General features: G+C 42.8%; 6 protein-coding genes across 8 annotated transcripts in view; 3 read left to right on the top strand and 3 right to left on the bottom strand.

Annotated features, from left to right (window-relative positions):
• notch2 (notch receptor 2) overlaps positions 1-45813 on the bottom strand; it is a 47298-nt gene extending 1485 nt beyond the window's left edge. Inside the window, exons 1-35 of the mRNA XM_085774053.1 lie at positions 45464-45813; positions 29707-29788; positions 18317-18591; positions 17553-17760; positions 17271-17404; positions 16697-16819; positions 15754-15987; positions 15091-15246; positions 14807-14992; positions 14231-14344; positions 13970-14083; positions 13506-13739; positions 12144-12254; positions 11840-12032; positions 11282-11427; positions 11060-11173; positions 10817-10936; positions 10546-10698; positions 10110-10338; positions 9627-9828; positions 9155-9308; positions 8762-8946; positions 8474-8606; positions 8060-8311; positions 6795-6907; positions 5519-6048; positions 5072-5413; positions 4570-4712; positions 4235-4439; positions 3989-4076; positions 3721-3871; positions 3311-3630; positions 3050-3197; positions 2573-2670; positions 1-1919 (exon numbers count right to left, since the gene is read on the bottom strand). The exon at positions 1-1919 is cut by the window's left edge and continues 1485 nt beyond it. Coding sequence (XP_085630179.1) covers positions 477-1919; positions 2573-2670; positions 3050-3197; positions 3311-3630; positions 3721-3871; positions 3989-4076; positions 4235-4439; positions 4570-4712; positions 5072-5413; positions 5519-6048; positions 6795-6907; positions 8060-8311; positions 8474-8606; positions 8762-8946; positions 9155-9308; positions 9627-9828; positions 10110-10338; positions 10546-10698; positions 10817-10936; positions 11060-11173; positions 11282-11427; positions 11840-12032; positions 12144-12254; positions 13506-13739; positions 13970-14083; positions 14231-14344; positions 14807-14992; positions 15091-15246; positions 15754-15987; positions 16697-16819; positions 17271-17404; positions 17553-17760; positions 18317-18591; positions 29707-29788; positions 45464-45536 — 7506 coding nt within the window. The 5' untranslated portion in view covers positions 45537-45813 and the 3' untranslated portion in view covers positions 1-476. The remainder of the gene's footprint in view (positions 1920-2572; positions 2671-3049; positions 3198-3310; positions 3631-3720; positions 3872-3988; positions 4077-4234; positions 4440-4569; positions 4713-5071; positions 5414-5518; positions 6049-6794; positions 6908-8059; positions 8312-8473; positions 8607-8761; positions 8947-9154; positions 9309-9626; positions 9829-10109; positions 10339-10545; positions 10699-10816; positions 10937-11059; positions 11174-11281; positions 11428-11839; positions 12033-12143; positions 12255-13505; positions 13740-13969; positions 14084-14230; positions 14345-14806; positions 14993-15090; positions 15247-15753; positions 15988-16696; positions 16820-17270; positions 17405-17552; positions 17761-18316; positions 18592-29706; positions 29789-45463) is intronic.
• A 10205-nt stretch (positions 45814-56018) lies between these two features.
• On the bottom strand, positions 56019-61453 carry sec22bb (SEC22 homolog B, vesicle trafficking protein b). Its single transcript, XM_085774056.1, has 5 exons — positions 61366-61453; positions 59758-59867; positions 59413-59573; positions 57693-57839; positions 56019-57497 (listed from the first exon to the last, which is right to left on the bottom strand). Exons 1-5 carry the CDS (start codon positions 61438-61440, stop codon positions 57343-57345), a joined length of 648 nt encoding a protein of 215 aa, XP_085630182.1. The 5' UTR covers positions 61441-61453; the 3' UTR covers positions 56019-57342.
• Positions 61454-62340: 887 nt separating this feature from the next.
• Positions 62341-68660, bottom strand: npl (N-acetylneuraminate pyruvate lyase (dihydrodipicolinate synthase)). The gene is made up of 12 exons (XM_085774077.1): positions 68510-68660; positions 68252-68334; positions 67969-68042; positions 66597-66684; positions 66421-66478; positions 64571-64646; positions 64178-64270; positions 63917-64065; positions 63765-63811; positions 63576-63660; positions 63440-63479; positions 62341-63328 (listed from the first exon to the last, which is right to left on the bottom strand). The coding sequence occupies exons 2-12, from the start codon at positions 68317-68319 to the stop codon at positions 63183-63185; spliced, it is 924 nt and encodes a 307-aa protein (XP_085630203.1). The 5' UTR covers positions 68320-68334; positions 68510-68660; the 3' UTR covers positions 62341-63182.
• Positions 68661-69362: 702 nt separating this feature from the next.
• edem3 (ER degradation enhancer, mannosidase alpha-like 3) lies at positions 69363-81789 on the top strand. Of its 2 annotated transcripts, XM_085774066.1 has the most exons (21): positions 69363-70577; positions 70675-70720; positions 71015-71115; positions 71241-71280; positions 71621-71733; positions 71866-72019; positions 72684-72818; positions 74130-74235; positions 74583-74680; positions 74986-75111; positions 75203-75286; positions 75525-75608; positions 76026-76150; positions 76877-77048; positions 77147-77292; positions 77391-77535; positions 77663-77854; positions 78143-78308; positions 78780-78965; positions 79376-79423; positions 80495-81789. In XM_085774066.1, exons 1-21 carry the CDS (start codon positions 70450-70452, stop codon positions 80875-80877), a joined length of 2778 nt encoding a protein of 925 aa, XP_085630192.1. In that variant the 5' UTR covers positions 69363-70449; the 3' UTR covers positions 80878-81789. The 2 variants fall into 2 exon arrangements, with proteins under 2 accessions (XP_085630192.1, XP_085630193.1); XM_085774067.1 differs by lacking the exon at positions 79376-79423 and having other exon boundaries at positions 69403-70577.
• A 970-nt stretch (positions 81790-82759) lies between these two features.
• LOC146988578 (uncharacterized protein C1orf21 homolog) lies at positions 82760-111356 on the top strand. Of its 2 annotated transcripts, none has more exons than XM_085774082.1 (6): positions 82760-82874; positions 96534-96663; positions 105059-105144; positions 106522-106589; positions 108346-108406; positions 109688-111356. In XM_085774082.1, exons 2-6 carry the CDS (start codon positions 96573-96575, stop codon positions 109730-109732), a joined length of 351 nt encoding a protein of 116 aa, XP_085630208.1. In that variant the 5' UTR covers positions 82760-82874; positions 96534-96572; the 3' UTR covers positions 109733-111356. The 2 variants fall into 2 exon arrangements, with proteins under 2 accessions (XP_085630208.1, XP_085630209.1); XM_085774083.1 differs by lacking the exon at positions 82760-82874 and adding an exon at positions 84457-84604.
• A 7112-nt stretch (positions 111357-118468) lies between these two features.
• Positions 118469-142288, top strand: colgalt2b (collagen beta(1-O)galactosyltransferase 2b). The gene is made up of 12 exons (XM_085774084.1): positions 118469-118814; positions 132729-132839; positions 132928-133045; positions 134026-134160; positions 134255-134459; positions 135833-135952; positions 136338-136411; positions 136637-136743; positions 137168-137300; positions 137741-137868; positions 137992-138198; positions 140944-142288. The coding sequence occupies exons 1-12, from the start codon at positions 118579-118581 to the stop codon at positions 141215-141217; spliced, it is 1848 nt and encodes a 615-aa protein (XP_085630210.1). The 5' UTR covers positions 118469-118578; the 3' UTR covers positions 141218-142288.
• Positions 142289-143000: the final 712 nt, after the last annotated feature.

The raw sequence follows: 143000 nt of genomic DNA on the forward strand, positions 1-143000 counted from the left end.
AAACAGACAATAGCCACGCAGAATGTCTGGAGTCCCGTCTCAGTGTCCGTCAGTCTGTCTTTTCTGATGCAATACCAGCTGACCACCATCTGGTCGGCAGCTCCTCGATGATCCCTCCATGAACAGTTTGTGTATCGGTGCCAAAGTCCTGACTCAGCCAAAATAGAGCAGAGGATGTTCAGCTGGGATCGAAGGAGATACACGGAAAAGCGAACTCAATGATTTTTGGTACTGAGAACTTTTTCTATCTACCTGATAATACTCAATGATGTTTCAGAAACTATACACACAGTTTTCTTAAGTGCAAAGGGGTGAAGAAAACATCAAAAGGGGAGGGGGTTGATAATAATAATGAAGACCATATAAAGAGAATTAACAAAAAGAGGTGAGAAAAAACATTGAACAGGTTAATATGTGTTGTTATTTAACTACACAGAACCCCAAAGTCAGTCTGTTCATGCTTTCCCCTGGCATGCCTACGCAAACACCTGCATGTTTCCAAGCTGAGGCTGCTGGGACGCCTGCTGCATCTGTTGCGACTGTGGCTGCGGCTGCACCTGCTCTGGAATGTGTGTGTGGTGTGACGACGGCAGTGCGTGGTGGGGGTTCCCCAGCGGGGTGGGGCTGGTGGTGACGTCAGACCAGTCCGAGTTGGAGTGCGGCGAAGAGGACGACCAGGGGTCTGGGGATTCTGGCGAAGGAGTGAGATAGGGGTGCTCACTGGGTGGGTGGGCAGAGTGGCCGGGGGTGGTGCCTTCTGAGCCGGTGGTGGCGTAGCTGTGCTGGGACGGGGGTGTGGGGTATTTATCCATGGGCGCGTAGGAGGGCAGCGGACGAGACTGGCCTTCGATCCCTCCGTGGCCTCCGCTGATGGGGTGGGGGTGCTGCAGGGTGTGGGAGAGCCCGTGGGGCATGCTCAGCTGCTCCGACATCTGGTACATCATGCCCGGGGCGCAGTGGAGGCGGCCCGGGGCCTGCTGCGGGTGGCCCGGCCCCTGGCTCTGGCTCTGGCCCTGGGACTGCGTGACTTGCACTTGCCCCGGCTGAGGCTGCTTCATCATCGCCTGGCCTCCTCCGGCGGTCATCATCTGGAACGTGACGATGGGCGGCAGCTGCTCTCTGGTCATGGTGACGTTCATGGGGGTCAGCATCGGGCCCTGGCCGTGGTGTTGGCCCATGCCGGGGTGGGACCCCCCCATCTGGTGTGGCACGAGGCCGAACATGTGGCCGCTGTAGCCGTGCTTGGTCATGCCCACCCAGCTCTGCTGCTGGCCCAGCATGTGGCTGACGGGGGGCAGCATTTGTCTGGTGGTGGGGCTGCTCAGCAGGGGAGGGGAGTTTGCCGTCGTGGACACGGTGCCGGACACGTCGCCTGTGTACGAGTGCGGTGATTCCAGGGAGTCGACGGGTGACATGGTGACAGAGCTCTCTGGAAGCCCCCCTGCTGCTTTGACGCCATTTGCGTTCCCTCCTCCGGTGCCTCCTCCGCTTCCTCCTCCTCCCACTCCGGCAGCCACGCCGGGCCCCTCCCCTCCAGCGGGCTTCTTTCTTCTCTTTGCCTTCATGTCTTTCAACTCCTTAGCTCCCCCGCCGACGCCTCCAACCTTTGCCCCGCCTCCGCCCCTCCTGCTCTTCTTCCCCTGTGGTCCGGGCCGCATGCCGATGAAGCCCGCTCCGTTGGCCCCGCACATGACAGAGTTCCCTCCTCCGCCCATGTGGTTGGGCCCGTTGTGCGGGCTGTGAACCAAATTGTACTGGTCCAGCAGGCGGACGATGTCGTGGTGCATGCGCTCTTGAGCGGTGTCTCGTGGCAGCCGATCCAGGTGGTCAGTGATGTCACGGTTGGAGTAGTGGTCAAGGAGAACCTGAGCTGCCTCGAAGCTCCCTTCTCTGGCCGCCAGAAAGAGTGGCGTCTCCTCCTGAGGGGAACACACATAATGATAAATTTAACCCATAATGTACAAATTCAATATAAATATATGAGAAAGCATTTAATCGTTGTTACTGCTCTGTACAGTCCCTTCAGTCTAATCTGTGGAGTTACTTAACGCAATAGAAGTTGTTTTACTGCTTATGGAGTGTGTATGTTCATCTTTGTGTTGTGATGTTCATCTTCTATTTTAGCACCCGTACAAGTGGCCAAACATAAATGCATGTGTTCTTAACCTTTTTCAACCCAGTGTCTTTATCTGGGCATACAGATTGACATCTGATAGTGAGATTATATTTAAGTGTATAGGGGTGGTTTGAAAGGTTTATTTTTAGTTAGCTAGTTACCATTAAAACCTGCATGAGGTGAGTACAGAGTAAGTTCTGACACAGATGATGGATTCTGCTTGAGGTATCAGTTTCAACTCTACAACTTCACAAATAAGTCTTTGAAGAGTAAAAGTGAAAGTCCTACTGCAAAACAATAGCAGATTAAATGTCACTTTTTTCCACAGATAACACACCATGACATACACCTTTGTACTAGATGACACTGTGGTATTGGATATACAGAATTCATAATCAGAGCAGAAAATTAAAGAACAAGGTTTGCAATGGAACAAATGAAAAAACGAAGACAAACCTTATTGTCTTGCATGTCACGATTAGCTCCGTTCTTCAAAAGCACAAGAGTGGCCTCGACATTATTAACTGCAGCTGCCCAGTGGAGGGCAGATTTGCCTAAAATGGAGGACAGTGAAAAAAGAAACACATTCATGTTAAACAAGAAGTTATTGCATTTTAGTTGCCATTTGATCTGTTCTGAGATTTGTAAGAGCTATCCAACTAAATGTTAAAGGACTCAAGTAAGCACTATGCATATACAGTACATGACAGATTTTGATGGATTCATCTTCTATTAAATGCTTGGTTATTCATACTAATACAGCAGGTTGAAAAAAATCTTTGTTTTTGTCATAATTCAACAGGTGCATAAAATACTGACTATGATGTAGACCAGCCATAACAGTGTTTCCCCTAAAGCTGCATATAGACAAGCCAGTCTACAACACTGGGTCCAGTTCAAAAGGAGTAAATCAAACATATATGGCTTCCTGACCATGGTCGTCGACTGCGTTGATGTCGGCATGGCAGTGGATTAGCTCTCCCAGCATGCCCTCCTCAGCTAGCCTGGCTGCCAGGATCAGGGGAGTGGTGCCATCGTTCATCCGTGCATCCAGTTCTGTTGCGCGGTTACGGATCAGAATCTGGCAGAAGACAAGGACACAGACACAAGAGATGATGAATGATGAGAAAAGGTCTTACTTATTGGAGCAGATTTTATAGTTCATTATCAGTTCGAGATCAGAAATCATCTCACTTGGAAGACGCCCTGCGCATCAGCCGCCACAGCAGCATGCAGAGGCGTTCTGCCCATGTTGTCGTGGGCGTTGGGATCGGCTCCAGCATCCAGCAGTCTCTTAGCGGCATCGGCTCTGGCGTAGCGTGCAGCCAGGTGGAGCGCTGTTTCTCCTGTGCGGTCAGTCTGGGCCATCAGCGAAGCACCTTGAGCAATCAGGTCTGAAATGACACTCGGCCCCGGTTCGTCTCCTCCACTCTCCTCCTCCTCATCTCCGTGCAGGCTGCAGTCCAGGCCTCCACAATTACGCAGTGAGGCTAACATCAGTGGGGTGAAGCCGTCTGAAAGCGTGGACATGGAGAAATTCCTTATTAAAGAAATTGTTGAAAATGAATTGGATCAAGAGTGATACAGAAGTTACATTTTCTTACCAGGTCCCTTCACATTGACATCAAGACAGTCGGTGTCCAGGTCGGCCTGTGGGGGGGTAAGTGTGATGTCAGCAGCCTTGCGGTGCTGCAGGGTCCACTCTCTTCTGTCAATGCCTCCATCCATGAGGGGCAGCAGTGGTTTATCTTCAGTCTATAAAAAAGCAACAGAACTTGAAGCAAAACCAACACCTTTCATCACATTTCAAACATTTGTTACCAAATTTGATCTGAACTGCTCCAATCCATATTTTTTCCTCAATGCACTTACTTTTGGTTTCTTGGATGGGACCTCATCATCCAGCCATCTCTGACTCTGACCTACATCAATCATGGCTCCATCTTGGGTCTTGAAATTCCTGATTAAAAACAATTTAAGTGGAAGCAACAGTCAATCTACCACCACATTTGATCACTATCTACACACAAGAAGGTAGGCTGGTACTGTCACTCAGTAGTTGTTAGCGTATACTAGTATTTAAATACTTCACAAAACTGCTCGTCTGTATTCACTCACTTCAGGTCAAAGTCATCTTGCCCGACAGGCTCTCTCCTCTTGTCATTTTTAGTGGACAGGAAACCATCAGGAAGCCACAGGACACCATGTTTATGCTTCCTCTTGGCTGCCAGCATCCCCAGCACCAGGATAAGAAGAATGATAACCACTGCCACTCCAATCAGGTACACGAGATAATCCATTTTAGGGGGCACTGATGGATCACCTGGAAGATACAAAGCCAAATCTAAATGACACATATTCAACGCATATTTTGTCTTCATTTAATTTGGGATTTTACCTGTAAAACGTATGTAAAGTTGGAATTTCATAAACTGATCGGCAGGTGTACTTACTGCGAACAGTCACTAGAGGATAAGGCAATTCAGCCTTAATGTGCGCTGCTGCAATGAATGATGCAGCCTCCTCAGTGTTGGAGAAACAGTCGACAGAGCTCTGGGAACATTCACGGTTGTCGATTTGTAGGTGCACCCTTGAGCTGCATGGACGAATGTGGAAATACAACAGTTAACAGGTTGTACGCTTCTGCCACCCAGTCAAGTTGCAGGTGATAGTCTTGAATTATAGTGTTGAATAATGGTTGGAAGTGTTTTTGCAGAACATTATGATGTCACAGTGAAGTCGACCTTGGTCACAGAGAACTTGACCTTTGACCACCAATCTAATTCATCTTTGAGACCAGGTAACCATTTTTGGCAAATTTGAAGGGGTTCACTTCAGGCCTTACTGAGATATTGTACTAACAAGAATGGCGCAATGACATGCAGTTTATTGGGAATGCTAGAGAAAAATGTATGTAGGAAAATATGTGACTATCCCATCATGACCAATCCTTACCCAATAACCTCCTTCTCCAGCTCCCGCTTGCCTCTGCTCCTCTGTGCGCATTGTCCATCCCCCTCATCCTCACCGCAGTAAGGGAACACCATCAGCTTATTGTTTTCATCCCGCATCACGTTCAGATTGGTACGCAGCAGGGCTCCCAGAGAGCGCAGGAAACCGTTTAGGTCCCCAAGCAGCTCTTCAGGTTGCAGCCGAACCACGATGACCAGTGTGCCAACTGCCACCTTGGCTGGAACGTCAGAAGAACAATCCAAGCCGTCCCAACCACACGCCTCGTTGTAGCAGCTTTGGTCACAGATGCCGTTACGATAGTGGTCTCCGCAGTAATTTTCATATCTGTAAATGCAGCGTACAAAGAGAAAGGGTGTTTGGTGATATGGACTCACAATGTTTCATACTTTTGGACTGCTCTTGAAGAAAATTAAGAGGAGGGTCACATACCTGCAGAGGCTCTGTGGGTTGTCCTGGCACTCAAAGCTATCGAAGAGGCACCCAGGGTTGTCACACGCCTTATCACAACGCCCGTTCTTAAAGAGCTCCCAGCAGGGAACATTGGCAGTGCAGTTAACCCAAGGCTGCGGCCAGTTGAGAGAGCAGTCTCCTCCATCCCACTGGCATTCGTGGTTGTTGCACTGATCGTCACACACATTGTCCCCCGCCTGCCGCGCACACTGCAGATAGGGGCAGGCCGGAGTGCGCGGCAGTTTCTTCTCACAGTATCGTCCAGAGAAGTGCATAGGACAACGGCAGCTGTACTGATTTGGGTTGGACGGGTCTTTGATGCAGGTTCCTCCATTTTGGCAGTTCCACGGACACTTCAGTTCATTCTCACAGTGCGGCCCAGTGAAGCCGGTCGGGCACTCGCAGTACAGGTGGCCGCCTGCTGACTCCCGACAACGCCCATCATTCTGGCATCGTAGCTTTGCACAGCGGCCTCCGATTTCTGTTTCACAGTTGTGACCGATGAAGCCCTATAAAACACAACATGTCATTTAAGTGTGATAGTAACACGGTCAGTTTAGAAGTAAGCTATGTAACATTAAAGGGTCTTTGACAAAATACACAACTGTAACTATTTTACATCTAGGTTCTCCTACAAATCTGCTGCTTGTCCACTATACCTGAGCCATGGTGTGGCCCTCTGAAGCAAGGGTTAGAGTAAGAGAGAGAGCAAGAGATTAGTGGAGAGAAAACAAGTATCAAGTGTGAAAAGATTTAGGTTCAGACCTGGGAGCAAAAGAAAGGAAAACACTGAGATAATAATGGCAGCTTACTAACTCTCTACTTATAAGTCACTCACTGTATCCTCCATCTCCATCATTGGAGACACTTAAGATGTTCTAAAGGTTCAAAATAGTTCTTCAATGACCAGTGTTCCTTATTAGCCACAGTTAACATTGACTGTTTCCTTTATGGAGCAATATGTGACAGACATTTGACTGAAATACCATCTGGAATTATAAATGAGATATTAAGGAGTAATGTTCAAAAAAGAAAAATGGAGGAATATCACTTGTACTGCTTGTTTTTGTTTTGCCAGCCATAACACTTGCACACAGTTAACAAACACAGCATTTCACTGTACATGATCCATCACTTGAGTTAATGGAAATGTATTCCGACTGTGAAGCCTGTTCATGAGCATAAATGAGGAGAATTGAGCAGAAATCATGTTATCCTATAATGCTAGAAAAAGTCTGACATTAAAGAAACTTACAGGGGCGCAGGAGCAGATGTAGCCATGTCCTGAGCTTGTGTTCATAGAGCAGACGCCACCGTTGTGGCATGGCTTGGACAGACACAGATCCACCATGGACTCACAATGACGACCTGGGAGACAAGATGATAGAAACAGAAAGTTACTCATAAGTTGAAATATTAAAGGTACAAGAAAGAAGAAAGAAATCTAAAGCAACTGGCTGTAAAATCATCCTAATATGTCAGAGAGACTCAGGAATAATGTTCTTATAACATACTGAACTCACCAACAACAATCTTACAGCCAAAATATTTGCATTAAAATTTTTTTTTGCAGACCGCAAATCATGTTTATGTTTTGAATTTCTATGGTTGGCATGTCGCCACCCAGCGCTTTCTCCCAGTCACAGCATCTGTGGCATTTCAGCCTCCGGGTTGCCAGTTAGCTTCCAATGAGCTGCAAATACTGCTGGGAGATAAAACCAGATCGCGAAAAAAAAGATTGTTTTCTATTATCGGTTATTATGGTCATATTTCCTTGATATCACATGGTAGAAATAAGCGGCATGTCGCTCTGCCGTTTACGTAATACACAGCTTGCTGTTGTGAGCATATAGCCTATAGTTTGAGCTGCTGCTAACGCTAAAGCTAAAGGGAAGAATTACAAAGTGAAAGTTAGAAAATAGGGAGGAAATGTGGTGAAATGAAGCCGATGGTAAATGAAGTGATTGTGAACGTTTATTCTGTGGTAAGACCTCTCATACTGTATGTTGGCTCATCTACGACATGATTAACACGCGCAGGCTCAGATGCGGGGTTACAGTGTGTGTGTGTGTGTGTGTGTCAGCGCTGCACACACAGCGTTGGAGAGGTAATGTAACAATAACTTGCAGATCATCTGAGTGACGTGAACTCCGCTCGTAGTTATTGTGAGTCAGAGCAATAAAACAGTGAGGTTGTTGATGAATATTTAGCTTTCTACTCTGCTTTGAGACATTGAGACCGACTGTGAGTGAGCAGAGCAGGTTAGCGCGGCGCTGTCTGGCAACCTCGAGTTTGGTGGGTAGGGGAGGGGGGACAACGTGCTGCTGTGTTTTGAATTTGACTGCAGCAACAATTTTGGCCACATTCTTACATATTGTACCTTTAAGCAACTGAAATACATTTCAGGATTACCTATTAAGACATCTACAATATTGGAACCTTGTACATTGAAATAATAATAATTTGTTAATCAAATTGATATGATAGGTTAAGTGTTGTGAGCAGCTAATATGTAGGTACCCGTGTATCCAAGGCGACAGCGACACTGGTAATTGTTGATCTCCTGCACACAGTCGAGGCTCCCAGGAGCTTGGCAGGGCTCAGACAGACATTCGTTGAGATCTCCCTGACAGTAACGTCCACTGAATCCCGCAGGGCAGTGGCACGTGTAACGACCCACGCCATCCACACACTGTCCCCCATTCCGACAGCGAGGTTCCCAGGAGCCAGGTGCAGGTGCACAGTCGTCCTCATTCACTTCACACTGGGCCCCTACAGAGCAAAAAAAAAAAGGGTTAGCATAAAAACAACTTTATCTCTATCTCCTCTGATTTTTAACTCAAGTTACTTCATGAATTCTTTTGAGGGCAAATTTTTACTTCTAACCTTTATTACAATTCATGTGTATGTGTTTTCACGTGGATATGTTCTTACCACTTGTTCCAGGTGGGCAGACACAGCTGAAGCGATTTATAAGGTTGACACATGTTCCTCCATAGAGGCAGGGTCTCGAGTGGCATTCATCCACATCATACTCACAGTTGACCCCCTGGAAGCCTGGTTTACACTGCAGCCATGAAACAAGAGGCGGAAGTTAGCGCTGTCAGTGTACTTTGGGAATATTGGTGGTAGTTTGACATAAGCTTTGACTATATATAAGCTGCATTAGCTATATAAAAGCTTTGTAACATACAAAACAAAAACATTTAAGAATTTACTTACCACACATTCATATGTGCCCTGATAGTCATTGCATGTAGCACCGTTTTGACATGGGTTTGATTTACACTCGTCGACCATCTCCTCACAGTAGCTGCCCATGTATCCTGGCTGGCAGTAACACTTGTGGGAATTATCCTCATTTACACACCGCCCAGCATTTTTACACACATTCTCCAAGTCCACACCTACAGGAATTTGAAAGAGTAGAGGCATATGGTGAAGACTGTGAGCCTACTGTATACTACCCATGTGAGTTTTGTTTTAGTTGTTAAAAAGAACACAGGAAACCATTTTTCTATGATCTAATTTACAAGAATTCACAATCGCCCTACTGTACATGTGATTACATGTCTTCTTTCTTGAGAATAATATAATAATAAAGTGGTTCCTCACCCTTTTTGGCAGCATAGTCCTGGCAGGACAAGCCAGGGACGTCACAATAAAGTCCCTTCCATCCATCCTTACAGTGGCAAGTCCAGGAGGTTGTTGTCTGAGAGCAGGAGCCTCCATTTTGACAGTGCACCTGGCTACACAGGTTTGCAAAGGTCTGCATGCAAATGAGGGAAAGGGAAAAAATGTAATTTCAAACACGGCTACAGATGTTACAGAGACAAGAGCAAAAGCACCACATCCATTCACCTTCTGGAGTGAGACATTTTTAGTTAGATACATGTAACGAGGGTGTTTTAAAAAGAAGCATCAATAAAAAAAAGCACTGCCTGCACACCAGTCCCTAAACCACAGGGCTATACAAACTTAGCAGTATACAGTCCCTCTAACACACACACATACAGTATGCACACAGCCCAGCGGATGAATATGCATGCTACCTGCAGACACACTCTGTAACACACATACAAATTACCTGGCAGTTGGGTCCACTGTATCCCATGGTGCAGGTGCAGCGATAAGTGCCCAGCCCGTCAATGCAGGTTCCTCCGTTCTTACAGGGCTGGGAGTCACACTCATTATGTTCGTACTCACAGAATTCCCCATAAAAACCAGGACGGCAACGGCAAGAGGAACTTCTGATGCCATCAATGCAACTCCCATTGTTCAGACAGGAGCTGGAAGGAAAAAGGTATTAATTAACTGGACTACACAGCCAAATGGCAAGAAATATTGATGGTTAGTGTCAAATAATGACCTGAAGGGCTTTTTACAGGACATTATGATGTCACAATGAAGTTGACCTTTCTCCATATCGATATAATGTTATCAATTTATCATTATGTCCTACAGTATATTTGTGCTACACTGTCTCATAATAAGATGTTGAATTGGGGAGTTATCTAAGGACACAGTGACGTTGACCTTTGACCACCACAGTCTAGAAAGTGTGGCTCACCTCTTTGTACACTGTAGGATGTTGCGTTCACACAGGAGTCCATCAAAGCCCTGCTGGCACTCGCATACGAAACTGTTGACATAGTCTGTGCAGATGGCACCGTTCATGCAGGGATGACTGGTGCACTCGTCCACGTCAATCTCACAGTGCACCCCTTCAAAACCGGGGGAACAGTCACAAGAGAAACTCCCAACACCATCCACACAAGTGCCTCCATTACGGCATGGGTCTACAGAGGGGAGGGGAGAGAGACTTTTCATTACCCAAAATTTTAACTAGTCACTGAATAATCAATTTATATTACAGAGAAGTGATTCTTCTTCTCTGAAATATTTATAAATTGTGTACAGACTTGTACCCATGTACAACTCTACCGCGCTCTCACAGTGTGTATAGTCATGAACAAGGTGACAAAATTAGCTGTGAAGAAACTTACTGGGGGAACAGTCATCAATGTCTGTCTGACAGCTGTGTCCAGTGTATCCAGATGGACATTTACATGTGTAACTGCCTTGGTTGTTTATGCATTCACCACCATTTCTGCATGGGTTGTTTTTGCATTCATTCACATCCTCATTGCAGCGCTGACCTACACAATCATGAACAAACAAGCATTAGTACAGGCTTATGACTGCTCTCAAGCACAATGTTTTTTTTCTCCTTTTAGAGACATAAAAAAACTCAGTATCATGCAAATACACATGTACCTTGCCAACCAGTGGGACACCGACAGGTGTAAGATGTATAGTCTGCTGATGGATGGCACACTCCTCCCTTCTCACATGGATGAGAGTCACAGGGATTTTGCTCTGCCTCACAGTGCTTTCCTATTTTGACATTGCACAATTTTTTGATAAAATGAAAATAGGAGAGTGACAGTCTTGGCTTAAATGATACTGATAAGGACACTAAAACACTGCTATTGCTGGTGAGAATGTGAGATCGCTAACCTGTGAATGGCGGAATACATTGGCAGGTGTAACTGTTGACACCATCGATGCAAGTGCCTTGGTTTAGACAGGGCCCAGATGCACATTCGTCGATGTTGTTCTCACAGTTCATACCTAACGGGAGGGGAGAGGTGAAAGATCAGTGTTGATTCTTCAGTTGATTGAGTGAATTGAGTGTTACAGAATACTATGCTTAACACAACAATTATTATTTGTTATTACCTCTGAATCCAGGTTGGCACAGACAGGTGTAACCATTATGTCGGTCCAAACAGGTACCACTGTTTTGGCATGGGTTGGACTGGCACTCATCCCGTTCCTGCTCACAGTGCTGTCCCACCCAACCAGGTTCACACTCACAGCGGTACCTTAACACAAAGGGAAGCCAAGCACAAGTTGAAAAATGTGAAATTACTAGCCTAACAGCATAGTTTAAAAAAAGGCTGATATGATGATATGATACTATATATTTATTACTCTACTATCATACGTAGTATTATCATACACAAATATTTGTGCTGATGCTACAGTTTTGTAGAGAAGGGGTAAAATCTAGAGGGCTATGCAAGCTGGAAGGACCTTCTCACTGCAGGGGTTCTGAACATCTGAATAGGGAAACATTATTAAAATAAAATTACATGGAATACTGTTGGCCCCACAGTTGCTTTACCTTATGGATTGTTTCTAATTTCCCTTTTTAATTGAATGTGTTGTAAGTGCCTCATGGGACGGGTATGAGAAAAAAAAAAACTCTCAAACAGTAGTATGAGGTCAACGTACTCGTGTTGCTGTTCAATACATTTTCCATGCACACAAGGCTGATGGGCACAGTGGTCCGTCCCAGAGAGACACCGAAGGCCATGTGTGCCGGGTGGACATTGGCAGACGAACCCATTGAGTTTGTCCTCGCAGACTCCCCCACTCATACATGGGTTGGGGTCACACTCATTGATATCCACGTCACATTTAACCCCTGTTAAAGAGCAATTTGAAATGAATTAGGTGTACCAAGAGCACACAGTTAAATGATGTATCATTTTTTAATCAATTTTATATTATCACAATGATCTTTTCCATAGCATACCTGTATATCCTGGGTGGCACACACATTTGTACCCGTTGATTTCATCAACGCAATCTCCATATTCACAGGGGTTGCTGGCACAGTCATCTTCATTGATCTCACAGTTTGCTCCTGATGACAAAAACATATCATGTTTTTCATACTGAGTAACCATAGTCAGGTTATATGCGTCATCATGATTCATCTTGATTCAAAAATAGCACAACAACAACAACCCCTGTCACACCAGTTTTGGCTTTAGGTACTAAATGCATTAGAGTTTGAGATTAGAAACCTATCGCCACCAGGGGGAGTAAGACTCCATATAAATGAACACACAAGAAGTGTGAAATATTAACAAAAATGGAGACAGACCCGTAATACGGCATAGGAATAGAAGCATGACATCAGCAACTGACATGAATGCCGCAAATTGTTGAAGAAAACAAGAGAGAGAGGAGGAAGAGCAGAGAGAAGGAAAGAAAACTGGACATGGAGAGAATGAGGCACAGCAAAGTAAAGGAAGTGAGGGCATGAAACCTGAAAGGGAGACCTGACAGGGTGATTTGATGCCAGCTTTGGTAAAGTGACTGCCTCAGGGTGATACAACGTATTGAAACGATTTAACTAATCCACAGAGCAATGTGGCGTAGCACCCATCGACCAAGACTTGTGACTGCTAACACACATGTGAAGTGCTCTAGACTGAAAGCTACACAGGAAGCTCTAGACGTGGGGGATGGGGGGTCTATAGATTCAATTCAAACTGTTTTCTCAACGCAAGAAAACTCCCAAGACCACATTGCTTGTAAATATCTCGTAAACAGATTATTTAAAATGACTCAAAACAAATTATTTATTTATATTTACCAAAATAAAAGGTTAATTTATCATTTCAGTATTTCAATGAGAAAGCTTTAAATGATTGAAGTATGAGAGGAAATAGAGTAGGGTTCAGAGCACAGTTTGTTTGAAACCATGCAAAAGTCTTAGACACACTAATTTAGAGAGGAAAGTGCTGATCCTAGAAAAATACAAGGAGGGCACTTGCATGCAAGGCAGATAAAATTCAAATGAAAAGACCATTAGCCGTTTTAAAGATTCAATTCACCTGTCTGTCCCATCAGCACTCAAACCTGTCTGGTTTCTGGTTCAGAGTATATATATACTGTATATCACTGTTTCTCTATGAATAATGCTTCTTTAGACAGAGAGAGATGGTTCATGTAATCACCTGCTTAAGTTTTTCTTCTTCCACAAGCACCTGCCATTTTCCACACAATTTCCATAGAGCCATGCACAGATGATTAAAACACATCATCTGGCCCAATATGTTTCTGTCTCACCATCTCGGCAATCATTTGTCGCACACCAAGTGCTTACCTGTAGTTCCTGGAGGGCAGTTACATTGGTAAGCATTGACCAGGTCGATGCAGCGTCCTCGGTTCTGGCAGGGGTTGCTGTGGCACTCTTGGACCTGGATGTTACAGATGGAGCCTGTGTATCCAGGATAGCACTCACAGGAGAAGGTGGCAATGCCGTCTTTACACACACCATGGTGGCATGGCTCTGGCACACAGTCATTTATGTTCTCTTCACAAAGTGGACCAGCGAAGCCTGGAGGGGGAAAAAAGTACTTCGTATTAAAATAACCATCATCAGTCACATGACTGCATCATCAACCATGTGACTTTTACAAATAATTTCATACTCAGACAGGGGAATCATAAGGGAATTTACCGCAATGCACTCTACAATTCTTACTGTTCTTATAGCATGGCTCAATAAATTGCAATTGAGACCCAACAACTTTCACTTCAACTTAACATAAAGCTGTTGTACTTTACCTTCAGCACATTCACAATCATATCCATTGGGTCGATCAATACACTTGGCCCCATTTAAACAGGGTGTGCTGGAGCACTCATCAATGTCTATCTGGCACATGTCACCACTGAAGCCTGAAAACAAAACACAGACCAACATGAAGAACATTACAGCAGAAATGAAAGAAGAGTTTGACAACAGTCAGGTCAACAAAAGCAAATTCATTTTCACATTCAGACACCAGAACAAACAACTGCAGAAAAAATGTGCAGGGTACCAACCTGCTGGGCACTCGCAGACAAAGCGACTGACGTGGTCCTGACATTTACCCTGGTTCAAACAGGGGGAGCTGAGACATTCATTTACTTGTATCTCACAGTGAGTCCCTTCAAATCCTGCACAAATAAAGAAAAACAAGTTTTTATCATTTCAAGTTACTTTCATTCAGGAAGGTATCCCTCCTGAGACTTGAGTTAAGGTATGGACTAAGGGACAGAAAATAATTTATTGGGGGATAGAGAAAAGTATATGTTATGTGTATATATTCCTATTTCAAGTACTGCACGTTTTTTATTTAAACATGCCAACTATTCTCTCTTGAACTGCTGCACCTCCTTGGATAGAAGGAACGTGGTATGTCACTGGCATCGTTGCACATCAAGCACTTTTATTGAAAATCTTAAAAATCAAGATTTAGAATCAAATAAATTTTTTTTAAATGATTATTATTACCGGTATGTAGCCTTATTGAGTCATGCCATGCCTAGGTGCTTTCTAGTAATTTCAAATGCTGCATTTTGTAGTTTATCTGGATGGGTTAAAATGTAAGCTAATATATAGTTTATCCAGAAATGTACCTGGCATGCAAATACAGGTGTAGTCCCCAATGCGATCCAGACATGTGCCTTCATTCTGGCAGGGATTAGAAGCACACTCATTGACGTCTTGTTCACAGCGTGGTCCAGCGTATCCTCGAACACAGTTACAAGTGAAGGAGCCATCAGTGTTCACACACTGACCGCCATGTTCACAAGGGTTGGTACCTGAGGATGAAGGGGAGAGGGTTTTAAAACTGAACTGCCCGAATGGATGTTTTATACTGTATGTACAAATGCTTCAGTGGCGTTGCATTCTCTCTCACCAATGCTGCATTCGTCTCGGTCGATGTTGCAGGTGCTGCCCATATATCCAGGTGGACAGTTGCAGTTGAACATGCCACTGATGGGGTTGGTGTCGCAATGCGAGCCCTCTCTACAGGGATTACTGATACAGGCGTCATCTCTATGGCACAGCAAACCTGGACAAAATTATATGTTGGCAACTAGTGAGTAAAAAGATCAATCCGTTCAAATAAAAGATCCTTATCCTAAAAACCCTGGTCTGTGCTAGACAAAAATATCACCAGAAAACCTCTAATACAATGCCCATTTCACTAATTCAATGCACCCACAAATAGGCAGAGGTTTATTCTTATGCCAAGGCTTAATATAAATCTAGGAATGTGTCACCAGTCAGCAGGCTGAAAGTGCAAATCTATTTTGTGATATCGTATGAGTATGTGGATTTTAATGTGTGATCTCATTCAGGTCCCCTTTTATTTGAGGAATAAGCTCTGAGGAATATGGAGTGATTTTGTACTTGGGAAAATATCAGTTGTGAATGCCATCCCCTACAATTCATAACTTTTTCAATAGTAAGCTGTCTAGAACAAAAATTATGTATAAATCCATTTATGTATATGTATTTATTTTAGGGCTTGGTATAAACATAAATATGTGCATGTGGTTCCTCACTACTGGCCCACCTGTCTTTCCATGAGGGCAGACGCAGATAAAAGAGGCAACGCGGTCGATGCAGGTGGAGCCAGGGCTGCATGCAGCTGTCGCACAGTCATCAATGTTTTCTGAGCAGTCGGGGCCACTCCAGCCGTTAACGCACACGCAGACGTAGCTACCAATGAGGTTGCTGCAGGTGCCGCCGTTTTGGCATGTGTTTGGCTGCAGACGACACTCATCCACATCCTCCGTACAGTGCTGACCTGTGAACGTACAGTAAAGAGGACTTTGAGTGGACTGAGAAAAGCATAGTGACCTGCTATTTTTACATGTTAGATGCTTTCTATGTCATTTAGAAAGCTTTGTTTTTTGCAGACAGAGAAAATGAGAATGTTATTTATTCACAGTGTTAAAACACCGCACTCCAGCTTCATGTTGGTTTTGCTTCCCCTGGTTAAATTTGTGATAAATAAAGTCAGACAGGGAGGGAAGCTGATAAATGCATGTTTGTTCTGTAAATGGAAAGTTTGCGCATGACACGTGTTAGCAGAGACACACCTTGTGCAGGATACGAGACGCAGAAATAAGGAGAAAGACATCAGAAGAATTGTAGAAAGTGCCATACGATAATATCGAAACAGATTGTGCTGATCACATCACAACTGTTTAATCCATCTCACTGCTCAACCACAGAGAACTGAAGCAACAGCACAAAAGTCATTTCCTAATGATAAGGCTGTGAAGTAGCACAGAGGAAAGTAATTGGCTACGTGTTTAATTTCATGATAGATGACAGAATATTCTGCAAAGCACATTACAGATAACTTTTTTAAGCAGGCAAAGGAAAACTTTGTTGATACAGTTTCCGGCATAATATATGTGAGATATTTCTAATGAAGATATGTGTGAAATACACAATGTTGCCTCTGTAATGCTTGTACATGCAAACAATCATACACTCAAATCCCTTACCAGTCCACTCTGGAGGGCACTGACAGTTGTAGGTGTTAACTCCATCCATACAGCTTCCTCCATTGGCACACTGATGACCCGGGCAGTCATCAATGTTGTTCTCACAGTTAGTCCCATTAAAGCCTTGCATAAATAAAGGAGACATTAGTGTTCATTCATTTAATTACATGTTGTGTACATTGGAAAGATGTGCATTTAAATACATAGATAGTGTGATATCCTCAGGTCTACATAAGTATTCATGTCCTGCAGCAGCTGCGTGTGTCTGTTGTGTCTACTTGCAAATGTAGCAAAGTGACAGCCCAGTGTGTCTAGTGTGTCTAATACAACACAGCCAGCAGGATCAGACTGTTTGCACCTCAAACAGTTTAGTCTAACAAGTCTTAAACTCAAAGCTGCACCACTTCATAGATACACTCACTCCCTTTCTCTTCCTACATACAATTTTCTTCTCTTAAATGTCTGTTTTCTTTATTGCCTTCCTGCTTCTGCTACTCTTTTTATGGTTCATATATAAAGTTGGAGCTTAAATAAGAAAAACAGTATGGTTTAGTATGAATTTCAAGCCTTGTACCTGGAAGGCAGTGGCATGAGTAGCTTGTTTCAGAGCTCTGATGGCAGGTGCCTCCATTCAGGCATGGTGAAGGAGAGCACGGGATATATGAGCTTTCACAGTGTCGGCCTGTAAATCCTGGGGTACAGGTACACCTGTAGCAAAGACAAAAGGAAATTAATTTCATTTCAGTTTATTCAGTCTTGACGTCTGTTTCAAACTGCTCTGTAACATCATTCTGTTATTTTCCAGTTGTTCAGATAAAAGCCCAGACAATTGGGTTATTATGAGCCAGATTCTCACATGTAGGAGCCAGGGGTGTTGACGCATTCTCCTCCATTCTGGCATATGGAGGGTGTGGCGGCACATTCATTTGTGTCGTTAAGGCACCGAGGACCTGTGTAGCCTGGAGGACAGGAACATGTGTAGGTACCAGCGGACAGACAGCTGCACTTCCCGCCGTTGGCACAGGGACTAGACAGACAGCTGTCCTCGTATTCACATCGTGGTCCTGTGGATGTAGAGGAAGATGAGGACAAAATGCCTTACGTTAGTTGGTTAGCTTTTGACCCTTGAATTACTTGACAATATGATGGCCAGCTAAGATAATACTGGAAAATATGCAATGTTCGATGTCAACAACTCTCCTTTTCACTGTTTGAGTCAAATATGACATCACCAAATTCAAGAGAACACTGTTGGGCAATGTTTTAAACAAGCAATGATTGAAAATCCAGGATTTGCACATCTGGGCCCACTTGGTCCTTTCCACATGGCCTAACTTTTAAATAAATGTAGGCTAATCGTCTTTGTTAAATTTGGAGACATAAAGCTAACAGACAAACAAGCAGGACCAACAAATTGAGTACTAATGTGGTGGAAAGTGTTACTATAAAATAACCTGCTTACAAACTACAATACAACAACCAACAATCAGAAAAACAGTTACAGGTTATCAAAATCACGTATAAACGTATTAACCTTCGAAACGTTTTAAACATGCATCACTGTTGTGATGATAGAAGTCAGACATCTTTGCCCTGGTGACAAACAGAACATTGTCTCACCTGTCCATCCTCTGGCGCACTCACACTTGTACTTGTCGAGGGAGAGCAGGGTGCAGACACCTCGGTTGGCGCAGGGGTTGTTTGGGTAACATGTAGAGTTCTGGGGAGTTTGGCAGTGTTGTCCCGTATATCCAAGCGGACAGGTGCAGGTGGCGCTGCCTGGTACAGGTACACCAGCTGACATGGACACTGAGCAGTTTCCCCCATTCAGGCAGTAGCCAGGTTGACAAGGATCCTTGTGGTGGCAGTACTCACCCAGGTAGCCAGGTGCACACCTGGACAAACATAGAAAACAGCGATGAGGCAAGCAAAGGGACACACCAGGGTTTAAAAGCCAGTCTTCCATCCATCAATGCAGATGACAAAGCTCAACGATGAGTTGAGCAAATAGACAAATACGTATGTGTGTGGTTGAGAGACAGACAAACAAACAAAACAAAAGAGGGAGTTTCAGTCAGGTGGATGTAATAGACCACATCAGACAAGTGCTGCTGACAGCATTGATAGCAGAGAGTAACATCTAAACAAGAGTCCTGTAGTACACACAAACATCAAAGAAACTGATGAAGCTGCACAAGACATCACTACTTTCTAATACACAGTCTTGCCACTGAAGTGTCGTGATCTACACAACATGATGTGGGGAACCGCATCCCTAAGTAGGAGTATTAGCAAAATGTGCGGTTGTGCATGCAGAGAAACTAGTTGTTGTTGACAAATGAGTTGCATCCTTTTAGTGTCTTTATCCCAAGAGACACATGAAGCTTTTTACAGGGTAAACCCTCTTGAGCTTGACAGTTTACATACAAACACACAAACAGCCACACACAAGCCATCAGTCAGAAGCCACGAGAGCTGGCATCATGCTTAAGACGTTTTGACACGCTGTTAAGATGAGACAGGAATTGAACCATTAACCCTCTGATTACTGAACAAACCACACAGGAGCAGGAGCTATTGCCCCATAAGCCATGATAAGGAAGGAAGAGGAAGCTGAGCTTGGCGGAAGGGTTAAACTGGGGTCAGTGATGCCCTAAGAAGAAGTTTAAAAGCAGAAGGATGTGAGGTGGAGTCATCTGGAAGTTGTTGACTGAAGTTTGGTAGAAACTAAAAACAACAAGCAGAAAACATCAGCAATTTTTGGGCAGAAATAGAAAATCAATATCCCACCCTCTCTCTCTCTCTCGCTCTCTCTCTCTCGCTCTATCTATATATCTAACAAATAACTGTTATCGTATTAAACTGAAAGAAAAGCAACACTTCTACTAACTTCTCACCACATTTTGTCTACAAATCATGTGCGTGTCTGTTTCCCCCTTTGCTTATTCATCACACATTTCTTTCAATTTCTATTTCATGTCAGCAGCACAGTCACTCGGCTGCATGCAGAGAGGTGGGTAGGAAATTGCAATATTGCACAATGTGTCCACTAGGGATCTCATCAGAGAACATGTTCCCGTTGTGACTTTCTATTCCTCTGTTTTTTTTCTCAGTCCCTCCCACTTTCACTCACCACTTCTCTATGTATGACAGTACCTTGTTAGGGGTTTTATTTTCTTACTGAGGAAAAATGTGAACGGTTAGGTTATTTTCTGCGTATGTAACGTTCATCAACCTTTTGTCACATTCTGAGTGTGTGTGCGGCACATGGCAGACATGCTGTCTGGGGACTGAGGGGGACAGAGCAACCTGCTGCCTCTTACACAGGCCTCTAAACCTGCCTCCCTAGAGGGATTCAGGTAACATAATAGGAGGCCAGAAATGCAGCCACACAGTACCTGGCACACACGTTCACATGGTCGGGCAAAATAATACCCCACTTGAAGAAAAATATATCTTTTCCTGCTACAAGTCTGTGTCTTTGTTGAATAAATCAGAATTATGAGTCATTGGAAATTGAGAAACTACTGGGCGATAAGAATGATTTGAAACTCTGTCTCATGCTTATTGACTTTTATTCATCCTTGGCTCCTCCCCCCACTCAAACAGCTTGAAGATATTAGCTTGTGTGTGCATGGGAAAGTAGGAGAGCCATGAATCATGCCAGACAGAGGTTTCACAGATCAATCACATCTGTGATACTTCTGCCTGCTCTGATGTGTGAGTCACCCCGTGTCTCTCCAAATATGACAAACAACATCTCACACAAAATTTCACACTTAACATATTTAAAAATACAGTTTATCGAATGCACTGATATGTATGATTGTGCATTGCTCAATTGCTCAATAAAATGTTGAGCAACATGTGTGTAGACTTTTTTCAAAATTTAACACTGCTTAGACAAGGCATGACATGAACTTATTTATTATCTTCACGTAAGGAGAGGTCTGGCGACCGTATACGGTAATTTTCTTACTGTTAACAGATTAATTGATCCTATTTGCTGTCTGTGTAGCCAAAGGCCAAAAAGCCCATTCTCTAACATGTGCGCAGTTTATTCAAACTGAGTATAATTTGCTTTAATCTTATCTAAACTGAGGGTAAGTCATAGAGAGGCAGAGAGTGTTTAGAAGTCTGGCAGACTAACACACTGTTTTGGGTCTTTGCCTGGGATTGGTTTACAACATCAACATGTAGAGTAACGCCAGCCTTATCGTTGGATCTACACACACAACTCCCTAAAAACCTTCTGTTTGCTCACATGCATGGTACTGATGACTGAACAAACAAGATGGTAGATTACTCATGTGACATCTTCAAAGAAAACACAAACCTCATTCATCTTCACCTCAACCATATCAGATTAGACATGGCCACCCTCCCTCTTCCTTTTTTTGCATCAATGTATTCTTGTCTGCACACAACAGACCCCCTACACACCCCAGAACAAACGCCTATACACCAACACACACACACACACACACATAATTACACAAACACAAAGATGTACCTCCCCATTCTAAAACACAAACACCGCTTGGTCATGATATCACAACAAGACGGTCGTCCTGGGAATTAGGACTGCTCTATTTTCTCCTCGCCGACCTCTGGGGCCCCTCTCCCAGAGTAATGACAGCCCTCTGCCCTGTGACATACATCACATTAGCAGGCTGACACACAAAGAACACCGTGTCCAGGTTAATGCCAGGTTTACATTTCACTGGGAACATTTCACACATTTTCACTGTTAAACTATAGGGAATATGAGACGTATTTGCATAGTCAAGTGTAACCACTTCAGAGAAAGAGAGAGGGGCCTTTTGAAATATGTAATTTGTTGTCATGTTGAGCCTAATAGTCAGATGTCTGGACTTTTAATTCTTTGTGGCATAAAACAGAACTTCTTATTAGTCTAACAAGAAAATAAAGTCTCAAAGGCCGTATTTTTTCTACTGCAGAGTTGTCTTGCAACTCAACACCACCCTTCAAAACTTATTTGCTACGCCAAATTTTTTGTAGATATTCAAAAGTGCTGAAAGGAGGGATGCACCGTAAGCTTTATTAAAGTCAATTGCTGCTATCTAACCAGTGTTGACAGAACCAAATGCCATGGCGTCAGAAAACGATACCACCCTGTCCGTCAGGTTTCGCTGCCAGATTGAGAGCTCATTATTAGCCTGTGGCTGGATCACCAAAGCCCGGAGCGCACACAGACATGGCTGTGCATGATTCATATTGTTGTCAGGGAGTGGTGGCTCACCGAGGAAGAGATAACACAAGATACAGACACTAGTCTGTCGCTGAAACACAGGAAGCTGTGTGATTCTTCTGACATTTTTTTTTAATCCACACACTACACAACAACACAAGTTTGAATTTCCACTCAGATTCACATTGACACCTAAACGCACGCAGTCAGCTCGGCTTTCATGAACGCCACACAGCAGAAGAGTTTCTGCAGCCAAACTCATCTATGGGATTCTTTGTTTTGCTCCATGTGGACTTTTTTCCCTCCTCTTTTCTCCATCCCTCTCCAACTCTGTGCAGTTTCCTGCAGCCCTTCTTTCCCTCTGTTTCTCACTCCTCCACCTCTCATTTCTAACCCACTCTACAAGTGTCAGGTTTCTACAGCTGGTTCACATTAGCGCCCCCATCTCACACACCCCCACCCCCACCCCCACCCCCACCCCTCTCTCTCTCTGCACCCCTTCTGTCCTTCATGCTCTCTCTCCTCCTCCTCCTCCTCTACCTCATGCTGACCTCTGCCTGTCCTGGCTGGCCGTAGAGGCTTCAATGAGCAGAGAGGGCTGGACTGATTCTCACTCACTCATGTAATGTCCCCCACCTCCTCCATTCCTAACTCCTGCGTCCCAAGCTCCCCGCTCCACATTCTCCTCCCATCCCAAATCCCTCATTCCCCTGTTCCTTTGTGTCGGTTCTCTCCTCCTACCTCTCCACCTTCCTCTCCCTAACTTCGACCCCACCACCACCTCCTCCTCCTCCTCCTTCCTCCGGCCGCTATTCTAGTCGCAGCGACGCTTTAATAACTCCATCATGCTCTCCCCCTGCAGCCATTACAGACGAACAGTGTGAGAGAGAAAGAGGGAGAGCATAAACCGGCTCACATTTCAATCCCTGGATCATTCCCCATCTTGGCTGGAGTATAGGTGGTCTATTCACTGTAATGTAGTCCTGCGTGTGCATGTATGGGCATTGCAAGTCAAACGCAGAACAGGTAGCTCTTTACTGTTGCTGTTATGCGTGGCTACGCTACTAAATTAGTGGCAGCGGAAGATAGCAGGAACAAAGGATCCTTGGTTTACCAAACTGTAGCACAGTGGATCATTTTAAGAAATGTAGGCTGCTGCAGGAGGCTCGTGTTAAATAAATAACTGTGACTCTACTGAACCCAAAAGTCTGGAGAAAGTTTCCCAAATCCCAAATCTGCAGCTAGCCAACACAGCATAAATCATAATCACAAATTTCCAGTACTGAGATACCATACATTCTTCAGACATTGAACCACATTGATGATGAGGTTTCACAGTCATTTCAGATCCAGAGGTGACTTCAACAGAGAAACACTCTCAAGACCTCAAAGGGGCCCACGTGAGGAGACAGTGAGCTCACATATCTTACAGGTGGGATACGAGACAGTGTGTGACCTTCTACTCAGATCATCAACATTCAATCATTTCTGTGTATTCAGGCAGCTGCTGCTACAAGTATACATGAGGCTCAGCCAAAAAGGTGAAGAAAGATCTACAGTTGTGCATGTGCTGGCAGCTGATTAGGCCTTTCTCCTTTTTTCGCCCTCACTATTATTCGTGGTGAATCTTAAAGAATGGAAACTAAACTAAACAACTAAACTGAAACCTAAAAATGTTCACCTCAAGCCAGCAAGATTATATTGAGGGAGAACTTATAGAGTTCAGACGTCCCACAGAGGCTATTGGCACGATCACAGAATGACATAAAGTTCTGCCAGGTCTTTGCCACACTGTAAAACAGATCTCGCAGTGAGACACTGGCAGCAGTGTACCCAGTTAGACCAACAGATCAGACGGTGCCACAAATTAGAAGAGCTCTGTTCTCCATTGGAAAAATAAAATGAACCTAAACTTAGAGGAAAACGTTCAATTATGGGTTCTTTTTTGGGGGATGGAAACTATGAATCTATTACTTAAACAATCGTTAGAAGCGATGTCGTTTTCTGAGTTGGAGGTGGAGTTTTTTTGCACGCTTCGACACTTCTCAGCATTTTCATAGTGAAGAGCAGAGCAAAAATAACATCACAACAAGAGGAGGCGCAGAGGGAGGTGTGAGAGTGATGTCAAAGTTACCCAGACAAAAGAGCACAAAAGAGGAAGGTGGGTACAGTGACGAGAACACAATGATGTGGAAGTAAAAGCCAGAAGAGTAATGAGAGAGCGAGACATTTTGTGAGTGAAGGAAGCCAAGCAGCCAGACTGAAAAGCATCGGTGTAGACAGCATAAAGGAGTGTGCAGCAGGGTGGAGTCTAAACTCGGGCCATGTGGTAAAATCTTGGGCTGTGTTTAGAAACATGTTCATAAAGAGTCATCTGAGGAAGCACGGGACCCATTTTCTCTCTGAAGGCTTCCTTTAACTGTCTCTCTATGTTGTTCTCTCATTATCCTATTTGTGTGGCTGCTTAAAGTGGGATCTCCAACTGTAGGTCTGTCGGCCTATAAAAGCTTCCACATCGAGGTCCATGCTATGCATAGACAACCGCTGACGGATTTAGACTGCTTTTCTGTTAAAGGAAGTGACGTTTATACCCTCCCTTTAGGCCAACCTGGAAACTAAACTGTTACTCTTTACTAAATTTAAATTAAAAATTGTTTTATATCATTTTTTGTAAGCCTGCTTGAAATTCACAGGCACAGCAGAGAGAGTAACTTTTTAAGAGTCTTCGTAGTATTTCCCTGGTGTCGGTCTCTGAATGGTTACCAAATGATAACCACTAAAAATGAATTCAAATTTCATTGCATTGAATTCACAGTAGTTGCTGGTGCATTGCCGACTGTTTTTTTTAATGACCAACCAACTAAACTCACAGTGGTCAGACTCTTTACTTGAGGGGAGATGGAGTGACCTTATGACAAAACTGAGGTACTTTTGACCCCACGGTGTCATCATCGATGTGTGACGGAGAGCCACTTATCACCTCGCTGTATGTGGGTTTATGGTCTGGTTGCTACATTCCCCACTGTTTTGTAAGGGTTCCTCTTTCAGTGAGTGAGGTTTGAGACTCCACGCCTCCAGGCAGAGTGGTGTTTGTGTGTTTTTACTTGTTTGCTTGTTTTTGTTTGTTTGTTTGAGCGTCTGTTTCTTGTATCACTGCAACCTCTCAGAGAGCAAGCGCGTCTAACCCAGCAAACCATTGACAGCAGGCCTTGTTCTACACTTGCAGTATATAGGGAGTTGGCTCTTGTGCTGAAAGGACTGATCAATTTTTCAATTAGTCAAATTGTATAAATTAGTCTCAAGTTGTGAATCAAGCAGCTATGCAAGACATTTACTGGTTTCAGCTTGTGGATGGTGGTTAGATATAAAATGCAATTTGAGGACTTCAGCTATGGAAAATGATGATGCTTCAAAACAATAAATTATGAAACTATTCAACAATATAATAACTTATTATCTAAATAATTTTAAAATGCAGCCCTGCTTGGCACTGATAAACAATTTGCTTGTCTCATCTCTTTGAGTCACTACACACACACTCACAGTAAGTGACACACTGAGCTACATTTCCACCATCTTAAGACTGAACCTTGCATGTAACTGAACCTCAGACCTCTCTGTGCCAGCATGTGAACTTGCCCCAGGCTCAAGGTGCCCCTGACTATCCAAGGATACACAAGCAGACCAAGTACATACACAAGCATGTACACAAAGAAACTCTTATCATTGTGGTTCCACTCTCGACCACATCTCCACTGCTGTTGGCTGGGCTGTGGCAAGGAGAAAAGTCTTTTTGAGGGTGAGACCAGGAAATTACCGCTGTGGGCTCCAAATCCAAACTCCTACTCCAGGGTTTGTTGACTTTAGTTTGGATCATATGCCTAATTCATTTATCAATATGTGAAAGAATGTGTGAATATTGAAAGGACTGCCCCTATAAGGCTTCTTTTTATTCTTTTTGACCACTTTGGGGTTCAGTATCTTATCTATTTCCTCTTGAGTCACAGCTGTCCCACCACTGTGTGTGTACTTGTGCCTCATAGGGTGGGTGCTGTTTCTGCTGTGGAGGTGTGAAACATCCCTCTCATTCCCCTGTCCTTCCTCTGACAGACTTGGAGAGGAGACGTGGACATACAGAATAATCATAACACAAGTGTCTGTGAGGTGACACAAAGTGTCTGAGACTGACAGACAGCTACAGCAGGAGCAAAACAAACTCTCAAACAAAGCTCTGCAAACTCTCGGATATGATCGGGAAATGGAGCATCTACGACTAAAACAAAGAACCAATAAAGTGCTGAAAAAACAATGGCAGAGGCACATGGATGGTTAAACAAAATAAAGAAATGGTCTCAAAGGAGTCTTGGGTTGTGGGAGAAGGATTAAGAGGCCAGGTGAGTTGTGTCCAGAGGCATCTAAATCCCTGAAGCAGTGGGAGGGACCAAGTAATGGATGGATGAGTGACAGTTTGATGAAGGAGGCGTAGCAAGAGGGAAATTACACTCCTCTCTCCGCTCCGCTTCCCCTCGCCTCCCTTCCCCCCTCGTCGCTGCTCTCTCATCATTAGTAAGGAGTTGCGCTCCGAGGTATTCCTCCTCAAATTACCTGAAAAGAGACATCCTCTTTTCTTTTGGCCCTTTCTCTTCCTCTGTCTGCCCAGCAGGCAAATTCTACCTGTCAGATCAAACATGCAGCAGGTCTACACAACACAGTAACCGTCAGTACTCACTCTCTTTTTTTAAGAAAATACATAAAGTCATGACAGTGCCTATAAGAGAAAAAAAGTGAGAAAAAAAACACGCAATGAGAGGGAAGGAGAGTTAAATCAGTTTACACCATGGTCTGGCAGCGGACAAAAAGATCTTGTTCATAAGGAAAACAGATTTTGATCATCATATTGCGTGCAGTCTCACACTTGTTTAGACCCTTCAGGTATTAACTCACTGAGTCAGACTCTATGTAAGTGTTAGAAATCTTTTTGTGGCCTGCAAACTTTGTTTCTGTTCCCTTGGCCTTTATGCAATGAAATAATACTTGTGTCCCTTCAGCAATGACGTCAGTTACAAATATCTAGTATGCAAACTTGTGACATGCACAAACCAACATAGAGACACAAAGCACACCTCTTTTTCTCATACTCAGAGCCGATGGCTTGCAGTGTCACCGGTTAGACGGCTTCTCTGCAACCTGCCCTGCAAGGCCGCAGGTCGACCTCTCCCATGAAGTTTTAACTTTCTCACACAGGATTCCTCCTCTCATAGATAAGACGCTTGAGCTTTCAACCACGCAAAAAATTCAAGGACATTTTCCAATTTCTTTTCCTTCTACTGTCATATTATTAGTCTGTGCTACTACATAGCTCTAGTTTAACTAGAGCAGCTGTGTTTCCAGAGTTTCCACTGTGTATGGGAAATCTGACAAAAGAGGTATTCAGGGGAAGTTTAAGAATGACAAAATGCAAAGGAGGTCATTTTTTTGTCAATCAAAACAGGACCTCATCTCCACTGTGAAGCTTCTACTGTCGATTATCAAGCAAAAACAATTATGGCCTCACCCATGTTATCTATGATGTTTTTCTTTTCTTTTTTTTGTTATTACATAAACTGAGAAAAGTTAACATGATGGCTCTTGTTCTTCCTTCCCACTGTCTACATTGAAAACAGGTCGGCTAACCAAAACTAGGAAACAGATGTAACTGTCCACCAGTTGGTTGTGACTCTTTTTAATAAAAGCCTGTCATATCAATTGTTGGTTTAATTACAGTTACACCCAGTCTGACCCCAGGCATGATCCATGTGACATAATTACACTTGTCTGAGCCAAAGGGCCACAGTACTGTTTGCTTGCAAATGGGTTCCTTTAATATATTGAGGAGACTAATGCACTCATAATTACATTTTTACACAATGAGCCTTTTGACCGGCAGCATAGCGCTGATGGGACCAGACAGGCAGGGCAGAGGCAAGTGAGTGCATTTGTGTGCACAAACGTGTGTGTGAGTGTGTGGCTTTTGTGTGTGTTTTTTGGCAGAAAAAACTCATCGACTACTTAATCAGTCTAACAGTAGGCCTGCGCTCTGTCAGCTGACTTTTCTAAATGGAGACTCCTCTGTGTGTTTCTCCAGGGCAAGAGGCCACTCTACCAGTTTTCTTTATTGTAAATATCATCATTTAATTCAGAGGGAAAAAAACACAGACTTAATGGTAAGTAATAGAGACAGTCTGGCTGAGAGCGAGCAAGACTAAATACAAGATAGATGTACTGTAACAGTCCCCTTAAAAATGAGTAATCACTAGTTCCCTGGTACAAAAAATACACAAAAAATATTACATGTAATATTTATAATCGCAATTAAATTATAGTAGAAGTAATAAAAACAACATAATAAAACTAAAACCTAATAGGATGTGGTCAAGCCTTAAGCTGCTGCAAATGAGTGGAGTGTTGTTTTAGAGGCAAAAGCCAGTTGGTACTGGCATAATGCACTGTAAGACTGGTGTGTGTCATGTCAGCCCATATTAAAAATGTAGCTCTGAGTTTTTAAAAAACTGAAACTGCTCATCTTTCTTTAGATAACCTCGAACCTTGTCACATCTTTATTACTGCCGTAAACAAAAAAGTCCTCACCTGGCACCTGCATCATGTTAGTTCAAACTGCAGCCTCTAACTGACAGGATACAGTCGGACCAAATCCCATCACACTGATTCAAGCCTTGCTTGACTGGTTATTTGTATGTTTAAGAGTTGACTGTAAGATCCTCTGTCTGTGCTAATACAATAGTAGACTGTCAGGATAGGAAAAGAGTCTAGTAGTACTCTCAAGAATGAAAAAAAACAAAACATACACGCACACGCAGATACAACACACAACACACTTCTTTCCACGTGCACAACAATGTCTATTTAACCTTCACTGACAGTGGGAATGTCAAACACTGATTATCAAGTGTTGTTTCCTCCTCTCTTTTTTACAGAAGCACCAGAATGTTGCAATTCCAAAAACTCTGGGAACAGACGGACAGAGTGATTCACATCACATTTGATGAAATATGATCAGGTTCATGAACCAGCTATGTGTGTGTTTTTTGGGGGGAATTTGGCTTGGGAGTGGCAACACAATTATAAAGATAGCTCAGTCTTAATTACAAACTAGGCTAAGCTGTCAGAAAGTGGAAGACATACATCACCGAGGCAACTGCTCTCCTATACACTAAAGCACTTATCCCTCACGGTCCGATTGGTACCAGCAGCAGTAGAGGAGGCTTGCTTACTTACAGGTTATTTAAAGTTTCCACAACAATATGGCATGTGCCAGGGAACAAAAGGTATTACTGACATGTGCTAACAATTAACCCCTAACCCCCTTTGTGACTGTGATTCAGTCAAGTTTAAGAAAGTTTTTTTTCTCTCATCAGTTACAATGAATGGGGCAATAAAAATGTCTTGTCAGTTTCTTGACATCCCCAGAAACAACAACTCAATTGACAGTAAAATATGTTGGCAACGTCTCTACATGTCAGTTGTATAGCAACAAGAGAGTAACAAAACCCCCCAAATGTCCTAAATAAGATCTTGGAGGTGGAAATGTGTGGATTGGTATTGTTCCCAGTACTGGTGTACTTTGTCAGACAGAGCAGTCCTTTATTTCCCCCTTCATGCCTGAGCAAAACCTCATGGTCTCATGCACAGACTAGGGTTGATCTAAAAACCCTGTTTCTGTACTGGCTCTCATATCCAACAATCCCTTTGAGCCATTTCTATGGTTGCGTTCACAGTTTTGTTGTAGTGTCACTCTTACCTGCAGTATTCAGTGCCATTGGCGAAGGGCAGACACGTGGCGTTGTTAACACAAGGCGCTTTATCATCCATACATTGTAGAGCTGCAAAAAAACAAGAGATGGACAGTCAGAGAGGCACCTGATTTGGTAAAGATGTTTTTTCATTTTTTTAAGGGTTAGCCTACTATAAGTCACCACTGTTGCTAACTAAGGGAATGAAGCTATTCATTAAAGAGAATGGAGAGGGTTTGCCTTCACATACTTCAGACCTTTCCACCTTAAAACAATAAGAGACTGCAGTAGTGTCAGTTTTCTCATTAACCCATTTAGACCGGGACAGCATTACCGCATTTCTACCATTAAAACCGGGGGCGCTGTTGCGTCATTCTACCTTTCAAACCGGGAAAGCGGATACGTCATTTTGTAGTCTTTGTAGTTTTTTCCGCCTATTTCCGGTCTCTTGGCCAATGAAATGCATCAGAATACACGTAGGAGCGTCGCAATGCCACATGGGACTTTAAAAAAAAAAACAAAAAAACTTTGAAATCATGGCGGAAGACGGAGGGAGCTCCGAAGTGAGTGAAAAAAGCGATCTTGATGAAAACTATTCACTCAGTTTTATTGCTGATCCGGACTTTGAACCCTTGGAACCAATTGACCGGTATTTATGGACGAAGAATATGTTTTTAGACGACGAAGATGAGGACGATGATTTTGTAGGTTTTGAAACCGAGTAGGACGAATAATTACCACCCTAACGTAATCCTCGAAGGCGATTCAACCGCACCCCAGGGGCGAAAGTCACCTGCAGATGCAACACCGATCACCGATGGAGGTATTTATTATTGTTTATTATTATTACAGTAGGCTAATGAGAGCTACCGTATGTCTTTCTTCCTATGTTGTATCATGTTTACATCTTGCTAATGGGCATGTATTCGTATTATGCATAGGATTTTTATTCAGTCATCATCACATACAGTACTAGTATAAACAGTAACGTTATCTTACAGTCCAATGTAATTTCAATATAGATGGTAGGCCTATTATGCATAGGATTTTTATTCAACTGTAAACAGTAGCTTACAGTCCAATGTAATTTACAATATAGACAGTAGCCTACATGTCACATAGTCACAACACATGAGAATTATGAATATTATGTTTTATATGAATATATAAATATTATGTTTTATATGAATATTATGTTTTATATTATGCTTTCATCCAAGGTAGCTTACCTGTGTCTATATTTTTTCAGGTATCTACACCTCCAGAACAACCAGGCAGCAGATGTGAACAGAGATGACAAGCTCTGGAAAATGTGCTGGTTCCTGAACTACCTCACTGCCCAATCCCAGGCACTTATTCTTGTACTGACACTTTATTTTTTTACATTTTTGATTGAAAATAGTGCTGCTTGGGGCAGTGTTTAGCCCCATGTGTTGAGGCTATGGTTCTCACTGCCATTTCCTGTCAACTCTCCTGTTCAATAAAGGCGAAAAAGCCTTTTTTTTCTCAATTTGCTGAGTTTGTTGATTTTTTAAAAAACTTTATTGAAGGTTTGGACAAATAAACTCAACTTCTCATGAAAGCCACAGGTATAAGCTCTCAAATACTTTTTGAATTTCATTTCTATCTGCTACAGAGCCTGAGAAATCAATTATTTAGTAGGCGTTGACACTTATGTTGAATTTCCAGAAAAACTTCAGGTTTTAGGGGGTTATTTTAAAATCGTCCTTAGGTTTTACAGGCATTTTTTCCAGGCGTTTTAGGCCTAAATGGGTTAAAATGCACTCATCTATGAAGAAAATGCCTGCTCCCTAATAAGTTGGTTATCCACTCTATAGGACAGCAAAGTATAACAGCATACAGTTTATTTCATTTCTTAGTCTAAACTTGACATATCTACTCAGATACATAGACACCAGTGTTGTCCTAAAAAATACTAATACTGTTCTCATGTTCATTACATAAATGACGTATTTAGGTTACTTATGAGTCCCTCATAAGCAGCGTAGCTTTAGACTTGCTTCCAAATTTCAAAGCTGGCACTGTTCATGTCATTCAGGGTTTCCCTCTCAAAACTGGTTAGGCGGAGATAACCCCCCACATGCGTTTCCCAGCCCTCTGAGGGAAACCCTCTACATCGTCTATAGGCGTCTCCTCTTTCCCTTCATCATCGCAGAGAGATAACGCAGAGAGCTCACCACCTATCCAGCCAGCTATGCAAAGCCACCCTGGAATCAGCCAGTGGTCACAGGGCGGCCGGATGGGCAGGCAGACAGAAATGAGCCTTGACGAAGACAACAAAGCCCAACTATCTCCCCGCCAGTGAGATACTCATAGCTAGACACATCAGCCATTGTACAGCTTTCAAACCGCCAGAGACACATGGCTCAAGTGGTCTTCACGCACACCATACCAGCACAACATGCTGGACAGAAAGTGTGGTGTTCTCAGTCTTTATTTATCGATGAGGGATGGTATTCAAATGAAGGAAGACACTATTTAGTAATACAGCAAAACTACAATTAGCCTAATTCTTAGCTCTGTGCATACAGATGCTGCTATAGTAGCATTTACTTTCATTTAAAGTCTCACAAGTGTAAGTGGTTACGTGATGCATCCCCGCTCACCAGATCAGCGCTCTTTTTACAGAACTGAGGTAGGTCAGCTGATTTCGAAGAAACGCCAACAATGTCTTTACAAAACAGTCATTGCAATACAGGAAGTGTGCTCAGCAGTGGTGCTACTTCCTGCACCTAGATTAATCACAGTATCACTCTAGTTTAAGAGTCCTTAAGTAGACACATTAACCATTATTAACACTCCTTTGTACAATGTTGTGGTGTTCAAAGTTTTACACACATGGTTCAAGTGCTTAGACACACAGGGTCTAGTTTCTGAACTCTGCTCTGAAAGTAAGGGCAGACTAATGCCTTGGAGCCAGACTGAGAGACATAGTCCATTAGATATGGGGATATCATACATAAACCACTGTGAAATTTGTAATCCCAACAAGCATGCACACACGCACCCACACCGCCTCTATGTGCATACTTGCACACATCCACTGTAATAAAGTGTGAGTTGATATCAGACTGCTGCCGCTTAACAAAAGACCACACAATATACTGTACTATTTTGGGAGTAGCCTATTTCTGTTCTTAGCAGATATACAGTATGCTCACTACAAGTCAACTCATGGAAATCATGCAAATACGTATAACAGCACAGCGCACAAAAACATATGCACACAGACCTGTTATATGGGGGGACTTTCACTTTTGGGTATGATAACATTTAACTCAGATGTAAAACAAAATCATGTTTAATCTGTTATTGAATATCATAAATCATAAAAAGAACATCCAATTAACTACTTGACAGTAAATCAGAGCAGCACCACACACTATGGCAGACTATACCTGTCATCTGTGATCTTGCACATAGCAGATAATAGCTAAATCAGACAATAAAGGGGAATGCTGTTGTGGGCAGGGAACTGAGAGGACCAACACACCACACGGGGCAGGAAGGGGTAGAAATGGAAGTAAGAGAGAAGAGGCTGAAAAAAGCTGCTGACGTCCCCTGACTGGTTTGACGAGCTTCCCATACACGCTGTTGTAATGCCAGACGCAATGATATTACCAGATCTGGAACAGCCTGCTTCCTATTACGCCATTTTAACACACCACCACAGACACACAGACACACACCTATTACCCCGTGCTAAATCTAAATGGAAAAGCAGCAGGGCCAGACAGGATGGGTCCTGCTTTGCTCTGCCACCATGTAGCTCAAGTGACCCTACAAGTTTTCCATCATATTTAACAGCTCTCTAAGCCTGTGTACAACCCCATAGTGGTGTAAACTCTCTACCTTCTTTTCTGTACAAAAGTCTTCGACGATTATCTGCCTCAATGACTTCAGACTAAAGGGATATATTTCGTTATCGGGATATAAAATTATCGATATCCGGATATAAAATTTTGTCCATATCGCACAGCACTACTCTCTACTCTCTCAGAGCTCAGTGCTTTTCCTTTTTTTTTTTTTTACTCAACATCCTCTGTAATTGGTCAGGATTTCAGGTATCACCCTCTGATGCTCCCATGGTCAGTGGCGGCCGCCACTGTTACGTTTCTCACTGCCACCAGTCAGTGTTTTTTTTGTTGTTTTTTTTTCCTCAGGCTTTTTTGTGCATTTATTTTGAAAGCACAGCTGGAGAGAGACAGGGAGTGGGGAGAGGGAGAGAGGGGACACGCAGCAAATGGGGCGCCAGGTGGAATCTAACCAAGCGTCTGCAGACGCACAGTAATGGCCCTAATGGCCCTAATGGCTCGACTCGACTCGGTTTAGGTCCTTTTCCATTACAGCTGAGTTCTTCATAGTTCCTCCCCAGCGGGGGCAGGGTCGTCATATCACGGCGGATACGGCCGCGTCGTCTCACTCTCTTTTTTCGATCCTCTCATCAGGTCCAAACTCACTCGTCTGCACCTCGATCACAGACCACAGCGTGGTTTTCCACACAGCCATACCGACGAGCTAACGTGTCCTTTTTAGTTTATCATCTCCTCTCCGTCACTTTCTCACTACAGCTGTTCTGTTGTAAATAAACACACGTGCTGCAACCCAACTACCGAGCTGTTAGATGATTGGCTGTTTACCTGTCACTCGTAGCGTCCAGGGATGATTCAATGCCCCATATCCTCTTGTTTTACACTGTGGACTTCTAATCTAATTCTTCGTATCAACAGAACAAACATGTCCTGCGACCCGTAGTAACCCAGTAGCCTACTCCACATGTTAAAATTACGATATAAACAATAGAGGGTTAAATCGTATGGTAGACATTTTTATATTGCACTACGATATATATCGTAATATCGCACAGCACTAGTAGAGAGAGTGAGAAGGGAGGGGTGAGTGTGTGCGCTAGCGTGGAAAAACGCAGAGAGTTCATGTGTGTAGCCACCTACAGGGGGAGTCAAGGATGGGTGAAGTAGATAACGGCAACCTGTAAGATCGTGTGGTGCCAAAGACACTGAACTTGACGAACTCGGCACGTGGAGAAATGTGATACAATCCCTGATGAAAGCTCGCACAATGATATCTAGACAAATCACAGGGGGTAAACTGGGGAAGAAGTGTCATTTTAATAAGAAGGTAGGGCCTTTACAGTAGATAAAAACAAAGTCACAGAGATAAGAAGTTTAGTCTGGTCCGCAACAGGCTCGGGTTTATGTCTATTTTTTGGGGTAAACTCTAGTGCACCAAACTTCAACCCCGTCTTTTCTAACCATTTTTGTGAAGTTACATCGACACATTGATGATTAGGCTATTTTTTGAACACTTTTGGATACTATTATTTGTATCATTGAATGTTGGAAATAAAGATCTTCAATCACAACTGGCCCTGTTTTGTATCTTAATTTGGATCTTAATTCAAAAATTTTTCTCCAACTATGGTGAAAGTTGATGACCTACCATCACATCCTCCTACCTACAGTAGAGGAGCTACTCGGGGCTCTGCTCACTTTACACCACCCACCTTATATCTGTGGAATCAATAAAATATGCAGACAACATAATGATTGCAGGTCTCATCTCGAACAAAGATGAACCCCCGTTACAAAGTGAGGTGGAACAAGCTGTCACTTCATGCACAAACAATTAGCTCCTGCTTTCTAAAGCCAAGAGCCAGGGACTCTGCTCTGAACTCCAATTAAAAAGCTAAAAAAAAAAAAAACTACTTTACTTCCTTAGACAGCTTACAGAAGTATTCTACTGAGCCAACATTGTGTCTATCAGCACATCTTCTATTACTGTCAACAATGGGGGAAAAAACTACAGCAGACGGGGGAGTGGTTCGCCTATGTTTTTTGGATACCTTGTTTACCGAGTCTATACTTGCAAGACTGTTAAGCAAGCAAAGAAATCATCAAGTAAGCTCTCACAACATCCTGTTTATCTAAGAGCACATAAATTTATCAGGTCATTATCAATGTGTGATTAAAAAGGGCAGATGAGCAAAGAAATGTGCTACATGTGTGACTGCACAACTCACACTGGCAGTAAAATTCAAATAAAACAAAATGAAATTCTCAGAGTTTGTAAACAACGAAGTGGTTCATTACGAATAACGATGTCATTACACATTGAAAGGACTGAGCACTATATTGTATCTCAAGCTCAGAACAACAGCTTTGTATCCTCTCTACCTTGCTTTTCTCACACTTCACTATCAATGACCCATGGACAGGAAAATTTCCCAGGAATGAGAGCCTTGATAAGACTCGATCGACAAAGTCAACAGTGAAACTACAGCCAGATGGTGTGAACTAAAAGGGAACACAGAGAAGTTACCTAAAAGGATGATTACTATTAATTGGACTCTTTCTGCTCATGATGCCTTGTGTGTGTGTGCATGTGCGTGCATGCGCGCGTGCGTGAGAGCGAGAGAGAGACAGTGTGTTGATAGCGGGACAATTTCTGCTGTTCAGTGGGGCCAGGAGGAGATGAGTTTGTCATTTCTAATGATAGAAACTGTATCTGTAAAAATGCCACGCATAAATATGAAAACATATATTGTATGTTAAGTCAACTATAAATCTAAATATGGCAGAAAAAGTCAGAAAATCAACAAAATAGTTTCAATAAAGGGGAGTGGAAACAGAGTTTTAGGAAAAAAAACCTTGTAATGGCACCTGCTATGACTTATTCTACAGTGAACGCATTAATGTCATGCACTCCACTTTACCACAAAGCCCCAACATGAGGATTAAAATAGCACGAGTGTCTGGGGGGTGTACCTAACCACAACGTCCCCAGTTATGTTCCAGGGGGCCATTTGTTGCAAATCAGTCCATCGAGTGATTGCAGCACCATCCATGAGTTCAAAAGAGATTTGCTGACTAAAACAAACAGGAGAAAATGTAAATGTCTGAAAGTGGGAAGCAGATATAATATTAGAAAAGGCACTTCTCAAAATCAGGGCTCTGAGTATAAAATATCTGCGATCTAGCCACTCTACAACAACCTCTGTTGCACATATAAAACATGTCCCTGTATCAGTAAACAATGAGGTAATGTTCACCTGACATAACCTAACCCAGCCCCAGGGTTACTTTTGCCAGACACAGTTTCAGTGTATTAGAGTATTGACAGAAGGCAGCCTCACAGTCATTGTTTACAATAATACCTTCATCAGCAGCACAACTGAGGATGATACAGTTACTGAGTCCTCGAAGTTATAAAGCAGACTGCTAATCAGTTAATCAACTAATCAATATAGCTCTAGTGATATTAAATCTGGGTCAAACATCCATGTTTTGTAGAGGCTAAATTGTGAAAACTGTATTTTCAACCAGAGCTAAAGGCACAGCCTTTACAGGGGTGCTAGCATGGCTCTATCTTCTAGTATTGTTTTTATTTAATACCCCCCTCTATTCACTCTCTTATGAGTATCACTGCTTGAATATCACACAATCATTCATATCAACAGCTTACTAATGATTTCCACTTGCACACTATGTGAATGTGACAACACCCAATTTTAGCTTGGCAATGCAGAATAGTGATGTGAAAGAAAGGGTTTGCAGCAAGTTGATAATATGGCAGTTCATGTCTGGGCTTCATTGTGTCATATATGCTGCAGCTTTCCATGATAAAAAAAAAGAAGAATGTTGTTTCCCCAACTGCTGGAGAAATAGAGTCATGGCAAAGATCTGGTAGTTAATACTGTACTACCTGTGTGCGTGCATAGTATACACATCCACACATACATCATACATACGTACCAAAATATCTCATGTTGTAAATAAAACACAAAAGAAAATAATTCAATAATAATAATTCTAAGGCAGGGATGGGTACCTTTCACACGCTGTTCACAGACAGATCTGATGTCAATGAGTTTCTGAGAGAGAGAGCGCACAGGGCAAGGAGGTCTACAAGGGAATACAATTTTTCACATTGTGTGTTCGTGTCAGCCAGACACTCCTCCACTCTATCACAGACACAAGGGTGCGTTCAGGCACCAAAATGTGGTACCGTTTGATTTTACGTGGATCAATGCTCGAGATTACTGTGGGAATTCAGTAGGCACCAATAATACAGTACATTTAATTTGATGGTATATCAACCTGAGGGACTACAAGGAAAAAAAAATATTGTGCATAAACAGCAGTTCATTTGTTATTCTCTCCATTGAACACTTTTTACTACTAGAATAATTTACTGAGCTGTCTCTTCTAAAAGAGGACATTGGATTTCGTGAACTGCAGGGAAAGTCAACAACCACAGCTGCTTTTGGAAGTACAGTGAGTGACGTCACTTCCATTAAAGACTTTAATCAGAAAACCCCTCTAAATACAGTTTAAGAGAAAAGAGGTCATAGGTAACAAATTTTGGTTGTCTAGACGAAACAAAAATGAAACGGCTAGTCGAGTTGTTTGCTCTCAGCTGGCATTACGTCGCAGCCTCCCTCAGCACTCGCCACTGCTTTGTCACTGACACCCACAACAGGTCCCTAGAGGGATCCAGCCATGTCTTGAGGAAGAAAAAAAAAAGACTGTCAGAGAGGTAGAAAGAGGAGGGGTGAGGGAGGGGAGAGAGAGATAGACGGGCTTCGAGCTAATAGCTGAGGATTGAGGTGGGGAAGTAATTCTGAAACTCCAGACAAAGACTCGCACACGAATGGGTGTCCCTGAGCCCTGGCACACTTCCATACAGCAGAGGGCAGGAAGTTGTTCGCGTTGAGTGAGGAAGTAACCCCATTTCCTGGAATTGCTGTACAAGCCTCTAAATCCAGTCGGCCAAGAGTCGTCATGGTAACTTGCAATAAAATACCCTTAGCTCAGCATGCAAGGAGGGAGACGAGGCTCAAACTAAACACTATTACCCTGAGGGAAGCTGGCCCACACAAACAGCCGAGGAACCGAGCAGACGAACTATAAGCTTATAGGCTTGAAGATTTTAGTCTCCCTGGTCAGCTTCAGTTTGAGGGTGGCGACCTACAGTAAGAAACAGGTCAGTGCCAACAGCAACAACAAAAAGCATGTGGTTACATGTAATGTATCAAACTGATCTTTATCAGCAAAGATAAAGTCATTTTTAAATACATTAGCATCAGTAAAACTCGTTCCACTTCCGATCCTTTGTTTAATGTAACTTTTTGCACTCTGGGCACACCTGCTGTCAAAAACACCCTGCTGCTGCCTGAGGTCAAAACACTGTGACCTATTTGTGAACCTATTCACCAGAAATGCACAAGTGAACCGCAGACGAGCAAAAAGCAGGCAGCGGTTTCAATTGATGAAAATGGAGGACAAAAATTCTTTGATTGCGACAGGCCCAGTGACGACTCTGCTGACCTCCCAACTAAGACGCCTTGCTGTTGAAATCACTTGAAAAAGTTGGGAAAGGCTCATCTGAAGCTCATCTGAGTGCATCAGGCAGGGCTGAGCTGTTTTGGTACAGCAGGACGCGCTGCTGGCTTGCTGGCTCAGTGTGTGGTGTGTGTGTGTCTGTTGAAGGGAGAAAGAAAGAGACAGACAGAAACATAGAGTGCAGAATGCAGGGACTTTCCCTGGCTCATTCACGTCCAGACTTTTTTTTCTTTTTTTAACCTGTTTCATGATAAAACAAATAAGGACTTTTGTGACATAGTGAGATTTGGAATTTACTTTTAACAAGGGTTGCAATGGAGAACATTTATAATCATAACAGCACTGTTGCAATCCTGCATAGTAGGGGTCATGGCTGATAATGTCAGTCGATATTCAGCATTTTTACGATAATCAGCAATTTTTTTGACCGATAACGGATGAAATGAATTTATTTCAAAACACTCTCCTTTGGCTCTGACGCAGCCGTCTCTGCCTGAGGTCATCACTCTTGGCTGTGTCACAATGTCCCGCCCTCTGAACTAAGATTTGTGTTGGAGTTCATGTTATTCTACAAAAATGTAAGGTCTTTTTATCACAGATTTCCACAGTGTACGAAAAACAAACAACCAGTATGCTACTGTATTAAGTCTAATTCCAGGTGTGTTATTCTAAAATTTGACACCATCTTTATTGCAAATGAATATCGCTTTCCTTGAGTACTGTATTGGAATCGGCCTTGGAAAAAAAACATATCGGCCGTTCAGAAGCACATGGTACAAAGTCTAACTCCCTTTCATCCACCTGAGTCAAATGTTTTATGTTCTCAAATATTTCAGAGTTTTCAACAATGATGAGGACCAATGACAACAATATCTCTTCATGAGAATTCTGCTCTCATAGCGAGAGACATGGGTGGTTAACCACCACAAATGACTTAAGCTAGACTGGTTTAGCCAAACATAAAGGCTTCTCCCTTCATCCTCTACACAAACTCTATCTATTCATTAGCTTAACATGAACTATACTGCTTATCATTGAAGTCATGGGTGGTTTAATCCAGTCCCAGTTGACACTGGTGGGGTAGACCCTGGACACGTCCCAAGTCTGTCAACTACACAGTTACAGCACTACTCAGCTTTACTCAGCTTTACTCGGCTCTGCTCGGTTTTGGTCATTTACAATTGAGTACTTCAACGTGGAGGGGGTCATCATAGCACGGCTGCTACGGTCGCTCCGTCTAGCTCCCTTTTTCAGATCCTCTCATCAGTTCCAAACACAGTCGTCTGCACCTCGATGACGGACCAGGTATGGTTTTCCACACAGCAGCCATTTAACAAAGAGTAACAGTTACAGCACAGATTAGCAATCGCTGTTGGCGGTGTGTTTTTAAAAATAGCAGGTCTGATTCTTGTGCCGGACATCGTGCTCATTACTTTTCCAGTGATAACGCTCTGGCCAATCAGTAGCAATCAGTTGGTTGATACTTAAAAACAGTACCAGGAGCCGAGTAGTGCTAGTAGAAAAGGACCAATAGACACAGACACATATTCACTCTCACACTCTCATTATGGGCCGTTAAGAGTCGCCAATTAACTGACATGTGTGTCTTTTGGCCGAGGGGGGGAAACAGCTTCTCTTGCTGTGAAAACACACAACCTTCTCAAAGTTAATCACAGAGGAGTTTAAAGGACAGGTTTGCATATGGGTGACACTTAGTGGGAGCAAATGGACTACAGCCTGCAGTCGGTGTCTTTCTATGCACTGAACAAGCTCTTTTGTTAAACTACGTAGGTTTTCACTAGGTAATCCAGTGCCCCACCTAAAATCATTCAGTAATCCAGCACTGCAGCAAAAAGCGTTCAGTTCAAATCTAAAATGTCATCTAAAAAGTTTGAAATATTGTCCATTGACAACATTCAAAATTGGTTAATCACATCCACTACAACGAGATTGAACCTACAACTAAATCAATGCTGCAGAGAATTATTGAAAAGCATTTTTTTCTCAGCATTTCTGTGTAGGCTACTTTCCCTCCTTCGCCTACCTGATGTGCTCTGCTTGGTTCATTACTCCATGCGCCCTGCCTGCCTGTCTCCAGGATTACGGGGGTGTGCTGGCCAAGGAATGCAGGCCGCAGTAATTCCCTGTTAATTTGCTAACCTGTTCAACAGTGCAGACACAACGCTCTGTAATCCCCTCGACCTTCACATCCACAATCACTGCCCTCTATAGTAACAGTGCATGTGATTCATGCAGGACATCCACCTATTGCTTTATTCACATTTTGACTGGTATCTATTCAATGTGTGAGGATTTCAAGCTCACTAACAGTAAACCGGTCAAGCAAGTATGCGTGTTGTATTAGGCATGTGGTAAAAAAAAAAAAAAGGGAAAAAAAGAGAGTAACAGGCCCATAAATACTACCTCCACCTTGTCTGATATGCAATTTCATTTCAAAACCTTAATCAGTAGCCCTATAGGTTTACATCTATTCCAAACCATCATGGTTACAGTGCACACATGCAATGTATGTGTGGGCATGGAAACAAATACATCTGGGCCACAGCCCCAGTGATTCATAGAGCTATACACATTATTTACAACTGTCTCCCACAACAACCAACAAGCATGGGACAGAAACACATGTGGAAGCCGGGTTTTCTCACTACACTATCAATCAAGGCTGGAGAAGGCTGGACTGTATATAACCTTAAACATGAAGCAATGGCAAATTTGTGTTACCAAGACTGCAAGGAGTGGACAAGAAGAGATAGAAACAATCCATGGGGAAAGCTTGGAGGATGTTACTGTAAATAATATTTACTACTTCACTTAATATGTCCTAAGTAATATTAACAACACAGCCAAAGGCAGTGGGTAGAGCTGGTGGTAACTAAATAATGCAGTATCGTGGGCAACTCAATAAATAGCTTTGTTTTCAGAGCACGGGGCAAATCATGGCACAGATAAATCACATTTCACACCAGGCTCTCGCATAGGTCAGATGCAAGTAAATCATGGGCGGCACAATTGCTGGCCTTTGTCAGTTTGTATCCACAATGCAACACATACACACACGCAAATAGATACACACACGCATGTCAGCTGTCTGCTGTTTGCACTGTGTAAATATATGCAACCATCCAAATGCCCACACCATGGGGGTAACACAAAGTCGTGTGCCACAAAGATGACACCTACGCTTCCTCAAGAATCAGATTAACATTCGGCTACAACACAAGACTGTAGAGAAGCGTTAACAATGTTCTTGCATCAACACAAATGGGCTTCGCTGTCCAATTTATCACTAAACTACGCACATCTTAACTACAATGGCACTGCATGCAACTTGCAACATGAACAGCAGTTAGAAATTCTTGTTAACTAATACCAGTGTACTTTAAGGACAAGTTGTTATTGTTCTTTTTGCATTGACGTCTTTGTAACACTGTAATCTACAGTCAAGTGTGTCTTTTTTTCTCAGGACTACAGTGCTTTAACTGTCAAGTTGCATGTTAAGTTGTGATTACAGCAAGTATTTCCACTCCACTGTCACAGTGGGGGATCATTGTTATGGCACCCCAATTCTAGACAAACTGTTCATCATTACGCCAGCTGAGTTGTGTTGCACTAAACTGTCTTTAATGTGTGGATTGCAGCCATTTTCTGACCCACAATCATTTGTCATGCTAGAGCTGTAATTGTGAAGTTAAGATAGTGCTAATTCAAACCTGCTGCTTCACATTAAAAAAAACAGCATAGGCTACATCTGGCAGGCTTTTACTGTGAAGAAGCTACGGGAAGTGCAGCTGTATTTGTCACAGCAGTTAGCTAAGCAAAGGACGGCCAACTCCTATGATCACACCGACATTTTCACACTGTTTTGTTGATTAGCCATTTCACATAACACAATCTCATTCACAGTGAATTGGTTAGACAAGGCAATTACTGGAACATGGGTGGCATGGTATGGTAATCCTCCCTCTTGTCATCAAGGTAAGCAACACCTTGTACCATGCCATCCTACCATGTGGAAGATCCCTTTAATGCACACACAACACAACCTGTGACCACGGTTGTAGTGCAATGTTATGACTAAAGTGCTGTGTCCAACCATTTGGATAACCTGCATTAGCCGTAGAAAAAGCATAGGTGACGATGGAAAAGAGTGGACAAAGCGTGTGAGAGTGTGTGTGAGCAAGAGAGAGAGAGAGAGAGAGAGAGAGAGAGAGCGGGAGGGAGGGAGGGAGGAATGTCAAACACCAACAACATTCCAGTGCTTCTCCTTGCACTGCCTGCAGCACTTTTACTTTGTCTTTTTTCTTTTGTGTAACTTCTCTGTTCACAAGTCACCAATAGTTCGTGAAAAAAAACATGAAAAAGAATAGCAGGGCTACTTGTGTCAACCCTAAAAAAAAGAAAAATCAGGTGAGATTAAATCAATTTACTAGCAGTCATATATTCCCTTACATATCCTAATGGCTGAAAAGGCTGTAGGCTATTTCTCCCTGCACATTTCTCACACACAAATTACAGCTGAAAAATAGCATAATATCCATATCAATATAATCAGAAATGATTATATATGCTGAAAAACATACGATCAAAGTCAAACTATAGGTACAAACCACATGAGGTTTTTAATTCAATCATATTTACAAATCGATAAAGACTTTGCCCTTCAAACAGACATTGGCCAAAAGTCATAGTAGCCTACTAATTTGAAAAGGTCTACTGTTTCGCAGTGTGAAAATTACACATTTTGGCTCATCTGATCTCAAATTAAGGCATTGAACACTGTTTTGGCTCTTTGCAAATAATGTAGGTTAGAGACAAACAAATGTACATGTGCTCCTATCTCATTTAACCTCAAGCATAGCCTGTACTAGACACACAAATAAATGGGTGTAGCTGTAAAAAAAAAAAAAAAAAAAAAAATCAACGCTGTTCATAACATTTTGCTGTTTTGGAAATGATCCAGGTCTAACTTGGCCTCTAGCACATTTGAGTTGTAGCTAATTCAATAAAAACATCATGTTTTGACCTAGAAGACCTTATTCAACAAACTCTCTTACTCTCTTTTGTTTAAGAAGTAAGCTAGTTGCGTGAGCCACAGTGCCCCACATGTCTTTCCCTATTTTAAGCACAACAAGCTTTCACTCTTCATGGTTCCTATTCCGCTGTGAGCTGACCCATGGCCTAAACATGTAATTAAGGACCTGCTTTTGAACCCTAATTAGAGGACGCTCATCTGTGTTTAATTAAAGTGGTGCAGTAGGATATAAACCAGTTATCCCTGTCCTAGCTATGGTGCATGCAAGGACACTGACAGTAACTCAAATGCACAGTGATTAAGAATATAATTTCAGTGATTGTTTATCTCTTGATCAGTTTAGAAAATCTCAAATATTTCTCAATGCTACTTTTCAAGAGAATACACTTGCTTCAATGACTGAGCCAAAAATAAATGAGGAAGGTGTTCAATCCCGAGAGGTGGTGATAAGTAGCCTAATACAATGGTTGTGTAGCCTATAAAGATGATGGAAATAAATCAGTAAATCCCTGAAACCTTATTTCACCGCCATGACAGGATACTATGTGGATATTTACCTTATTACCCACATTAATTCACTTAACCGATGTCTGCTCCTCTAATTCAGTATGACAGGCTAAACAAGTTTCAGTGTCCATTTTGAATTCCTCCTCTTGCTTTACAACATCTGGGCAGCGGTGACTGAGCTCAGATTCAACAGTGCGTACTACTAGGCCTCAGCATCCATGTTAATGAGACCTTTAATCCTTTGACTCAACATGAACTTGGTTTTTATGGGGGCGGAAAATCAGTAATAGTCTTTTAATTATGGGAATGTGGTCCGGGGGGTATTTTGGTATTAATAACTCGAGAGCAGTGATAACCACGACAGTGGGCTACAAATGATGGGGTAAACCGCTGCTGTAGGTGCTGTGTGGTGGTGACACAAACATTAAAAAAGGGTATTATAGTTAAATGAGTGTAGCTTAGCTGTCGTGTGTTTTGGACATAAGGCCATAGCCTACCTATTCAAACGCAGTATGAACCAAACAAAAGCACCCCAAAGTACGCCTTTATGTTGGTTTTTACACCAAACATTACAAACAGGAAGAGTTTTTGCTTATTTAAAAAATAAAGATAAAATAAAAAGTTCGCTGACTTTTGTTCCCCCCCACTACAACTCACCTAAGCCAGTCACACAAGTGTAAAAGAGCAGACAGTGTAGGGATGCTATGTCTGCCGTAGCGCCGCAGATGCAGAGGCAGCAAAACGTGACCCAGACAAGTTATGAAGCGTTAGAGGAAATACAAACGATGCAACTGTATCACAATAAATAAAATAAAAACTTACCCAGAGAGAGGTGGATGAAGCATAAGATAACGACTAGTGACTTGCCCGAGGAGTAACCGGGTATCTGCTCCATATTTTCTGTAAAATCCACATAAGGTCGCCAGCCCGAAGCTGAGCTGTCTCCCGGGACGAGTTAGTTCTCACAAGTTCTCGTTAGAAACGACTAACACGCAATAAAGAGGTGGGAAAAAAACACTTCTAGTCCAAACTTATAACATCTCAGTATTTTTAACATGTGTAACTGCTACGTGCCGTCACGTTAAAACCGTGTAAAAATCACATATATTGAACTTCTAGCCAGCGGTCCACGGCGCAGAAAGTCTTCCAACTCTGAGAGCTGAGCAGCCACTGAAGGCGCTGGGAGCGAAGACACAAGCACACGTATCCTTCCGCTGAAGTCAGCGGGGATCTATCGACAGGCTGAAAAGTTGTTCAAAAAGTTTTTTTTAAAGCTGTATCTAAATTATGGCGTTTGTCGTCGCTTAAGAAAAGTCTTACTGCCTGATATATTTGTTATTTCTAGCCCGGGACAAGACCAGAACAGACCAAAAAAGACACCACAGGTTTTCTTTCTGTGTCGCCACGGCGGAGGAATTTTTTTCTCTCATTTTTCTACTTCTCGGAGCCTGGTATGACTCAAAATTAACCCGTTCAATGAGCTTTTTTTCTTCTCTTTTCTCCACCCAGTGAACTACACGTTTTTTCCCGGCATGTCATTGAACTCCCACTCTTTGACTCTTTTTTACATTAACAAAACCATTAAACCTAGGTACTGTGCCTGGTGTCAGGTCTACAGCGTTGCATCTGCAGTTTACAGGTAATTCAAGCATGAACATTATTTTGACATTGGAGCAGAGGGGTAGAGGAAAGGGGTGGCAATAGGCTACCTTCTCATAAACCAGCCAAACATTTTTTTTTTTTTTTAATGGCTTAACTTTGTCACTCATGTTTTTCCCGTTTCTTGTTTCTTGAAAACCCATAGATCACACCTTGGTTCAGTGGGTTATGAAACAAAAGGAAGAGCTCAGGCAGGTGAGAAAACCAAGGTGAGTTTCCATTCGACCAGATTATTCTGTGCTGATGCAGTCTGTTTACCTGCAGGTTTCAGGTTAGTCAACACTTTCTCAGGTTCAACTTCTGCAGAAGTCCAGAAAATAAATGTTGAGGCAGCTGCAAATATGATTGGGTGACCAGGAGAAGACATATTCAATTTTTTGAAATTTTTGAGTATTTGTAGGCTAATAGGCCTATAGCATCTTTTATTCATTTTACTTTTTGTGGAATGTCATAAATAAGAATCAAAACCTTAAAAAGTTAACCATATCCAGTTAAAAAAAGAAGATATTGTTCATGTTAAAACAAACAACGATTGGTTTGATTAATCAATTAGTCAACACAAAGAAACCCACCAACATTTTTGATAATGGATTGGATGTTTTCTTTCATAATTAAAAAAAAAAAAAAAAAGCAAAAATAAAGTTTCTTAGGTTCTACTTCATAAAGTGAAAAAATAATTTGTTTTTCATATCATTGCAAATGTAGCAACCCCCTTTTTTTATTACTTGATCGGTTAATTTTTCTGGTGAAGAAGCTTGACTTTTACAGCAATATCTAACCCTCAATTAAAACCCTCTCCTCATGCACAGACACATTCACACCAGTTTTATAAACAGTTTTTCAACCACAGACTTATTATCCCCTATCAGCCTGAATGATCCAGGTGTAAATCACAATAACAAGACCACATCTCATCCCAGTGATTTGTTTGTCTTTACACCCTGTTAGAGAAACATTGCAGAGCCTCCTGCTGCTGCGACCGGCCCTCTGTCCTCTATTCAGCCCCGCTCAAAGGCCTGGAACAAGGGGGGAGCAAATTGATCTCCTCAGGGGTCCGTACTGACAATTCTTTTGTTGCTTGGGCCAATGTCAAGCTCTTGCTCTCCATGCGTGGTTGGGTGTCAGGTGCTGGCACGACAACAAACGCTCTTGAAGCATTTGGTCAGATGATGTTATTGTTGATAAACCCTGTCTTTAGTTTGCTTTTATTATCCATCACCCAAACATATGAATCCACTGTCACAGATGCGTCTCTCCCTAAGGAAACCCAGTGTTCTTATTTTGTAATCATTTTCTCCAGTCACTTCGATTCCGAATTACTACTTGCGACACTTTGATAAATCTCATATTTCATGTTAAAGCCATTGGTTATTTATGCCCACAGTAAATCACTTCAGGATCACTTTGTCTGCAGCACTGTTTTCTTTATGATGTCACTCCAGATGTGGGCTTCTATAGTTTGGGAAAGACGTGTGAGCAAGGGTGTGGATCTGCCTCGTGAGCAGAAAACGCTGATTAGTTCCTCTTTGCCATTGCTCTGATGAAAGACACACAAGTCTCACACAGTCGCAGTGGAAAAATAAAGCATGTGAAAACAATGTGTTGCCAAAGCTCAACATCACTGCTGCTTTAAATCCCTTTGAACCACTGTTGTATTAAAGTAATCAAGAACCCGTAATTCGAATCCCTTGCTTGAGATGATGTGAACTCGCCAAGTGTAACGTTGGTTAGATAATCATAGTTTTATCAGGCTGCTTGCTTCATTTTCAAACTACAATTCACTGTCAGATACAAATGCAAAACAATAAATGTGTCATGACAGTTTTGCAGCCACTGCATGAGTATAAGTTTGTAGGTAGGCTATAGCCCACCAAGGACTACTAATAAAACTTGGCCTGGATTACAGTCATCGGTCTCTGCCATGCTGGCGGGATGGCTGCTTTCATCAATGTTGGGCCTCTTCACACTGATTCAGAGCTCATCAGTCAGGGTGACTCCAGCTGTCAGCCCAGAGATTTATACTGCAGAACATGGTGTTCAGGGGGTAGATAGTAATGACTGATTACACATGGGAGGGTATGAGCATGCGTGTGTGTGTGTGCGTGCGTGCGTGCGTGCACTCCCCTTAACCATAAACACGCCGTCATCCCCCAGCATGATGGCCATGGGAAACTAAATCAGTGCTTGTCAGTCAAGCAGAACGTCACCAGGCCTTTATGTTCTAAGATGGCAGGCGGCAGAGTCAGTACGAAGTGTGTATATATGATTCCTTTCTATAATTAGTAGTGGCAGGGACTGATTCACTTTTCATTGCCTGGCTGTAGCAGCTGATTTGCCTGCATAAACAGCTTTACATAACTGTAGCGGGTCTCATTTATTGCTACTGGATGCGTCTATCTGCTTCATAGACACCTGATACCTACGATTACACTTTTTGCACCGTAGCATTTTGCAAACAACCCTGTTAAACTTTAATGTAGCTATGTATGCTTCCCTGAGATCCTTTTTAGTTAGCATAAGTGTTGACTAGCAGGAACTTTATGCCGGCTTTGCCGAGAGCATTCATGCAGGAGCACTGGGTGTGAAGTTCTGATGTCGGCTGTGCCCCCATCAAGCCTCTTGCACATGTTTCGTGTTGAAGCATCGTCTCTCTAATGTCGTCTTTACGGTGTAAGCAGATCTGGGGGACAGGAAGCTAAGGGGGGTATATTTAGGGTTGATTATCACCTCCTCCTCACTGACCCGTTTTGTAAAAGAAGCTGTCTGCAGACAGCTTTCATTTGCGTTATGTCTACCCTGCTTTGGTTAAAGGTCCTGTGGATATTTTGAGTAAAGCTTTGAATTTAATCAAAATATCTGGGGTGGGAGGTGGTGTTCTGCTCCGCTGGCCTGACTATGATAACAAGTATCTCAGACTTGAGAGCATATCAGATCAGTTTGGTTTCAGATCACGTTGACACAAGCATCAACAAGTGTTAGTTTGACCACTAGAGCAGGGCCATCAAGATGAGAGGCCACCCGATGTCTAATTTACAGAGATGCAGAGCTGATTCAAAGGTTTTCAAGCATTTAATCACAGTAAATCATTTTCCTGTGTGAACTTCGGGGTTATATGAGCCAAATGTCAACACCACCACACATAAAGTACACAGATCAGCTCTAAATCTGTGTAATCATTTACTTGATCAGACATAGGTGGCTTTACAAAGAAAGTTAACCATGCACACGTTTTTTACTGGCTGACTTTTATTATAAAATATAAAGATAACGGACATGCAGAATAGCCATAAATAAAAAGTGTAATTGCATAGTGTCATCATTACATTGAATTGCCCTTAACTAATTTACTGTGGCCATATATTGCGTTAAAATCAGCCTGAAATTGTCTTCTGAGGTTGTATTGTAATCGTCAAGAATTAATTACAGCATGCAAAACCAGGAAAAACATGTAACACTCTTTCCATAGAATCTCATTAGTTGTTGATATACTGTGGCTTTGGACATAATAGTATGCTGTGCATTACATTGCTGTAGTGCAATGCAGTAGTGAGCTTCCTTGGGGAAAACCTGTATTTTGTAAGTATACGCTGGTGTGAGAAACTAAGATAGCCCACGTGAGCGTATGCGCACGTCCTGGCGTTCCACAGTGGTCAAAGGTGGAGAGTCAGCAAGCGCGAGGGCCTGGTGTGACCAAGTGTGATGTGGGCAGAGACCACAGCCAAGGGGTCCCTGATGAGGATAAGAGGGGAATTGGCACAGAGGTGGGGAAACAGGTGATGAAGGCAAGGTGTGAGGAGCTGGAGGAGGAGGGACGTGTGCATGCGAACACATCCTGTAAGGTGACCTGGGGCTCTGGCAGGGCCAGGTGGACAGGAATGTGCTGTTGTGTGTAGATGGGATCCTCCCTCGAGCGCCTCAGCCTGCCCACCGTCACCCCACACTAGGAGGCTATTTATATTGCACTGTGGGAAAATAACAGCCCAAGAGGTGTCATCTGGGTTCTGCAAGGTTTATACTTCCCTACCCACACACACGCAACATGCCTGCAATCTCCTTCAGTCACAAACAACTTAAGGACAAAACATTTTGTCATTTGCACATTGGCACTACCACTGCTGCTCAGCGACTGTATTCACACGGTTTAGATTTGACTGAGATTTGTGCAGAGGAGCAAGTTGCTAAGCTAGAAACACAAGTCAGAACTAGTTTGTGGAACCCTTAAGTAACACTACCCGGGGCAATGACCAGGAAACACATTTTGGATACTGTGATAGACGTTACACAAACATATAGGCATGCACACACACACACACACACACACACACGCGCTCACAAACACGACGGAGATGCATTCATGCATGCAGAATTCTCATTTGTGGAGAGCAAACATTCTTCAGCCCTCTAAAGCTGTATGACTTGGAGGAATATGATTTACTGGTGTGAAGTAAAACATGGAGAGGGAGATAAAAATAAATTAAAGGTGTTAATTTTGAAGTAGATAAGCATATGAATATGCAGCCACTGAACAGATAACTTTACTTTTGACAAAATAAGAGGGCCAGAAAAGACTGATTATAACTATCTCTGCAGTTTTGTGTTACTTTCGATGATGCAATTTAGTTCAATGCAAAAGTTGTGAAGATGATTGTAATGTGATGTTGAAAAATGATTGTCAATTCACCATCACTGCATCAGATGAGCTCAAGATGAACATATTATTCCTGTAACCTAACTCGTGAACTGTACCTTTGAGTTTACTGATCATTGAACATTTGATCACTTGAGTGAAATATGATCTCTTATGGTTGTTGTTAAGTGCCTTGGATGGTATATTTAACTGGTGGGGCTGATTTAGTGAAGGGAGGGATATGAGGGGACATGTGACCTCTGCATGTAATCCGCCATAACAAATCTGCACGTTATGTTGCCGATGATATTTGGATTTGAGGAAGGTCTCAGCGAGGGCAAATTCAGCCCCGCCGGCCCCCGCCCAAGGTCGTCTGAAGCTTTCTCCCATACATTAACACAGACATTTAAGCACAGATGTATGCACACACTTATGCATGCACCAGCGCTAAAACATAAACAAATGCACATTTAGCCCTTCGTCCATCATGTCTTGGTCCCTGAGGCCCAAAGGTGCATTAGGTCAAACTAATCTGCCACAGCCCATGGTATTTACCACATAGACCAGATGACAGCACTGAGGACGGGAAAGAGAGCTGGACTGATTCTAAACCAGGAATAAAGCATAATATATGGGTTGAAATTATGGTTTGTGGGGTTTTATTCAGCCATATAATGATCCATACATAACGTATATGCCCAAATATAAAAAACAGGCAGAACACAGACGGATTCAAAGCTGTAAATGACCATGCAAGGGCAAAAACTAAAGTGTTGTAGGATAGAATAAAATAAAGTATACTGTAAATGCCATGTAGTGTTAACTACTATTTATGACAACGGCACAGTAAAATCACTAAAAGTTCACATAACCTTTAAATTTTAACAGAAGCAACTAGAATTTGAGTATCCGACATCCTCTGGTGATGAATTTCTACATCGTCTCTGCCTAGAGGGGTCATTCTCAGTCATTTTTCACATTTTCGTCGTGCTCAATTCCCATCCCAACAACTGTGCGGACCCGGTTTTTCCGCATGTTTGTGTGTTTTCTCACATGCTGAAAGTTAAAGAGAGTGTAAAGTGAGTGTGCTCTGCCTATCTACAAGGGTTACTTCTATCATAAATTCACAAGCTGCTAAAAGACAGGCATGGCTGGAATTCACACTTCGGCCCTCACTTTCTCACAGGCTCAGCTCAGTGTTGTGTGTTTAGATGTGTGTCAGATATGACACTATGAATAAACCAAGAGTCTTCTCCAGTTGAAGAAATGTAGAAATAAATAAGAAACTATAGGAAAGACACTCGCTCATGTCTGTGAACTAAGCATCTCTTCCAGTGCAACATGTTCATGTCTTTAAGTTCCTCCTCTGTGTCACCTACTCTCACATTTCTCTCTTCCCACTCTGTGTACTGTTTTTGTTTATGGCATATTCTTACACACCTAAACGGTGATTAGAGCACTCAGCGAGAGATCTGAGTAAATATATAGCGCTGGGAAAAAGATAATTTATTGCATTGGTTTTATTACAGAGTTAAAGTCTGCTCTTTTTTAAATAGACCCATGCAGTATTATGACAGCAAGGCGTGAAGGGTCATCATTGGTCTGTGATGAGGTGATAAAAAATACACAAACTTTGGTGCACGTCCAGGCCTGTGCAACACAGTCCGTACTTGACCCCCCCTGTGAGAAGTTCCCTGTTCCCAGGACCCGGTGTGTACGTTTGGGGGGCAATAACTCACCAGGTCCCTTGACTTCCTCTTTCGGCCTTCTGCGTTTTATGGCCTTCTCCTCTGCCATACAGCTGCTGTCTCCACAGCTTCCCTTTACTCTGATTGGACTAGATGGGGGCTTGAGGGAAGATGATGAAGGGGAAGAGACTGGGAAGCAGCTGGGATGAGGTGGGAAGCTGGTGTGATATGGGATGGAGCATGTTTTTTCTTTCTTTTATTTTTTTTGCCAGAGCCATTACAAGATGATTTAATTGGCGGGGACATCAACCACAGCATCTTCCCACCACAATACATGTGTTAAGTGTGCAATACAGTGGGAAACAAGATGAAAACAAAATGCCGGGAAAAAACTGTTTTCTTTTAAAGCTGTGTTCTTTAAAAGTGCTGTCAGCTGAGAGTTTACAGTATATTCTTAATATTAAACAACTAGAGGTTGTATCTATATAGCATCTGAGCAATAACTGCTTTGCATTTGGATGGATTGCCAACAGATCTGGCATTTCATGACATTTGACATTCACGTTTCCCACAAGATGAATGCTAATAACTAAATGTGCTGTTCCTCCATCTAGGTCTATCATAAAGTCATTTTTTAAAAATCTGCATATAACTGTGGTTCATAACGATCCAATCAGCCTCATTTACAAGTTAGGAAATGTTAACCTTGGATGACATATTTATTCCTGCTAAAAAAAAAAGCCATTCCACTGTGACCTCGTTGATGGCATTAGCATATTGCTTAAGTACAAATGCCTGTGCCTGTAGTCTAGTTTATATTAGTGTTATCTCACATCTAACTCACATAATCAACTCTGTCACTATTTGTTAATTTGTTTGAATGGATCCTTTGCAGTTAAGGAATGTCATATGCACATGATTTTGCATAACCAACAATACACCCATGGTAGTTATGAGGGGAAAAAGTGCTAAGGAGGAAAGTTTAACCACGAATTGACCCTAATGGATACATCTTAATCCACTTATTTGGTATATTAATTTTTTCCAACACATCCTGACTCAGATCTCCTCAGTCTCAGGGTGTGTAGTGGGACATGCCTCATCATCAAAACATCTCTACAATGTGGCCTCCCACTAATAAGATAATGTCTGAGAGGTTCAGTGGACTTTGCGGCACACAGGGGAAGGATGAATGAATTTGCAACAGGGCGTGCTGTCTGCGTGTTTGTTTCCCTCAAGTGCTCATGTTGGTCTGCCAGAAATACAACTGAAACTCGGTCGCTGAGTCTGAATTTGCATGCGCGACTGTTCCAGTGTCTGTGAGACGAGGTGGCTGGAGATCAAGGTCAAGGTCACGTTGTTTTAAATGTCCTGTTTCTTTAAGATTGCACAAGACTCAGGAGAAGTCGAGTGTGGGTGGACGGCGCTGTGGTTGTGTCTGTGTCTTTGACAGGAAATTTAATCAAGATAGGGTAATATGAGTACTTGAAAGGTTTTGTTATTGAAAACAGATATATGTGTAGAGGGCACTGCAGCTTTTTCTACCAGTCTCGCTTTGTGAGTGAGCGTGTGTGTGTGTGTTTAAATCAGCCTATGTGTGTTTAGCACATGTGCTGTATTCCTGACCCCTGATCACACAAAGTATTTTAATCCAATCAGCTTCGTTTTCACATGACTGTCACACACTCGCCGCTGCTATGGTAACCTGCAGAGGAAGGAGAAAAAGCACTGGAGTGAGAGAGGAATACGTTGTCCTATCAGTAATCACTGTGACATTTACACACACACGCACACACACACACACACACACACACACACACACACACACACAAACAATCATGCATGGGTTTTTCACTTCACCTCTGTGACACTTGACTTTCTCTTCTTATTTGTTGAGCTTTATATGTGTTTGTTATTCTACAAAAACACAAAGCCAGATCTTTGAAGGAACTCTGATGAAATGAACCGAGTATACAGTAGGTCTATGACAGAGGAAGGAAAGACAGAATCATCTCAGCCTAAAGAAAAAAACACTTCATTTGCATATTAAAGTGATGGAGGAAGAGCCCCTTTCACAACAAAAGTAAATGTGCTACACAGGAAACAATGCTGCAAAATCAGTTTCAAAATATTTTTTTTTTTTTTAAGAAAAAAGTTTTAAATAACAGGCAAAAGGTTTTTCCATATAAGGAGAATGGCTGCAGAAATAGTGACAGACTCACAGGATGTGATTAAAAAGTCATCTCTGACACAAGTCCATTACTACACTTCTGCTGTTGCTGCAGTAGAGCTGGCAGATTTGTGCATCACTGCTGCAAAAATGTGCACGGGCTCATAGTGACAAGTAATAATCAGCAACAGAAAGAGTTAATGTGAAGGAAACTTTGCAAAAAAAAACTCTATCAGGTAATGAGGTCTGTTTCAGTGGGTGAAAGATTGCACAGAAAGACAACTTATATCTCAAATGAGGCCAAACTTACAAATATCCACTTCCCGTGAAAGGTGAAAAGGTTAGTCTGTGCCCTGTGGTTTGTTTTTGGCATGCTACCCTCTGCTTCTTCTTATTTTTTTCTGACATTTCCTGTTGAAGCATCAGACTGCAGCTCTTTGTGCTTACAATGCTAGGAGTTGTCGTATACTGAACTTGCCAGAAGCCTGCATCAGCAACAGGTTTTCTTTCCCCGGATGCACAGAAGCTGCAGCCTATTATTTTTTCTTTTTTTCTCTTCTTTTTATAACTAACCTATGATTTGGAGCTCAGCTAACAGGAACAGCAGAAGTTGCAATTCAGGGAAATTTTACAGCCTCACATTTCTACTGCTTCACTGCAACATTAAGCAAAGCGCTCCACCTGCTGGTCAATAACGCTATTGCCGTGTGTCACTGTGTTCATGGTGGCAAATGACATATAAAGTGAATTCAGATTAAGTTTCTGGGTAATTAATGTTTGAAAATAAATGTTCAGGCAGTGACACCCACAGCTTGTAGCCCTTTCTCCTGAAACCGTGTTGTACGTCTGAAAGAAACTTTTTTTTTCTTTTTTTAATCAAAAACATTACGCGGAAGGACTGTTTGAGTCAGAGTTTCATACTCAGAATTTGGTGTTCTCTAAGTATTTTGATTTATTTTTCCATATATTTTATTTTTTTTTACCTGGAAACCTTTTGCATATTAATTATTACTCACACAACCATGGGAAATCTTTCTTTAACTAGCAGTTAAAATAAGTGATCTTCCCTCTTAGACAACCCCACTTAAGTTACCTATACTTTTGTTTTTCTAAGAGCAGGATCACAATTATATACACTAAAGGCATTTGTTTGGTTAAATAAACAGTGAGACTTTCACCTCAACATCAGGTAACACTTGTATTACCAGTGAAGAAACACTTGATAAACATCAGTTCCTCTAACAAATGATTTTATTCAGATAGCAGACAGGGCAGAAAGAGAGGTGTCCTTTCCAGCTGAGAGCAGACAGCAGCTGGCTTTAACACCATTAACTGTCAGCCTGTTACCAACTTTTAAATCGAGTCTACACTTGTGTAAAGTTCATACAAAATATAAGGACCTGACCAGACATCAAATCTTTTTCTTCTTCTTTTTTTTTTTTAATGCCTGCTTACAGAAAGATGCTGGTCCACATGGTCACGGTGCAAGAGAGCATAAAGGGAGAGTGAATGCACACAGTTCAGATCAGATTAGGGACTGTATGAAAATTATTGGGGCAGAGGAGAGGGCATAAATCTTATATATATTACACATTCTCAATATTTTCCCTTTGTCCTCAGTGCATGAAACATGGCATCTAGTTAAAACACTGTGCATACTAAACCCATCATTTGCAACTTATCAGACTTTCTTCTTAAATTATCTTGCAAAGCAAAGTTGGAAAAATAACTCCCCTCTCCTGCTCTCTTAAAAAATCAGTCAGTCACTTCACTTGAAGAAAAAAAAACTATACCCCCCCCCTCCCTCTTTGATGACCACCTTTCCCCTCCTAATAATTTTCCCACAGTCCCTTAAATGGTCAATGACATCCCATAATCGCAAAAAAACAAAACAAAAAAACTGTTAAATCAGACACGGTGAAATAGCATCGCAAGGCTTCCATACAGCATTAAAAAAAAACAGTCCACTTAACTTACTTTATGTATATTGTTCAGCCGATTCAACTGCCTAAGAATAACGCCACATTTGTCATCCATTTGTATTGTCCAGAGTCTGTCAAGTCATTACTACTGTGATTATCAAGGAACAGCAATACTTGTATGATGTGCTCAGGATTTAAAAAAAAAAGTATTTTTTTCCTCCTATTTTCCTTATTTTTTGTATTACTAGGCAGTATACAAGATTTCACCAGTCACTCTGGTACGGTACAGTACAGAACAGCTTTGGATAATCACACAACAGGAAATTTCTTTTTCTCTTCATTTTTGCACAGAAATTGCCTTCAAAAACAAAGCAATCAATATAACATTATTGTTAATAATAAAACTATGTATTATGACATCATTTATATTCAGGTCACACATCCATGGACAGGTGAGAACAAAACGGGTGATAGTGTAGGTCTGTAAAGTCTTATTAAGAGCAGGGATCCTGTTTTTTTAGTCGAAGGTGACAGCTTTTCTTAAGTGTCTGCAGAGTATGCAGCTCATTTTCCACTTCAATACCTCCTCCCTCATCTTCTTCTACTTCTTCTTGTCCTCTTCTCTTCTTTCTCTCTCAGAGCCACCAAAAGCGTACATAGACAATCAGCATGATGAAAAAGACACCACCAGCTGCCAGCTTGGCATAGGTGGAGCGGGTATTCAGATACTTGGCGTCGCTCCTGTACTTCTTTGACAGGCTGGACAAATTGCTGGCCTTAGAGTCGAGTGCTGCAGGGGAGCAGAAACCAGAGGAAAGGGAATTGGAATTAAAAAAAAAAAAAAAAGGAGGAAAGAGGAATGTGCAAAAGGAGGAGGGAGGCACAGAGATAAAGACAAATCAAAATAAAGAAACAAACAGGTCACAGCTGTAGTGTCTGTCCTGAGAGCATCACAAAGCATAAGTCTGAGATAACACAGACTCACCAGAGAGAGCCTCTCCTCTCTGCAGCACCTCCTCTATGTTAGCCACCATGATCCTCTGGACGTCCTGGAGCTCTGTGTTGATGCTGCCCAGATTCCTTCTTGCTCGACTGTCAATGTATGATTTCTTGGTTTTTTGGATGTAGGTATCTAACAGGGAAGACATGTCAAGAGTATAATAAATTAAAACTAGAAGGGGAAGTGTTTTTTCTAATTAATTTACAGCCAAATGAGTTGCTCAGATGAGTCTTATTCCACAGCACCGGTAGACTGTTATATCTGCATGTTTTCCTTTGCTGGCAGATTTCAGAAACATAATTTGTGTTGTCTTTCTGGGTCAAACTGACCCAATTTGTTCCCTTCCTCCTTCCTTCCTTCCTTCCCTTCGTCCTCACTTCTTCTTCCTTCCTCTTTTGATCCAATTGACCCTCCATCTTTCTTTCTTTCCTCCCTTCTTTCCCTTTGTCCTTCCTTTCTTCCTACCATTCTTCCTTCCTTTTTGACCCAATCTGTACCCTCCCTCCATCTATCTTTCCTTCCTTCCTTCCTTCCTACTTTTCCTTTGTCCTTCCTGCCTTCCTTCCTCCTTGACCCAGGTGGACAACAGGAGGGTTAACTAAAAAATAAAACTCAGCAGCAGAGCAGTGTTGCTCCAACTGATTCTCTATGGGACATACAGTATGTGGCACTGACTTTTCATGGGGTAGTGATGTGAAACAATGAATTCATAGTGTAAGGGGAAACTAAACGCAGTTTAAAGCAGAGTTCATCTGTAGTGATTCATCAAGAAAGCTGACAAAAGGTGATGCAGACTTGGGCCATAGTGGTTTTGCCCATGTCAACAATCAACAGTGGTGGAGGTGGTTGAGTTGTATTCTGGGTAATGACACCCTCTGGTTAATGTTTAAAATCTTAAGTGTCAATGCAGCTGTACTTCCTCTATAACATGTTAATGGGCAGTGCAAACAATAAAGAAGCAGATATTTGAATTTTTAAAGGGATAGTTCAACATATTGGCAAATTCGCCCGTTGCCATAATCCCTACAGCCATAGGAGTAGGTTTGTTACCTTTAATTGTCGGTGCAAGCTGTTTTGAGATCTGCAGGAGAGAGATACAAGCTGCTCAGCTAACGCTACGGAGGCTCATGTTATTTCTTGCTTTCCCTCAAAATTCAACAAATACACAATCCAACAACTCCAAAACGCTCTCATGGACAAGTTGTGACCTGAACATTCACCACGCTATATGATAATAATGGAACGTTACGAGACAGAGTTGTTTTCGAGGTAAACGCCTGTTCCCATTGGGTGCAGTCGTTTTTCGGCAAGCAGTCTCTTTTCGGCACAACACTAGCTTTGCATTTACCTCGAAAACAGCTCTGTCTCGTAACATTCCATTATTATTTCATAGCGTGGTGAATGTGCAGGTCACAACTTGTCCAAGAGAGGGTTTGGGAGTTGTTGGATTGTGTATTTGATGAGTTTGATGGGGGAAACCCGGAAATACCATGAGCCTCCGTAGCGTAGCTCTGAGCAGCTTGCATCTCTGCCCCGCAGATCTCAAAACAGCTTGCACCGACAATTAAGGTAATGAACCTACCCCTGACACTATAGGGATTATGGCAATGGGCAAATTTGCCAAAATGTTGAAATATCCCTTTAATCAATAGGACTGCTGATGTAAGGTTAGATATTGATGTGAGCAGCAATGGTTTGTTCTTACCAAATTCAATGAAGGAGTAAGGCCGAGATACTGTGGGAACCTTCTTTCCATGTTGCTCATGAAACTCTGCCTGCAGGTCTTCTAGGTACGCAAAGGCCAGCTTCTTGGGAAAACTGGCTTCACACAGCACAAGGTAGCACACTCCTTTCTCTATAAAATAGCTGCAGAGACGAGAAAATTAGGAACACAGCTTCTGGGTAATACTGTATTGCCACATTTGAACTTCAAGGTGACATAATTACTGTAAAAACTACCTAGAAACTATTACTGGCAACCGAGTGATGGGTTATCTAGCCCTAATTTGGTGTACAAGTCCTCTCTGCCAACCACTTCATAGTCACTCACTGAAATGACATGGAACCAGCCTCCAAAGTGCAGCGTGTGGGACTCTGTTCGTTGAGTTTCCTGAAGAGCTGCTTAGCTTGACTCTGATACTGTTGAAGATCCCGACCCAACTACACAGGTAAAAAAAAAAAAAAAAAAGAACAGTGGTTATTATACATCTCACACAGAGAGAAATAGTGTTTAAAAAATAGTGCTGGAAACTGACATTTGTTACAAAGGTAGGTAGAGATATTACTAGAGATATACACTATGAAAATGTCAAGTGTGTGAATTACTGTAGACAGAGAAACAAAATCACACTGTTTTCCACAAAATTAACTCTTCATGTGAAAAACTACAGACACTCTCAGCAGTGTGATGCCACATCTGAGACTAAGGGCAGCAAATCGCCACTTTGTCCTTAGGGTAAAAAATTGTCAGCATCGTCTGCCTGGTGGATTGTATTCATTTCTTGTGAGTTGTCCCCGTGGACCAACGAACAGAGCATTTACAACAACACTAAAACATCAAAGAAAACACATATGATGTCGAAGCACAGAGCAGAGAGACAACAAACCTTTTCACTTCCCTTTTTGAAAGCAAACAAGAGAGCGAAGGAGAAATGTTAGACTCCTGTTAAGTCATGCTCATACATATTAAAACATTACAACTGGTTACAATTAGAACATGCTTGGCTTAAAAACACATAAACTGTATTAAAAAGGTTCCATTTGAGGACAACTGATACTGGATTTGATACTTTTACCAATTACAGTCCTTGGGGTTTAAAATTTTTTTTTTTTTTTAAAGGGCCCCTATGTGCCAGTTGTCACACTGTCATGTACTGTCAGGATATTCAAATGATGCTCTCTGGTGGACAAACTATGTAATGGCAACACCCTTTTCAAATCCCCTCAAACAAATACGGTGTATTTGCCATTCAGGGTGGTATTCCTTGTTGATTTATCAGCTAATATACATGACGATGAGATATCACCGTGATGAGTTCAAACTGACTGATACTTGCAGCATTTTTACATGCTTTACTGAACAAAACAAATGGTGTGGTTGATGACGTTATACTTATCTATATCTGACTTGAGATTTGCTTTCATGTACAATATGTAGACATGCAAATGTTTGGACTGCAGATTGACCTACACTGAGTCCTGGAAAAAGCTACAGCCAAACCAACACCAAGTGTCACTGCAGTTGTGCAACGCTCAGAAGGCTGGAGCCAACATCTGAACAGGGTCAGGGTTGAAACTCTGATGAATGAGCCAGCAGTTCAGTATGGTTTTTGATACGGAATAGATAGACAGGCCTCTCTGCTTATCACCTAGTCACTGTGCGGTCGCCTTAATAAGTTACACATACACACAGCAGCCACTGGTCGAGTCCTCCTGGACCCACATCTGGAGGAAAACCTCCGATCCACCCCCCCACGGTGGAGGTCCCGGAGGAGTCAGAGCTGGCCAGCTGCTCTGTCTGTGCTAGCTAACTTAACGTGTCGCTGTGGCATTTCTACATCCTTATATGAGGCGTTTATAGCAGAAGCCTGGACTGGTGAAAAGCAAAACCAGGCAGCTAACTAGCGACCACAGAAGGCAAAAGAGGTGAAATGTGAACCTGCTCGTCCTCCTGCATGGAAGCGGCCAGCGGCAGACCGTCCGCCAGCCGAGCGATCATCGTCAGCAGCACCATGTTTCCGCCGTCTACTGGTGTTTCTCCACCGCCCGGTGAGTGTTACAGGTGACTGGTAGTACCACTGTTTGACAGGCTGTGAACTGACAACACCACAGGACTGACGCGCTGAGCTGGCCGGAAACGCTAGAGCTTTGTGTGTCACAGCTAAACCCCTCCGTGCGCCTGTTGCACGGAAATAAGCGACACGCGAAGGTTCCGCATCACAGTCGGTGTATTTGGAGCAATATTGTTGTGCCTCTTAAAATTAGATAGATGTGTTGCTTATTCTGCTTACTCACTTATTGTTGATTGATTATGATTTAAATGTTGACAATGACAGTGGAAAATGAAAAGGTCATAAGCATCTTCCTCACAAGGTGAAAGATTTAATGAGGCCATTAATTGGGGACTCCTCTGAGTCTGTTAGACCTGTCATTAATCAAAGGTGGGCACAGTAATCAGCCCTAAATACAAGTTTTAATTGGCACCAAATGGTTTTGGAAAATGTTTACGAAAAGACGTATTAGTCCACATTTCTTTTCTTTTTCTTTTTAAACTAGAACATTTCCATGGAGACATTTTGAGAGTGGGGCCATGTGTGATCTCTGTCGAAAAGGGAATCAAACCCAGAAAAAGCTACAGTCAAACCACAATTAAAGAGTTAATTATTAGTCTGAGCAAACAAACCATCACTGATGTTTAATTTCTACAGTCGGGTATGGGAACTGATGATTTCCACAAATTCAAACAGGTTATTACTTGCTCTCAGAGGCTTTTATACAAACAGAACACAAACCCCCTTTCTCCAAAAGAAAAACAGAAATCCACAACAGACCACCATGACGTGTTAGAGCAAGTCTTGGAGATAATCTTGCCTTGTTGTTTTATTTTTCTCCAGCAACAAGACATGAATCAGGGTTGAATAACTGCATTTATTAGTACAACATTTTGATTCCCTTTTAATGCCATTTAAGAGTAAATAATTCAAAAAATAATGCATGTCATTTGTGAGTGTGTTTATGTGATTATGTTTCAGCAGTGTGTCTTGGAGTGTTAGACATTTCATTCATGAAAATGTTTATTTTGTGTTAATATTCCTCTTACTTACAAAATAAGGCTTTGAGTGCTCAAATTCTCAAGTTCAGACCAGTTATGGCTTTACACAGTACAAGATAATAACAGCAATACTGCTCAGTTGTGACACTAGTTCCCTGAATGTAGTAAAAGTGCCATATTTCCCTGGGCAATGTAGTAACTATTTTATGAATATGTTATGAACAATAATAGGCTTTTTCCCCAATCAATGGAAAAGATTAACTCTTGACAAATATCTCATTAGAGAATGTCATAGACTGTAAAAAGAATGCCCATAAAAATTTTATATTATATTCAAGAAAGTAAATATACTCTTGATGAACCGTTATGAAAACATTCCAGTTTTTTTATGATAACAGTGAAGCCCACTTGTAAGTTTCAAGATATTTAAAAGCTAAAAATGCTAAATTGCTAACTGTATAACTCAAATACTATTATGAAATGATTTCACAGAAATGCCTCAGCCTAAACTGTCCCCTGACTGTGCACCTGCCTGGAACTATGTGCAAAAGGTCCAAAAAATGTAGATTTATGATTGGCAATAATTCCTCTCCTGTTCAACAGAAAGGTTTGTTAAAAAGTGTAATAAATTGCTACTTTGATTTGACTGTACATGTTAAGGCAACTGAGGGATTTTTAGTGCCAAACAATCCAGTATAAACAAATCAGCAAGTAGGAAATAAGGAGTGATATTTCTTTGCAATAGCCAAAGCATGACTTGGAGGGCAGGGCATCACAGGAAGTCGAGGAGGCCCCAAATTCAAGCCTGACAGCTCATTCATCAACTGCTTATTTACTCCCACGTCAAAGCCTGCCATTAACAATAAAGCAGATATAGTCACAAACAGAGAACCACTGCTGTATTTGTCTTATATGTGGTAAATATGGTATGAAAATCACACATTACACAAACACTACTTACCGGCTTTCTTGGCATAAGCAAGAACATCTTGCATCTTGAACTGCTCATGGAAATCAGACAAAGATATCAGAAACCAAAATTGATGCAAATTCTCATAAGAGAGAGTCTGGGGCAAAAACAGGCAGATGGACAATACCTGTGTTTCTCTGGCCTTGGTAAGGTGGCCCTCCTCAAAATCTGATATGAGCTCGTTGATATGACATCCCATATAGTTGTATGTGCTGTAGGACGAGATATTAACAACATTGTCTTTGTGCATAACTGTGTAGCACAGAGCAAGAAAGGAAACAAATTATTTTACAAATATGCAAACTCATACACTTACCTGCCAACTGCTCCGTGGGCTCCAAAAGCCAGACCTGCTAGTAGTTGCTGTGGAAAAAGAAAAAACCCTTGGTTCGAGTTACATGCTGCCACATTTCAATGTATATATATATATAACAGCACAGAGCAGAGGGAGAAGGAGTGAAGACCGACCTCGTCCACACCGTAGAGGACTGACCAGTCGTTAGGCTGACTGTAGCTCATACACTGACCGAAGTCCATCATATCAGTGCCCGAGAACTTCACTCCTCTGTAGGAAGGAATGAGGTCCTTAATACCGTCCAGCACATCTCTTGCCAGCACTGAGGAAGCAAAAGCGCAGGTCACATTCTGTGTGCCATCAGTAAAGAATTTAACAAGCCACCTGTTTCTCCATAGTTGCCAGATGCAGAATCCTTCATCAATAGCACTAACCATTAACACCGGTGACAGCTGGAATATGATAATAATAGAAGGGAACTCCTGGAGCAACTTCAGCCACCGCAGCGAGGTACTTCTTCAGGGCTTCTATAAAGGGTGAGAAGGAACACATTATATATGGAGTAGAGCATCTCCAAAAAACTGGATAATTAGCTGAATATCTAACCATTCACTCTTAATGATAACCCAGTTCCACGTAATAATTCATTAAAATTTCCAGCCTCTGTATAGTAAGTTGTGACAAATATCTGTGTCTTTCTTGTTTAGGTTGTGATACAGTATCAATATGGTAATGATGCTTGGATGAAATCACAAAGTGGATATAAAGCAGGACACCTTTTCAACAGGCATTGACCTTTCATCTGAAAACATTCCCACATTATATACCTGCAGTGCGGGGCTTGAAGAAAGAGGGGGAAATGACTGCTATCCCATCAGCCTCAATCTCCTGTGCATGGCGGGCCTGGGGGAACAGAGAACAGAGAGAGTGGAGACAGATGACTCGTAGGTATGTCTCACCGCTAAAGGCTATAAAAGACAATGTAAAATGACAAAAATCTTATAGAATGAAGCAGATCAGTTCCACAGAATGGAGTTGTTTTCCAGTTAAATTCATGCTTAACCACTTAAACGTGTTCCCGTCGGGGGCAGTTTTTTGGCAAGCAGTCTCTAGATTTGCCTCGAAAACAACTCTGTCTCGTAATGTTCCGTTATTATCTCATAGCGTGGTGAATGTGCAGGTCACAACTTGTCCATGAGAGCATTTTTGGAGTTGTTGGATTGTGTATTTGATGAGTTTGATGAGGGAAACCAAGAAATCCCATCAGCCCCGTAGCGTAGCCAACACAATTAAAGGTAACGAACTACTACTCCTAAAACTATAGGGATTATGGCAATGGGCCAATTTGCCAAAATGTTGAACTATCCCTTTAAAAGTTAACAATTCTCCACTCACCCATATTTCTCTTTTTATTAAACCTATATTTTACAAGACAAAATATTAAAAACAAAATTCTGTTGGCCTGGCAAGTGCCATAAAACACTGTATCAGGCTGTAGTAAAACATTTACAGGTGTCATTAAGAATTGCATTTAGACGGCATCTGAAAGCAGATATACCGTAGATACAAAATCATCAAGTTTTAGTGTTTTTTTATTTTTATTTGATTGCAGCAAATGAGAAGGACAGTTTTCCTAATAGTAGTGGATGGAAAGAGGGTGTGTTAGATCACATGAAGGTAGGAGGTTAGATTTCACTAAAGAACGTTTTGGACTTTACATGATGTCTGTGTCAGCTTTTATATGATGACGTTTGTACTATATACACATTACAACTTTGTGATCAAGGGCAAAGGGATTTTTGAACTTCCCCGTTTCCTACTTTACATTTGATGCTTTCACAGTGCCTAAGCCTTAAACATAGTTTATCTTTACTAAGGTGTATAGTTGTTTGTGTCATGCTGGAAAAAATCCCAAACCCATTAAACAGATTGAAAAACACTTCCATGTGTACATGCTCTGTGATTAGGAAGAAACTAGGTCAAAGTCTACTTTTTGGCTGGACTTCGTAATGATCAATGTCTGAAAATGTGTGAAATTGAGGATGTAGTTGTGCAACCGCTTTAAACAACTCACATCATCTCATCACATTAGCAGTGGTGCCCAGTGTCAGCAACAGCTGATGGGGAAACTCCAACTCAGCAACGGGGCACTGGGCTGGCAGTGGTGGGAAGCTGATTACTTAACACTAAACAGTCAGTCAATGACATTTGTGATTATAGATCTGGCCCCTCTGTTGTGGTCCATGCAAAAAGTAACATGAACAAAACTTTTTATTTAATCATTCACCAGAATTAATTTAACTACAGTACATCTAAAAGCACATGTGTTTTATTGCCATGCAGTTACTAGAGACTGAAAAATATGAGCCCTGATTGAAAATATCCTTGGAGAAAAATCAATCTGGGGATTCATATTTAATGCTGGATAAGATGAAGATGAAATAGCTGGACTAGACTGGCACCGGGCTAGCTGGGAGGGATATGTTTCTTTGGTGACTGAAGTCAGATTTCTAAGAATCTAAGAAAGTAAAAGTAAAATAAGTATGGTACACTGGAATAACTCTGCCTATCATCTAATAATCTACCTTTGTGAAACAAAGCGTGTGGTTTTCTTGTGAGTTCTTGGTTTTATTCAATGTTTGTGTCATCATTGATGATTCACGAAGACATAACTCACCAGTTCTTGGGAGTCTTTCACGCTCATGCAACCGACATGCACAATCACCTGATCCATTCTGTAGAGACATGCACACACATGAAGGCAAAAGAAATTTTGCAAACTCAACCATTCTCCTTAGTCTTAAATTGACATATTGACAAATGTTCAGACAAAGTGGAAGTGTGATAACTTACTTCTCCTTGGATTTCTGACACCATTCCTTTGCCAACTTCTTCCTCTCTTCAACACTGAGAGACATGCTCTCTCCGGTGGTGCCATTCACTGCAAACAGGTAAAGCCAAGTCAAATCAAACTTTATTTATAAAGCACATTTAAATCAACCAAAGTTTACCTAACTGCTGTACAGGACAAAAAAGTGAAAGTTAACACAAAAGAGGATCTTAAAGGAAAATAGGCCCAATTCATCAAGTGGTTCACCACCAGAATGACTGAGTGTGCAATATTTGACAGAACAAAACTATTTCAAGGGTAATCAGCAGTGATGCAGACACTGAGATAAGTAAGAACACAATGAATTAAAAACAAGGCACGGATGACGTACAGACATGCAGACAGCTCTTACGGGGCCCAGTGAGGAAATTATGAGTTTGTGCAAAGTGTGAAATGAACAGAAATCAGAGTCATGTTTAAAACACAGGAAACATCAATTAGCCCTAATCAATGCAGAGAAAAGGGCATATTTAACGCTGGCCTTCTCTTTCATTGTATATCATGGATCGTTAGCCATAACCATAGCAGTCAACCATAGCCATCACACTACATAGACAAAACACTGTCTGTTAAATTAAATATGAAGGCACCCTGTGGGGTATTAGACCAACAGCGTTGGAAAGTGTGTCCTGAGTTTGATTGTATGGGTTTCGCAAGTAATATTAAACTGTCAACCACTGCCAGTAAATGCATGCTCTTTGTGGCTGTTTTTAGAATGACGCAATAACACTCATTTCCTCAGAATTATGACTGACATTTGGAGAGCTTTAGCCTAATCTTGTTTTTGATAAATGCAAGCCCAGTCATGTTTCTATTGTGACATCTCAAATATGTAATGCATACTTATTTCTAACATGACTAAACCAGTCAAATTTACAGTCAGAAAGTCAGAATTAACAAAAAATTATATTGATGTGATATCAAATGATATAAAAAAATGTAATATAATGTACAAAAAGAAGAATTAGGCCTTTGTGGATAGGAAACCATTTGGACTTGGCCTCTACGAATGGTAAAACACTACATTAGACGATTACAAAAAGTATTGCGAAACAAACAGCGTTTCAATATTTTCTGTTTTATCATCAAAACACTATTCCAGATACACTGCCCAGCAGAATCACCATGTCTCTTTTCCCTCTCATAGAAACTTATATTCTTTTCTTATTTTTTTTCCCTTTTAGTTATTTTTTGAAACTAACTAATTGCAAGTAACAAAATATAGTTTAACCAGAGTTGCAAGGTTAATAGAGCAGGTTTGCCTACAAACCAACTAGGTAAAACATGCAACATCAGAGATTCACATAGACATAGCCTATAGATGACAAAACTTACCAAATATGTTCTTTACACCTTGTTTCTCTTTCAAGTAGGTAACATAAGGTCCAATCTGTGAGAGGTCGACTTCACTGTTTTGGGGGAAAATGTAAAGAATATTGACACACAGATTACCATATAGCCTATACTGCATTATCCTGGCCTAGTGGGTGTGTGATGGGCACATATAGGCTATGCCGCACAGGCAAACTGAATGTACAGTCACACACAGCAAACGCATCACTGAATGCTACATTTATGCAAAACACAGGTAGGAGAGTGGTTTGTAAAGGTTGCTTACCCAGATTTGTTGAATGGAGTGAATGTAGCTGCAACAAGTCCTGTCAGCTTTTTACCAGAAAGAGCCATGGCTAACAAGGCAACCTTGATATACGGATAAACCGCACATGTTAAGAACAAGAGAGAGAGAGAGAGATCTGTCAAAATACCCTGAGGTTAAACTACCATGAATATTACATCGTGGAGTGTATGTTTTCGATCAGGGTATGCATATGGCTTACAGAGGAGGAAATGAAGAGAAAATCAAAATGCAGCCTACCGTAGAAAAGGCTCAGAGGAATCCAGATGTCAGCACCAGGGCAGGTAAGACTGCTTTGCGTTCTGAGCGTTGAGGACATCAATTTTATATCCACGGAGGTTATTGGCAACCAGTTTCCCAAAATATGCGACTAGTTAGGGATTTGTTGATATGTTTGTCACGTGAGACCATCTAAACGTCAAGTGACATCGCAAACGTTCATGGGAAATGTAGTTATGAGAAAAGTTATGAGATAAAATGCAGTTCCCCTTTTTATAACTTGTTAAGTATCAAAGTCATCTTTACACACGGACACAGTGTTTTTAATAGTTTTGTGACTTATTTAGAATTGTTCTTTACTTTTGTGTTTTGTTTCATTTACAAGACATTAACGCTGCATTTACATGTTGTCGGGATATTTCATTTTCCACAGTGGCAAACTATAGTCTAAAACAGAGGACATTGAAATATGGTGTTACTCGTGTTATTTTTATGAATTCACGTGAATAATTATAACTGTGGTGATGTTGCTGTAAAATTCGCTGTAAAACACTCACAAGAGGCTACGAAACATATCTTTTTTCGAGCAGCTCCGGAAGGCAACACCTGTGAGAATGGGGGCGGTTGTTTAGTACGTAGAGAGACAGTCTTCAAGGTTTTTGTTTTCAGAGTTTGTACTTTCAGGCAACTCTTCCTTCGAGTGGATCAGTGGTTTCTTAAAAAGCTGTATAGCTATTAGTCGTTCTTGTTGCTATGTGATATGTTTATTATAGTAGGATTATGGCCATAGATAAAGTTCCATATGCACATCCCAGAGAAAGGGATGGCAAATTGATGCCTGACAGACTAAACTCAGGACGTAAACACTCGCTTATCCAGGAAGCGGATGTAGTTGACGTTTTTCATCGTAGATAGCATCCGGTTTTTCGAGGCTAGCAACCTTGGCGAAATACTAGCTTCCGGCGAAATTATCTACTTTACACCCCGAACGACAGACAACACAGCTCGACCAGGTCCTCTGCTCAACAATGGACGTGTTTTTTGTCAATTTCTTCTCGTGTTCTCGGTCTGTCCGGAGGCACCGACTCGGCTAGTTAGCATAGCCGGCTAACTGGTCGGTTAAAGCCCTGACAAGTGCTCGGCTTCTTGTCTTGACTAAGAGGACGGAGGAAAATTATCAACGGGAGGAAAATAATTAACTTTTTTTAAAATTTATCTAAAAAGCTTCACCACAGACACACCACACTGAGAGCCGGAGCTGGTGTGACCGGGAGCCTCCCAGGGCTGATGGCTTGACTTTAATTTTAGTTGGCAGTAGAGTCGGTGAAGTAAGTAAACGATCCGAGCACTGAGGTTATAAATACATTAAGAACAAAGAAGACAGGAAGCGCTGATTACTTCGGTTATATATTGAAGATGACAATAATAACGTTACTGTTCCCGAACGACTGCACCTGTAACGTAACATAATTAGTTCGCGTGATTAATTTGACGTAACGAGTTTGCTTTGAGGCAGAGCTACATGTGACGTTAGTGGTTTACCTGTCAACGTGTCACACGTCCTGTTTACAGCAGGTCCGGGTGACAGCCTGGAAAGCAAACAGGTGTGATAGAGCAACCCGCTGGCAGCACTTGGAGCGACTTTTGCACGGCAGCTATTGTCTGATGCATCTCCCAGATCTATCTAATTACTTAAAATAACATTCCCACAAAAGGTCACTCCTGGACTCACAGTCTTGTTTTTGGAGAGGAAGACAGATGGAGTCTCAGTGGGAAAGTTTGAGGAACACACAAGGTTTTTCTCGTGTGGCTATTTGTAATCACTGATGATGAGATATAACATAAATGGGATGGTGTAGGTCGGTGTATGTTTCTTTGGAGTGCTTTTGTTATATGACTTTGCTCGGTCAGCAGCACAGTAGTGATGACTAGATATTTGCTCAGAGCCGGACTGTAGTTGTATGCATATTGCGATACTGCGATCTTGCCCATCTACAACAATGGCACCTGTACTGTTCTTACTGGCGCTGTTTGGAGCATCGTGCAGCCTTGGACAGGCCATGTCACGGGAGGAGAAGCAGAGGTTGAGGTGAGTTGAGGACATCTCCCAGCACTTTTGGAGTATATGACGTGAGGAGATGTTAACACATGGTGACTGGTGTCTGATTTCTGTCTCTCCACCTAAGGAACCAAGTGGTTGAGATGTTTGACCATGCATATCAGAACTACATGGTAAGTGCTTTGATGTGCTTTAAAATAAGTATGTCATAAATACATACATACCAGTATATAATATGTCACATTATTTTTGGTAATCTGTAAATATGGAACAATAACTACACTTAACTGATGTTTTGGTGGATTTTTCAAATATCAGTCCCAATAAATATTTAATCCGGCTTTGAAAGTGCTTACATGTTGGGATAACTCACAATCATCTATATTTTAAGATGACTGAGGTCTAATCAGTTAGCCACTGAAATATAAAGAGTGAGTGACTAAAATGAGTTTGTTTGTGTGTCTTAGGACCATGCATATCCAGCAGATGAGCTGATGCCTCTAACGTGTAGAGGAAGAGTACGAGGGCTTGAACCCAGTCGAGGTGACATAGACGACGCATTGGGAAAGTGAGTGCCATAACTACACTGAGATGAATTAGATGAATAATGAGAATAATGTGGGTCAAAACCACACACACACACACATCTGATCAAGCTCTTTTCTCACTTGTGCTATTATCTGTCCCTGCAAGGTTTTCTCTGACCCTCATCGATACTCTGGATACTCTGGTGGTGAGTATCAGCTTTGTGTGGTTCTGACACTTGGCTGTTTCACAGTAGTTCTTTTGTAGGTAATTTAAGACTGCATGTAAAAGCCTTTAACAAGTGAGTGGTATGCACATTATATGGCAAAACGATCTTTTTAATCATAATGATGATATTTTGTCTGTGTGAGCCTTTTATAGAGATAGATGTCAGTGTTACTAGTTAAAAATTAACAAGGGCTGTAATTAAACATTTCTGGGAGCAGTTTTGTGAACAGCGCCCAATGTATTTTATTCCACTTTTAGACTGTGAAATGGTGCATAATTGAGCCTCATTTTTATGATCATGTTCTATTTCTCATCACCAGCTTTTGAATAAGACGACGGAGTTTGAGGCTGCAGTGAGGAGAGTGCTGTCAGACGTGAGGCTGGACAATGACATCGTAGTGTCAGTTTTTGAAACCAACATTCGAGTCCTTGGGTAAGACTGAATATGACTGTCGCACAACACAATGATATTTTTTAAATCTGATAAACAGAACAGCCAAAGGACAGAAGAAATCAGTTTGTTTCTGTTGATTCCTCATTGCATTTTGTTTGTGTGTGTGTTCAGAGGTCTGTTAGGAGGCCACTCCATGGCTGTGATGCTGAAGGAGGGAGGTCAGCACATGCAGTGGTATCAGGACGAGCTCCTGCACATGGCCAAAGACCTGGGTCTCCGCCTGCTGCCGGCCTTCAACACCAGCAGTGGCCTGCCTTACCCCCGGGTGAGACAGACACACGGATATTTAAATACACTGTATACTGTCTAGTTAGTCCAGCCTCCTGTTTTATATTGGCCTCATGATTTTCTTTCCAAAGGTAGGGCTGTGTTGCTAATATATGCAATATATACTGCCAATATATGTAGAATACTTTATCAGGTAATCTTTAAATGAAAACTATTCTCCTGATAGGAAACTAGTAATGGCTCCTTTACCTGAAATTATAAAACCTGTGTAGCTATAGCACTTGCTTAGTTATAAGAGTCAGTGAAGACCAAAGTCTGTTGCGAAGTGTTTCCTGGACTCAGTATATTGAAAAAAGTAGAAACATATTACTCACCACAATATTCAGTTTTATCAAAGTTGTTATTAAATATTTCCTGTCACATATGCCCCATTAAAAGACATTTGGAGTTTATTATACTCACACTTCCTGTGCTGCAGTGTGACAAATTGTTATCTACTTTTGCTCGCAGCATCCTTTCAGATCATGGCTACATATTTCCATTTTCTGCTCCACCGCTCTGCTCGCAGCTGTCACAGCTTTCAGACGCAGACGTTTTCACGGCTGACTAGTTTTCATGCACAATCTCTTGCAAACCAAATGTGTGTCTATAAACGGATTTTCATTTTTTTTTTTTAATGTTTTATTTTTCCTGCTTGACAGGTGAACTTGAAACACGGTGTCAGGGGTCCTGAGACGAGAACAGGCACAGAAACAGACACTTGCACTGCGTGTGCAGGAACCATCATCCTGGAGTTTGCTGCCTTAAGTCGCTTCACTGGAGATCCTGTGTTTGAGGTGATACATCACATGTTCAAATCTTCCAATGCCTACATTAATGTGTTGTAATTGAACATTTACCTCATTGCAACTATGGGAACACATTCATCCTGATATCATACAGAGGCAATCTATCTTAGTCAACATTTCTGAAGATATTTTAATTATGTTTTCATTATCTAAAACTGTTCCATTACAAAAAGATTAACTCCTTGTTGTGCTTGCAAATAGTTGCTGTGCTGACACCTAAACATATTTACCTCTCACCACCGTCAAAGAGCTGTTAAGTTGTTGCCATTGGCTGTTTGAACAGACATGTATCAGCTCTGAACAAACCCATCCTACAAGTGGCTTATCGCTTCCTTTATCTGCAATCCAGGTCACAGTTTGTTATTTTGTTATTGCTCTGTGCCATGACAGCTGTGGCCAGAGGCGTTATCTTTTGTTTTCCTTCTCTTTATTTCTTTGTGCTCATGCTGTATCATCTGACACCCTGGTGTTCTCCCTAAATAACTGTGAAAATATGTAGCCTTGCCAATGTTTTGTCTCATCCATGTCTTATAAGATCTTCGTTAGTTGGGTCAGCATTTTACCTGAAGCAGCGACATGGAATTCAGCCATTGTTGCATTTATTTACATATTTAGTTTTCCCATTGTTAAATATCTGCCATGTATTCTGTGATAAATGCCTCTTAATGTGGAGTCTGATCAGATCAAGATCAATAAATGCACACAGAAGGATTTACAAAGGCATATAACGGCTATAAGACACAAGACATTTTTCAGTGCACAAAAACAAATTGTCATTCCATAGAAGTTAATCTACACATAAATTAATTCACCAAAATTCCCAATGCACCCACAAATATTAGTTGTTTAAAATGTGCATAATGGAAACTTACATATAGGTATTTAATTTTTTTAATTGTTGTTCCATTTATATACAAACTGCTCTGCATTTAACTGCTTGTAGTTTGTTGAACCTGAACTTTGATATGGGTTTTTTGAGACTTCCCTTACATGTCTGGAGTCACAAATGCATTGCAATAACTAGGTATTTGTGAATATGTAAACCTTTTTTTGCCTTTGTCTTCTTTTACTCCAGTTATTTACTAGAAAGTTAGACATTTTATGGTATTTGCTAAAAGTTAGATATTTTGCTGTGTTAACTTATTAGACTTTGGGACTGGTTCATTTCCTGGCAGCATCAAACTACTGAATAAGCACTGAGTCACTCACTGTAATCATTCTAACAGAGTACAGCTACTGCAGATCGATTTTTACCTTTTTTTTTTAATCAATGATGCACCCTTCCTCTAATTCACACAGGCCCATGCCCGGAGAGCCCTGGACTTTCTGTGGGAGAAAAGACAGAGGAACAGCAATCTGGTGGGAACTACCATCAACATCCACTCTGGAGAGTGGGTGCGAAGAGGTGAGGGAAAGAGGCCTGATAGGGTCTGAGGAGGATGAAAGAGGGAGGTAGAATGACATGAGTGAGTGAGCAGTGGGAGGAGGCAGTGAAAGAAAAGCAGGGGAGATGAAGAGGTGAGACAGGGATGAAAGACAGAGAGGTGGAGGAATGGGGGAGGAGAGTGGATTGATGAGGAGACAAGAACATGGGGGAAGTGAAAATTAAGAGTACAGCTACAATCCCTCTGTCTCTGTGGGAGAGGATTTGGCTTTGCAGGGAGCAAGAGGGTGAAAACACTGCAGCATTTGTTAATCACCTGATTTTTATCGTCGTATAAAGTGATGTAAAGTGTGATTGTGTCTGTCCAGACAGTGGAGTCGGAGCGGGAATTGACTCATACTATGAATACCTACTGAAGGCCTACATCCTCTTGGGAGATGACCTGTTTTTGCAGCGGTTCAATATTGTGAGGACACACAAACACACACACACACACACACACACACACACACACACACACACACACACACACACACACACACACACACACACACACACACACACACACACACACACTTGCCAGAGTAATTTGATGCCTCTCTCTGTCTTCATAATAGCATTTTGTCCGAGGCGTTTCTCTGACCTAAACCAGCCTTCTGGTTTTCCATTTGTGCCTGTCAGGATTCTGTGTACTCCTCCAGCACACAAGTTGGCATTTAGATATTTTTTTAAACATCATACTCAGTACCACTACATGTTTGTCCCATGCAGCACTATGCATCTATAATGAAGTACATTAGCCAGCCTCCTCTGCTGCTGGATGTCCACATCCACAAACCTCTACTTCCCGCTCGCACCTGGATGGACTCTCTGCTGGCCTTCTTCCCTGGACTTCAGGTCAGACTGGATCATGTGAAATAAGCCTTTTACTGTCTTCATAGAGTCTTGTGACATGTCTGTAATGTTGTATGAATTGTGTATGTCCCAGGTATTGAAGGGAGATATCCGTCCTGCGATCGAGACTCATGAGATGTTGTACCAAGTGACCAAGAAACACAACTTCCTCCCGGAGGTATTCTATCTCTCTGTGTGTCTGACTTAAACATCTCATACTCTGTCTGCGCCACAAAGAATACTTGATGTCACCGAATTAGAGTCTAATTATCACATATTGCTGGCTAAAGGTGGTTTGAAGTGAAGCATCCTGCATTTCATGCAACGCAGCTACACTTTAGCTCGGTTGGTCTGTTTTAATTACAATGCTCTGAATGGTGCTCTGACCCTTTTCGTCCTTCCCCGTCTGTCCCCAGGCCTTCACTACTGATTTCAGGGTACATTGGGCCCAACACCCCCTGAGGCCTGAGTTTGCAGAGAGCACCTATTTTCTTTACAAGGTAATTTATCAAGGAAGCTTGACATTCAGCAATGCAGGTGTGCTCTTTTCATTGCCACGGTGGCGAGGTAAGCGTCTCTTATCATGCACCAGTTTATGTTAAATGTTGTCAGCTTTCTGCTCGATGTCAAGTTTCTGATGTTTGAGTAAACTCTGTAAAAAAAAGTGCATCAGTCCTCACTCACAAAGCTTTGGAGACACTACCTGCATTTCTGGCCCTCTGAGCTGTCTCCAGCATGCAGACCACTAATTTGTGCTCATAATTATCACATAATAATCTGCTGCCTCTGGCTTTATGGTGTCATTATAACAAAGGATGATAGGTAAAACACTGAGAATTACATCTTTGAGTCTGAGCAGATTCCACTGTAGCCCAGTTAATGTACTGTCCCCTACTACTGTTCTCTCCTTCTCCCAGGCCACAGGAGACCCTTACTACCTGGAGGCAGGTCGCACAATCCTGGACAACCTCAATCGCTTTGCTCGTGTTCCCTGCGGCTTTGCTGCAATGAAGGACGTGCGCACTGGGAGCCACGAGGACCGGTGAGAATATAGAAGAACATTTTCCAATGATTTATATGAAGATATACTTTTAAACAGCAAATCTAGACACCATTTTAGACAGGCATTACATACTGTACTATCAGCTGTATATACCCTAGTAATACATGAAGTGGAAGGAAGGAATAGTCAAACAGTTACTTTAACAATCATTGGATACAAAACAACATATTTAAACAATCTTTGTGTTAGTAATTGAGGCCAATTAAAACAGAATTTCTAAGACTGATATTGACGTTTAAGGCCCAAGGTTTTAATTTTGTTATTGAACAGGCTAAATTGTGAAACCAAACAATTTACAGTAACGCAACAACATTTTAAAAATTACAATTATAAAAAGCTGTGTTTAACTTTAAATTTCATCAAGAAAAACTTGATGAGACAACAGTTCATAACACAAGTGAAGTTCATGCCATCACAGCAATTTGGTCCATAATTAAATCAAAAACTAGTACGTTTTGTGACTTTATACACAAATCAAAAAGAATTTGGGTCAAATAAACAAAAATGCAGCTTATCTTCCAAAATGCCTAAAGGTATGTCCACAATACCTAATAGATAATAATAATGATAATAAAAATAGAAATATCATCCTCCTGCTCTTAAGTCAGGCTGTACTTAGTGATTCCTATATTGATAATTTAATGAATATACAGATACTGTTTCAACAGTGACCTCTTTGTCTGACACCTCTTTTCTTCTTCTCAGAATGGACTCGTTCTTCCTTGCTGAGATGTTCAAATACCTGTTCCTGTTGTTTGCGGACGCAGAGGATCTACCTTTTGACGTGGAGGACTACGTCTTCACAACCGAGGCACACCTGCTGCCTCTGTCTCTTTCCGCAGCCCCTCACTCCTCATCAGTCTCCTCAAATAGAACGGTAATTGAAATGATACAATTATCATTCAAGTCTGACATATAGATGAAAGCTTACATGCACTGCAGTAAATAACAAAAACTGTCGTACATGTACTTCAGTCAGAGGAGGAGCTGGACGACTCTAACTTTGACTGGACCTGCCCTAACACCCGTCTCCTGTTTCCGGACCCCGCCTTCCCTCGTAACCTGAGAGAACCAATCCGTAGTGCTGTGGACAAGAGCTGCCCTCGTCCTGCTCCACACAGGTACACTATATAAACACATAATTTTATTATTTATGTGCTCTCCCTAAAGTCTTTTTTTTTTAACTTAATGGTCTTCACTCTCTTCTGCCAACTTTCAGGGAACCTGGTATGGGTCGTCCTCCACTTAGGGCGCAGGACTTCATGGCAAACAACCCTGAACATTTAGAGCTGTTGAGGAGGATGGGAGTCAGTCTCATCCACCTAAAAGATGGCAGAGTGCAGCTGGTCCAACATGCAACACAGGTACAACAATTTAACATCTTGTTTTTGTAATTGGCTAGTTGTCATAAAAAAAACCTTTAATTTAGACTCATTTAGTTTCTGAAGAGATTGTCTAATTCTCCCCTCCCTCTGCCACACACACACCTAGGCGGTGAGTGCAGTAGCAGCAGAGGACGGCGTACGTTTCATGCAGGAGATGATGGAGCTATCCAGCCAGCAGCAGAAGGAGCAGCTGCCTCCCAGGGCCATTCAAATCGTCTCACATCCATTCTTTGGCAGAGTGGTGCTGACCGCCGGCCCAGCGCAGTTTGGCACAGACCTGTCCAAAAGTTCCACAGGGGTGAGTGGGTTTTGCAGCTTTGCCAAAACTGCCAGGGTACAAAGGGGCACTTAAGTGTGCTCTTGTTTGTTTTTCCTAAGAGAGCCACTCACTCCTCCTTCTGTATTCTTAAGAGGGCTCTTGCTCTTACAGAACACTTTCCTAATTTAAACAGAGGGAAAGATGAGTTCTCGGTTTGAGCACCACAAGAGAACATGTGGGATTAGTCCGCAGCTGTGTATACCACATAATATTAAAGATGTTCCTTCGGTCTCAGTAATTCCGTGGCTTCTCTCCCCCTGTGTGCAGGTTCGAGGGTTTGTGACTGTGGCTGAACCCTATAGTGGCTGCTCTGAGATCACCAACGCCGAGTATGTCCAGGGCCACATCGCTCTTCTCCAGAGGGGTCAGTGCATGTTTGCAGAAAAGGCCCGACATATCCAGAAGGCTGGCGCCATCGGCGGCATAGTCATCGGTGAGTGCAAGCAGATAATGACGTGGACGATAACCACTCAGTGACTAGATTATCCTGTGATATATGGATTATCTCTAGAAGATGCGCTGTCCAGTGGGGCTCTGCACATCACGACTGAGTAATAAGGCAGAGCTTCATCAAGACTGACAACAATAGTCTTTCTCTCATTAAACTTACAGATTCTCTTACAATAGGTTATATCATACACTAGACAATATCAGCCAATAACAGTTAATACCTGGTCTTTCTGAAATTAATGTCTTTTTCTTGTTTTGTCTGACAAACAGTCCAAAACCAAAAGATATTGAGACTACAATTGTTCAAAACACTGAAAAATAGGAAAATCGTTTATTTTAGAAGTTGGGACCAGAAGGATTTCAATGATAAATTGCTTATCTATATCATGTCAGTCAATTAAATTGACTTCTATCTCTGACTGTCATCCTGTTGCTTCCTTCTCTGTCCCTCTAGATGACAACGAGGGAAGCAGCAGCGACACGGCTCCGTTGTTTCAGATGGCTGGGGACGGCCGCAACACAGATGACATCACCTTGCCTCTCCTCTTCCTCTTCCACAAAGAGGGCAACATCCTGATGGAGGCGCTGAAGGAGTACAGGGAGGTGGAGGTGCTGCTGAGCGACAAAGCCCGAGACAGAGGTGTGACATTACTCCCACATAATGCCTCTGTGATAGTTAGGGAGTTTTTCCTCTTTGTTCCACTTATCTCTGTTGATAAGATTCATCACTTCTGTGTGCTTGTGTCTCCCCGCTGACTAAGTCCCATTATGTGCTCGGCTTCGTAAAATAAAGATGAGGTGCAGGGATTCAGGCATTATTTGAAGTCTCGGAGATCATGACTCATTCCAAAGCCACCCACCAGCTGTGGTTATAATGGTGCATGGTGGAGATTTACACCCTTATCAATATTGCATCCTCATTATTTTCCTCCTTTCCCCATTTGCCAAATCCCCTCTATTCCCTGTGGTGGACTGTAACAGTGCCTTTCCTCTCCTCTCTTTCTTGGTTTCTTTTCTTTTTTTACAACCCTGTCCCCTTTGGATGAGCAGCAGCCATATTCAAAGGTAAACCTCTTCCTGGCAGCCTGATTGAGGACAGTAAGTATTCTCTTCTTCTCCTTCTTCCTTCGTCTACTGTAATACCAGTACTTTTTCCTTCCTCTTGACTTTATGCTTGTTTTCCCTCCTTGTATTAATACTTGTATATCCCTCCACTCGTCTCTTTCTCACTCTTCCCTTTAGTCACAGGACTGTGTTTGTGTTTGATTGAAAAGCTTAGTGCGGTGACAGTACTGTCATGTTATTTTCCCCCTCAGAGTTTAGGACACACACGACAGCTCTTTATGTCTTTTTTTTCTCGTAGCAGCAAACCAGGAGGCTGCTGATGTAGCAGGCAGATTTTCACCATTTCTACCAAGTGATACTTTATTTTTGCTCTAAATATTTCATAAATAATGCTAATTCAGTTAAATAAAGTCTATTATCATGATAAGTAACCAGGCTGTAGCTTCAAAACTGCATGCATAGAGCTGTTAGGAAACTGGGCACTATTCACCAGAACAGGTGCTCACCGAAAGAGATGCACAACTACAAATCCTGTGATTTATGGGAAGCCTCTGTAGCCACAGAGCCACCGAGACTCCATAATGACCAGATAGCATGTCTGAACCTAAATTATGCAAGCCTCGAAGTTACAGTCATTGCCTGTTGTCACTGCAGCAGTTAGGTGTATTCCTTGGACTGTATGAGAAAAAGCAAAAACCTGTTCCTGAACACAGCAGCTACATTTTTAGAAACTTAACAGATCAAGGAGACTTTTCTTTCCTTTTCTTACCACTTCTGTGCAAAGTTCACGATACAGGTTTTTTGCCAGATTTCTTTCCTCACTTGACTCTCAGTTTGGTTGTGCAGCTATGTGAAAAGACTTTATCCTGCGGGAAACATGACTCACCATCAGCATCATGCTGTTATGGTTGACAGCCTCTCGATGAAAACTGTTCTATTTTTGACCGCGAATGGCTACCAGGAGGCATGTTGTATGGATTACTGACTGAAGAGGAGGAAAAGGGCTTTGTGTGTGCGTGTAAGCGTGTGTGTATATGTGTGTGTGTCCTGCACATCTTTCTGCAAAGAGCTGCTCCGTCTCATGCCCCGGCTTCCTTTTTTCAGGTGTGGACGTGCAAGAAGAAGCGGGGGAGGACTGTTTAACCGAGGCCACGACTCCCACCTCCTTTGAGCCGACCACCCAATCACAAATGAGCACGATGGAGCTGGAAGAATCGGTTACAGAGGAGGTCACCCCATCGCAGGAGGCAACCCTTCGTGCAGATGAAGAAACAAGTCCTGCTGAAGACGTTAGTCCACCGGAAGAGGAAGCCAGTCCTGCAAAGGCAGAGTCTGATTTGGCTCAGCCTAAAGAGGAGAGAGACTCTGACAGCAGAGAGCAGCCCGAGGGCGACACGGACTCAAGTAGCCAATCAGTGGATGAACTGCTGGCTGATTGGCGGGAAGACTTGGAGGCTTTCCAGCAGATGGAGAAGGATGAGCTCTGACAGTCATCGGGTGTGACGTACCCTGTGACTGTGGTTTGATCCCGCCATGGGGAAGAGCCCCAGAGGGGGGGACGCATCTTCACACCAGCCTCAAAGTGATGAACACAAAGGAAGCTGGGGAGATGCCTCTCATGGCTGTTTTTTCTCTTGCCCTCTGTATACGGTACCATGTGCCAAGGCAACCAACATACTGTATCACTGGACCATAAGGAAAGTCCTTTTTTAGCCTGGTAGACGAAGGATGAGAGATCGGTGTTCTTACCTCACTTTCTCATGCAGTTTCTGTTGATCTGTCATAACAAAACCTAATGAACGGCATGGACCAGACTGTGTGTAACGGTGTCTGACTTTCCAGTCCAAATTACTTCTCGCATTGTTGTTCTCTATGCATTTTTGACTCCTTTTTGTTCAAATGATTGCTGGTTCAACAACTATGTTCTGACTAATTAATCCATTGACCAATTTTATTTAATTGTAATGATTATTTGTGACGATAAATTTTCTGTTTTTACGGTCTTGGACCTAATCATATGTATACACATTGATGTGAGTTAAAATACTTGATTCACGTGATGATCGGTGACATTAAATAAGCTGCAGGATCTTTTTATGGCTTTATGGTAGACAAACTCAACACCAAAATAATCTCTCTGGAGGTATATGAAGTCATCTGTCAGTGTAAATATGTATTAAGATATATTGACTGCAACAATATAGCACTGTTCGCTCAGGTTCTGGTTCTGGAGCAGACACACCCTCAGGAGCGTAGTGGGATGGACTACACACCCACAGATCACCACGGGAGGGCGCTATATGATCTGTCTGTTGATGCTGTAGCTGCTGACTGAATGAAAGGAGCAGAAAAAAAATGCCAATAAATGAACTCGAAATTAAATAAAAATTGAAGGGAAATGGGGAAGACTGACTTGATTCTTTGAGTTTGTGCTGTTTGGAGACAGATATTTGATTTAGATGTTGGAATTTAAGAAGAGATTTATCAATTTTGTTTGAGTTTATTTGGATGAAGGCGAGTTTAAATCCAAGAGAAATTTCCTCTGGCAGAACCTTGAGTGTTACACCTTTTTGTAATGCTGTAAATGCACAGACCATTGGAGCACATACACCTGTGGATTGTCAGTGGAAATTAAAAGAAAACTAAATTGTTGAGTAAAAGGTGAAGAATATATATATTGTTTTTTTTTTTACAGACACGTTTCTATAAAAAGCGGGCAGACACCCACATAAATTCGGTTGAGTCAACATGACTTAGATCTGTAATTGGAAAATACTTGGGGTGCACCATAGCATTACTGTCACACTGAAGGGTGTGGTAGACGCACTCACATCTTTTAATTAAGTTATATATAGCAATATCCGCTTACAATTAAATTCCTGCGTTAACTGAATTTAAAAAAAAAATTATCACCAGCAACATCTTCACAAGGAAAGAGGATAAAGTGTGCTGTGCATGAGTCCTATAGGAGTTATTTTATTATGCATTATTGATTTTTGGACATATAAGTAATATAGTTTTCATATTTCTGAAGTATTGTTTTAAGTAATGAGTTAAATTTGAATAACAGGCCACAAGTGGAATACTTTAGTAGTGGAGCTACTTGGTAACTTTCCATTGCTGGGTGAAAGTGATATTTTTATGATGATGGGGAGAAAGGGTAAAACAGAAAAAAAGAAAACACAGTAGGCTATCTCATGGTGGATCTCTTGTCAGTGCTGGCACCAAAATAAAGACGGCAGGCAGCCCCCTGCCTGGGTCCAACAGCAGTGATTGGTGAGTTGGTGGGGCACTCCTCAGCAAGATGGCTGCATTGCTGCGCGCAATAGTGGCATCCTGGTGAAATGACGCAAGCCACGGTTTACGTTCAGTCCTCGAGGCTCACAGCTCTCGAGTCTCCATAGCGCAGATCCCGCCCGACACACAGCCGGAAGACCCGACCGGCGATATCCTCCAGTGGACCGAGCGGAACCGGTTCATCTGAGTAAGTACCAGCGTGAATTAGTTTGTTAATTGTCTCCCGGAGGTGTCGTTACATCCAGCCTCTTCTCCCCCGAGAGAAAACCACGCTCCTGCCTGTGGTTTTCTTTCTCTCTTCGCTCCTGTCTTTTGTTGCTGTTTCCTGAGTGTGCCGTGATTACCCGGCGCTTTCCTTCCTGCACGCAGGGTTTCTTCGCAGCTGTCGATGTTTTGCTGCTGATTGGAGCCGAAACGCTAACGCAGCTTTATCTCAGCGTTTTTTTTTTTCTTTTTCTTTTCTTTTTAATTTCATCTGCCGGTAAAAACACAGACACGGGGCTCGAGAGGGAGAGGGAGAGGGATGTAGTGGAGCCCTACGTTTCTTATGATGAGTGTGTGAGATGTTGCCTGTTCGGCTTGGACAGCGTTGCCTCAGCGCTTTTCAAATTTTCCACACATCCTGGTTGGCTGTGGCTCTCCAGCCCCGTCCCGCTGCTGCTCAGGCCGGGTGGCTTCTGGAGAAACCCCCTCCTGGAGGGACCTGGGCTGCTGGCAGAGGCTCCGGGCCATTAACCTTTGTGGAAGTGAAACTATGGGTTGAAGCGCTTGTTGTCCTTCTGCCTTCCCCTGTGTGCATGTGTGTGTGTGTGTGTGTGTGGAAGTGGAGGGGGGGCGAACAAAGCGCCCAGTGTCTCCCTGTAGCGCAGCTGGACACAGCTGTTGAAGCCGAGCTGCAGCTCAAGCCCCCGGGGCAGGACAGAGCTCTGTGGCCGGGGCATGGGGCTGCTGCTGCTGCTGCTGCTGCTGCTGCTGCGGTTTGTGTTTGTGTGTTTACAGCTTCTCCATCCTTCTGATGACCACCACACATAAGCAGTGAGCTCATGGGCATTTTGCTGAGGAACTGCTGACTGTCTTTGTTGCTCATCATTGCTGTTGCAGTGTGTCTGCCTCACAGGGAAAGACAGAAGCTGCTGGATTGGATAACATTAGGAAAGTCACAGCAGCCAGAATTAGATTTGATATACAGACTAATTTGCTGCTCATTAGCTAAAACTTAGCCCCAGTCTGTTTCAATTGTATCCTACCCTATACCCCACTTCCCCAGACACTATTATAGGCTGCACACTTACGTTGCTAAAGGGGGGCTTGATAGGTTTCCAAATACCCTTCCTGGCTGCTGTGTTTAAACATGCCATATGGCCATTAGCCACTGTAGATTTCCTCATGTGATCAACACCAGTCCATTACATCCATTTGGTGGCTTATGCAGCACCCTGGTGTGAAAGTAGGTTGGTGTGGCCGGTATTACAGCGCATAGCATCCTGTCATCAGCAGCTTACATCAGGGTTATATAGGTTACAACCCCCCCTCCCCTCCCTATACTTGATTTATCTGTCTGTCTTCATCTATCTGCCTCCATCTGCCTCCATCTCCCACCCTCCCTCACTTACTTATAGTGTGGTGTGTGTACGTCTCTGCGTGTGTGTGTGTGTGTGTGTGTTTGCATGAGTCGTCGCTCACATATGGCTCATGGTTCCGGCCGCTTGCAGACGAGACTGAAATGCAAGAGAGTCTCACTCCTCCTCATTTCTTCTCCTCTCTGTCTCCTAGTCTGAAGCAGGAGCATCTATTCTTAGTCCTCTTCGATCTTCTTCATCCTCTCAATCATCATCACCGTCATCTGCCCCCGTCGTCCCCGCCTGTCCGTCCACCTGTGGCCTCTCCACCCCGTAGAGCTGATGAACAGCATTTCAGGTGACCGCTTGCCCCCGCCACCTCCCTCACCCCTATACCCCACCCCACCCCTTGTAACGGTCATGATGCAACACCTGTGATGTCACCGTGTGAGGAGGTGGAGGGTTTCCATGGTTACCAGGATGTCTTCTCTGTCTGTTCGTCTGTCTATGTGTGTGTGTGTGTGTGTGTGGGGGTGTGGGCAGGAGTTCCCATGACTTGTCTCTCACATACAGCGTGTGTTTTCTCTGTGTGTGTGTGTGTTTTCTCTGTGTGTGTGTGTGTTGCACTCGGTCGGTGGCAGTGCTTAGTGCTGTCAGGTGTGATGAGGTCGTCTGTATTGCAGCGCAGAAAGCACAAGGCCAGCACAACACGATCCCTCTGGGTTCTGTGTCTGTCAGTTTGACTGAGGGGCTTGCAGGGCGATCGGTTTGTCCGTCCAGATCAAAACCAAAGTGGCGAATGTTGCAGCACGAAAGCAAAGCAGGAAACTACGCCGGTCTTTACTCTATGCTTTATTTGTGGTTTATGCACATGTTTATATGTGGCTGTCTACAGAGGAGGCTACGTGTAGCTCAGTGGATGTGGGCTATATCTGCCATAGCCTGCCTTCTGAGTCAGCAGGGGTTGGCTGTGCAGCCTACATGCATGCTTTAGTTTTGTACGCTTGTGTCTGTCACATGACAAAGCAGCGTGTCTCTGTGTCCCTGACTGTGTTTACAGTGCAGTTTGTGTTCAGAGTCCAGCTGGGGATGGGACATAGAGAAAGGGTCCAGTACTGATTTGCCTTTCTTCCTATTTTTTTTAATCTCCTTATCTCGTTCTCACTCCTGTGCTGACTCTGAAGTGCTGTGTGACTCTTTGCACAGTGTTTTTTCCCATCAGACAGAATGCATCTGTTTCCAATCTCCACAGTAGATAAAATGGTCTGTGATAGGATCTCTGAAGGCCCATTCCTTCATGATGTTGGATTGATGTCAGAAAAGAAATGGAGCATTCAACTCTCAATAAGAGCCCATATATTTAATATAAAGACAGGTAAGAGAGAAAAATTATAACCCACCACTTTGGTCTTGGCCTGGCCATGGTTTAAACCCAAATGTTACGTTGATGTTGTGGTCGTTTTACCTTCCTACACACACATGGTTCTCTACCTTTTTATATTCTGTTGATGTTGTGCACAAACACCACAGCAGGCCATTATTTTATGTGAAATGTAGTTATATTAAAGATATTTAAGATGCAACATTTTTACATGGTGCATGCATTTGTCTTTTGCTGTACCACACAACATGACATGCCATAATAATGATAATGTAGATCTCAAACACCTTACACTGCTACTTTTTAATGCTGGGCAGTAAGTAAGTGTTGTTTCATTATTTTCAAGGGAATCATATCATGTATCTCTACCAACAATTATTCAATACAAGCAATTAATCTGGTGATGACCTCAATCAGTTTATCTGCAAAGTGTCAGAAAATGGTTCCCAAAGTCCAAGCTGACATCTTCAGAATATTTGTTGTATTTTACCATGCAGAAAAACCATTGTTATACCAGATAAGAGGAAAAGAGAAAGGGAAACCAGGAGCTATTATTATCATCAGTATTGTTGCTGTTATGTTTGTTACCATTGCAGAATGAGGATAAGGACAAAAGGAAAAGCATAAACTGCAGGAGAGAGAAAATACAAAGTTAATGGCATGAAAGACAGAGAGAAGCGCTCAGTGCATCAGTGGAGTCCCCCCCAGCAGTCTGCATCTACAGCAGCATAACTAAGGGATAGGTCAGGGCTCACCTGAGCCAGCCTGAGCTATGAGCTTTACCAGAGGGAAGTTTTAAGCCCGGCCATTAACTGCTTTATAGGTGAGGAGGAGATGTGATGTGATGTGATCCCTTTTTCTACTGCCAGTCCTCGCTCGCTGTGCAACATTTGGGCACAGTTGGGTTTTTTTTTAGAGTTATTAAAGATTACAGAAGGACAGTCTAGTGGTAACAAGTACATGGACTATCACATGACTCCAAGGTTTCTTACTATAACAATGGAGGAAAGGTAAAGCCACCAATATGTAAACAAAATTGGTAATCCAGGACTGCATGTCTTTAGGACATACCTCATTATTGTTGTGTACAGCTGAGCTGGGTGTCATTTACTGTATATAGCAGTATGTACCAGTGGGAATGTGTCTGGTACTTGATACTGTACGTATGTGGTGAAAAGCATTGGTCTTGAAGCCTGTGGAACTTCATGGCTTAGTTTTGTATGCATTGAGGAGTCGCTGTCAATGAACACACCTGTGAGATGAGTATAACTGCAACCAGTCAAGTGTGATGAAAACTGTTGAAGTTATCTTTATCATTTATGACCGACTCCAAGGCTGCCGTACCAGACAATATGCCTGTGCCAGTCACTATTTTTCTTTTTAAAGAAGCTCAAAAAGTCATTACTACTGAGGGATAAAGGCATAGATGGCTCAATAGAGCTGTGGCTGCCTGTCAGCGTGGCTGCTGGGCACTTGTTTTCTTCTGTTAATGATGAATAATCAGAGGTTCTGGTATTACGGGGGGGGGGGGTATAGATAATGTTTCCAAGCCTTGCAAAACTCTTCACTTCCTTTCCAGCTTTTGTGGAGCCTGTTGTAGAGTACGCATTTGTGAATTGTTCCACGTCATCTCCGTTTCAAGTCGAGTGTTGTATACAGTGAGGCTGCAGCGCTATCAACAAGATTATCAAATTCTGTGGCAGTGAAGTTGCGATAGCTGTGCTCCATTGTATTGACACGTGGCAGTGGACTAAATAACAATGGGATTTTTTTCTCTAACTGTGGGTGCAGCATCATCCTACAGACACCATCCGTAACGCTGTGTAGTCGGTGATATTGTGAACTCGAGCATTAATAAAAAATGTTCAGACAAAAAGAGTTTTGGTGGAAAATGTTGAGCCCTTATGCCATATCTCAGAAGACGATTGAGGGTGTCATTAATACAGTGAGTGGATTCATTTCCATGTTGAGAGCAGCCAATTGAATCTGTACGCAGATAAAAGGCGGTGGTGGGCCACCGGGTGCAGACCCCCTCTGTTAGCATCATAAAAGGGAATAAGCTTTTATGAATTCAAATACGAATTTCCAGCGAGAAAAGCTGCAGCATTTTATCAAAGAGCAAATGTTGCACATTTAGAGTGTGGCTCTTTCTTAGCCTGTGAAAAATCTAAATTCATCACAAGGCAGAATGTGTCAGGCTCTGTGTGGCCTTCCTCCTGAGCTCAACTTTTTCCGGGGGGGGACTTTTGCATAGATTTGCCACATTGTGATTTATCCTGATAATAAATTTGAACACAACTTCGGTCAGCTGGGCGTGAATAGTAACACCTCATCAGTCTCTTGGGCAGCTGATTAAAACCTGTTGAAAGGTCTATTGGGTGAAAGGTTTCCTCGCTGTAGCACGTGTCACTATGCAGGAGGGGAAAAACAACACTGGTTTGCATCTGAAACAAAAACACATGAGCACTAGAGAGACACGAAGCACAGCCTCGCTGACAAAGGGTTCCAACAGGCAAACATTTCAGTGTTTTTCAACCCCACCGACTGAAAACTGCTTTGCCAATTACCTTGCAGCACACTCCACTCGCCAGTTACACGCAGATTGATATTTATTCTCTTCAGCTGCAGTAATTTTTAATGAATATTAATGCTGGAATTCCTTTACTTTTGCTGCTTGTGGGTTGATTCATTAGTGGTTCAGATGGATTTGGATAAGAAAGCATAAACATGCTTCGACATTGTGTGGCTGCTGTGTTGTTGGAGTAAGCCCGCCCTATCAGCCATGTGCAACTGCCTGTTGTTAAATGTGATGAACAAGCACTTACTCATGGACACTAAACTTTAATGCATAAAAGCAGTGATAGTAAAAACATAAACCATGATGCAAAACACCATTTATAGTTCCAACGAGTCATTGTGCAGCAATTACTGAAACTCTCCCATCTTTACAAACCAAAGTGAGGGTTAAGTCCAAAGATACACCTGTTAATGGCATCTAAAGGTCTCACATCAAAGGCTAGACAAAGACTTTTGTTAAGCGTTTCGTCGAGGAGTCGGCTGATAGTTTTGCTGACCCGCCTCTCTGACTTGCTTGTTTGTTTCATGTCGGCAAGTCACAGTATCACTAAAGCACTTCTCTTACGTACTTCTGATCTCACTCTTCACCCACAAATCACCTCGGGCTCTGGCATGCTTTTACCACAGTTACAACTAGAAGAGAGCAGAACACTATGGGAGGGAATAAAACTGGCATGACGACTTGGTCGCCTGCCCATTAATAGGCCTCAGAGGAGACATCTCTTCCCCCTAGTCGAACCTGTATTAGGTGGATCAATCCATTTTTATATGGTCTCATTCTACCTGCATCAGGATGAGGCCCAACACTGCTCAGATTTCAATATGACTGCTGTGCTGCACTCTGAGGTTAAACCTCTAATAGCAATCTAAAATGCACTCGCTCACCGCTTTCTGCCTTCACTCCTTTTGTTTTGACCATCTCTCATTTTGTCTCGCTTGCTCTCACTGTAGGAAATGAGAGGGAAGTGGTGAGAGCCATGCAGACCGACCAGTTTTGATGGGGTCAGAGTAAAAAAACGTAGGGTTCTTGCCAAAGTATATGTATGTAACAAGACTTTTCACAATCAGTTTAACAACTTGTGTGAAACCAGCTCTTGTCTCTTTACCAGCACATGTCTCAGCTATGTGCAGCGTGTCTCTCATTGTCAGTCACACGGCCGGATTACAATTTCACCCAACAAAACAGAGGAGCGCCTGTGTCCAACACCCCCCACCCCCCTCTTCTCCCTCTCTGTTTCCATGTCCGTCCATCCCTCCCTCCCTGAGTGACCACTTGTCAGCCTCATTACAAGAGTGAGAAAGAGGGAAGAGCAGCAGACAGTGAGGTGGAGAGAGAGTTCAGGCTCACACTCAGGAGAACTCAGGAGAAACCTTTACTGTCCACCAGCCTGTGTGTGTTGGCAGGGCTTCCCAGGCTTGTCAGACTGATGGAGTGCTTAAACTGGGACAAGAGGAGAGGTGCAGTATTTGCTGCCTGGCTAGAGTAAATACTATGGCGCGTTGGCCCGGGAGTACTGAAACTCTGCTCTGTCACAGCGAGTGAGGCAGAGACACGGTTGACACACTGCAGCACAGTTGCGAGCGTCCTGATGTTTCTCCACGGACGCCATTTAGATTTTTGCAGTTACAGTAAAAACAAACACAACGTTACATTTTCCAGATTAGGCCTCGGGCCGGGAAGAACTTTCAGTCGCATTGAGTTTGGCAGTGAGATAATATATAAAGGTGTCAACTGTCATAGATTCTACCACTTTGTTTACAGTCGTAGCTTTCAGTGTAATATTTCTGGGTCACCGAGGGGCCCCTCTCTCGCAGGAGACATTTCAACATGTCACAGTAGGAAAAGCACAGGTGTGCACGCCGCCTCCGTCTCAGGGGCCTGGTGTCGCTCATGCTGGCTACCTTACAGAAGTACAGATCAATGAGTGGGAATGTGCTAAAATTTGTGCTACATAAAAATAAAAATAAAACACTAAAATAAGATAAACTGTGATAGAGAATTTGATCCATATCATCCAAGGTGAGAATTTCAGCTAATGCATGATATAAAAGCATGAAACCGTTGTGAAAGTTCAGATTAGATGATTTATAATGGATTGCAATATTAATATTAATAGAAAATAGGGAAATGTCTGTCAATTCTGTGGATAAACTTTGATTTATTGATAAAATATCCACATGATAATATTTGTCTTTTTTCCATGGATGCCTGATAAATCACGACACTTAAAAATTGTAAATTTAATATCACTATAAAACCGTCGTGCTCATTGATTTGCAGCATAGCCTGCCATGGCCTCACACACACCTTGTTATAGCTGTGTGTGTGTCACCCAACCTTATTAACAGTGTTCAAAGTGCTATCTCATGCAGCAAATGCCATATATTTAATGAGTGTGACCAGCCAGGGGGTCATCCACTAACTAAATTGATCCTGAGATCCAATACAGTCAGTATATGGCTGGCTTACCACCTGGGCTAAGCATTTACTTATTTGTGGGAGAGACCCTGCACTCCACCCATTTCCAAAAAGCACCCAGTAGCAGCATATGGCAATTTGCTGACCAACCCCAGTCACTTCAGTTTAATACAAAAGCAGTGCAGGCCAGAAGAGCATGGCTCAGCACTTAGCCGCGCAGCATGATGAAGCAGAGGATGAATCTCTGCTCTGTCACAGGTGGATACGCTGAGAGACCTGCCCCGAGTCTCCCCGAGGCTTTGACCGCAGCTGAAGTCATCACTTCCCCTCCCCGAGCTTCAAATCTCATTCTTTTTTTCTTACTAGGAAGCTGAATCACAGTCTGGAGCTCCCTGTGCCTAGAACTGATACACACAGGGAAATAGGAAGAAGAAGAGAAAAAAACACACACACACAATAAAATGAAACCTGTGAAACTCCTCCCCAAACTTCCCCCTTGTAGTCTTCTGTCGTTTGCGTTTGGTGATCCAGTTTTTCAGGCTCTGCGGTTGTTCGTTCTGCCTCTGGCACAACCCTGTTTCTGAGAAGCCCTCGCGCTGCACACTGCCCAGCCTGTGTGTAAGTTGTGTGTTTATGCAAGCATGTACACTCACATCTCCCTGCACAGTCCCTTTTTTGAGTTCCTCCTTTGACAAACTGACTTGTAAAGGAGGCTTATTCACACAACTCGCGGGCTATGTCTCACCTCCAGGTATGCAGGCATGGGCAAGCCTGTATGTTTGCCAAATCCTATTCATTTTAAGGGCCTGAGTATTGGCCATGTGTGAAGGATTCCTCTTGACCTTAACTCGCATTTAAGAGACCTTTGTGCTACTTGTATTATTTATTAGTTACGTTTCAGATTGTTAATGTTTGTTCAACACTGACAAGAGGATGTCTGCCAACAGTTGAGGTAGCAATGACGCAAGACCTGCGAGCTGACATCATGGTATTATTTATATCTCTAAATTAGGCTACTACTTTGCTTTGGTGAATATGCCCCGAGATGAATGTTAAGCATCTGGAGCGAGCTGCATGCACGCTGGGGTAGTTGTGTGCCAGTAAGTATTAACAACTCCTATCCCCTTCAGTCATTCGATGTTTATCAGATCAAGTTGGCTCAGTGAGTGTATGTGTGCGTGTGTGTTTGTGTGTATTTGACAAGGGGAGCAGGAGATAGTTGTTTGGTGTGAGGGTCTTAGCTGACTCGCCAGACTAAGCTTGTCCCATTGACACACTTCAGCTCGGCAGCAGTGGGCGAGCTCAGAGCAGAGCAGTTCAGCTGTCCTGTGGGTTAAATAAACACCAAGCAACGCCCCGCTGTGGTCTCGCATGTGGCACCGAGCGGCTCACTGGACGGAGCTCAATACTAACACGGGGGCCGATTCCAGCTGAAGTCGCCAGTGCTAAAAGTGAACGCGCTGATCTCATTGTACAGCGAAACGCATGCAAAAGAGCAGGATGCAAAATATATACCGACACATCAACTCAGATGGTTCTTTATCCCAGTTTGTGTCTGCGCTCAATATGAAGCTGTGTATAGGTGCATGTCTGTGAGGTTTGAACTGTTAAAAGAAAGTCAAAGCGGTAACATTTCGCCCTCAGGCTTTCTTATTTGAACAGTTTTTGAGGTAAAACTTAGATTTGCAAAAGAAACAAAACAAGCCAAGATTCAACAAACAGCAGAGGTTTTTGTTTTCGTCTTGGGTCCCCTCGAGAACGGGAACTACCTCTTCCGAGCTGATTCAGAGCAAAATTGTGCAACTAAATCTTTGTTGTTTTTTTTAAATCCTTGGTTTCTGAGTAAAATGTAGTATCATAATCACCAGTGTACATTTCTCATCAAACCAAAGAAACTCTCAGTGGACGAATGTGGGGAAAAGAAAGGTGGTGACCATGTGATTTATGACCAGTGTCTTGCAAAACATGCCAGTTGTGACACCTTGAGTTTCAACACATCCATGTCACTGAAGTATCCCTCCAACCTCTGCCTTGTTACAGAGCTTTGCTCTTATTTATTTAGATGGAACATCTGCCTTTTGTCAGTCAGACAGTCTGCTACTAGCTGTAGCTCATACATATACCCTATGTAACAGCAGCGTGGCTTACAGATTCACACAGCCTAGCATTATCCCTGCACACAACAATAGCTTTGGGACTGCTCGGCCTATTTTTAGCCAGCTCCTACTCACAATTTGATGTCTCAATACACACAAATCAAAGCCCTTCAAACAGATGCTGCCCACACACTAGAGACCCTTTTGAAACTTCAAATCCATCAAGGCCGCTCACATTTCTCAACGCACTTCCGTCAGTGTTTTTCAGGAGGGAGTCTCTGCGCTTTGCTGATCTAATATTCACTTCAGTTCTACACTAATGGCCCGGAGTTAAAGGGACTGTGACCGGCCCCTGTGCTTCTTCTCTCCCTCTTTTTCATTCTCTGTAACTCTCCCTGGCTGTCTCTTCTCTGCCTCACTGTGCTCTGGCAGGTAACACGCACCCTGCAGCAGTGTTACCCAGCACCCACCTCATCCTCTTCAGCGCAGGAGCCTCGTTTAAGTGACCTGTCAAGAGGCAGATTATGCCGGATGAGATTATTCCGCGCAACTTTGCCGCCAGTGTCTCTTTGCGACGATGCACCTGTGTGACTGCATTAAGACCTTGTAGTTGTGCGTGTGCAGTGTGCACTGCTTCATGAGCGTGGGGATGAGACATAAATGAGCCGTTCCAGAGGGGTCCAAGTACGAGTTAAGAGGTGTCCCAGCCTGCCTGGAGCGGGCTGATGAGATGCTGAGACCCATATACTGTAAATAAGGATGAACGTAGCCTATGTAATGTCACCCACAGGTTTCAAGAACCTCCAAACTCCTGGTTAATCCAAAAATGGACAAAAGAGGAGGAATGTGTGGAGATGAGACTTTGATGCATGCTTGATTGTGGCAAGGAGCTGGCACTCAAAGCAGCTTGCTCTAAATGATGCAGGGCTAAATGAGGATGTTTTGTTAAAAATAAATCCCTCCACATACTGAAACCAGTTTGTTTGTACCAGGTGGAAAAACGTGTTTATTTCTGCAGTAAAGTTGGTCATGGGATTGACTCAGCTGTCATTCACAGAAGTGCAGCTTTTTTCTACTTCCATGTTGGCTTTATTTTTTGGCCCCAGAGGTCACCGCTTGGTGACACCACACACAACTACACACATCCAGAGCGTCCATGTTCAGCATGTGTGAGTGTCTCTCCCTCTCATCTTCAAACCCTTTGAGAGATCCATGTGTTGGCTCTGCTTATTGATTATGATTATGTAAAAAGAATGAATAGATGAATCAGGTATTGAAATACTTGTTGCAGCCTTAGATGGTTTAGATGGATTCCACCGGTTTGAACAGCAGTTTGACTTTTTGAATAAAAAGAGACAGCTCAAGCTTATCAAGGCAATGGATGGAGACATTATGACAGTGATACAGTGAAGTCAGACAGTTTATCCGGATCAGAGCATCTAAACAGCTGCAGAAAATAGGAAGGATTAGAGTGAGTGCATCAGAGCTGTCTGCAGTCCTTCTAAATAGGTTGTTTTTTTTAAAGTCAGTTTGATCACCTGACTGCTCCCAGTCCTCATACCTGGACTTTTTTTTTTTTTTGCTGCGTCACTGTTTTTAACTTTGTGAGTGCCACTCATGAAGTACAGTGGAAACCATCCAAACATTTCAAGTCACACAACGCCCATAAAGTAGACACATCATCGCGCATAAACCACTCCCTGCAGCCCTGCGTGTACACCTGGCGCTTTGTGCTGTGTCCAGAGAAATGGAGGCCGGTCGGCTGTAGTCTAAACACAGGAGTAAACACCGGCCTCCTGTCAGCTTCAAACGCGCTGAGGATCATTGAAGGAGGGAGGAGGGGCCAGCGGCGGTGCTCTTCTGAAGAACTGCACTCTTCTCTCTGCTTGGCCTCTTTCCATCCCACCTATTTTCCATCCTTTGCTTCACCCATGTCCCCCCTTCATTTCCCCCACCTACTTCCTCCCTTTCTTTGTCTTTTCTGTCTCTTCAGTGTTTCTGCCCCTCCAAAAAAGCCTCTCCAACCCCCTCCACTCTCCTCAGCCAACACTCTCCCTCCTCTCACTTGTACCAGTGCTGCAGATTTCATTGTGGTGATGGGTCCTCATTGGCTGCCTCTCTCTCTCTCTCTCTCACTGTGTGTGTGTGTGTGTGTGTGTGTGTGTTTGTACATTTTAGTAACTGGCACCAGTCAGATGGGCTCTGTCAATGACAGCATATGGCATGTGTGAGCGACATGGAGACTATCTATAGTGTAATGTGTCTGACAGTGGGTGTGATTGACTGACAGTGGTTCACAGTTTCACCGTCCTCTTGCCTGAATAATAATGAGTTGTTAAGTTCACTTCAGTCCAACTGTCATGATGATGATTTTAAGGGCATTTAAACAGGGCTAACGTAGGCCACCACCAGCTTTCAGTGAAATGTTAAAAATATACAACTGTATAAAAATATATAAGACTAAGAAATCTTAGTGATATATTGTTTTAAAGCTGCACTTACAGATATTTTAGTTTTAAAAATATATCAAAAGACTAATGGGGAAAAGAGTTCTAATGAAAAAAGAGAATCATCACTCGACTCTGCAGGTTTCCTAAAGGGTTTTAGCATATTTTAGCTCGCCTCATAGTTTTGGTTTTCTGGCGGCAACTTCGCTGTTTTGATTCTATCTCATTAACCTCATTTCCATCGACAGCAGACAGCTGTTTTCAGCAAAAATAAATAAATAAAAGCTCCAGGAATCCACTGCAGACTACCTGCCCAGCCCCAAACAGCTGAGAGACGGAAGATATCAGCTCCCGACTGGTGAACAGTTTTGCATTTATTCACCAAAGAGAGGGATACTTTAATTTTCCACAAGAGCTGGAGGGGAGCACTCATCAGACATCCACAAACAAGAGTCCAAATGAAAAAGTGTGCTGTACTGTATCTGCTGGATGTCTGAATAGGCAGCTGTTTGCCTATATTTATATAAGGTGATAACATGTCAAAGTTGTGTGTTTTAAATCTTGTTCCCATGACACCGAGGGGTTATGAAAATGTCACTTTCTTTCTCAAATTTCCTCCTTCTTCTCATTGTAATAAATCCAGCATCCATCTAGATATTAAGTTATGAATCCTCCTCTTAAAACAAAGCACTACTCTAATATCTAAAAAGAGTATGATCATAATATAGATGTATTGACAGTCCTAGTTTAAATAAGGTCATGTGCTCTGTTTACCCATGGGCCGCCCTGCTGCTCCTGCTCTCCACACATAATGACAGTGGTTACATTTATCCCTCAAAGAAACACCAGGTTGAAGTAATAACCTGCAACATTTTCATATAAACGCTCACTTTACCTTCTGCTGCTGTATCATTACTCAACCCACATTTCTGGCTCTGAATACCTGGTGTGAAAGAGACACTTGTGTAAAGTGGAGGGACATAATGCCTCTTTGCCACCCTGCCTTGAAGGCCATATACATAATGCCCAAAATGTAGCTAAATATATTCTCCCAAACAAAAAGGTGAAGCATTAAACAGCCTGCCAGCCTCGGTGTTGGTGGTGCTGGCAAATATCACGCTGAATAGCTATTGCACTGCTGTGAGAAAACACAGTGCGGAGCATTTCACATTGATCGACCCAGTTTGTAGTTTGTTTTGGAATAAAGAAGAAGGAGTTAGTAAGCATGAGTGACAGTTATTATCGCTGAGCAAACACTCCTGGTACTTCTGTAAAAGTCCACTGTAAGGACAGAGCAGCAGAGTCCTTCACTAGTTTGTTGTGTTTGTTGTGCATCTAAAAGGTCTCCTCTCTCTGTCCTTGTCCAGGTGAGAGTGCGATGAGGAGAGGCTTCAGAGTGTGAGGCCATGGGCTGCACCTCGGCCAAGCAGGTGTCGGCCGTGCCCAACGATGAGGAGGGACGTGGCAAGGCCTACAGCAACGGAGACCTCTTCACGGGTCAGTTTTCACACACACACACTCACTCACACATACAGGGGTGTCAATAAAAGCTTCACAGCTCCATTTCACAGGGGTTAATTGGGTAGTGTAGACCTATTGCCCCCATCCGCCCTCACAATATATTCTCTTCATTACAGCTCATAGTCCTTCTGGCAGAGTGTTAGGTTCTCCATTTCAGACAATCAGTGTCAACACCACAGTCAGTTTTATTAGTGTCATCCACGTTCAGAGTTCACGTAGGAGAGAGGAAGTAACCGGCGGCGGGGGAAACTGCTGTGTTGCAACTCTCAGGTGTCATGTGTCCTTCAGGTTCTCATATTTTTAGCCGGTGCAACCCGTCAGATGGAAACCGAGTGGGAGCACAAAGGTGGGAGGAGGTGAGATTAAAAAAAGCAACAATTTGAGGGAGAAGGAGAAAAGAGAGGTGGCGAGGCACACAGCAGAGACTGGATTGGAGAAAGCACCTCAGAGATCTTACACATGAAGTTGTGCATGTGACGAGGAATGCTACAGAAGACAGAATATCTTTGTCCTTCAGTTTCAATTTGACTCGTACTTTCTTTTTTAATCAGTCCCCTGTGAGTGGCCTAGCATTATGAGTGGAATGAGGAAAAAATTGATCGAGTAATCCAGTGGTTTATAACTGAGGGGAGAGATAGAAAAGAGAAAAAAAAAAGGACTACATACTCTGACTCTGACCGTTGCTGTTTTTCATTGTGAAACACAGGATAGTTTTACCCCCTTGGGCCTCTGAAAACAATTCAAATGAAACTGGAAAATAAGGAACATCACTTCTGGACTGCAGTCACACATACAAACACATGCAACCTCAGAAGAGGAGGGGTCACCAGGGGTCAGCGCTTCTGGTCACAAGCCAGAAAGGTTAGCAACAATTGGATTAGTCACTGGATTAGCTCAAGAGACAGATAATCAATGACGACTTTATGAAGTGAATAATTGTTTGGCTCGTTTCAGCACAGAGAGAAAAAAAAATCTAAATCCACATAGAATTAGTTTCTTTCCATGATTTTTCCACAATGTTGAAGAGATTTGTGAATCTTGGTCGGTAAATCTGAAGATGTCAAGTTGGGTAAATTGTGATTTCACAGTCTTCTAACCTCGCAAGTGTCTGTGGCTCAGTTGGCTGGATCGTCGTCCTTGCCTCTGTCTGTCCTCATGTCAAAGTGTGTCTGAGCAAGACGCCAAATCCTCCGAATGTGATGTGATTTTACACAAAATCGATGAATTAAAAAAAAAATAAAAAAGAACGGATTAATCAGTAATGAATATAATCGTTAGTCGCAGCCCTAGCTTTAATTATAGCTCGCAGGCTGTTGTGCGGTGAGGGACAGGAATGAAAGTGAAAGCCAGAGAAAGGGAGCGATGATGAGTGGTTGGGAGATTAACAGCGATTAAGAATTAGGAGCAACACTCTGGTATAACTGCTCGCAGGCAGATGGATGTGGCAGATGACGATCCACAGGAGGTCCTCTCTCTCTCTCTCTCTCTCTCTCTGTCTGTGTCTGTGTCTCTCTCTCTGTCTCTGTCTCCCTCTCTTCCTCTGCCCCTTCTTCCTCTCTCTTCTTCAGCCTCTTCCCGCGACCTCTCCTCGACTCTGCTGCTCTCTCTCGTCCCTTCTCTTCTCTTCTCGTCTCCTCTCTCTTTCCCCCGACACTCCGACTCCTAATCCCCCCCTCCGCCGCCACCCCTCCCCGTGACCTCTCTGCTCTCACGTCTCGTTCCCCTCGCCATCTTCTAAGGAACAACAGAACGAGGCAGGAGACGAGAGATGGGAGGAGTGGAGAGTTTTCCTTGAGAGAGGAAGGGAGGATGACGTGTGTCGACGCTGCTTCTCCTCTTTATTTTTTCCTCTCTCTCTCTCTCCTCAGCCTCTCCGTCTCGTTTGGATCACCGCTTCCCTACCCCTGCTCAAGGCCTCGTTCTTCCCTTCCTCTTTCGCTCTGTCTCTCTATTTTAGGTCTCTGCTCTCCCCCCCTCCTCCCCTCTTCCTGTCTTCATCTCCCAGTGTTTCTTCTCTCCAGTTCTTTTCCTCTCTTCTCTGGCACAACATTAGGTCAGAGCTTTGTGTCCTTTCACCTCCCTTCCTCTTTTCCTCCCATCCTACCCCCCCGAGTCTCGCTGTCAGTTGGTTAAAGTGGAATCCAGAGTGGCGGCGGATGAGCCAGGCTGCTGTTTGAGCGTGTTAACAAGTGTGTGCGTAGAGGTGTGAGACACAAATGACCTTGATAGTGTGGATTAGATTCATCCCAGGCCATAACACCTCCTCTCCTCACCCTCGCCTCACCCTCGTCTATCTTATCTTCATCCACTCTCATCTTCACTTTCTCCTTTCTCCTCTCTGCTGCGTCTCAGTCATCATCACGCACTGTGTAGTCGTTCGTTCCCACTTAGCTCGCTGCCCTCTCCGACCTCGGCCGAACTGGCTCACAACATCCGGTGTACTTTTTTCATGATCGAGGCGGAAAAAGATTGGTCGATCCTGTCCGGTCGGCCCAGCCCACGCACATACATTTACCCCCAGTAGACTGTGTTTGCATTTGCGCTCATGTACGTGTTTGTGTGTTACACATTAGTGAGACAGGGAGCCCGCTTCTTGCTCACACTGATCCGCCCCCAACAGATTGTCTGCCAGTCAGTCTGTCCTTGTGTGTGTGTGTGTGTGCGTGCGCGTGCATGTGTGTCCCAGATATTCTGGCTGCCCGCTCTGTCAGACTCTGGCCACTAACCTTAGCCCCCTCCCACCCCCACCAACCCTCTCTCAGTCGCTTTCTCGCACAATAACCGGAAAAGGCTGAGCTCCATTACACAAACACTGAAGGACGAAGAGGGAAAATAGCAACACTTTCCACAACATCATGCCATTGATGTCTGTAATAATCACAGTCGGAGGAGATCGGAGCAGAGATAGAGCATGTAGCACTTGCATGTGTACACGACTGTGTACGTGGCACCCTCTGACATGTATACACAACATGGTAGCATGCAGACTTCGCTGTTTGTTTTGGCATTTTCTGTTGTTTGGAGGCGGTGGAGCAGCTGAGTGGTTTGAGGGTCTGTCATTCTGACTGAGCACAAAGTCCCTCTGAAATGAGTCTGTGTCAGAGAAAATAGAGTTCAGAGAAACAAAGTATTTCTTTTTTTTTTTTGCCGAGACACCTGCAAAAGGATCAATGTGAGATTTTACACCGAGGGAATAAAACAGGAGAACTCAAAACTGAGCTGCTCTTTTAGGGCCTCAAAGAAGCGCCAGTACTTAAAATATACAGTGCTCAGTTCATCTGATTGTTGATTGATGTAAAAAGAAGTATGAGGGCTGCTACAGCCTTGAATGAACTTATGCTGACACATTTCACTGAATTATCTCTCTTCCTCTTCAGAGGATGCAAAACATAAATGACAACCCCCCAGTCACAACAAATACAATTCCTGTGTACTGTGTGTGTGTGGAGGGAAAACGGTTCTCTTTTAGTGCAGTACACAGGAATAGAGAAGTGTGATGGTGGCCTGGAGGAGGTTAACTCCAGGAACTTGAGGGATAAATATGCCATTAAAAAGTGACAGAGCAGCACTTGCACATCCCGCGTTCCCTCTGCTGAAGTGCCCTTCAGCAAGGCTCCGCCGCCTCAGTGGTTGGACTGTGGTCAGCTGGGCAGCTTCCAGGTGTCGAAAAGAGTATTCACGCTCAGTTTGTCTATGTTAAATAAAGCTCAGATCTACATACATATGTGGCTCAGGAGGGCAGAGCAGGTCATCCACTCATCGAGAGGTTGTCAGTTCAATACCGGCTTCCACTGGATTCCTGTGGCGATTCTGCTGTGGTAGGTGTGGTGTGGTGTCTCCTGTGATGCTGTTCTGCTATCCATGGTTGGAGAGAGTGGTTATCTGCTTTTAGCTGACAGAGAAGCTGCAGTAACTCAGTCTGACCAATCACCTCTGACCTCTCTCAACACTGACGTGACCACAGTCAAAGTCATAGGTCATATTTTCTTTCTGTCATTGTGATATTTGATGAGTGTTTGAATTGAAGCTCCTGGTTTGTGTCTGCATGATTTTTTTTTTTCCACGTTACATTGCTGCTACACGATTGGTTGATTTAGATTAAATGTCCCACAATAGTTTCTAGTTACTTGATTGCCGTCAACATTTAGATGATGATGTAACAGTGACAAATTTCAGTGATATTGAGTGCTGGAGACAGGAGGCAAGAAATAACTCATTGGTACATTTCATCAGAGGCCAAAACTAGCTCAGATATTACTCCATTACTTGACTCAGGGATCACACAACACTTTGTGACAAACAAATAAGCGATTATGTCTCATTTCAGACAAAAATATTGCATATGTGCTGGTTCCTGCATCTCAAATGAGAGGTTTTAATCCTTTTTTGCAGTAAGTAGAATATTTGTTGGGTTTAGGATTATTAGTTGAATAAAACAACACATTTGAGGATGAGCAATGGGAATTTATAACAAGCATTTTCACTACTTTCTAATATTTTGTAGACCAGATGATTGATTTGAAAAACAAACAAACAAATAGAATCAAGAGTTGCAGCTGTACAAGAAACCATCCCATCTGGATAAAAACAATTATGAAAAAAAAAAACTGATGCTGCTACACCATGGTCTGTGGATGCTGACGTTTAATGTGTCATTTAATTCAACGTTGCCTCGGAAAGGAATCTGATCTGGAAAGACGTCAGCAGCAACAGAAGAAATCAGATGCTCAGTTATTGTGCAACTCGTTTCAACATCAGCTGGTCATGGTCTGGTGTCTTCAGAGGGTCCATGAGGAGACACCAGGGCATCGGCATCAGAGTTAAATGGCTTCATTTCAGTATTTTTCTTCTTTGCTTTAGTCACATTCGGTAACACAACGTTAGAAAAATGTGAACAGTCCGGTCCTGCTTTAATCCTTTTGTCTCTCCCGCATAAGGAGAGACATTTATTTCTGCTCAGAATGTTATGCACAGTATTTATGCATTTCTTTTTCAACTTCATGTGTGTGTGATTCGGTTTGGTGTGGGTGTGTGTGTGTATGTGTATGTGTGTGGGTGTTAGTGACGAGACCTCATGTTCAGGTGTAAATGTCATGGCCAGGCTGGCGATGGCCTGGAGCCAGAATGGCTGAGAGGGAGGACACACAGCAGGAAGGACAGAGTGACATAGCCACAGGACAGGCAGGCCAGCTAGAGCTGTGAGAGAGCGCACGCACACACACACACACACACACACACACACACACACACACACACACACACACACACACACACACACACACACACACACACACACACACACACACACACACACACACACACACACACACACACACACTCGCCAATACCCAAAGAAGGCTATGTAAATGACTCACACCAATACAAACACTACACTTGCATAAAATGACAAACGTGCTGATCCAAAGGCACGGCGTTATCAGAAATAGCAGCGCAGCCGTGCACATGCGCTGGTGAACTGGCGGTGACTGGCGGTACCTTAAGGTCAGCGCGGAGCTCCGGTCTCTAATCAGAGATGAGAAAGATGTCCACGCACTAAATCACGGCCGCTCAAAATAGTTCTCCCCTTTCATCTTCCTCTCCCTGACGGTTCCCCTCCCTCTCTCCCAGAGCAAGCCCCGACATCTGTGTGACGAAACACCCTTGTCATTTCTTGTGACAATGACTGCCGTGCACACACACACACACACACACATGCACACACACATGCACGCACACACACTACTCACACAGCATGACCAGTTTTTGCTCCTATCTAAATTGAAGCAAGGTCTGTGATGTGATGAGTCTTGATTGGTGTAAGCTGGGTCACTTTGATCTATCTATACCCGTCACATTAATCTCACTGACTATCCTGTAACAGGAGCAGAACATTCAGTCAGGCTGCAGCTTTTTCTCAATTGCTGCTTGAAAATGTCCATTTAGCTCAACGTACAGAGCCACGAGAGCTTCATTTATTTTATTTTTTTGTCACCTCTTCCTGTTAATCTGTGTCCACTTTAAGATACAGATTATGGAGCATGAAAATGGATGTGGATTGCCCCCTGCAACCTGCAGAAGAGCAGAGGAAATGTCTCTTAATTCTGTTTCCTGCTGCAGCACCGTATGTGTTTCATGTTTACAGAGTCGATCTAAGCACGGTGAGCCTGTGTAGTGTTATAAAACCATTTGTGTTTGTGTGTGCGTGTGTCGGCATGTTCAGACAGGAGCTGCTTTGCTCCGACTCGTTTACATTCCTGAGACAAACAGCAGAAAAGTAGTCTGCATTTGTTCCTCTCGTTTCTCTTTCTCTTAATCTCTGCCAGCCTCCCTCCTCGTGTCTCTCTCTCTCTCTCGAATTATTTCAAATCAGTGCTGTTTATCTGACAAGCGATGCTCAGGATTTAGTCAAAGCAGTGACGCACATCCAAGATGCAGAGGTGCAGACAATCACACACACACACACACACACACATGCACGCAGGGAAACAACACAGCGCTCACACAGGTGATCCAGGTGCTGGGTGGATCGTGAGCAACAGACACAAAGGGAGGAGTGAACCCTTCAGCTGGGTACAAAGTGGCACACACACACTCACATGGATAAACAGACAGACAGATTGCTGATATAGTGAGGGCAAAATACAAAGTGTGCAGCAGATAAGACAAGGGGTGGGCGTTCGTATCCATCTTTGTGCATTTCAGCATATCAGCTGTTGCTTTATCAACTAAACCTACAACAACCAGGTTGTCAGCAGAAATGCTGCTGTGATTGTACAGATCTACTCAAGGTTAGGTGTGGTTCTCTACATAAAGGTGCTTTAACATAGACAATCGGACTTATTGTGATACCTGAGAATGAGCCACTGGGTTTTTTTCTTGCTGTGTTTGGCTTTTTTGTGTCTGAATTCACTGCCCATTTAATATATGTAATTGGGCTTTTTTTTTGTTTTTGTTTTTTTTTTACTTTCCACGTTTTATTCAAGTGTAAAAAGTGATTTGCTCTGGAAAGCTTTCTGCTAAGAATCCCACAACGCAATACATCACGTTTGACATTTAATAATTTAGTTATGCAGCACCACATCTGTCAATAATAATACAACACAGGTTATGTTTCTGTTTTGTTTTTAACAATGCTATTCAACTCGAGTCGTGCATCAGTGTTGAACTTCCTTTCTCTGGTTTATGTAAGTGGAGGTTGAATATCTCTTTTTTTGACTGATGCTTATACAAAACAAATTCAAGACGTCACCCATCTGGAAATATGTAATTTGCATTTTATACAGCTGATAACTGATTGATTAATAATAATGCACAAATAATAGACAATGATAATCAATCATGAAGCAATGAAGGCAATGATTGTGTTCATAAACATATAAATACTCACATGGTTCGACCGAAAGAGCAACAGCAGTGTTGACTTGAGGATGTTTATATTGTATTTTATTATTAAAATGTTAATATAGACATACATTTTGTCTACAATACACAACTTTTTCTATTTTGACAGGAAGATATGACCTTAACTCGACTGACAAATTAACCTTTTTTTTTTTTTATTTGTTCCTGATTTGTTAGACCCGATGAACGCAGTATAACCAGCCACATACTTTATTCTGAATTCCACTGGATTCAGACCTTATTGCAATGTAAGTGACCTCACAGTGAGTGAGAAATGCCTAACGTCGGGTTTATTGGCCTAAATTTTTAGCCTCAGCAGTGATTGAGGATGCACGGTGCAGGGTGTCGTGCTGGTGCCACCGAGTCTTGTGGAAGTGTTGCCACTCTCTCTGCCACTGTGCTCGTCTTAACTGTCTTAACCGTCTAAGCTGTCCACGCAGCCTAGAAGCTGCTTAACTGATCTTTAATCCCCTCCAGCTTGCTCTTTCTTATCTTGTTCCATTTCTCTTTTTTCCCCTCCTGTCTCCTCTTACTCCTCTCGTTTCTTCTCGTACTCGCTACATGTGTTTTCCCCTCTCGCGCTCGCTGTCGCTCTGTTGTCTCTCTTTGCTCAGATGAGTTGCTGCAGATAAAATGGAAAGGAGATGACTAGTATCCTCCTGCTAATACCTCAGCTGTCATGCCCACTTTCTAAAGCTGTGTGTCAGCTCTTAGTTATCAGATTACTTTGGACAAATTATAGCTAGGTTTAATGGAATAGTCACTGGTAATGTTGATTTAATGCAGCGAGCGCACGATAGAGCTGATAGGACGTAGTTTGGTTATTTGAGCCTTTCGCATCAGGATGAGTGAGGGGCGTCTGGTCAGTGTTTCTTTTCTGGGAGACGGCCTTCATAAATACACCTTGTTGTTTATTTCCCTCCTGCCCCTCTCTCCCTTTAATCATACCTCTCTCTTTCTCTCTCCTCAGATGAATACAAGATGAAGGGAGTGGAGGAGGTGAAGTACATGAGGGGGGATGAAAACCGGGTGAATGCACGCAACCAAGAGAACCTGGTGAGAGACGCACACAGAAACACACACACAGACACACACACCCGTCCACTGACAGCCTGTCATCCGCAGACAGACTCAGACCTTTTCCTGACAGTTCATCAGCTCAAGCGAACAGGCTCGTGTTTGTGTCCAGAGGCAGGCTCTGTCAGCCCACACACACTTAATTGTCTCTTGCACAAGCACAGAAACACACACAAACGCACAAGGAGGCGCCTCACACGCAGGTTGAGACAACAATGTCGGTGTGCGTGGAATGCGGAGGCTGACTCCCTCCTGCAAAACCTTAAGGTCTCAAACATAAGGAAGTGTTGTAATGTCATTGCTGATGTCACTTTGTCATAATGTCCTCACAAAAGTTTCTAAATTCAGACACATATATCCTTCAAAAGGTGAAACGGCTGAAAAGCGTGTTAGTGTGAAGCGAGAGCCAGGCTGTTTGTTCAGTAAATCAGGTCAGTCGGCCTGGCATGCTGGCAAGTGGTGAAACGACGAACCAGTGTACCTTTTAAATCCTGATTAAAAAAAATGGAAACAGTGTCACTCTGCCACAAATTATATTAATATAGTTTTTTTTTAAACAGCCATATCAAAGCAGCTGGCTCCAGCCGTGACGGACAGCTCCTCTTTTCAAAAGCACAGCTTGAAGCAGGTCATCGCAAAAGTCACAGCACAGTTTTCTGTCTTTTTCTAAAAAAAATTGTTGAAAAGGTTGTTCAAATGTTGCACTGATGTTGTCTGTTACTCAGTCGAGTGAGTCATTGAGAGACCCGAACTCCATTTTTACCTCCAGCGCAGCCACTTGATGCGGTCAGACTAGTATTTGTTTCTTTCCATTTGTCACTCCCGTAGGTGTTTTCTTTCAGAGAGGAATTGACACAAGCACAGTGAGTGAGTGGAAGATGCACTTTACTTGAGAGTCTTTGTTGGTCCATCACTGCAGAAGCACTGGAACATTTTAACCGGAGCAGGAAACTATGCACAAAGCTCGCAGAGACACAAAATGGCAACTGATCGAGGTGTTTGACCTTCGTGTTTTATTACATATGTTATACTACAGTATGGGCTGCCTACGTGCCAGCTGGGCGAGGAGGCCATTTGATGATGCAGAGCTTGAAGAGACATGCGCTGTCTCTGGTGTGGCTGTTTGCTGATAGGAGTTGTTTGTTTTGTTAACTGCTTTATCAGCTTATAATAAAAACTGATTGTGTGTGTGTGTGTGTGTGTGTGTGTGTGTGTGTGTGTGTGTGTGTGTGTGTGTGTGTGTGTGTGTGTGTGTGTGTGTGTGTGTGTGTGTGTGTGTGTGTGTGTGTGTGTGTGTGTGTGTGTGTGTGTGTGTGTGTGTGTGTGTGTGTGTGTGTGTGTGTGTGTGTCTTTCAGGAGAAGAGTAATGCACAGCACCGGGGCAAACAGCAGAAAGAGGTCGCTGCAGCAAACAACAAGTCAAAGTAAGTATGTGGAAACTGCTCTGTTTACTGTAGATGTCTGGTGGAAATGTGCCAAAATATATCAACTGTATATTATGGACAACTCTGATAAGTGAAACACTTGATTATGAATAACAGAATTTTGTCTTTGGTCACTCACAGCTTTGAAAAAGTGTTTTTATAGTAAGCCAACAACTCCATGTTTGATATCAAAGGGAATATTTATTCCACACAAAATAGTTCCAAAAAGCACTGGTGGATTAGTTTTAGTCATGAGACGTTGTAATTTGAAAGAACTGACGCATTAGTCATCTTTTATTACACTCCCTGTCAAAAGTTTAAGAACACCCACATGTTTTCAGTTCATGTCCAGTGAAAGACCTTAAATGGTGCAAAGGTAAGAAGTGAACTACTCAAGATAAAACTACAAGACAAAAGTTTAGGTCACCAAAAACAGCCTTTTACAGGGGGTGTGAAATTGGTTTACGTACATTTTCTAGAGCAAATGAAGTAAATGAAGCTTTAAAGGTTAGTGCACACAGCTCCTACTGTGTGTTGGGAGGCCTTTTTCACCTTTATTTGATAGGACAGTGAAGCGTGACAGGAAAGCATGGAGAGAGACTGGGCGGTAACTTGCAGTAAAGATTGTGTCGACCGGGAGTCGAACCGACATTCGACTTCTTTGGGGCAGAATGTGCCCATATGGGACGTGCTCTAAAGCCACTTGACCACCCCAGCACCCCGGCACAACTTTTACTGATGACATACAAACCCTGTCTCTGTATCAAAGCAGTGCAGGGACAAACTGTGTTACTACACTCTGATGCATCATGAAGACAATTCTGTAGTGCAGTTTGTTGATATCAGACACAAAGGTAGACAGACCGGTTGTTCAAAGTTTCATCGTACAAATAAGAAAATGACCCAAAACATTAGAAGAGGAGAAGAAGCAGATGAAGGTTTCACATGATGGAGGATCAGCACAGTCTCCAGACTTCAACCTCATGACGCTGCTTTGTGATGAACGGGTTTGCAGGTGAAGACAAATTACTAAGTGCAGACCTGGACAATGTTTCATTTCCAACATAGAACAAACAGGCGTTGAGCTGCTGGATGACTCAAACACATCAGATTCAATTACATAAAAAACCACAAAAGACAGTGAATTATGTAAATTCCAAAAACACCTGGAAAAATGGCGATGTTCTAAAACGTATGTATTGTTTTTTTCTGTCAATATCATGACGTGTGAAGAAAGTGATGTTGTCTCTGGTTTTTGTAATGGTGTGTCTTGGCCAGCCTCAGACTGTCTGTGTGTGTGTGTGTGCGCGCGCGCGTGTTGATGAATCTTTTTGAATATGTCGTCCATATTGTTTGCTGGTGGCTGCAGTGTATTTAACCTTTTGGATGAAAGATTGCGTTAATACTTTATAAAATAATTATTTAAATTCCTCCACACAGCTTCACAGCGATGGATATCTCACTCTGCAGTTGTGTGTGTGCGTGTTTTTGTGCATGTGTGTGTGTGTTTGTGCCGTGTGGGGGGTGTAATGGAAAATTCTCATGATGTATTTCTTGCCTCCCTTCTCCTCCTCCTCCTCTGCAACCTCCAACTTCCTCTCTCACCCTCCTTCTCCTTCTCCTCCTTCTCTCTCTCTCTCTCTCTCTCTCTCTCTCTCTCTCTCTCTCTCTCTCTCTCTCTCTCTCTCTCTCTCTCTCTCTCTCTCTCTCTCTCTCTCTCTCTCTCTCTCTCTCTCTCTCTCTCTCTCTCTCTCAGTATTCACACGTCAGAGAGCCAGCAGGAATTTTTCAGGATGCTGGATGAGAAGATTGAGAAGGTGAAGGGGGGCTGTGGGGGCTGTGTAGATATACTCTGTGTGTATTTTCATGCAGTTAAAGGTTTGGGAGGGGGGTTCATGAGGAGCAGGGAACGGGTCTGAGAGCATTTAAAGAAACAGCTGGGTCTTAACATTTAAAGAGACAGGCTCTAAAACAACAACATCCATTAGTCCACATTGTCATTCTGCTTACGAGCTCAGCAGCACTCGGCTCCACATGTGAGGAGGCGGAACAGGTGATTGCTGCAGCGAGCACTTACTACTCTTTGTCATCCACTTGAATTACTCGGGTTGTTCCTGACTATAAATGAGCTTAGCAAAGTGAAACCACAGCGAGAAATGACTAGATTCAGCTTCGGGAGCTGTCATGTGATGTATTTAATTTCTCCGCCTTCACACTTGTATGTTTTTTTAAGCGCAGTGGTGGAATTCAGATCCTGAGCAAGTGTAGCAGAAATAAATGAAAGCCCTGCATTCAAAATGTACTGAATCAACTAACACAAGTAATATCAGTGTAATGCTATATAATGTATATTGAAAGCTGTCACTTAAAGAGTCATACATGCAAATCAACAGAGAATAATAGTACAAATTTACTCTCTTTTATCGACTTTCAGCTCATTATTTTCCTTCTTGGACCCACAGCCTTGCTGCTTTTGATTCATTGTCACTCACAGCATTGTTTTCAGCTACAACAGGCAGCTGTTGTCAAGCAAAGGAGCTCTGATGAAGCTACTGTACACGTACAACAGACAGCACTAGCTAATGGCACATAAAGCAGCTAAAGAACCAGATATTTACCACAGGAGTTGGTGTGGAACAAAAACTGAGTGTAAGGCAGAGCCTCTTAATGAATTGTATGCTGTCTGTTGAAATATAGCAGGAATGACACCCTTCTGTTTGCTGCTTCTTTCCAATGATTTTTCTTTTCTTTAAGTGTTACAGTTGCGGTCGGTTTAAAAGGCTTATTTGAAGAGAGTGTTTTGTTAGCCAAGCTCTGGAGAGGTCAGCTAGAGCTTAGGTAACTCCACATCATGACTGAAGAAACAAAACAAAGACGACTGCCCACCTGCCCTTTACCTTACTTTTCTCTGCCAGTACCTGCAAATAGACGAGGGTTTGTTGAAATGCAACTAGACTAACAGGTGCATGGGGGAGAGGGAGAGAGAGGGAGAGAGAGAGAAGAGTCATTTGCAGGCGGTTATTACTGAGTTTATTTAACTGGAACAAATTAGAGTTTAAAGAAAACAGTCTCATATTCTCTCTCTTTTTTTTTTGCAGGGGCGAGACTACTGTTCGGAAGAGGAGGAGGAAGATGGGACATAGCACAGAGGCCCCCTATAATTCACCCCCACAGAGAGCCTCACTGTGTGTGTGTGTGCGTATGTGTGTGCGTGCGTGTGTGCCTATGTGTGCCTGTGAGAGTAAGAGGGAGAGCTGAATCAGTGTTTTATCAGTAGGATTGTGTAAGTGATGGGACACTATGTGTATGAGTATGTGTGTGTTTTATGAAGATATGGCAAAGATAGTATTTTAATCGCACATGGAAGAGTGGGGGATGAATGAAAAGAGAGTGTGAGAGAGAGAGCGAGAGAGAGAATGGGATAAAGAAAACTTTCTTCAGAGACTACAGCCTCCTCTCCTAGCTCCTCGCCCCTTCAGGCCCCTGAGCGGACAGATGGAGGTGGCAGAGCGATGAACGGACAAACAGATGAAAGGAGGGAGAGATGGAGGAGGATGCGATGATGGATGGGCACGCATCGCTGCCAACAGAGAGTGGGACTTGCCTCTGTCGGGTCAACCAGTTATTTCCTTCAGTAGGACAGCAGCCGCCCTTCAACCCTTCATCTGTCCCTCCGTGTCTGTCTGTCTGTCTTACCCTCCGTGGTCCCATCCTGAATATCTAACCCTTACATTTGGACAAAGGAACTCCCAGATATGGAAGCCAAGTAAGGATAAACATTGGCTTGGTGGGTGTGTGGAGGACTGAGAGACGCGTAAGTGGAGAAGAAAGGATGCCCGGGGAGGAGAGGATGCTGAAAGCTGAGGACTTATGTAACGCAGCCAGGATCCACACTGAACTTTTTGGCCTGCTTACCTCTTGCCAGGCCGGCCTGGGCCACAAGGGACTGAGAGAATGGGTGAGGGAAGGTGAAGGATGGTGGAGAAGAAAGAGAGAAAAATTTGGGATATTTTAATAAGAGAGAGTAGGGAGCAAGCTGGTGATCTAGAAACTCTAAACTCCTCCTGCCTTCTGAAGTCAAGGACCTTTTTTTTTTTTTTTTTTTTTTTTAAATTCTGTTCCACAGCCACTCATTCAGTTATTTTCCCCTTTTCTGATGTTTTTTTTCTTTCTTCTTCAGTTTGTTTGACTCTTGGCTTCCTCCGTAGTGTATCAACATCATCATCTTTGATGTCATTATCATCTTCGTCATCACCACAGCAAAGCTGCATAATTCGGCGTCTGTGTCTCAACCCAATCCATCCTCCTTTTATATACCATAACACAGTAGATCCCAACTGACACACACGCACACAGGGTCTTTTATTGTACATATGGTAACGCAGTCTCTTTCCAACACAGCTCTACGTATACACAAAAACGACACTATACATAACTCAAACAGACACACAACGTATCCCTTTCATTTCACCAGGAGACTGTCATGTGTATTGATCAGTAAGTATTCTGTAAAGCTCTGTATTTCTGCTTTGTTTCAGTGTTCTCGCTCTCCCACATACACACCATACATACACAGAAATAGACACACATTCATACACTCAGGCACTGAAGCAGCAAAATGCGCCCAGTTCAAGGTGAGGATATGTGATTGCCGTGCAGACACAGACCTGATCACTTTTTTTTTTTTGTCATCTTTCCTGGATACTTCCTGTTGTATTATTTTGAATACTTTTTTTCTATTAAAAATAAAAACGCAGAAGCTCTTAATGTCCGTGTCGTCTCAATGTGCATGGCACGTGTATGTGCGATCGTGTGTGTGTCTTCTTGTGCGTGCCTGTTGCTGTAAGCTGAGTAATGGAGTGCCGTCATGCTGGCAGTGGACTGAGGAGCGTGAAGTCAGTCCATTTCCCTGTGGTCATGCTGCCTGAAGCCATGCAGTCAGAGCCGATCCACTCAGAGAAGCAGGCCTGTGTTTCTGCCACCTGCTGGTGTAATATCAGCACTGAAGCATAGTTCTTGTGAACAAAAGTGCATTTTACAAATAACTGAGCACTACATATTTAATTATGTGTTTCTTTTTTTACCATATTTTTCATGGTAAGAATAAACTATGGTCACAATAAACAAAGACTGAAGACACTAGTGAAAGATTCAGTCCTCCACGATGGTAAACAACTCATTTTTAGATCTTCTTGAATTATTTCTGGGAGATGAATGTCTTCCAGATGACATGACTTGAACAAATTCAAACTCAGCCCAGTAACTGTCAAGCGGAGGCCAGCTGAGCATCTTTCAAACAGAGGCTTTACATAAGTGCTTTACATAAGGACAAGAGATGCATGAGAACGTTTAAAGCGAGATTATATAACTTTGAAAGGACATTTACATGTGCGGTCAGTGCTTAATGGTGGTTATGGATATCTGGCTGGTTTGTCAATGCTCCAGTCTCGTGAGTTCATGTATCCTTTCTTCACTGGTTAAATATTTACAGTGATCTCACAATTGTCACCTGTAGCTATACAGCACAAAACAAAGCATCAATCAAATATGTATATGTCACTGAGCAGAAATTCAATTTAAGCTGCATCGACCAGTATTTTCAATCCTTTCATTGTTTTGGGTCATTCTCGCACTTTTCATCTGTGTTAGGGCTTGGATACACCCACTGTGCACTACTACCTGCCCAGCAACAAATAGCAGACAGCTGGTGAACATAGAGTTGAGCAGCCAAAGTGCCAGATAGCACAAGTAGGCCTTCACTTCTGAGCCTCCTTTACCTAAGTGCTTACAACATGGCTTCAGAGAAGTAATAATGCTCTGTTTCTATTGCTGAACAAATCGCTTGGTCTTTCCACTGCCTCCAAGTGGCCAAAAATGAAAACAAAAAACAATCCCTTTACTTGTTATCCTTTTAACTATTTGACAAGAACTATAAATTAATACATGTAGCGTGGTTATTTTTTGAGCATCTATTGTCCTATAAATGAGGAGCAATATTATTACGCAGTTAATAGTTGTACTCTATTAAGGATACTTATTATTTGTACTAAAAATTGACCAACTGAGTGGTAGGATGATGCTGAGTTGTTTTCTTTCAACAATTTTGTGGTGTGCATGTGTGTGAGAACTGAAGAACTGAAGAACTGATGCTGTTCCTAGATTCAGCTGACTCTCTACAAAAGTGGTTCCCAACCTTTTTTCACAAATTTCTGGCGACCCCGGGATCATGTGACTGCAGCCATCAATCAAGATGCGCCAGCTCAGATATTTGTATATGCTGCATTTTATTTGAACTCGATTTATATTTGAGAAAGTGAAAGTATAGAATACAGTTGTTTAAGATTGTGTGTGGTGTTTTTAATCATAAGTTAAAAAAAAAAAAAAGATCAGTCTTTTTAAAAAATCAATTACTAGACATTTCAGGCGACCCCATTTGAATTCCAGGCGACCCCACATGGGGTCCCGACCCCAAGATTGAATAACACTGCTCTACAAGCTGTGGAGCTGGATGCCCTAATGCACGGTGTGAGTGTCATTGGGTAAAGCTGATCACCACATTATGAAGGAAAATTCAGTAGCCTGGCTGTTTCTTTTATAGCTGTACCCAGCTGTCTGTAAAACACAACACAACACACACAGACACATTCAGTCGCACACACACACACCAGCTCATTTTTTACCTCATATGACTCACTCACAGGGGCACATAAGGTTACAATCAGCAGCCACTGTGCACATCAGGAGTGTGAAAGGGTCCCCGTGGACCGATGCTTGCTGCAAGGCTCTCCCACACAGAAAAAAAAAATGTGTTGGAGGCAGACAGAGAGAGAGGTGGGCGAGGTAAGAGCGAGAAATTAAGACGAAGGAGTTGGAGAAGTGAGAAAGTGGGAGGGAGTGAGTGAGGAAGAGACGGATGTTGCCCGTTAACCTCAGACAGGAATATGGGCAAGAAAATGTTCTTTCCACCCTGACGTAAGTACCAATAAAGAGCCCACTCCTCCCTGCTTTGTGTGTGTGTTTTACTGTTTGAGTGTGTGTGTGTTTGAGAGAGAGAGAGAGAGAAATAGAGCCCAAAAGTGTGAGAGTCCTTGTTGGGTACAACGTGTTCTTGGCTCTGGTGCGATTTCAGTCCAAATTCTTACATGAAATCTGAGCCAAATTCACACTTCAAACTTGTCTCAATAATAAGGAACCTGGAGTTTGCTACAGCCTTTAATAGAATATTACTATGCTGTGTTTCAACACATCAATGATGCAAACACTCTGATGCAGCCTCTGACACATGAATGATTAGGATTTAGTTCAGTGTTAATCTACATATTAGAGGACCTGCCAATCAATTAAGTCAAGTAGCAGCAGGATCCTGTGGACTGGTACTGGGACATTTGAGGAGCTCAGGGAGTCCAGAACCACAACTTACATGTCAAGGTGAGAGAACAGGATCGGTAGTAACACAAGTTGTTGCTCGGTGTTTAGTATAGTATTGTGTTATCCTGCACCCTCCAAAAGTTAACACAAAACATTTTTTCAGTCACAGGAAACAACTCGGAAAAGGCAGAAAATTAATGATCAGTGCACTGCAGTTTGTGTTGTTGCTCGTTTTGTATTCAAATGTTACATATTCTGTATATCTGTTGCATAATCAGATGAAACACTATAGTTTTTGAACATGAAACTTTGCTTGAAAAATGTGTTTGTGTTAATGTGCAGGAAGATCAAGACTCCTCACATGATTTTACAAGTGTGGGAGCACGGTGCATGTATGTGTGTGTGTCTGAGAGAAAGAAAGAGAGAGAGAGAGAAGAGAGAGAGAGGTTATGTGTGAGTACATGGCTTGCCCACGTAGAGCGTATGAGTCAAAGCAAAGGGATGGATCCCTGCCTGGATGCCAGCAGGCCTTTGCTCGGTGTCTTAACTCTCTCCAGCAGTTCCTGGCTGCCTATTACCCACTTAGGATTGATCACTCATTTAGAAATGTGGCAGCACCAGCCTCTTACCATCTTGGAAAAAACACGCTTTCCATTCATCCACAACGTAGGCTACATTAACTATATCCCTGTGTCTCTTGAGTCAGCCCAGCTATTTCTCTCCGCTCTCTCCTCTCCAACCATTTGTATGTAAAGCCTCTCCTTCCAGATCCATACTGTGGATTACCTTGGCAAAGAGGCGGCTCACATCATGGGGGAGGCCGAGGCTTGAGGAAGGTAGAATTAGATTCATTTGCATTCATGCCGCACACCCACAAGAAGTGACCTACTTAAATCCCAGGAAGCTAATTGTTGTGTAAACACATATTTTCTCTGTCTGTCTGGACGCATCTCTGTCAATGTGTATATACTGTCAGCAGCAGAGTTTTAGGGTTCAGCTGGAGCGGAGGTCGCTCTGTGAATTCCCTGCATCACTGAGGTGACCAGCCGAGTCTAAGAGGGGTTGAAATGGATAGCCAGGGGAGCCTGATTGCTTTATGGTTTGGCACTCGTATTGTATTTTACTGCAGCCTGCCAAATTCGTATTAGCTGAGCAAGCAGTCGGTGCCTGGAACGAGAGCGGTGACTTGAGCCCAGTGGTACTGAGGAGACTTGTTCAGCAGAAACAGGAGTTGTTCAGTGACGTGTGTGAGAGACCGTTGCAGCAATCTCAGTCCTCTGACCAGGATGGGTGGTTTCCTCCTCGCACCGTCTGGAGGCTGAAGACGAGACTGTGAGAACGTGAGTGTGGGAAAGAGAGAGAGAGAAAGAGATCTTCAGGGATAAAACAAGAGCACCATCTGCTGGTTCATGCTTTCCCCATGATGCCAGCACACACACAGTTGCGAGTGAACAACCTCACAGAGATCTCTGCATGATCAAGCACTATCTATTAGAGTTGTACATCATTTTGACAGCCAGAGGAGGAGCGCACGCACACACACACACACACACACACACACACACACACACACACACACACACACACACACACACACACACACACACACACACACACAAATCAGCTCAATGAAATTACAAGAGTGTGCTGTGTAGAATTGCAATTTTATGTCTCAGATTTGAGGCTCATAGCCGTGTGTTTTTGTTCATGCTGTTTTCATTTTGTGTTGTACAGTAGTAAGGTAGTGTATTGGAAGGTGTATTGTGTGCTACAATCCTTTCTTTATCCCAATTTTTTAAAGCCTCCCATTAAAGAAAGATACAGCATATGGTGCATATTTATCCAGGAATTTTCTGTCTGACATACTTTTCTATTTATTGACCCCGCTTATGAAGGATTTACCCTGCTATTTAAAGCTAGAGTAGAGAAGGCCTAGCTATTTAAGCTGCACTTTTCAAGGCAACCACAGTTTAACAAACCAGAAGGTTGGCAGCTCTTAAAACAAACATTGATCCCAAACGTAACAAAAAAAAAAGAAAGAAAAAAAAAAGATACAGCTCTGCTTTACCTGTCATCTACAGCTCAGTTACAGAGAGACAAATGGTCGCATGTCAAGTACGTAACCAAAATTACAAAGCAGATGTTTTCCTCCGTTAGAAGAGGGAGCAAATGATCCGTTTGAATAATGGCAATGTATGACAGTCTGAGCGGGCACAGAAGCCTGACACTGAGCCAACAGGGTGAGGCCACTTTGCGATCTGAACAAAAAGTGCACAGTGGTGAGAGAAACACAAGAGTTAACATTGTTCCATTTATTTTTTTCACCAGGTTGCTTATTTATTTTAGATGCATTTGGTTTTAATTTTGGTCTGTGAGCTACAAACATTCACAGCTCAGTCTGAGCAGAATTTGGGCCAAGAAATGAATGGAGGCACATAAACTAGAAATGTTTACAAGTCACAACAGAGCAGACTTCTCCAGTCAGCTGTGGACTGCTGATCTCTGACCTCTGAAGGACTATAAGCATAACTGCAGGTCAGCAAACCTTCCCTCAAGCAAAGGTTTTAGTGAAGTTTTGTCTTTATCTGTGGAGATGAGTATGAGCAAGTCTGAATGTGTAAGGGAAGGCTATGATTTTGTGGTCACTTCATCATGTTTTTTTTTTCTTACCCATCTTAACTGACTTTGGGAAATCACTAGAGGGAGCTAAGGGATTACTCAGACAGGTGAAAACACGGTTCCTTCTCACTCTGTCTCCCGTCCACTGTGACTAAGAGCATCCATCAGGGGAGAACACGGCAGAGTACTTTAATTACCTCAACAAAGAGGGAAAACATTACCAGGTGGCAGAGATCCTTAAATAAACACAACTGAGTCGAGACAGGGACACGAGTAAGCTGGCTTTGGCCGTCTGTCTGCGTCTGTCAGTGAACTATAATTAAAAAAAGGTTACTGGAGGGTTACTGTAATCATATAAGAGCGTAAAGTATAATATTATAATAGTATAGAGCATGGATGCCAACGGTTGGAGCTGAAGGTGGGTAATTGTGGACTGCAACCTATAGACTTAGTAATGCAACGTTTCTACAGTGAGTTTCTGATTCCCTGTGGAAAGTCTGAAAAGTTGCTGAAGTGTTTTTGTTTTTGCACCAACTTAAATGTTTGTGTTCATATTGGTTTGGCACATCTTTTTGTCATGCACCAGTTGAATATTTCGTGTTGATGCCATGACTGTTCAGTGTTTTATGTCTCAGTTTGACAGTTTGTCTTCACCTTGGCACACATACTTTTTTTTTCAAATACCTTCCATGTCATTAATTGAGAAGGTTTTCTCTTATTTTCCCTCCGCACAAAGGAAACAACTTTTTTTTCTCTTTTTTTTTTGTAATTTGCCCGCTCTAATGTTTTCTTCATCTGCCCTGCTTGTTTTGGTATGATGAAATGTTTTGTTTTTTTGTCATTAACACCATAAAAGGCATTGTCAATAACACTGTGGTCAAATTAATTTACTACATTCAAAAACAGACATGACACAGGAAGACGGAGGTACGTTTTATCAGTCTGTTTTCTGAACCCCAACTTTTCATGAGCTTATTTTCAGTGATGTGACCCAGTGGAGTTTCAAACGCTTTACTCAAATCATGAAGGAATCCCATAAGTTTTTCTGAAAATACAACACTAACTCAAGTTGATTCCTATACGTCATAGCTACAGTATGAGCTACACTTAGAATAGCACAGCCTTCTCTTTACTAGCCTATAAATGGCGTGCTTTTTTCATTAATGACCCATCTGAAAATCGGTAGGACCTGAAGGCAGATAAAAGGACATTTTACATACACCACGTTCTGTAATGTGTCCTTGATGCTATAATATCTTCTAACTGTAGCTGCCATACCCTGTCTTGTTTTTTTTAAAGCATATTCGATTCAGTAAATCTGAGGGACAAGAGTTTTACCTTTTTCAGATAGGCCTATTCTTTGCCTACTGAAACAAATTACAGCTCTGTCAGTGTGTGTTTGTCACGGAGAGTAACACTAGAGGAAAAGAAATAAAGAAGCAGTGCAGCAGTCTGGCAGGCTGATGTCACAGCTGGTGACTTCATGGTCTCCGGTTCTTCAGCATCCAAAAGACTGTCAAGAGGGAGGGCGTGGAGAAAAGGAAAAGAAACCCTCAGCACACGTGCGGGAAGAAGAAGAGTGAAGGAGGAGAAGCAGACACGGACCAATCAACGGGCTGCAGACGCCGGTCACAAATGATGTGGAGCATGGTGTGTCTCACTTCTCACATTTCAGCCATCCAAACAAAAGGTGGTGATTAACTTACAATCAAATAATAGATTAACTCTCATTTAAGGTGTGTTAATATTTATTATTATTAGAAAGAGGAGATGGAAGGAGATACTGCTGCACAGGCTGCACTCCACCAGCGGGGGTGTAGGAGGGGTAAAAAGCCCTCCACCCAAACTCTACCCTCCTCTACCTTCTTCCCTCTCTCCCCCTCCCACCATTGCTCACTCACTCACTCACTCACTCACTCGGTCTCTCAGTCAGTCAGTCAGTCAGTCCCTGCACTCCGGCTCCAGCCTTTGAGAGAATCACGGCGGAATCGTGGAAGCCAAGATGCGGGCGCTCGGGGCCGTGGGAGTCGGTGTGCTGTGGGCGCTGCTGGCCGCGCTGCTGCCCGGCGGCGCTTCCGAGCTGGTGACGGTGGTGCAGGAGCAGGTCAAGCCCGAGTCGTCCCTCCTGAAGCCAAAGGTTATGATCGCCATTGTGGCTCGCAACGCCGAGCACAGCCTGTCGCACCACCTGGGCTGCATCGAGAGGCTGGAGTACCCGAAGGAGCGCATAGCAATCTGGTGAGAGACGCACAAACAGAGATGCAGAGGTGGCACTCTGAGGGACAGAGTTTAGTTTTTGTGGGTTGTGAGTTTTTAAAGTGGTGTGCAAAGTTTGTTTTTTTTAAATGATGTGTGTGTGGGTTTTTTTTATTTTATTTTACCTGACAACCTTTTACACTTGTGCCATAACTCATACTGTAGCCTAAGGCACATCTTTCAGAGTAGGCTACGTGGAGTGTGGACGGTGGTCTCCAGTGGAGCGTGTTGTAATGAAAAGCAGCGTGTGTCCACGTTAATTATAATAACAGATTGTCAGTGTCGGTGCTTGGACAGACCTGTTGCTGTTTTTTTTTTTTTACGATGCACTCCACCTCGCGTGTTTTGTAGGCATCCAAATTGCACAGTGTGTGAAAAGATGAAAGAGCTGCTGTGCATGTTGGGGTTTGGCTTAACCCCTAATCACTGTTCCCTCCATCTGATTCAGCACAAACCTGCGGAAACAAGGGGCTTTAAAACAGCAGGAAAGGTATAGCTACAGAGGGAGAAGGGGTTACCCCAGGTAGGGTCCTGTAGGTGTGTTTGGTCTCAAAGGAGCTGAGTGAGATCATATAAAGTTGGCCAGTTCCCTGCAGGTGATGGGATGAAAGGAGACACTGAGTTGGTCTGACAGCAGGACTAGGGGGTGTGTGTTAGTTCTGGGCAGTCATGTGTAAAATGTGTGTGTGACTGTGTGTGTGTGTGTATGTGTGTTTGTGCTCCTGTTTGGTCTACATGCCGGTGCAAGATGGCGGATCAGATAATATAACAGAATGTCAGGTTGATTATCAAATCACAGATTAGACATGTGGATGACATAACAGTCACATACAACACGTGGTAGTGGTGGTGGATGTTTGCCTCTCCTCACACACACACACACACACACACACACACACACACACACACACACACACACACACACACACACACACACACACACACACACACACACTACCACCACCACCACTCTAATGGCATTCTTTTCTTATTTTGTTTCCCACCCTTCCCTTGCTGAAAGTCTGGATTTTTTTGTTTGTGGAGGAGGGACTGTCTGCTTCTAATTCAGAGACCCTCACCAAAGCGCACACACACTCACGCACAGTGGAGAAACTCAATACAAAGAGGGGGCTGGGCTGACAGGAGTCGTTTAGGGCCCCAGTTTGGAGTGGTGTCTCTCTTTGCCCACAATCAGTGCAGCCAGAAAAAAAGCAGATCAGTCTCATGTCTCACATAGTTTATTTGTGGTAACAGGCAACAGAGGAATGTATCATGAGAGAATGAAGTCCCACACATCAACACACACTTCAGGTCCTGTATCCAACTCATCAGCCTCTTGCTCACAGGACCTGCTGTATGCAGTTCATTTTTACCTCAGCAGTCATAGTCATCGTATTCTGATATTTGAATGGGAGTTACTACACAGGATATTTTAATTGCAGTTAAATTACTGGACTGTAATAGACTACTAATAGACTGGTGACCTGTATAGGGTGTACCCTGCCGTCGCCCAGTGTCAGCTGTGGGTCTGGCTCCAAGAAGCCCATTAAATGATGAGATGAAAATAAAGACTTGTGAATAATTATGCCTCAGTATATGTGGCGCTGCTTTGTTTCTGTGGCTGTTATATATTAGAAGAAACAAAAGTGCCAGTTGGAAACAGTGAAAATGTTTAAAACATTAATGTTGTAAGAGTGATGATGTTTTTTTTTTACTGGCCTTTAGTGGTTAAACTGTTTAAGAAAATGTCATGTTTAACTCACCATAACTCAAACAGCTCTGTGCCTCTTTGTTTCTCTTTGTCGTCATCAATGCACAACGTCTGAGCCAAACCGCCCAGTAGGTGCCAAGTTGCAATTAAGCTCTCACTAAAAGCAGCCTTAGATATAGCATTCTTTAATGTTGTATTATAGAGTGTTAATTGCTTGTATAATAAGACAAATGCAGAAGATAGTGAAGTGGGACCCATGGAAGCCTCTTGGACGTGTTACAAAACCTCCTCATAAATAAAACAGCAAACCCAGTTTCCCTTGACTTTGTGCTTCTAAATGATTTCAACATGCACATACATTCAGCTGCTACTGAAAGACTATTGCATTGCATTTTTGTCTTTATGTGTCAGTAGAGAGTGGTAATGCACTTGGAGCAACAGAGAGGAAAGTGACGCAAGGCGAGGGTCTCCTGCTGAACTGAAGCCAAAGACAACTTTGTTAATATGTGATCATATGCATCTAAAGAAGCTAGGATGCTCCACTTTACTGCTACTCATGGTTTATCTAGATCACAAGCTAATTGATGTAAATGTATGTAGAACACTAGTGTGTAGTGTATAGATAAAACATACAGTGTCTGGCTGTGGGACTGCACTTTTTGTGTGGGTACATGATGTTCCTCACATTAACTCCTCTCTGGAGTTTCAGGCTTGAGCACAGCGGAGACTATTTTTCCTCTTCATCATCTCCCCCTCTACTTATTTCAGCCATGCAGTCCAATGGAGACAGAGCAGGGAGGGCTGAGAAAAAGGACAGAGATGATTAAATATAATAATAAGGGTGATCTTCTCTTTATTGTGCTTCCCTTTCACCCCTTAATTATCTCCCTGTAGGACTCAGGGACATTGAGCCGTGGAGGTTTATACATTTATATTGTGCTTTATGAATTTGTGTGTGTATGGCCTTCTGTGTATATGAGACAGGCAGTGATGACAGAATCAGGAAGAGGCCGAGTGTGACATGATCAGTCACAACATAAAGAAAGATTATAGGGATGGATAGTCTGAAGTAAGAAAACGTAGACCCTTTTCTAGTCTTGAGCAATCACAGTAAAAAAAAAAATGCATTGGTGAGACAAAAACCCAAGAGCTGATACCCCGTAAAAAGCATTTTCCCATTTGTCAAGAAGAATTCACCAAACACATGTTTGCTTACAAATTACAAAGCATCCCATTGTGTCTTGCTTCATGGTGCATATAGCTTGTATTGCATCGTGTTACCATTGTAATATTAAGTTTTGTAGACTTCTTTCTCTTATTTACTAAGTGCATAGCCATCTGAGATGATGTGAATAGTCAAGTATTACCATTTATTTACCGTGAACATTACGGCATGGTTGAAACAGCACTGACACAATGACAGCCGTCTTGAGGACTCTTAAAACTGCTTAATAACTCAACCAGATGACAAAATCTAGACAGGCTTTGGCAGGTCTGAAGATGCAGGGAGGACCAAAGTTTCCAGTTTGAGCCTGTTCATGGGATAATCTGGACTGATCAACCAGGTCAAGTCTCCTCCACCCTGCCTCTTCTGCAATGACTCATGCCAGTAGTTGGGATGGTCACTGAAATCAACCTTTAGAAGTTTTTCCCTCAGCGGCTCTGAGGGGCACTGTCGGGTCTGACAGAGAGGTGTCAGAGCAGTGATAAAGTCTTTCACGCTGCTGTTAAGAAATGAAAGAATGCAGGGAATTAGAGGAGGAGGGAGGGGTGGTCTGACAAAGAGAAGGTGGTCAACAATGCTGGGAAAATTACCCAGAAGGCATTTAGCAGTTTGGTTAATCCACATTCCCACAGTAGCTTGACCGTGTCTGCTCTCCTCCTCTTTCCCTTTCTATCTGTCCCAACAGGACAACTGTGGGCCATAAGACACTGCCTGACACTTGGTATTGTTCTTTGGAGAGTCTGATAAAATGCTTAATCTTATTTAGTGTGACTGAGCTTTACAGTAAGTCCCAGTATTGAGTCAGGGAAATATAGCAGCAAAGAGAAGCAAGAGGGGTCTGGGTTTGGGCCTGGACTGGCCAGCTGGGGTTTCATTCGTTCTGTCCATGTCTGCTGTTCCTGAAGAACTGGAGATCAGGTTTGTGGGTTAGAGAGCATGCATCTGAATGTGGTTGTCTCATCTGTCCAGGGTGCACGCGGGTGCATGGAGTCAGCAACAGGTTATCTTAGCATAAAGACTGGAAACTGTGTGAAACAACTAATCTGACTCTCTATAAATACTAGTAAAGTCTGGTAACCAGCAGCTCTGATTAACATGTTAACTGTCTCTTGTTTGAGCCACACAAAACTTACAAGTGGGGGTTTTACAGGGGGGTTGGTGCTGGACTGTAGCTTTGCTGATTCTGAATGCACCTGGGGTTTTGTCGTCACCAAGAGGTTGCCCAGCAACTGGTGGAGACTCCAGTCTTTGTGCTAAGCTGTGAGTAGGGTGGTAACCTCTCTACTAGAGTGACTAAGCGTATTTCCCCTAAAAGTCAAACTATTTCATACACACCAGGCCAGGTGGAGTCCTCACGATGGAAAGGCTGAATTTAGAAATCAATAGGTAGCTGCTGAATTTTGCAACGTGCCCTCGGGAGTCTGCTTATTAAAGAAGCATTTAATGGAGCTAAATTATTCCCTCATTCTGGGAAAGATGTAGCTACTGGTGTGGGCGGAGTTGTGTTTTGGGTTATGTTGCTGCTGAGCTCCTTTACAGGAAATCAAAGAAGATGTGCGTCGTGTGTTTTTCTTAAAGTTTAAGCCAGTCTGCCATTATTTTGCTCCTCACGCTGCTCACTTGCCTGCTGCTGTATTGCCTGCCGGCTGTGCTCATGTGCTGAAATGCTTTCCCAGGTGCTAAGCCAGGGGTCGAGATGATTTGTAGACTTGTCGGGGACAGGCTGAACCCCGACGAGGATCTCAGAGCTCTGACATCATCCACCTCCCCCAGAGGGCTCGCTCCCTCACTTTCATAATGCCATGTTAATTGCTCATTTATCATATATCCACTTATCCCATATGTATGACTTGTCATTGTACTTCAAACACAGGGGAGGTATGGGCCTTGTGGTCTGGTCCTTATTACATTTTGTTGACAAAATAATATGCAGTTACAAAGCAACTGCATCTTATTTTCCACTATTAAATCCTGTTGTCCCCTGAGGCCTCGGGCATGACTCTATAAGTTAAAAATGTTCCATAGTTATCCACAAACACAGCTGAATACTTTAGTGACAGATGTGCCATATGTGGCTCCTGTCAGACACGTGAGAGAGGTTTTATGTAATGTGTGTCTCTATCTATTATATCATGTTAGGATGAGTTAGATTTTTAGATACTCCAGGCTATACATCTCCACTCAGGCGTTTGAATGAAATAATTTGCCCCATGTCATATTACATGACACAAACAACGATAAGTTATTTAAGGTATTTTGACAAGTGCATAGCATTTCATTGCAATAAATGGTCCATGACAAATTGGACTTGAATGCTGAGTAAAAGTCTTTTTGACTGTATGATTTATGCTGACTGTTGTGTGCCGGCCTCTTAAAAAATATTTTTCCATGAGGATATATCTGTGCTAATGGGACACTTGAAAGTTTCATGTGTATTCACTTGGCCCCATCTGTTTCACTCAAGTACTTCTCTGTTACGACCCTGGGGCAAAAACGACAGAGTCCATTTTCAGACTGACAATAGTAGCACTGAATCGACGAGAAACAAAGAATCACTTCACACAGTGGCACAGTCTGGGTCCTTGCAAAGATGTGCATGGTTCTGTAGCAAAAAATTGACTTAACTTGTGATCAGTCTTGCAAAAGCTACTTGATAGATGTCATCTATTGTCATTTATTCAACAACAAAAGTACATAGCTCCTTTGCTTTCAGCATTGAGCCTGTTCCAATTAAGGTTTGAGCTGTGGACAACTCCAAAGCCTCCACATACATTGCATCTTCTTTATTTCACACATGTAGAAATAGAAAACAAATCATTATGGTTTTAAAAGAAGTGAGCCTTCTGTTGACCATCAATGGCTAGCTTAGCCCAAGTCACTTAACTGCATGTTCACAAAGTAGTAATGTTTACACAGCCAACTCAAAAAAAAAGCTGACTCCTTGACATCAAACTTCTAATGGCTAGCATAGTGCCTAAATAGTGGTGAACTGAGCTAAACAAGTTTATGAATGACTTAACTGGGACTGGGAGGCATGTTTCACCCGTCTTGTTTGGGGTTAACTGCCTCTCCACATCTCCTGCGTCTGTGCTAAGCTGACACGCAGCGGTCAGTCCAATAAACACTGACTGCTCAAACTGGTGTCAAGCCTCCATCAATCAAACTCACAGTAAGGCAGCAAAGAAGCTTTCATGATTGACTGCTGCTTGTCATAAACGTTCAAATTCATGGGTGTGTTGTTCAAAGTGACCATCCTCAGCATGTGTGGCATGAAACAATGTGCCCGGTTTTATTTCAAAACCTGCAGAGAGAGAGGAAGAAAATGGGAAAAATCAAACAGGCTGAGGAGGTTATTAGTTTTGCAACATTGGATGGTTGCAATATGCTATGTGTTACCTCAGGGCTCATTCCTCCATGGGAGCACACCAGTAAAGTATAAATAATTCTGGGTTTTGTCATGCTGAGAGTTTGGCCATTTTAGGAGAGCAGTTTATCCAAATGTACGGAATAAATTACCAGCATGAGAGAGCCTCTGTGTTATCTGGTGCAGACTACATTGGCATTTGTGAATAATTAGCAGCATGTGCTTTTAGTGTGTGTCGATACGTATTAGATCACAGTATTGGCACAGTGCACAAAAGTGTGTGTGTGTGTTTGATTATCTGTGATGTTCTGGTGCAAGTATGGGTTTGAATGTGGACACATGACTGTCTTCTCTTACACATCCTTGTGTGTGTTAGATGGATGTGTGTGTTTAAATGCTATTGTGTGTGTGTTTCTGCTCTGCTTCTCTGGCTAATGCCCTGATTTCCATTCGTTTTCCCAATAACCCTGTAAGGCCCGCAACGTCAAAGTCAGAACTTCCATAGAGTAACAGGCCACAGGCTCCTCTGACCACCCAATCAGTATCACCCGAGGAGTCACAATCTCCAGGACTGGCCAGTTCATGGGAAAACTGTGAAGTCGTCTTAATATCCACTCAGGTATTTTACATAATATCTTGATTCTTGAGAACACAGTTTGTTTGGAAAAATGAAGTAATCTGCAACTGATAAGTCAACAACTCATTTACAGACACAACTAGTTTAAATTTCAGATGGCTTCAAATAAAACCGTGGGAGAACATCTGGTGGCACCATGTCTCTGTGCTCTGAGAGGGTCAGTCTTCACTTTTCCCAAGTGATACAAAAACATCTGGAGTGAGTTCCCTCTATATCAAATGTTTTTGGCATTTAAGACACATCGTCTTGCTCTTGACTATAAATTGTCACCAGGTTAGAGCACTGAAGATGTCACTGTTCAAATCTTTTAAATGTAGTTACTAACCTTATTCTACTAATTTCTGGCTTCTGACTTAAACAAAACCAACAATGTGTTGGTCCATCTTTTATTACACACTTAACCCGTCTTCTACCTGTCACACTTTCATCAGGAGATTTCCAGTAGAGGCGACCAGTGGAGACTACAGACTATAACTGTGCTAGAAAATGAATAAGTAGGGTATACAGTACTGGATTCAGACTTTATGATTTTTTATGTAGTAAACAAAACCATCAATGTGCTGCCCCAATTCCACTTGCTTTTTTCCCCCCAGTTGTTTTATAAAGGAGCCAGGCACTGTATTACTCAATAAATGGATTTAGTTGGGGCTATTTTGTGGATTAATACACCTTTAGTGGTCACGTGAGAACTAAAGAAGTGGGAATATTACACATTAATGGCTCATTAATGTGTTTGTAATTATTCTGGTGTGAACACGTTGCCCCTTGAAATGGATTTTCATCCAAGTCCAAAAGTATTTTTTCATACTGTTCAAATAGCTGTAAGGTATCTGGAAATAAAGAAATGTCTCACCTAATGATGAGGTAGTACAAATTAGTATGTGGCTCTGAGTCTATTTTCCAAACACAGTGACTTCAGAGCTTCATCTTTGCCAGATCTAGTCAACCAACAGAATCACTGTAAAGCTGAAGGGATACAGCTGATGACGTTGTACCTTCCAACAGTCCAGCCCTATCTTCTTTGCCTTGCAGCACGAAGGTATTCATGGGAAAACTCTCTCTCGACCTACCACATCTGTTCAATCAACTGCAATAAACAAGAAGAATTGATTTTTCCAATCCCAGAGCCTTTTTCGAGCTTTCGCTCTCTCTCTTTCTTTCCCCTGGAGTGGAAATGGTTGTTCCCTGATTTGGCCTCACACTGTGAATTTTTGCTTAGATGCCCCATGTGTTTCAACACAGTTCCAGCAGTATTGTCAGAGCTTGGCAGCACAACACTGATAGAGCTGGCGAACACTGAGGTATAATGGCATCTAGGTATGAGCATGCTCTCATCTGGAGAGGAAGGGGGGTGGGGGCTGGATATGAACTGAGATAAGAAGTATTATAAGTATGAGGAGGCCTATACGCAACACCAGGGACAGGAGAGAGGGAGAAACAGGCGAGACCCTCACTAGTCAGGTCATGTGTTTATGGACAGCAATGTTTTCATGAACACTGGAGTATTCATTAGAAAGGCTGGTGCTCATGTTCTAATAGAGGAAATGTAATTTTAGCACCATCCATCTGTCTGTCCATCTGTGTGTGTTTGTGTCATCAGTTTCACTCATTAACCACCGTGGTTTCTCTCTCCCTGTTGCCCATTTCATACACCTTACCCAACATCCCTCCATCATTTCTTCCATCTGTTTTCAAAGGTTTTGTCTGCTTTCTCTGTCTGTGTTACACTTTCTCTTTTCTTGTCCTCTTTCCCAACCAGATTGCGTCTCACATAACGAGTTGCCCTAATTGTGCAACTGAACTTCCTTTGGGGTTTTTTGATAGGTAAAGAGTTAGCCATGCTGTTAGTGAAAAAATAAAAGAAGTATTAATTCAGTTAAGTGCCTATAACATGAATGTCAAAAGAACAATAGTCTCAAGTTATTTGGGATTCTGGTGACAGATAATTTGTGCGTATGCATTTCCATCATATTCCCAGCTAAATATCAAAGAAATCGTGGAGCGGCTTGCTCTTCTTAAATCTTGCATCCACAAGTTACACAAAAATGGCCTAGAATTGCAGGGAAAGAAAATACCAAATTGTGGACATAAGAAGTAGATCATCGGCATAGTGTAATACCTTCAGACATGATTTTTCCTGAAGCCAAATTACTTGAAGCCCAGGGACAGACAAGATAATTGGATACAGTGGGGCAAATATAGACTGTAAATAAATGTGGATTTAGTCTCTGTAATGTCACCCATCAGTATCTACAGGGTGGTTATTAATCTCTCAACTATGCCAAACCTTAATCAAATTTAAACAGGTGAATTATGTAAAAATGAACCCCCATACTGTAGAGACCAAAACCAATTATGCCTGTTAACATGTTCATTTCTGCTGTAACCTTTGGCATTTTAACATGGAGCCTTTGGGCATGCTTGCTTTTTGAGCCTCAAGTGGGACTGCAGTTTTTTTGTTCTTCTGTCTTGGCTTCATTTTTCAGCCCCTGAAAAATGGTGGCAAATCACTCCTCTACAGTTTTCCCACACAAAACATCTGCTCAATTTTAAGTAATCTTTGTATTAAGAATTTTTACACCACGAAACAAGAGGATATTTCAAACTGTGTCAATGAGACGTTTGATCTCACTTCTTCTGAAGTACAATATTAAATGACCTCTGATCCATCTGTCCACTAAAGAGTTGTGGTGTAGAGGTTGAGGTGGTGAATAGCCACATAGCTTGGGAGGACAAACTTCTCTGTCAACACTGGCTGTCTTTAATATTGACCTAAGATGAATATCTTTGTCTATTACACTTCAGTGCAAGCCCGCTGGAGCTGGCCACTTTTGTTGACCCTGAGAGCCATGAGGAATTTCAGTCAGGAGGTACCGTCTCACCTGCTCCTCCCCCCACCCTCTCTCTTGTTCCCTTTTCCCCCTCCGTCTTTCTGCCCATCTACCCCCCTCCTCTTTCTCCTTTGCCCTGCTGGGCCAACAAGAGGCCTGCAGCCACGTCAGCTTACAGACGATGCTACCAAGTCAACACTCAGACACTCGCTCTAGCATAGTTATTATGTTTTAAAGGCTTCTCCGGTCATGCCTGAAAGAGGCATTCTTGCCTCCTAATTACATGCAGCACCCAGTCATTATTTTAGTGATATTAGATAGTTTATTGAATCAACAGTCAGCTGACACTGGCCTGCTGGGGCCTTTCAGACCTGTGTTTACCTAAAAGGGCCAGTCTGAGACACAAGCCTCTGTGTTTAAGGCCAGATGTCAGCCTTCATGACACACTCACTATTATCTGACACACTCTGGAGTGGAGAAACCAACCAGGTGGTATATAGGGATGGAGGTAGAGAGAGTGGTGAAGGGGGATGATAATCAAGTGAGGGGATGGAGATTCAGATGAGACCAGTGTTCATGTATTTAGAGGGGTTAATGGGTGAAGAGACTGGTTTTCAAGTGCTGCGATTAACTAATAGGACATCTATGAAGTGATAGAGAGGGAGTGGTGGATGTGTAGGTGAGGCCTCAGGAAGCATGTGTTGTCCAGATGCTGATCATAAAGAGAGAAAGGGGGAGATGAAGCCTAACCCTAGAGCTGCAGGCAGTAGAATAACGAGGCTGCTGCTTACTGTAAACTTCAAAATGGGAATGAGGAGACACAGCATGAGGCAAGAAGAGAGAGAGCAATGCAGAGGAACTCAGGGGAGAGGAGGATGATAGAAACCAGAGAGCTCAGATTATTGCCACTTTGTAGATATCACATGTTGTGTGTGTGTGTGTGTGTGTGTGTGTGTGTGTGTGTGTGTGTGTGTGTGCGCGCCCCTTTTTCCACATAGACAAAATCTTCATAATCCTGCAGTTTCAGAGACATTAGCTAGGCACAGCTGAGGCATTGGACAGGAACTGGGAAGGCTCTGTGACTTGGCACTGGGGTCACAGTGCAGTACAGTTCAGCTGCAGAGGCTGATCTTGCCTGAAGGTAGAGGAAATTGAGAAGGAGCACATATCTGCCTCCTGGAGAAGGACGGACGTGTCTAAAATATTATGAGACAGAGGAGAGGATGTCCCATACACAATATAGGCGTCAATTACTTTACCCCGGGCAGTTTTCTTGCCCGTGCTTTGCTTGGTCAACCATGAAGGACCCATAAACAAAGCGATTTCTTCGTTTCACTCTTTATTTCCCTGTTGTGCACATCACCAAGGTTCACATTTCCAGAAATCACAAGGCGTGCTGCAATGTAATGTTGGTAATGGAAAGTCACAGTGTACTCAGAGTCCTGAGCGCTCTGAGAGGTTGTGCAGTGGGAGGGGTAGGTTTGAAGGATGTGCTTATGAAAAACAAGAGCCGGGAAGCAACTCCAGTAATAAAAAAAGGCATCTGTCATCCTCAGTCGATGCTCTGTACTTTTATCGCCCTGCAGAAGCTCTGATATATATGTGCAACATACAGTCATTTGTTTTCACCCTAACAGCTTCATGACACCAGCTAGAGGTATGAAACAAATACTTCCCCTTTATTGGTCAAATCTGCTGATTTACTGAAGTGATCGCTCCCACATTTCTTTTTCTATCATTCCTATGACATGCAGACATAAGCGCTATTCTTTTGTAGACAACCTTTGACCTTTACCGTCTGAATGCCTAAGTCCTGCCAAGAAGAACCCATAAAACTAGGTAAAAGGCTTCACGCCAGATTTAGTATATTTCTTCTGATTCTGTGTGCCGTAGCCATTAGTTTTTTAATGTGTTGTGTGGAAATAAAATAAAGTGAGCCTGATTGGATGGTTTGGAGGGGTTTTAATGAGCTGTTTAGCAAAAAATGTTAATTCTGAATCGATGAGAATGTTTTGGAAAAATCCTGCACATTTTCAGTTTATGTTTAGCAGTAAAATAAATGTGACGTTAACACGAAGTCCCTTTTCTTTTTCCTTTCGGATCGGAAGCCCTCCTTTTTCTACACACTCGCTCTTCCTGCCTCCTATGTACAATATGTTCCCACTTTCTGTGCCATTTATTGTTCTATACCTCCCAGAACTCCCCTCGCTTTAAATCCCTGCCTGGAGTTAAGTCTGTCATTGGGAGATGGCATGTAGGAACACATTTATATCCCTGAGCGATGTGCAGTTTAGTGGTTGGAGAAGTGTGTAAATGTGTGTGCGGATCTACTCATTACTAGCGAGTCAGGTGTTTCAGTGTGGTTTCAGCCCGTGATAAAAAACACAACAACAACAGCTAGTTATTAAAGGTGGCTTCTATCTTTATTGCCCTCACAGGCAGTTCTGCCCTAATGCACACATACACTTGTTTACACACACAATCACAGACATTTGAAATGTTAAAAACCACCACTTGTAGAGCAACACAGCTGCAAATGTAGGCATGCACACACATGCATGCACACACACACAGTATTGAAATTATTGACCACTGTGTCTCCTTCAGGCTTCTCCAGCTTCTGCTTTTGTTGGATGAAGAGTTTATCTGTCTGAAGATGATTGAAATTCCAAACTTGAGAGAGCGCTGCCTCTTTCCGACTTGCCTTTGTGTGTGATACAAGACTGTGCATGCATCTGTGTTATTTTTTCCATGTGTGTTATTAAGAGAGCATCTGTATACGTCTATGTGTGTGTTTTGAGAGCGTAAACAGGTGTTCCTGCATTAATATTTGTGTGAAAACAGGGTCGGCACTGTTATCTTCTATACTTACCGAAAATGTGAAGACACAGGGAACAAGTGTGTGTGTTCATGCGGTTGTGTGTGTGTGTGTTTCTATCTCTGTCCAGCCAGTCTAAAATTGGGTGAGATTTTGGAAAGAGTACAGCAAGGAATATTACAGAAAGCAGTGGAAAACTCCATCTCATTAAGCATATGAGTCTAGTGTGTGTGTATGTGTGTGTTTGTATATGCGCACATTCAAGTGCAGGATTTTGCCTCACATTCTGTTGACCTTTCCTCCCTAAATGGCGATTTAAACGTAGAGCAAGGCAGAGACAGGTGATATTTATTTTTCTGATGCTCCCAAATGTCAAAGTGATAGCAAACTGCAGCTTGTTTACGGTTTTAATTTCTCTTACATAAATTTATACGTGTGCGTGCCGTGCACACACACACTCTCACCCACGCATACAGTAGCCACAGTGTCTTCTCTGAGTCAGCTCTCGAAGTGGAAATCTCTGTGAAGAAACAGCGCGGCAGAGTGCAAACCGCACAAGTGACAAACAAGCAGCTAAATTTTACACTGACATCATTTGCTTACAGGTACGAGTCTTTCTGTCCATGTAAGCTGATGTGATTCTCATCTGCCTTTCGTAATATTTTGGACTGATGTTATTGACACATAATGCATCAGTACTCACCCTCAGCCTGAGTTCATTTTGCTTTTGTGAAGCCTTTGTACCTGAACTTAACCTGATTATTTGATTGACGTCTTTATTGAGCAGCAACAGTGTCAGAGAAGCCAAAGCCGGCCTCCAGTGGAGGATTAGTGTGAGCTCAGTTTACCTACCTGGTTCTTTTTTTTTACCCACAATGCCTCAGACTAGACTGTCTGCACTGTGACTCTTCAGACTTCGTCCATGCTCCAGCAGCATTGTTAATTGGGCTGTGCAGCAATGGGTCTGCCTGTTGAAACACGAGACAGTAATTAGGCAAAATGAGGAAGAAGCCTGATCATCTTCCATAACAAGCTGCCTGAGTGTCATGACTCAGAGTGTCGCTTCCCTGTTACCTCATGCTAATTTTGCATTTTCTGGATTAATGTTTGACTCTGCTTCACATCCTTTTATTTTCCCAGAGGCTGTCATACCTTGAAACAGTCCTGACATGAAGTCTGTGTCTGCCCTAACACAGCTTTTTCAGTGTGTCTGCTCTCAAATGTGTAGTGGTTGCACTTGAACAGACAGCATGTTGCTTTTCTGGAGACTTTTTGAATGACTTCCTGTGTTGTCTGTGTTGATGTTTCAGGGCGGCAACAGACCATAATGTGGACAACACTACTGCTATGTTGAGAGAATGGCTGAAGAGAGCGCAGCATGTCTACCACTACGTGGAGTGGAGGCCCATGGAAGAGCCGAGGTTAGAGTCACACTGTTCTGTTCTTCATTTGTTCTGCTTTGCTCCCATTGTTAGTGTTTTCTAAAATGATGATCGTGGTTCTTATTAGATCCTACACAGACGAGTGGGGTCCAAAGCACTGGCCTCCTTCAAGGTTCAACCATGTGATGAAGCTCAGACAGGCGGCGCTGAAGGCTGCAAGGGAGCGATGGGCTGACTACATACTGGTAAGGCATTGATACGCTTTTATTCAACTACAAATATGGACTCAATCAGGGATTGGCCATGTTTTTATGGAAATAAACTTGGCAGGAAAGGCTCTACTGTTTGAGGGATCTCCCACAGCAGCAGTGGGGATTATAACATTACACTTGAATCAACAATATGAAAGATATAGTGGTACAGATGAGTTGAGGATGGTACTGTATGTGGAGCTGTGACGGTTGAGATGAGTTAAAGTGAGTAAGTAAATGTCACCTGTCTTGTTTGAACACAAAAACACAAAAATGCTGGGTTATTGTAATAACCCACTTGGTGGGTAATAGGATGCGTAGGTCTGACCTAACATTAAGTTAAACACAGTGACCCAGCACGAAGACGCACACCATCATTCTTTGCAGTCTGTCATTTTTATGCAGGTTAAGCTTAAAGAAAGACTACGAAAGCATGACTTTGAAATTGATTTATATACAGTTTTATACATTTTACATTTTAAAGTTACTATTATGTACAATATAGATGGCTAATTTGGTAGTGTTTGGTTGTAGTAATATAAGAATGGCTGAGTTAGCTAGTAGTCACAATAACAACAGGAGTTGACTGACATTAAATAAGTCATTTAAATCCCAGCGGTAGTGATCACCCAGAATTTATTAAATTTTTTTCAACTCACTTTTCTGTCAGTTTTAACTCAACAGAATACCCATTTTTGAGTAGAGAACATAACCCAACATGCTGTGTCAAACATAACCCATCCCCACGGGGGTATAACATGCTGTGTGGACAGGTTGGTCCTTTCCAACCCACCACGGGCACCAAACTAATTCTGATTTGGTCACATTTAATCCACCAGTTTTAAGTGCAGTTGGATTTTATTTTAATCTTCATTTAGGTTATTTATAATTGATACATTTTAAAACTACCATATTGTCAACTTTATGTAGAATTCACATTATGATAAGTGACTAGACCTTCTCCACTTCTTTAGTTTGTGGACAGTGACAACCTGCTGACGAACCCTCGTGTGCTGAAGCTGATGATGGCTGAGAACCTGACCTTGGCGGCTCCCATGTTAGAGTCTCGCTCTCTCTACTCCAACTTCTGGTGTGGCATCACCCCACAGGTACAGTTTAAACTTTGACTTCATCCATCTGCCTGTGCATCATCCAGATTTATAGCCTCAACCTGGTGTTCTTCATCTCCCTCCTCTCTGTCAGGGTTACTACAAGCGAACCCCAGACTACCAGCCCATCAGGGAGTGGAAGCGGCTCGGCTGCTTCCCTGTTCCCATGGTGCACAGCACCTTCCTTTTAGACCTGCGTCGCGAGTCCAGCAGGGACCTGACTTTCTACCCACCTCACCCAGATTACAGCTGGGCATTCGATGACATCATGGTGTTTGCTTTCTCGGCACGTCAAGCGGGTGAGTTTGAAAACCTCAACTGGTAATAAACTACTAGAGCTGTAGCAGGAATATAAAAGCCTCATGATGCTTCACCCTGTGTGGAATTGGGATCTTCATGAATTCATTAGTGGTTCATTGTGAACTGGTTTCAGAGCAGCATCTGGGTGCAGCAGTATAACACTGAGGCCTTTTTATATGTTTCATGCACATGTGTCAGATTAGAGCAGATGAGTGAGTGCAGAGATAAATAGATCCATGTGTGTGTCTTGACTGTGCATGTGTACGTTTGTAAGTGTGGAACAATATCAGTGTTATTAGGCTTTTGTGTGTGATGTGAGTAATGATCCACTAAAAACAAACAGGCCCCATAAAGCTGTCATAGACGGCAAGTATGTTCGTCCATGTCCTCCCACACAGTATAGAGTAAACACATAAAAAACATTTGCAAAAGCACTCACAGATATTTAAACGCAAAGAGAAGAGACAGTTTCTTCCATCTCACAAATTAGTTTCAGCACTTACAACAATGCACTAAACTAAGTATACATGCAGTTATACAGTGAAAAGATCTAACTAAGAGACTGTGTGATTTTCTTACAATTACAAAGCTGAATCTATGAAGTTGCAGTTGACTTGCAGCTACATCCCAGTAGCTGAATGCTTATGCTTATGCTGAATGTGACGCTGCTGGGCATTGTCCTCCCTGTATTGCATTGTACGGTATTGTGTGTATTATTTATTGTGGTATATGTGGTGGGAGTACTGCATTGTTTCTCTGTGAGAGCATAAACCAAGACACATTCCTATCAACTTGATTCTACTTAAACTTAACTTAAAACTTTTTGAATCTGAATCTAGCTGAAGGTAGCTAATATTAGCTAAGTCTAGCAGGTCTCTGTTCATTTGCAGTCACAGTCAGTAAAAGTTACATATTTGAACACATAATATTTTTCATATTTATATTTACTGCATCATCAGTTGAAGTGCAATTCAATTCTGGTTTTAAATTTTATGTAAAGAGGATATTCGTAAATGTTGTACCATGTAATTCTACATTCTACAAACTCTAGTAATTGTTTTTTAAGGGATAACGTTGACATTGCTGTAGCTCTAACAAACTATTATACTTACACATTGTTGGTTTACATTTACATTCATTTATTCACTGGATGTTTTATTTCATTTCATTTTACATTATTATTATTATTTGGTCATGTATTAGACACTTGGGCTTCACCCACTTAGGTGAGCTGAGCTGAATGCATTACAACAAATAGTAACAACAACCTGTTTATCTCATAGGTCCCAGAGGTGGTCTAAACTGTATGTTTATTTGAAATGTTTCAGGACGCTGTATTTACAGGACTGTGTGTGTGTGTGTGTGTTTCCAGGAGTGCAGATGTATGTGTGTAACAGAGAACACTACGGTTTCCTGCCCGTCCCTCTCAAGGCACAGCAAAATGTGGAAGATGAAAGTGAGAGCTTTGTACACACCATCACAGAGGCTTTGAGTGAGTATACACACAGACACACACACACACACGCACGCACACACTTTCCAGCTGTTGTGACTTTACTATCTGTCACCCTTTGATTACTTCACCTCTCATGTTTGTTTCTTCTCCTCCTTGACCTCTGTGACCCTCCTTGATTGCATCCTGTCAGCCCTCTCTGCCTCTACTGTCTCTCCATCTCCTCCCCCTCTCTTTGTTTATCCAACCTCCACCTCCCTCTCATTTTCTCTCCCCCTTTGGCCTCCTTCCATGCTCTTCTCTCAGCTCTCAGATTTTTAAATAAAGCAAATGAAACAAACCACCACAATCCACAGGAAACTCACTAATTCTCTGATCCTGTTTTTGCTGTGGTAACCTTTCGCCTCCTTCTTTCTGTCAACAGTCGACCACGACCTCGAGCCCTCTGAGCACCTGCACCCTTCGCCGTCACCGCAGGACACCATAGGCTTTGATAAAGTGAGTCAGGAGTGTGTTGGTTGTGCCTGGAGCAACAGCAGCTCAACAACTTCAATGTCTGTCAAAGGCAACTCTCACTTCCTGTTTCTGTGCCAGTTTGCTTCCTTTTTTTATGTCTCCATCCTTTGCCTTCAGATATTTTCCTATTTGACCTTAATTTAAAAGGTCAGACAGGGAAAAAAAAATTTTTTTCATGAATTTATATGCCTCCATTTTTCTCTTTAGATTTTCCTCATCAACCTGAAGCGCCGGCTGGACAGAAGAACCAGGATGTTGAAATCAATGTCCTCGCTGGGTCTCCAAGCAACGCTGATAGACGCAGTGGACGGCAAGTAGGTCACAAGCACACAACAACTACACATGCTCCAGGAAGTGAGCTGAGGGTTGATTTAATCCTGAACAAATCCTCCTCTGTAACCGTGACATTTTTCTACCTCCAATCCCAGAGTGCCACCTGAGATAATGTTTAGTCTTCTGTCTCCCCTGTCGCAGTTTTTCTGACATCTACATCAAAAAATCCTGTCTGAACAGAGATTTGTTGTTTACAGCAAGATATTTGACTCTGTCCCTCCTCTGTGTTTGCTCTAATCCTCCGATGACAATGTTCCTTTCCATCTTCTGGCCTTATTTTGTCAGTCAACTTGTGTTTTCTTGTGATGCCTTTTATATGGTATATATATATATATATATATATATATATATATATATATATTATATCATTCTTCTCATTACTACCACTTCTCAATTTCTCATAAGGGCTTTGAACTCGTCCCAGCTGCAGGCGTTGGGAATAGAGATGATGCCGGGCTACAAGGATCCTTACTCTGGTCGAGTGCTGACCAGAGGAGAGATTGGTTGCTTCCTCAGCCATCACTCTATTTGGAAACAGGTGAGGGAAGTCATATTTGTATTACAAAACACAGGGTTGAAGGCTTGTGTACCGACAGCATACCTCAATCCCTCTGAGCTTTACAGCTGCTGCTCTGGAGCTGACTCCGACCTCTGAACAACTCAGAGTCAGAAAATATAAATAAATGGGAAATGTTCTGTCAATAGAGACACAGAGTCTAGTCTGGTCTGAGTCTAGTACATCAAGCCGTGGATGTTGTTCTGCATCTGTCTGATAAGCCAATGATTAGATGTGACCAATGGTTAGGCAGATGTAATTACTATATCACATAACTAGAAATAAAGCAAAATAGCATTATGGCCACGACTGCGTCCCACTGTGTCACTGATGGACTCCATAATGATGGAAAAGAGAGGGACAAAATAATTGTTGAGCTCTAACATTGCTGTGAATGTTTCTCTTTGTTTTCTGATTATCAGGTAATAGAGCGGGGCCTCCAGCAGGTTCTTGTTTTAGAGGACGACGTGAGGTTTGAGCCCAGGTTTAAACGACGGCTACAGGCCATAATGGATGACAGCAACAAAGCCCGGCTGGACTGGGATCTCATGTACGATTACTCACCTGACCATCTCCAGCATACACACACATACCAAAGTGTACAATAAGAAAGTCCAGACCTACTTGTGTGAGGCCTCATCACTCACTCACTCTCTCTCTGTCTCCTCTGCAGCTATGTTGGACGTAAGCGTATGCAGGTGCAGCAGCCGGAGCAGTCAGTGGAAGGTGTAAACAACCTGGTCGCTGCCGACTACTCCTACTGGACACTGGGCTACGCACTGTCGCAGCAGGGAGCCAGGAAATTAATGGCGGCACAGCCATTCACCAGGATGCTGCCTGTGGACGAGTTCCTGCCGGTCATGTTCAACAAACACCCCAAGTCAGTCTAAACTTCTGTTGTCTGTGATTTGAAATGACAGTGCTGCATAAAAGCCACATATGTGTAATACAAAATCTGTTTCATTTGAGGCGTGTGATGCATAAAACCACAGAGCTACAGGACTAAGTATTACTGTATCATGCTCTCAAACTCAGACACAAAGACCCTTTCAGACAGTCTGCTCTATGAACAGACACGCAAATATTTACCAAGGACCACAAATAGATGACTGCAGGTGCATCACACTCTTACATAAGAATGTACCAGGCAATCGACAGTCAAAATAAACATGAAGATGCAAAGAATTAAAACCAGACGGTCAGAGAAATGCAAGCATGCATGCATCCTTTGCATGCACTGAAACAGGCTCTCGGGCAGTAAACCAGTGGAGAAATACTGAAAGACTCACTGTACAGTAATTATCTATACATAGACACAAACATGCATTCATGTCTCCTTTGTGACTTTTTAGACTCTGGGACAGTGTGTAGTTTTCTAGCTTGTGCTCTGGTGGTAGACCACAACCTCCATCCCCTTCAAATGCCAGTCATGCTCCCTATTCCTTGTTCCCTCCGTCCTCCCCCCCTGATTATGCCCCTCTTACTTTAGTGTTCTCCTCCACACCACCGCCCCCCTGCTCTCCTTCTTCTTCTGTGCTTCCACACACACAGGGCATGGATTGTTCTTGGGGTTCAGTGGGTACGGTGCTATGTGCGGACACACAATGCCTGCTTTTCTGTTAGCTTCTCCTTGGGGATTCCTGCAGTGCCCTGCTCTCCTCCTCCACCTCCACCTCCACCTCTACGCCTCCCCTTCCCATTTTTATCCTTTAACTCAGCCCTCCACATTCTCCATGCTCTCCCCCCATTCTTTATTTCTTTCATTTCTTTTTATCTCCTCTTGCATTCCCTCACTCTCTTTGCAAACGTATACTTTCTCTTTTTTGCACACCTACTCCCTCTGTCACCCACCTCTCCTCCCCCTTCCGTCTCTCTCTTTGAGGAATGTGGGCCAGCATGGCTCTTCCTGCTGGTTGGAGAAGGGGGACAGGATTCCCATTGATAGAGTCTGAGCATGGGGGTGGGGTAGAGATGGACACTGTGCAAGTGTATGTGTGTGTGTGTGTGTGTGTGTGTGTGTGTGTGTGTGTGTGTGTGTGTGTGTGTGTGTGTGTCTGTAACTATATAAATACATGGAGATGTGTGTCCAGTGTGCAGTGTATGGATTACTAGGTAAATACATGGAGTGTGTATTCAACAGTGAGAGAAGGTGAGTTTGTCTAAAAGTGAGGGAAATGGGAAATATGGACAGAAATGTGGAGAGGTGGCAGGGAAAATATGTAAAAGGCCTTTAAATTATGGATATTATGTCAGTTACATTATTGCTTTAGTTTGTGTGTGTGCGTTTGTGTGTGTGTTGGAGAAGGCCAGCTACTCCAAACACTAATAAAGGTGTAAGGTTTCACTGTCCCTGTGGAGTGCTGACAGGCTTTAAACAGGCAGGGAGTTGACCTCTGTGGTGACCTCTGTCTGCACAAGTGTGACTCCGCCAGGCCGACGTGTCACAGCCAAACGGCCTTCATTCCTCCCTCCGGCCCTGCTGCCGGCTGCAGGCTGCAGACTGATGATGACACGCTGAGAGCAGAGTTCAGTGCTGTTTACACTGCACAACAATACTGTATGATGGTCGTTCACACAAATACAGGAGGCTGTGGTTTTAATCTAATGATTATCCTTTTTTTTTTTTTTTTTTTTTTTTTTTACTATTGATAAGTTTGTCATACATCTTTTTGATGAACTGATGGTTTCGGTCATATGTAAGAAAATAATGAACTTTGACACATTCACATTGTTGTTTAAGATCTTCAGTTTACCATCATACAGTATGACAGAGAGTAGCATCACATACTCACATGGCGATGGAAATACAGATGTTTTCACTTTTCTGCTTGAAAAATAACTCTTTGTTATTGGCAAAATCAGATGATTTTCAGTTAACTCGCTGCTAAAAATGAAAGAGGACTAATTGTTTCAGACTTTACACATGAAACATTGATCAGCCTATATAATATAAAGTACTTTTATTGATTAAAAAAAACAACAACACTCAAAAGCATATAGGAAATAAAATAAAATTGGCTTCAACTAAACCAGCGTCAACCAGACTGAATACTTCCTCCACCAATGGCAGTAATGCAAAAACATCTCTGTTGCAAGAGTTGTTCCCCTATTTGACATCCTGTAAATTTGCTACATGTGTTGATATTAGATTCCGGTACATCATCTATGGAAACCAGAACTTCTGGAAGAGGATCTGATGACTAAGAAACTACAGAAAATGCTAAATAGTCATGTAAACAGCAGTGACTCAGCAATCTGTCCAGTTAGACCTTCCTTCCTCCTCCATCAGGTGACCTTTGGTATAGATCCTTCACAGGCTGGCATGTTGGTGGCTGAACACTGACAGCTCATCTCTAGATTTCAATATTCATAAACACTAAGTGAGAAAAAACCACAACAATTCACTGGCTCCAGTTTCTCAGATGTGAAGATCTGTTGCTTTTCTCTGTTCATTGAATATGTGGGTTTTCAATCACACAAGCCAACAACTCATACACTTGAAAAAATGTATTTGTCAATGAAACTAATCCAAACCTGCTGTTTCAATAATTATCAAATTGTGGCAAACAATCTTATACTTATTTTTTTTTTACTCTCTCTTTCCCAATCCCTCCACCATCTGCAGCACTGAGTACATGTCTCACTTTGAGCCGCGGGACCTGAAGGCCTTCTCCGTGGAGCCGCTGCTCATCTATCCCACCCACTACACCGGCGAGCCGGGCTACATCAGCGACACGGAGACCTCCACCATCTGGGACGACGAAGCTGTGGAAACAGACTGGGACAGGCAGCACGCCCGCAAGACGGCCCAGCAGGGTCGCATCCGGCCTGTGGCCCAGAACAGCGTCACGGGAGACTCGCCGCCTCCTGCAGCTAGAGCATCACGTGACGAACTCTGATACACAGACTCGCAGAGAAAAGACTGGTGTTGACAAACATGCTGTGTACACACAGTGAATGTCATGTGTACGCACACTTGAAAAGACACTTGAACTACAAGCAGTGATACTGTACATGCGTTTATACACCCACACACACACACACTCTGTCCCTCACACACACAAACACACACACTGGTATCCAAATGGATAAAAGAAGAACTGAGATGTCAATCTAATCTGCTGCATGATGAGAGGGCACTGTGGAGAGGGGGAAGAGGAAGAAGAGCAGAATCTAGGACGGGGGCCAATCGGCCTTTGACAAAAGCTTTATTTATTCCCCATGTGCCTCCTCTGTGCATGTGGAGACAGTTAACATTCTCAGAAAACTTAAGCAACACATGGCGGACAGCTAACATCATTTGCAGGACATGAAACTGAAAAAAAAAACACTCACACAAATCAAATTTTCTATTGTTTAAAAAAAAAGATTATTGTTATTTAAAAAGAACAGATGTATTTTTTTGTGGACAGCAAAGGAATAAAAGAATAATAACGCTGTCTGAAAACAACTCTGTGAGTATGTGCATTTGAAACTGTAAAACTGTGCAGCAGCATCAGTATGCACGTGGAGACGAATGCATGCATATATTTCAAGAACGGAGCAGGAGGGGAACTGATAGTGTCACAGCTTTGGATGATGTGAGACGCACTCACACACATACACATGCACACGTGCACACACACACACACACGCACACACACATACCAAGAGTACACCCCTCTTTCTGCCAAGCAGCAGGGCAGTAATGGATGTTATTAGGGCCCAGTGTTTCTGTCATGGCGGATATCTCACTTGCACAGCAGGCTGGTCCTGCTACTGAACATTCAAGACCAGCAGATAATACAGTAGTGCATTCCATGTAGCCTGCAGGGTGTATGATGTGCAGTTTCATCCACTTCAGACCCCCACCCTGCTTTCTTAAATAATTTTTTGGAAAAACTGGATTATTGAAATGTTCATGTCCTCAACACAGGCTGTTCCTCGTTCAGTGTTGGTGCTGGACTGAACCAATAAAACAACTTCTCTGTTTCTGTGTTTTGACTCACTCTGCGGTATAAACCTTCACGGATGTTGCCTATCTTCCTATAATATTTTTTGATTATTATTGGATCATTGGCATTGCAGGGAGTTTGGGGACAGAAGTAAATGAAAAGATCCCAGGCCAGATTCAAAGCCATTACAGCAAAGCAAGAAGAAGAAATGCACTGCAACCTCTGCGGGACAAGAAGAAGGCCTTCATTAAGTAATGTATATTTTTGTTAAACTGGTTGAGTAGCAAGCATAAACTTTCTCCAACTGTTCCCATGACCCTCTGATGTTTCCAAGCTTGGAAGACAAAGATTTTTCCTTCCTCGGACCTCCTGAAAACAAGCCTCATGGCGTTGCATTAAATGGTGGTAAAACATGAAAGGAGCTGCAACCTTCCAATAAATCCAATATAGGTCTGCGCGGTGATCATGTCACAAGAGGAGATTCGGTGGGTGTGTTGGCTCCCACTGTTCACTGGCTGAGTGAAGCTCTGCTCACTGTTTTATGGTTCCTGTCTGCTGTGGGATCTGACAGGGAGGAGGAGAAAGAGAGAGACGGGGGCAGGGGGTGAGTATTAGAGGAGGTTGTGGGGTAAAGGGGGCTGGTGGAGGTTGTGCGTGATGTGATGAGGCAGCAGCTGAAAGAGAGAAGGTGTAGAAAATTGAAAAGGATTATTGGTTACAAAGGAAATCAGTTCAACAGTTTTCATGT

The sequence above is a fragment of the Trachurus japonicus genome, chromosome 4, assembly GCF_045865225.1.
Source record: "Trachurus japonicus isolate A0001 chromosome 4, Traja_1.0".
Classification (NCBI taxonomy): domain Eukaryota; kingdom Metazoa; phylum Chordata; class Actinopteri; order Carangiformes; family Carangidae; genus Trachurus; species Trachurus japonicus.

Coding starts and splice junctions, on each gene's coding strand:
- sec22bb (XM_085774056.1), bottom strand. CDS start 61,440: ATGGTGCTGCTGACGATGATCGCTCGGCTGGCGGACGGTCTGCCGCTG. Junction 59,574..59,757: donor GCTGGTTCCATGTCATTTCA/GTGAGTGACTAT, acceptor TCGTCTCTGCAG/CTATTTTATAGAGAAAGGAG. Junction 57,840..59,412: donor TTACTCCTTCATTGAATTTG/GTAAGAACAAAC, acceptor CTTCCCTGTTAG/ATACCTACATCCAAAAAACC.
- edem3 (XM_085774066.1), top strand. CDS start 70,450: ATGCATATTGCGATACTGCGATCTTGCCCATCTACAACAATGGCACCT. Junction 71,281..71,620: donor ATACTCTGGATACTCTGGTG/GTGAGTATCAGC, acceptor TCTCATCACCAG/CTTTTGAATAAGACGACGGA. Junction 77,049..77,146: donor CAGTCTCCTCAAATAGAACG/GTAATTGAAATG, acceptor CATGTACTTCAG/TCAGAGGAGGAGCTGGACGA.
- colgalt2b (XM_085774084.1), top strand. CDS start 118,579: ATGCGGGCGCTCGGGGCCGTGGGAGTCGGTGTGCTGTGGGCGCTGCTG. Junction 134,161..134,254: donor GGTGTGGCATCACCCCACAG/GTACAGTTTAAA, acceptor CCTCTCTGTCAG/GGTTACTACAAGCGAACCCC. Junction 136,412..136,636: donor ACACCATAGGCTTTGATAAA/GTGAGTCAGGAG, acceptor TTTTCTCTTTAG/ATTTTCCTCATCAACCTGAA.
- npl (XM_085774077.1), bottom strand. CDS start 68,319: ATGGCTCTTTCTGGTAAAAAGCTGACAGGACTTGTTGCAGCTACATTC. Junction 68,043..68,251: donor ACTCCATTCAACAAATCTGG/GTAAGCAACCTT, acceptor CCCCCAAAACAG/TGAAGTCGACCTCTCACAGA. Junction 64,271..64,570: donor CTTCAAGCCCCGCACTGCAG/GTATATAATGTG, acceptor CACCCTTTATAG/AAGCCCTGAAGAAGTACCTC.
- LOC146988578 (XM_085774082.1), top strand. CDS start 96,573: ATGGGCTGCACCTCGGCCAAGCAGGTGTCGGCCGTGCCCAACGATGAG. Junction 96,664..105,058: donor CAACGGAGACCTCTTCACGG/GTCAGTTTTCAC, acceptor CTCTCTCCTCAG/ATGAATACAAGATGAAGGGA. Junction 108,407..109,687: donor TGGATGAGAAGATTGAGAAG/GTGAAGGGGGGC, acceptor TTTTTTTTGCAG/GGGCGAGACTACTGTTCGGA.